This window comes from Lissotriton helveticus, chromosome 8 (assembly GCF_964261635.1).
Source record: "Lissotriton helveticus chromosome 8, aLisHel1.1, whole genome shotgun sequence".
NCBI lineage: Eukaryota > Metazoa > Chordata > Amphibia > Caudata > Salamandridae > Lissotriton > Lissotriton helveticus.
In genome coordinates, this window is record NC_136069.1 from 1254016974 (window position 1) to 1254161152 (window position 144179).

Here is a 144179-nt window from a genome sequence, read left to right on the forward strand (position 1 = left end):
TGCTGGTATTATCTTTGCCAGAGCTGTGTGGGCTGTGTGGGCTGTGAGAGCTGTGTGAGCTGTGAGAGCTGTGTGGGCTGTGAGAGCTGTGTGGGCTGTGAGAGCTGTGTGGGCTGTGTGAGTGTGAGCAGTGTGGGCTGTGAGAGCTGTGAGAGCTGTGTGGGCTGTGATAGCTGTGTGGGCTGTGAGAGCTGTGTGGGCTGTGTGGGCTGTGAGAGCTGTGTGGGCTATGAGAGCTGCGTGGGCTGTGAGGGCTGTGAGGGCTGTTTTGGCTGTGAGGGCAGTGAGGGCTGAGAGGCCTGTGAGAGCTGTGTGGGCTGTGAGAGCTGTGTGGGCTGTGAGAGCTGTAGGGGCTGTGAGAGCTGTGAGAGCTGTGAGAGATGTGTGGGATGTGAGCTGTGTGGGCTGTGTGGGCTGTGAGAGCTGTGTGGGCTGTGAGGGCTGTGAGGCCTGTGAGAGCTGTGTGGGCTGTGAGAGGTGTGTGGGCTGCGAGAGCTGTGTGGACTGTGAGATCTGTATGGGCTGTGAGAGCTGTGAGAGCAGAGTGGGATGTGAGCTGTGTGGGCTGTGAGGGCTGTGTGAGCTGTGAGAGCTGTTTGGGCTGTGAGAGCTGCGTTGGCTGTGTGGGCTGTGAGAGCTGTGAGAGCTGTGTGGGCTGTGAGAGCTGTGCGGGCTGTGAGAGCTGTGTGGGCTGTGAGAGTGTGAGCTGTGTGGGCTGTGAGAGCTGTGAGAGCTGTGTGGGCTGTGAGAGCTGTGTGGGCTGTGAGAGCTGTGTGGGCTGTGAGAGCTGTGTGGGCTGGGAGGGCTGTGTGAGCTGTGAGGGCTGTGAGGCCTGTGAGAGCTGTGTGGGCTGTGAGTGCTGTGTGGGCTGTGAGAGCTGTGTGGGCTGTGAGAGCTGTGTAGGCTGTGAGGGTTGTGTGAGCTGTGAAAGCTGTGTGGGCTGTGAGAGCTGTGTGGGCTGTGTGGGCTGTGAGAGATGTGAAAGCTGTGAGAGCTGTGTGGGCTGTGAGAGCTGTGTGGGATGTGAGCTGTGTGGGCTGTGAGGGCTGTGTGAGCTGTGTGGGTTGTGAGAGCTGTGTGGGCTGTGTGGGCTATGAGAGCTGTGAGAGCTGTGTGTGCTGTGTGTGCTGTGAGGGCTGTGTGGGCTGTGAGAGCTGTGTGGGCTGTGAGAGTGTGGGCTGTGTGGGCTGTGAGAGCTGTGTGGGCTGTGAGAGCTGTGTGGGCTGTGAGAGCCGTATGGGCTGTGAGAGCTGTGAGAGATGTATGGGCTGTGAGAGCTGCGAGAGCTGTGTGGGATGTGAGCTGTGTGGGCTGTGAGGGCTGCGTGAGCTGTGAGAGCTGTGTGGGCTGTGAGAGCTGTGTGGGCTGTGGGAGTGTGTGCTGTGTGGGCTGTGAGAGCTGTGAGAGCTGTGTGGGCTGTGAGAGTGTGGGCTGTGAGGGCTGTGAGGCCTGTGAGAGCTGTGTGGGCTGTGAGAGCTGCGTGGGCTGTGAGAGCTGTGTGGGCTATGAGAGCTGTATGGGCTGTGAGAGTTATGAGAGCTGTGTGAGATGTGAGCTGTGTGGGCTGTGAGGGCTGTGCAGGCTGTTAGGGCTGTGTGAGCTGTGAGGGCTGTGTGGGCCTTGAGAGTTGTGTGGGCTGTGAGAGCTGTGTGGGCTGTGAGAGCTGTGTGGGCTGTGAGAGTGTGGGCTGTGTGGGCTGTGAGAGCTGTGAGAGCTGTGTGGGCTGTGAGAGCTGTGTGGGCTGGGTGAGCTGTGAGAGCTGTGTGGGCTGTGAGAGCTGTGTGGGATGTGAGGGCTGTGAGGGCTGTGTGGGCTGTGAGGGCTGTGAGGGCTGTGAGAGCTGTGTGGGCTGTGAGAGCTGTGTTGGCTGTGAGAGCTGTGTGGGCTGTGAGAGATGTGTGGGCTGTGAGAACTGTGTGGGCTGTGAGCTCTGCTTCTTTTGTGTCTTGGTCTACCTAGCACAAGATGAATGCCAACACTTCCTGGTTAGAAGTGTTGACAGCCAATGAGCATGCTGCTTTACTGTGAAATGCATGCTGATTGGCTGCCACTGTCTGTCAACACTCCAAACCAGGAAGTGTTGGCAGCCATCTTGTGCCTCGGTAGAACCAAGACACAAGAAAGCAGTGAAACAAAGGTGCAAAGGGGGCAGGGTAGACATACATTTATTTATCTTCCTACCCCCTTTACAGCCTTTTACATTATATGTCAAAGTTCTTTTGCTGGATGTTGGTCCTGATATACCAGCGGTTCCGCTTATAACTTTTAGCAAAGCGAGGTCTCTACGTGATTACATGGTCCAGAGTCATTTGAATCCGCTAGAGAAAAAGAAGGGAACATTAAAAGATGCAAAGGGCTTCTTCCCATGTGCGAAGTGCAAAGCCTGCGCATCCAGCAAAAGAACTTTAACATATAATGTAAAAGGCTGTAAAGGGGGTAGGAAGATAAATAAATGTATGTCTTGCCACACGGACCATGCTGTCTATTGTTTAATGTGTCCCTGCCAACTTAGATATGTTGGCAGCACCATTAACCCGGTTAAATTGAGGGTGCTTGAACACATGCGGGCGATCGCAAACAGAGATTTTTCTTATCCGGTAGCCCGGCATTTTGCAATCAAGCACGACAGCAACAGGGACCTTTTAAGATTTTTCTGCCTAGACTGTGTTGTGGAAAGTCCACGGGGTGGAAATAAATTACAGACTCTCAGAAGACTAGAGTCTCGATATATAATCGATTTAGAGACTAAGGCACCTGAACGTCTGAATATGGGGGAGGAGCTGGCCTCTCATCTTGGATAATCCCGAAAACTGAGTATCATGATTTGAAATATGCTGAATTCTGAAATGTGATGTTTTGATAAATGATTTAACTATATGTGTTATGCACGAGGGTTTATTAAATTTAGGATGTACCATTGGAGATTTTTCACTCGGGGCATTGAGATGTGTTAGAGTCTCCTCTACCCGGTCAATTGTCTGTATGCATCCTATTATTTGAAAAGTTTTTGCGGCCAAATTCAGGGCTGCAATTGCCAATACACGGCAAGATACCAATTGAAAATAGCATTTGAGACTTAAACGATTATAGCGTTTTTTGACGATGATGTAAAAATTATTATCGTTTACTAGGAAAATGATGTGCAGGCGACCAGGTTATGAGGCTCTTATTTGAGTTTTGTAATAGTAGATTATACTTTTTCTATAGTTACAATTTTGCCGATACACGGCGTAATCAACTGTCAGAAGAACAGAAACGAAATTACACAGTTAATAATGTTTTCACAAAGTTGAAATGCATGTTTAAAGATGGCGGGCAAACATGATTGTTTGTTGCAGTCCTATGTCTGTGTCATTGATCCCGGGTGTATCCATAAAATGGCATCGCGTTGTGCGTCGACTTGTAAACACTGACGAAGGGATTGTGTCCCGAAACGCGTTTGTTTGAATAAACGTTTGCTGAAGCCATAACCCCGTGAGTGCTGTTTTCTTCTACCCCGGATGGGTGTAATTGAAGGAGTGGAGCCGCCATTATTTCCGTGGGTCACCGCCACGGTAACAGCACCCGCTGCTCGAGTGACTCGTGATACCAGTGATTGGGAGCTTGAATATATATTACCTACTGGCGGTTGCCAGTAGGTATATATAGTTAGGATTTTTTCCCTATGGGATTTTTGAAAATTCTATGTCTAATAACTTTGGCGTTTGTGGACGGAATTGGCTGAAATTTTCTGGAAAATGGAACATTTTGTTTCTGAGCAGCCCCTGAAAATTTGGGGGGGTTTCGTCCAGGGGGGGCCGAGAAAAAAGGGGGGTCCCAAAACGTGTTTTTAACATTGAGTTTTCCATAGGGCGGTTGGCCTCACTTTTAGCCCGAACGGCTGAATGGATTTGCACGAAACTTGGCAAAATTGTAGGGACTGGTAGCCCGATGTGCCTTTTGTAGGTCTCAATATATGTGCTCCAGTGGATTTTGAGAAATTAACGTTTAAAAAAAGATATATATCTGTAACAGCGGACCGGGCAGCGCCCCGGTTCGCGGACCTTACGCGTACCGGAACTTCGCGTAGCGAAGCTGATTGGCTCTCCGGTGTCTGTCAACATTCTAAACAGTCCGGAGCGGCCGCCATCTTGTCTCTCGGTAGGATTGAGAGACAAGAGGAGGCCAAAACAAAGGGGGAAATAACCATAAGGGGGCATACTAGATCCTCCCTGACCCCCTAGGTTTAATGTGGAGGTTTTAAAAGGGCCCCGCGGGGCAAAAAAAATAAAAAAAAATTTTTGTTTTTTTGCGTGGGTAGCGCCCGGTCCGCGAACCGGGAAGCGTTCTGGGCAGCGTACTGCAATGAAAAATGAATGATAGACTTTTCAAATACTGTATGTTAATTGATTGTTGGTTTTGTTGATTATTTTTATTTTTTTTTATTTTTTAAGCAATTATTTATTATTGTGATTGTGTTTCAAAATGTAATAACATTTCTAACATTTCACTGTCTGAAATGTCGTCATTTTCATTGAACATAGCTTGTAATCTATGAGGGTGTAAAATGTCCTTAATATTTTTCAAATGTTTGTTCTCTCTTTCACAGATTGAAAGTATAAAAACAAAAAGTGAGTAAGTTAACGACAATTATAAGGTAAATGTTTTGTACTCTTTTTGTTACATTTCTATCACATTCACCTACTATTAGTTCCACTGCTTCATTTCTTTAACCCTCAGTTTCCTGCCTTTGCTACTTTCCTCATTCCTTTCTCTATTACCTACTTACTCAACTCCTTCCACTCTTTTTCTCAGTCCCTCTCTTCTCATAGTTCCTCACTCTTGTTCACTCACTCTGTCTCTATTACTCTCACTGTCTCTGACTGATCACTCTTTCACTACTTGTTCATTATGCTTTCTCTGTGTAGTTGAAGCACACTAAGGGGCATATTATGAACACAGCCAATAAAATTATTGCTCTTTTTATTGGCAGAAAACTGGTGCAAAAGTGGTTTTAGTGGCAGTTTTCTGCCGCAAAAGCAGCTTTAGCGACACATTTCTGCCAATAAAAGCTGCAAAACTTTTATTGCATATGTTGATGATATGGCTCTATGTTACTTACATTTCTTTGCTGTTTCAATTAATCTTTTTCTGTTATTTTTTGTTTTCTGTTTTCTATTTTTTCTCTCTGTTATTCTTCATGTTTTAATCTTATTTTGAACATTCACTCACATTCTCCAAGAAACTCTTCTTTGTTAATGTTATACTCTCTTTTTTTTTCTTTCACTTCGTTATCTATTTTGTTTTTCACAATTATACCCTCTTCCGTCTTTTCTTCGGTAAATAGATCTATTAAACAGTATCTCTTCTTTAGTCCCTATAGCTGTCTTTCTTTTAACATCACTCTCTGTTTACTTTCCTTATACTTACTCTATTTTTTATTTTTTTTTGGTTAGCTCCCGGTCCGCGTACCGGGAAGCTAACCGGGAAGCGAACCAAAAGAAATAGAGCTTGCCAGAGTGCTAAACATTCTAGCAATTTTTTAATAACGGGGAGGTAGTTCTGAAAAGAACTTTTTTTTTTATATTTTTGTTGTTTTATATATTTTTTTTCTTTTTTGAACATTATTTGTTTTTTTTGTATTTTTTGAACACTTATTTGTTTTTTTTGTTTTTTTTCAAAGGGAAAGAACAGAAAGAGGCATTGAAAAAGGCTCAACAGGAGCAAAAAAAAAAATTAAAACTTGCTGCGTTTGGAGCATCGGTGTTTCTCGAAAGCCAAATTAATTAATTTCAGACTCATGTTTGCGCATGAAATTAAAGTGCCACAATATAAGCATGTCAGCTTCATATGGACAAAATTTTTTTGAATATTTGGCACTGTTTCGTTGGCCTCTCCAAATGTGAGAGAGATATCAGTAGATGTTCTTGTCACCGAAGTTGGGGGGTTCTGTTGTAGTTCACGCATCTCTGCACGACTATAGTTGTTTGGATGCCACCTCTGCATATGTCGGTGCATCGTGTGATTTCCAAAGCTGTATTTTTTATTAGTGCCCCAGGATAACTTTTCTTGGCAGATAAGGCACGTAGCATAGCGTGCATTGACTTTTTTCTCTCCTGGTGGAATGGAAAAAAATTGCCAGATAAAGCTAACTTTGCGATGAGATACCCGGGGTAACTCTTTGACAAATCGTGGTCCCTCTTCTTCCTCTCCGTCTTGTTCTTCCTCTTCCTCCTCTGTGTCTCCAATAAACTGTGCAGGTGGTCCTCTCTTCCTATGAGGAGATGGTGGTGGTGGTGGTGGGGGTGCAGAAGCTGAAGCTACTATTGAAGCCATTTTTTAATCAGAGCAAATGATCAGGTCTTCCTTTCTCAAAGTTGAAAGTCAGAGTGAGAAAAAAGGTGGGGGCTTTCATCATTTGGGAAAAAAAATAGTTCTAAACCAATGAAAAGTGTTATTTTTAGGTCACCTGACCTAGCCTTACATCATTATGAAACCAAAAGTGAAATGAACCAATGAAAAGTTTTATTAACAAGTCACATGACCTCTCACGCTCATGTTACGCGCTGCGGAACGCGCCCCGGTTAGCTTCCGGGTCGCTGCGCTTCGCGCCTCGGTCCGCGCCCCGGGGCACTTCCGGGTGCGCTAACGCGGTACGTCACAAGACGCATTACGCGGCAACGCGATACGTCGCGCTTTCGCGACGCGCCGCGGATCGCTTCCGGGGAGCTGCGTTTCGCGCCTCGGTCCGCGCCCCGGGGCACTTCCGGGTGCGCTAACGCGGTACGTCACAAGACGCATTACGCGACAACGCGATACCGTCACTATGTTGATTTCTTACCGGTTCGCGGACCGGGTCGCGGCATCAATTTGAGCTAACGGAAAGCTTTCCGGTTCGCGGACCGGGAGCGAAACAAAAAAAAATATTTTAAAAAAATTATTAATAAACATATAAAATATATTTTTGGATTTAAAGAAGAATACATTTTACAGCTATAGATATTAGCTTTTAAAAAACCAATGAAATTCACTGAAAAAACCATAGGTTATAGACCATATATAGTTAGGAATTAGCATTTACAAAACCTTGAAAATTCACTGAAAAAACCATAGGTTATAGACCATATATAGTTAGGAATTAGCATTTAAAAAACCTTATTTTACTCACACAAAACCAATGAAATTCCATATATAGTTAGTTGTACTAACTATATATCGCGCACCCGCAATCCACTGCTGATCATGTCACATATTACATCATTCATGACATGGTCAGTGACATCACTGATGACATCACTGATGACATCTCAAATGACATCACTGATGACATCACTGATGACATCTCAAATGACATCACTGATGACATCACTGATGACAACATCCAGTGACTGTATGTTTCTGTAAAGTTAAAATATGTCTTACATATTGAAGAATGAGTGGATGTATAAGTGTCTGAACAAAGGATTTAGTAGGTGCATGACTGACTGTATGAGTGAGTGATTAAATGTGTCTCACTGAGTGCATGGGTTAGTGACTAAACTGTCTTAATTTGTGCATCATTATGTCTGTTGTTCTGTAAACTGCTGCATGTGTTGATCAGTAGCTATATGATTAACTATATGGGTTATTGATTGGTTGCCCAAGTATTTGTATGGGAGACTGAGAGTATGTATGGGTGGCTGGGAGGTGTATGACTCTCTGCATAGATGTGTGAGCAGTTGATTCACTAGGTGTATGGGTTCAAAAGTGCATGTGGAAACATCTGTATGGGCGGTTGACTGTGTGCATGAGTGCATTGGTGAGTGAATGGATATCTCAGTGCTACATGTCAAAGTAAGTACATATGTAAAACACAGTACATGTGAGAGTTGACATATATAAATAACTGTGCATAAGAGCCAGTGAATGTGTGAGTGGCTGTATGAATCATTGTGAACTTGTATCCAGGATTGTATAAGTGAGTAAATATGTGTTAGTATATGTTTGAATAAGTAAGGTGTGTATAACTGTATAGTTGAGGAAATGGAGGTGTGATTGATTCTTTGCATGACTGACTAGGTGTGTGAGTAACTCCATGGATGAGTGACAGTCTGTGAGTGTCTGTTTTCACTGAGTGTATCTAAGGTTATATTAGAGTCTGAAGAGGTTCATCGTATTATCACATGAATGATGTCATCAGTGATGTGATCAGTAATGTCAAATGAGATGTCATCAGTGATGTCATCAGTGATGTCATTTGAGATGTCATCAGTGATGTCATTTGAGATGTCATCAGTGATGTCATCAGTGATGTCATCAGTGATGTCATTTGAGATGTCATCAGTGATGTCATCAGTGATGTCATTTGAGATGTCATCAGTGATGTCATCAGTGATGTCACTGACCATGTCATGAATGATGTAATATGTGACATGATCAGCAGTGGATTGCGGGTGCGCGATATATAGTTAGTACAACTAACTATATATGGAATTTCATTGGTTTTGTGTGAGTAAAATAAGGTTTTTTAAATGCTAATTCCTAACTATATATGGTCTATAACCTATGGTTTTTTCAGTGAATTTTCAAGGTTTTGTAAATGCTAATTCCTAACTATATATGGTCTATAACCTATGGTTTTTTCAGTGAATATATATATATATATATATATATATATATATATATATATATATATATATATATATATATATATATATTACCTACTGGCGGTCGCCACCAGTAGGTATATATAGTTAGGATTTTTTTGAATAGGGATTTCTGAAAATTCTATGCTGAATAACTTTGTCGTTGATGGACGGAATTGGCTGAAATTTTCAGGAAAATTGCACATTTTGTTTCTGAGCGTCCCCTGAAAGCTTGGGGGGTTTCGTCAAGCGGGGGCCGAGAAAAAAGGGGGGTCCCAAAACGTGTTTTTAACATTGAGTTTTCCATAGGGCGGTTGGACTCACTTTTAACTCGAACGGCTGAATGGATTTCCACAAAACTTGGCAAAATTGTAGGGACTGGTAGCCCGATGTGCCTTTGCTATGTCTCAAGATATATGCTCCAGTGGTTTTTAAGAAAATTGAGGGCAACATTTGGGCTCTTTTGTCTCTGGTGGCCATCTTGGGAGACTGCATATCAGAATTTTTTTAATGAAATATAAGAGGATTTGAGAAGTCACTCAAAATGTGCCCTAATTTTTCTTTCTTCAGCACTAATCATAATTTCTATGGCAAAATGAACCCCCTCATTTTGTTCCTTTGCAAATTAAATGTTTTAAGTGTTAACACTTTATTCCAATCAAGATGACTTCAGGTGTGCCATACTTTTGTCATAAGTAAGACTGTTAGCGCTCTAGTTGTTCTTTAGAACACTCTGGGACATTCTGGGCTATAGTTGGGCTACATCTGGCTGATATTTGGGCTACATTTGGTTTTTTTTGTCTCTGGTGGCCATCTTTGGGCTACATTGGGCTACATTGGGCTACATTGGGCTACATTGGGCTACATTTGGGCTCTAACATATATATAGCCCAATGTAGCCCAATATATAATTTTCTTATGCACCTACTAAATCCTTCATCCAGACACTTATACATCCACTCATTCTTCAATATGTAAGACATATTTTAACTTTACAGAAACATACAGTCACTGGATGTTGTCATCAGTGATGTCATCAGTGATGTCATTTGAGATGTCATCAGTGATGTCATCAGTGATGTCACTGACCATGTCATGAATGATGTAATATGTGACATGATCAGCAGTGGATTGCGGGTGCGCGATATATAGTTAGTGCAACTAACTATATATGCGAATTTCAATGGTTTTGTGTGAGTAAAATAAGGTTTTGTAAATGCTAATTCCTAACTATATATGGTCTATAACCTATGGTTTTTTCAGTGAATATATATATATATATATATAAATATATATATATATATATATATATATATATATATATATATATATATATATATTACCTACTGGTGGTCGCCAGTGGGTAGTTATAGTTAGGACCTAGTTTCCATAGGAAAAGCGTTTTTTCTTTTCCCAATAACTTTTGCGCCGTTTGATGAATCTTCGTGAAATTTTCAAAACAAGTGGCCAGCTCCAGTCAGCTTCTGTCTTATAAGTTTCGGGTTGATTCGTCAAGTGGGGGCTGCGAAAAAGGGATGTCCCCAGGTTAATTTCCATAGGAACATTACTTAAATGGTGTAAATCTGTTCAGTAGTTCCTGAGAAATTAGAAAAAGATTGGGTTTGAAATCTGTCCTGCATAGGAAACTTTATACAAAGCTACAGCCCGAATTGCTGAACGGAATTACACCTAACTTGGCAAAAAGGTAGCCCTTGCTTCAGAAAGAGCCCCCCTGTTAAATGGTGTAAATCCATTCAGTAGTTTCTGAAAAATTTGAAAAAGAAAGTTTCAATATCTGAGCACAGAGGAGGGTTCCCGCACCCTCCCGGGCACGAGCTACACTCTGATTGGCTGCCAACACTCCAAACCAGGAAGTGTTGGCAGCCATCTTATGACTCGGTAGAACTGAGTCACAAGAAAAAGGGGGAAAAAAGGTTAAACAACAAGAAAAGGGGGCAGGGTATAAATCCCCCTGACCCACTAGGTCTGCTCAGGGGGTCCCACAGTGACCCCCCGGGCCAAACAAAGCATTTTTTTTAATCAGCAGAATTTGTGCTAGGTGCCTGAATCCTGCCAAAATTCAACAGAATAAAGCGCAGGCTCCCGCGCTTTGTTTTCAAAGCCCCTGGGTGGGCCAAGTCCCGGGGCAATTTGTGTATGTGGCGGGGGCCCCTGCAGCCCCGGGGACAATCACCTCCCCAGGGATTATGAAATTGAATGCAGGGGATGTGGTCCCCCACAGCCCTGGGCACCGCCAACTCCCCATGGCTTGTTTAATTTGAGATAGGGGGCTCCCAGGCCTCCCCCAAACCCCAGGGACAGCCACCTCCCCAGGGCTTTATATGATTAGGTGAGGGGGCACGTGGCCCCCCGCAGCCCTGGGGACCACAACCTCTCTGGGCAAAAATTAATACAAATATGTGTGGGGGGGGCCCTGCTCCCCCCACACTGCCCCGGGGACCACCACCTCCCCGGGACACAAATTGTTCAAAATGGGGGGTCTGTTACGGACCCCAGAACTTGGGACCACCACCTCCCCGGCCCTATATAAATAAAGGGAGGGGGCACACGGCCCCCCTCCTGGAGCTCTCCATTTCTCTGGGGACCGCCACCCCCCAGGGCCGCTCCTGCATTGTCCCGGGGTGCCCACCCCTGGGACACTGCTGTTTGCTATGGCAGGTCGAGAGCCATGCGGCTCCCGTTCTGCCATAGCAAACTCTGCTTTGCTTCATTGAAGCGAGAGCAGGGAAACCTGCTCTCGCTTCAATGAAGCAAAGCAGTATTGCTTTTCCACAAGGGGAGCTTCAAGTCACCAGCTTCCCTTGTGGAAAATCAATGCCGGCTCCCACAGGAGGTGGGGAACAGGCAGGGACTGTGGGGGTATTAAGTCTCCCCCCACGGTACCCAACAGAAAGGGCCAGCCCGGGGAATGGGGTCCCCGGAGACAGAAGTGACCCGGGTGGTGGGCCACGCGGCGCCTCTCCATCAATAAAATAAAAAATTAAAATGTAAAAAAAAGAGGCACAGCCCAGGTGGACGTGGTCCCCGGGGCTAATAGAGGCCTCAGGAGGGGGGCCACGCAGACCCCCTTCCTTAAAAGTAATATATTTAAAAAATAAATATATGGCCATGCCCCGGGGGGGTGGAGTCCCCTGGGCTGAAATTGGCCTCAGTAGGGGGGCCTTGTGGCCCCCTTCCCGTTTAATATTTTATTTTATCAAAAAATAGGAGTCAGGCCCGGGGCCCCATAAATGGGAAAAGAAGGGGGGCCACACAGTCCCCTTCTAAAAAACAAAAATAGCCACTGTCACGTCGGAGGCCCTGCCCCCCCGCAGCACTCTGCAAATGCTCTCCCAGGCACGTTTTAAGTTGGGGAGTTAATTCCCCTTGAATAGTGAGGGTCCCTGGGGGTCAACTAGCCCACCAGGTACCTCCAATATGCGCCAGGGAGCTGCGTTGCAGAGAAGTTGTCAAAGGCCATGGCCCCTTTTTACACCACTATGAAACACATCTCTGTGGCGCTTACTGGAGGTAGATGGTGGGCTAGTAGGCCCCCAGGGACCCTCAGGACTCAATGGGACTTAATCTCCCAATTTACAAAATGCCAGGGGCGCGTTTGCACAGTGGTGCAGGGAGGGGACATGGCCTGATGAGACAAGAGTGCAAACACGCCCCTGGCATGTTGTAAATTGGGGGATTAAGTCCCCTTCAATCCTGTAGGCCCCTGGGGGCCAACTTGCCCACCAGGTACTTCCAGTAAGAGCCACAGAGCTGCGTTGCAGAGAGGAGGTCCCAGGCCATGCTCCTTTATACACCTGTCTGCAAACGCGGCTTCTGGTGCACTGCTGGTGGGGCGATGAGGTCCTCTTGTGTCCTGAGGATGTCAGGACACAAGTGGACTTCATCCTCCGAGCAGCAGTGCGCCAGAAGCTGCATTTGCAGCGTGCTGTAAAAAGGGAGCGTAGCCTCATACAACCTCTCTGCAATCCAGCTGTGTGGTGCTTACTCGAGGTACCTGGCAGGCTAGTTGGCCCCCAGGGACCCTCAGTATACAAGGGGACCTAATCCCCCATTTTAGAACGCGCTAGGGGGTGCATTTGCAGAGTGGTGGAGAAAGTGGGCAGGGCATCTCAGCAATCCCATTGTGTGGGGCTTACTGGAGGTAAGAGGTAGGCTAGTTAGCCCCTTAAGGACCACCAGCAGCAAAGGGGACTTCAATCCCCATCCAAGAGTGCACCAGGGAGAGCATTTGTAGAGTGGTTGGCAAAGGGGGTGGCCTGCTACGAGTACTTACCAATGCTGCTGTGTGGGACTTACTGGAGGTAATAGGAGGGGTAGTTGGCCCCAAGGATGTCCTTGGGGGCCAACTACTCCTCTTGTTAGCTTCAATACATCCCATACAGTGGGATTGCTAAGACGTCTTCTGAGGCCAAGTCCCCTTTCTTCACCACTCTGCAAACGCTCCTCCTGGCAGACTACGGATGTGGGATGAAGTCCAATTTACTCTTGAGGGACTTTGGGGGCCAAGAAGGCCTCCTGGTACGTCCTGTAAGTCCTACGTAGTGGAATTCTTGAGTGCTGGTTGGAGGCCCAGCACCCTTTCTCTACCACTCTGCAAAGGCAACTAATACTTAAAGTAGCATGTTTCTGAACCTTTGAGTTAGAGGTACTTTTAATCCCCCTGCCCTATTATATACTAGGGCCTAACAGGGAAGGCATGCCAATCACAGGGGTACCGCAAACCATAGTGTACCCTAGTGTATGTAGGTGTTTCCACTGTATTCTAAGTGTCTTTCAGCATAGCAGTGGTCAGAGTCAGTTACCACCAGTACCAGTCAGCAAATGTTGGAGGCACAGGATGACTTTGCAACAAGGCTTCATCATGCACCTCTTTTAGTTCTTTCTGCATATCTCTTGCTTCTTTCTGCACTTTTATTCATCTTTCTGGACTTTTGTTTTCTCTTACTACATTTCTCTTGCTTCTTTATGTGCCTTTCTTCCTCTTTTTGCACAAGTCCTCCCTCTGTAGGCATAGTTAGAAATTAGCATTTAAAAAAACCTTAGAAATTCAGAGGAAAAAACACAGGTTTTAGGGACATTATAGTTAGAAATTAGCATTTTAAAAACCTTTGAAATTCACTGTAAAAACCACATGTTTCAGGTATGTTATAGTTAGCAATTAGCATTTAAAACACCTTTGAAATTCACTGAAAAAAAACATAGGTTTCGGAGACGTTATAATTAGAAATCAGCATTTAAAAAACCTTAGACATTCACTGAAAAAAACACAAGTTTCAGGGACGTTATAGTTAGTTGGACATTACACTCTTACAAAAACAGAGAAATTCGGCTGTTATAATTAGTTCAGCTAACTATAACTTGCGCCCCCCCAATGCACTGCTGATGAGGTCACATATTACATCATTCATGACATGGTCAGTGACATTACTGATGACATCCCAAATGACATCACTGATGACATCATCCATGTGATCATCTGATGCACCTCCTCATACCCTAATATAACCTTTGATACACCCACTCTAAAATACAGACTACCATTTTTGAAACTATAGACACACCAATACCAGTTAGTACATACCCACTCACTAATTCCTAGGTCTACACACACATCCACTCATTCACCATACAGTCACTCATACATGCAGTCATCCATCAATACGGCACTATCATATCCACTCACATATCAATACAGACACTCACACACCACCACTCATCCATAGAGTTACTCACACACCTAGTCAGTCACCAAAGAATCAATCACACTCCCATTTACTCACCTATACAGTTATACACACACCACCTCACTTATTCAAACATATACTAGCCCATACTTACACTCTTATACAATAACTAATACAAACACACACTCATCCATACAGCCGCTCTCACAATCACTCACTCTCACATACAGTCATTTATATACTCCAAAACTCACATGTACTGCCTTTCACATATGTAAGTACTCATACACATACCAGTGAGGCATCCATTCACTCACCAACACACCCATACACGCACTCACCCACCCATACAGCCCTTCACAGATGCACTGTGAAAACATAAACCCAGTAAATCACCCACTCATACATCCATGCACGGAGTCACACACCCCCAGCCACTCACACAGACACTCAGGCACCCATACAGATACTCAGACAACCGATCAATAACCCAAATAGACACTCAGCTAGCTATTCACCTGCCCATGCAACCGCCTACACACCAACTGACAGACTGATACAGACATATACATAGTTTAGTGGCTAACTCATGCATTCACTAAGACACGTTTAATTATTCACTTATACAGACAGTCACACACTTACTAAATCATCCATTCAAACACTCATACACCCACTCATTCTTCAATACACCTTGGCATATATACATATATAAAACATATCTTAAACTTTACAGAAACACACAGTCACTGGATGATGTCATCAGTGATGTAATTTGAGATGTCATCAGTGATGTCATTAGTGATGTCACTGACCATGTCATGAATAATGTAACATGTTACGTCATCAGCAGTGCATTGCGGGGGCGCGAGTTATAGTTAGCTGAACTAACTATAACGGCTGAATTTCTCTGGTTTTCTATGAGTGAAATGTCCAACTAACTATAACGTCTTGAAACCTGTGGTTCGTTCATGAATTTCTGAGGTTTTTTAAATGCTAAGTTCTAACTATAAGGTCCCTAAAACCTATGTTTTTTTAGTGAATATATATATGCAGGTTTTTCTACCCATGGACTCCAATTGCAACATTTGATATTGGTTTAATATCTTTAGTTGTTTTTACTGCTTGAAGAACCACATAGTTTTGATAAGCATGTAGTGGGCAGTATCTAATGAATGCCTAAAAACCTAGTGATTGAGGGCACCAATACAAGCAGACACATACCAATCACTTAACTGTAGTTGAATTAAACCCCTCTACTTTTATTTCTACCCACTCATGACAAGAATAAAGTTAGTGCCTTCAAGCACTCCACACTCTTTGAAACAAAGACACCCACAACAATATTCATAGGTGTTCCTAATTCCCTACATTGTAATAGCTCCCTTCTTAGAGGTTTGTAACCAACAATGATACCCTGCTAAGTGTCAGAGTGAGGAGGAACCCAATGATGAAGCCTGCCACCCTGGGGCATTCATCCTTAAAATAGGGTATTTTCATACATATTGAACGTCACACTCTTTTCATACACTCAATCTAGAATATCCTGTTAACACTATTACAAATAATCGGTCATACTCCATGATTTACATCCCAGTTCCCATTGTGTTAAGGAATAATTATATAATACATATTAACTTAGGCCATGATAATTTCTTGTAGATAAAACAAATAGACCTAGATCTGGAGGCTTCCAACTTCTCACATCCCTTTAGTCTGGGTTGGAGGGTCACTTCATGTGGAAGCCTTATATTAAACTGACCTGGGGCTCACCGGGTCAGTTCGGGGGCAGACTGCGGGTCTGTTGGAACACTGAGAGCCTGCTTTTGGTTGCCGAGGAGCCCCCCACGCACAACGCCACCACCCACAGCGTGTTTAACTGGGCTCTGGTGAGAGGTCCCCTCCTCCTTCCCTTTAAACTTTGTTTTAGACTTTGCTGCCTCCCGCTCTGCGATCAGCTGCCTTGGCGCCTGTGGTCTTTCTTCCCTGACCCCTGGTCTCCAGATTGAACTTCTCTGCCCCAGCTCCACATGAACGATTAGGCTGTGACTTTGCTGCGGACTGCCTTTCTCCCCCAGGACGTGCTGGCTATGTCAGCCCTCTTCCTGGACTTTCGGTCTTGGACCTTTATGCTCACCGCCATTTTCTTTTTATGACTTGCTTCTTCTTCTACCTTTCTCCTCCGCCATTTTAGTGATCTCTGACCTCCCCCTCTGTCCCAGCGACCTTTCTTTTGTCTCTCATATTACCTCTGACACACTCCTCACTGTCTTACTCATAACTCTAATCACTAGTATATGCAGTAGACCATTGTACTCTCTACCATTCCTATGTGACTCTTAGAGTATATCCATTCATATCCCTTCCCTTTATATATAGAGATAATTATGATCACCAGTCTCTTCTTTGTGTGACTTTACATCTTGTACATTTGCAATTTTTTTCTGTGTGTATCTTTTATGTAACACATGTAATCCTAAATCCTTATGTTTTGCAAATGGTTCTTATGTAAAGCGCTCTGATACCTTCGGGTAAATTTCGCGCTATATAAAATCGCATTAAATAAAAATAAAAACACACCTAACGCATGAACATTAGTATCAGCCTTGTATGCCAGCTTGAACCGTAACTAAACACAAACTAAAATGTGCTATCATCTATAATAATAAGACGCATATACCTGACACATGACAACTACCTTGCCTCTTGCGTCTATAGTGGTATATTTGTCAGAGCAGTGGGGAGGGCGATTCATGAATATTTCTATGGTTATGGTTAGAAAAGAACACTTAATATTATTCTTTAATGTACTAAAGTGAAATGATCCATCACGTTAAAGAAAAATATTGTTTGAAATTTTGAAAAGCCTTTATTATTTAAGATGATACTTGTTGCACGATTTGTGGGTCAAATACGTTGATAGCTCTGCTCATGTTTTGCCTCTTCTGGCAAAGCAAGAACCTTGCATCAGCTCTAGCTCGGCTCCCTATTTTAAGTTACTAGCTTGCCCACTTCCAAAAACTATATTTTAAGGTTGTTATTTGTCCCTCATTTAGCAGCTAATTGCTGGAAATTGTATTTACTGCAAATTGATAAATGTGAGCAAAACTGAATGAAACAGAAAAGAACATTCTTAACCCACAAATCACTAGGGCTTTTGCCACGTTGGGAGGCAATCCTGATTTTTGTTCATGAGTGAGTCAATGGCTTAGAGAATTCAAAAGAGCATAATTGTATGTAATAAACTCAGATGTTTTAGAGACACAGCATGTTATCCTTCCATAATATTTTTTTTCCTTTTTCAGAAATTAGGGTTTATTTAATATTTTTTCATGCAACACAGCCAAGCAACCAAATGTAATGCACTACATTGAGCAAGGTAGAAAACACTGCCCATAGCTATGTCTACTAAAAGTAGCCTGCTGCTGCCCTCTCCTGCAGTGGCACTAAAAAAGGGATGCCTTGCAAGATGCAAGCCTCCTACCATGACACAAAGGTGAGATACACCTTAAGGTGGGATTTGGATGCTGTCAAGTGGACATATAACAGTGCTTCTTTCTACTGAACGCGTACCCTTCTAGTTCAAATTCTTATCCCTAGACACTTTTCAGAAGAATTCCACACACTTCAGGCCATATTCAATGCTTTGGTTTTTGGAGAAATTAAAATATCTCCCCTTCTTAACACCTGCTTTAAGGAAGCATTGTGTATGCAAAACCCAGTGTTACTTAGTAGATTAGGCTTTGCATCAAAACCCGTGGGTGTTTGTGCTGATCCACTAAAGTAATACGCACTTGACAAAAAGTGGTGCAAATCAAAATAAAGCAGTTTGTACTGAGAATAGGGCACTTTTCTAATGCCAAAAAACCTTTTACACTGGCAAGTAAATTTCAAAACCTTGCTTTGGTTAGAATCACTTTCCAAAGGCCCAAGGACTTATTAAATAAGTATTTTGTTTTTTATTTAGTAAAATGTTTACCAATCTGTTTATCTTGTCAAAACAGTAAAAAACAGGTACATTTCAACATCACTCATAATAAAGTTAGGGATGCCTTGAATAATTTTGTCATGAGTGTATATTCACAAAATCTTTTGGTGCTACATCTAAGTGCTTGATTCAGAAAGGTAAAAATGCACTTTTGTGTAAGTTTATTCTTTTTTTTGGTATTCACAAACTCGAATTAATAGTAAGTTTACAACTGCGGAGACGCAGCAGTTGGGGCAGAGTGCTCCCCACATAAAAAGATAGAAAGGATTTATATTTGTGAATACAAGAAAGAAACATAAACTTATACAAAAGAGTAAGTTTACCTTTATTGATCAGCACCTACTTGTTTAATGTGTAATGCAATATCATCAACAGCAAATCTATTAGGAACATACACAAAAAAATCAGCACATGTGCATTGTTGCACTGCTACTATCAGAGATCACAACCTCCATTGTGAATTCTGAATATTGTGTTCTCATATTGTAAACCGGGCACATTTTAAATAATGTTTTACCTTTATAAAGAGAAGCTAAAAAAAGAAAGACATTTCCTTAAACGACTTCGAGATAGACGAACATCTGTCAACTAGAATCCCCACGGATCTGTCTCATTCGATAATCAAAACTCCATAATTAACAAAATCCTTCCCTTTTTATAGCTTTTGGCCGCTTGGTGTAGCCGCAATGGCTTTTTTTGGTAGGTGAGAGGTAGGTCTGCGAACAGCTAGCACTTTCCAAGAAGTGTAGGGCAATGTTTGCGACAGTTGGAGTGAGGACAGTTAGCTCACATCCTCCGTGGCCCGGTTTATCCGCAGAGTTCACGTGAGAATGATGAAGTCAGTGACACACTGACCACTGGGCTTCCTGCGTGTATGTTAATCTGCGCCATGTTTCAGCACTTCCTCTGCGGACAGCGCCTCATCCCCTCGCTGAGTGCTGCAGCCACCTACGTGTCTCACTAACGCTGATACCGCGCTCTCTGTCATCTGCACAGCGAACACAGAGGCGCGATATTCATAATCGGTTTATGTATGTAGTAGTGTGCCACCCGCCTCAGGCTTTCAATTAAGACATGGGCTTTCCCCACGCACATGGAGTCAGAGCGCTGCATTAGTCACTGGGGACTCTTTGTCTATATGACGCATATGGGTGTCCGTTTCATTGGTCCTTAAACAAACGATACGTAAATATCAAGAGCACGCATACTTAATGTGCTGAGGATGTGAGTTGAACCTCATATGCAGATTTTTATCAGCAGCTTTACTCAGCTAGTTGTCCAACCTCGAATGTCGCAGATCACTCAGTGCTGTCACCAAGCAATTGAAAGTCACAAACAAAAAGTGCCTCGTGCCTAGAGCGGTGATACACAGATGCGGAAACTACATCGCTGCTCAAACTCATGGAGAAATAATTTTCCAGTGACATTGATAAGCTTAAATCATTTCTAGCGTTTGGTTAGAGCCCAACTCCGAGTCAAAGTCCACAACACAACCGTCTGGTCTAGGATATGACACGTTGTAGATGTGTGCAACATTTTTCAGTGCACCACGATCGTATTCCACACATTCGCCTGGATATTTTCCAAAAACAACACCTTATAACCCCAAGGGGGACTCGATCAGAAGTTTCATACATACCACGGTGCCCTCACACTATCACACCACCATATTTCTCAAGCCTGCAGACAATAATATACATTAGCATTATAAAGGCATTTCAAACTTCATGCCAAACGACTCGGATAACACTCTAATGGTTTTAAAAACCTAAGAAATATCACCGCCCATTTATTGCTATATCTGAATAGATTAATTAGTCAAATTATATTCCATCCCAGCAGTGTGGAGAGGAAGAAGGACGAGAGCTGGATGTGCCGCCTCCACTATCCCGCTAAAGGTTGGAAGTCGGGAGCAGAGAGTGAAAGAGGTGATACAGAGAAGTCTGCAGATGCACTCACTGTTAATGCAACAAATCAAACAGCATAAGCAAAGCCAATAGGCTTTTTTTGGCTGCCAGCCGTTTGCTCTTTCCAATGCTTGTTTTGTGATTTCATGGTTTTTGAAGTACCTAATTGAGGGAAAATCTGCCGGATTCCCAGCAATACATTTTTTTGGGGGAATATAGCAAAATTATGTTTTTGGTATCAAAATGCGCACATTGCCATAGTAGTCTGCACTTAGAAGAATTGCTTTGTGTCTGTGCTTCTCATGAAAGGGCAGAATGCCATCACTCATGGTGAAGTTAGTCAACGGATGAAGTAGTCTGAGCCATTGGCCAATGCTGTTTCCTGTAGTGAGCGGAAGAAAAATGTGAATGACCCAATAACAGGCCAATGACTCAACAGGGCTTACCAACAATTCCTGTAGCTACAGTCTTCCTTGCAGGATGGGGAATGAGAACAAAAAAGCATTTTGAGAGATTTAATTATGGTAAAACACATCCCTGCCACTGCAGGGCCTGTGGCTGAAAAGAGAGAGATGCATAACATTTTACTCCAAGGTTTTTTACCACCTCTACAGTGTTTGCGGGAGCGGGAGCATCTTCAGGCCACTATAGGACTGGGTTGAAGGGGTTGGCTTTGCCTACTAACATGATCTCTGTCTTGTCCGTTTACATTTGAGATGGTTAAGTCTTATCCACTGGATAACCTTTGCTAGGCATAACTTGAAATTATGCTCTGATCCAGCGGAATTTTTGTCTAGGACTAAGATAAATTGGGTGTCATCCGCGTATGAAATTGTTTCAATATTAAAAGATGACATTAACAAAATGACAGGGGCCATGTGGATGTTGAACAATAATGGGCTAAGAGAAGATCCCTACGGTACGCCTGAGGTGACTGGTTGTTCAGTTGAAAGATAGGGTCCTAAGGTGACCATCTGCCTATGGTCAGTGAGAAAGGATTTAATCCAGGCTAAAGTGAGTTGGGATATGCCACAACTTTTCATTCCAAGCAAAGGGGTGTCATTTGAGATTGTGTTGAATGTGGCTGATAGATCCAATAGAATCAGCACAGCATTCTTTCCCGCTTCTAGCGTCTCTGCAATTCCCAGTATTTCTGATTTAGTCAAGTGTTTGGGATGAAAGCCAGACTGAGGTGGGTGCAGTATCTTGGCCTCTTTTAGAAAATTTGTCAGCTGCTTATTGACCAATTTTTCTACAGTTTTTCCGGGGATAGGCAGTAGTGAAATGGGACGGAGGTTGGAGAGGGTAGAAGGATCTGTGACGTTTTTTCTGGAGCGGTTTAACTACGGCAAGTTTACAGTCTCTGAGGATATTCACTGTGGCAAGTGAGGAGTTTATTATGTTGTTGATTACTGGGTTGACATTGTCAACAATGGTGTGAAGCACAGCAGGTGGAAAAACGTCAAAAAGAGAGCCAGATTTGCATGAGAGGAATGCTTGATTAGACGGTTACAGAGTGATACTATGGAAGGTCTGTAACGATGATCCTCTGTAAGTAGAATCTAACTCCAGGGGGACGATTTGGATGTTGGACGGACCTGAGTCTGTCTGACATCGATTGGGTACTGGGACCGACCGGCCTCCTATCGGCGGTCCTAACCCAGCAATTAGGATGTGACCGAACACTGTTCGATCGCAATCCTATTCTTTACAATAGGAGCATGCATGCCGTCTGGAATGCATGCTTTCATTGTAAAAAGAAGAGGTGCAGTTCATCCCTGCACTCCGAGGCAGGCACCTCAAGTTGCCTGCCATGGCGTGCAGTGATCAACGGGGGACACCATAGGTGCTTCTTCGGCCGCCATCCGGAGGCCTTTCCCCCTTGAGGGCACTGCTGGGGGCACCCAAATTCATCTTCTAACAGCCTCTCTGTGTCGGAAAGGCTGGCACAAAAAGGCTGTTAGAATCTGACATTGTAATCCCTCGGGCGGAAGGAGCCGCCCTTGGGATTACAGGAGGCTTTCTGAATGGATGGGCTCGCCGAGCACATTGGAAGTCATTTGGAAATCCAGTTTGGATTATTCCTGACCGACTCCATCCAAATGGGTCGGTCGGAAATTAATCCAAACTGTTGATTACGATGCCATAGGAACAGCTCCGACTGAGGGTCGGAGTCATTTCCTACCATATCCTAATCGGCCCCTAGGTCATGAAGAGGTGCATGCGTAATACTAAAATCTTTTTGAATGTTGTGAATTTTTTCTTCCAGAAAGGAGGAGATCTGATCACATAGGATCTGTAAGGAGATAAGACCTGTGAGGGAGGAATATCTTTAATTAGAGCTTTTGGACTGGTGAAGGATTTACCAAATTTAAAGATAGCTTTCTGGTCTGTTAGGCACCTGTTATCTGTTTGGAAAAGTAATGTTTTTTTGCTAATTTAATTTGTAGATATTTTACGGGCTGCTATAAAATGGGCTAGCTCTTCTACATTTTAGGCTCTTCTCCACTTTTGTCCTAGTTGTTTGCACTGGAGGTGGTGGTCTGCTAGTGTCCAGTGGGCTGAAATATTTGGGAAGTGTTTGTTTTTCACTTGGATCATGGGGGCTAGTTCATCACTGACCATCGTGATCCATTTGTAAAAATGCTGAGAGTCATCTGAGGCGTTCCCTGATAAGATGAATATAGACACGAATGCACTGTTGGGCAGATCTGTATTTGCCATCATCTTAGTACATTTACACAATGCTGCTGGAGTTTAACTTTGGGTAGGGAGGGAGCTCGTACTGAGTGGTTTAATACTGAACTGGATTATCAGATGATCTGACCAGGCTTGGGGTTTGGGAGTTTTAATTGTCAGGGTAGGGAGGATGGAACATATCCCGTCAATGGTGTGTCCTGCGCTGTGTGTTGGAAATAGAACCAACATTTTGAGCCAAAGGGTGCCCAGTGTTTCGAAAAAGTTTCCCATTCCAGGTTTTTTCTGCACTCTAAGTGGAGATTGAAATCTCCCAATAGGGTAAAATTAGAATATCGAAGGATAAGAGGGGCTAATGTGTCCTCTAAGGTTTCTAAAAAGTCTGAGGTGGGGCCAGAGGGCGAAATATCAATCATCCTGCGAAAGAACAGGAACTTTTGAGTTTGAAACAAAAACCAAGGCTTTCAGTCCGTTTCAAAAAGGAAAGGTCAAAGTTTATGCACTAGATCGAGTTGCTATAAATGATGGCAAGTCCCCCTCCCTGTGTCCCCTTTCTGTCCTGTCTACAGATGGTGTAGCTGGGTGGTAGAAGTAAAGCAATGTCGAGATTACACCATTCCTTTAACCATGACTCTGAAATCAAGCTGAAAGTCAATAATCATGTCATTATTAGCATGGGATGTTTGCGTAGGGAGCGGGCATTGATAAGCCCTGCCTTTAGGAGGTTAGCTGATGGAGTATTGTTGGAGGGATTGGACATTTGGCAGAGAATCTAACTCACTGAAAGTCTCCCAAGAAAACCAAACCACCTCATTAGCAAAGGAGACCCTTTTGTCATTTCTGTGAACAAGACAGCCATGATACTTTCATGTCCTGTATGTGGCATCCTCACTCTGATCTGTGTTAACACATCAGATCACTTTTATTATGGAAGAGTATGTGGACAAATAGACAAAGAAACTGCTCCCAAACATGTTGAGCTGCACACCATCTTGGAATTGCAAGCCTGTATACCCAATATTTTAAAGACTTGAAGTCAATTCTCACAAAATATTTTTTACATCCCGTGCTATAAAACTAGGAGTAAGTTTGTTAGGGTAAGTTTATCATTGATGTTCTTCTGGGATAGAATGTGCATCAATAGAAAATTAGAATGTATGCATACAGTGCCTTGATGAGATCCGTAGAGTGTTGTTTGTATTATAAATCCCAAATACATTTTCAGATTCCTTTACCAGAAGCCTAATTGGGTTGAATCCTGTCTACCAGAGATGGTTAAACTGTTGACATATGTGCTTCTAGGGTGAGTCCATGCCCTTGAGCTGCTTGCCACCTATGGAGGCACAATAATCTGGCTGTCCCTAAGTGACATGCAGGGCTATTCACAAAGGTAAATCATTCTTGTGGGTAATTTATACATATAACTTTTCCTCTGCTGGGCCACAACCATCATCAATTGCCGATGTTTGTTTTTTTAAAAATCTAGACTGGACTATGGGAAATAGTATCTAATTAAGCACTCCAGCAAATGAATTACATTGTTAGAAACAAATTCAGAATGCACCGCAAAAACATTTTTTAAATTCAAGGAAATTCGAAACGTGTCACCTAATATAGCCATTGTGCTACCAACCAAGGTGTGTGCTGGGATTTCTTTCAGCTACCTGCATTAAGATTTAGATTGGCAAAGCCAAGGGGTAGATCTTGTTTTTGTGGTATGTATGCATTATATAATGTGAATCTAGCTGCGTGGCAATGGGGCACTATGCAGTAATGTGGTGTGTGGGACACACTACAAGGTCATATTAATGCAGTGTACTATGAGATTATTCAAGATTGTATACATCAATTGAGGATTTACACATTTGCAGTGCACACAATCATGAGATTTCACATATGAACAAACGCAATTGTGAGACAGATTTACATATGCTGCCACCACACCAAGTTAAGGTGTTAAAGAATCTCAGACTGTTAACCGATCAAATACTGCTGCTATGGCAGAGGGCTAACAAGGTGACTACTAGCTGTTGCCATCATAGGAAGGATTAATACATTGCATTTCACAAACTAACAGTTAGGACTTTCTGCCAACTACTTAAGAGATGAATGCTTTCTGGAGTCTCACACTAACTAAGTTGAATATGTGCTCTGTAAGAAAAAAATATTATTGTATTGGACTACACATGTAGGAAAGCTGGCAGAAACATTACAATGTGATGGGGTTATGGTGGATCTCTTTGTTTGACAAACAAGCATCAGTCAAAATTTGGGTAGACAAAGGGTCGTATCACAGACACAAGTGTTAATTTATGACACGGTTTCTGGCACAGGTTTAGGGTGAGTGATATCTTAAATAGTTGTAGAGGTGGAGCAGTGCTGTTTTACCACCTTAGACAGCCGTAAAAGGTTGCATGACATGGGAGCTTAGCCCTAGCACCGTTCGCCAATGTAATAAAAACCAAGGAGCATATTACAAACAACTAGCGATATTGATCGCTAAATAAGCTTAGCGAAATTTTTTTTATTGCCGCACATCGCCGGATTTTATCGCATAGATAACGTGCTATTAGCAATGTTTATCTCCAAAGCGATAAAATATCCGGCGATAGTGGTGAAATGCGTGAATATCGCTGGAAATCCAGCGATATTCAGACATTATCGCTAATAGGGACTTAGCCTGAATATCCACCTCTAATTGGAGATACAGGCTAAGAACTGGTCTGAGCAGGCGTTAGTTTTTAGCGATATTCGCTCTTAGCGCACATTTTTTTGTCGCTACCCATGCGTTGATAATAGGCGATAGCGATGTTAGCGACTGCTTTCAGTCGCTAACAGGTTGGGTACGCCCACTTTGCATGTCATTAGCGATAAATATCGCTGACATGCAAAGCGGACCCCAAACTGCTCGCTATCACCTAAAAGCTGTCGCTAATTGATGTTAGCGACAGCTTGCTAATAGGGTAATGAAATTATCGCCGCTTTGCGGCCACAAAAGTGCTGATAATTTCATTTCGCCTGCCTTGGTAATATGCCCCCAAAATCCTACTTTCCCGTCAGAAACATTATTTTTCAGGCAGCCAATTCCCATTTTCTTCTAAGATCAGTAACTCCTCACAGATGCTTTCCTCTGTAAAAGCAGAGTCGTAATTCATAAGCAATCAAAACAGAATGTTTACAATATAGAAGTACCATAAAGCTTCATGCTGAATTAAAATGTTGCAGGAGCATAAATAAAAATAGAAATGCTTGTAAACAGAAGAAACAACACCGACTAACAAACAGCATGAATATTGCATGCATATGGCAGTTTCTCATCCCTAGCAGATATAAAACATGATTACAGGCTCTACTTCCTTACAGAGCCAGGTCTCAGTGAGGCTTTACAGCGCGTCGAATCAGGGGTGTCGTTATTTATGGCGCTGCGACGAGAAATCTAGCTATGGTAATTGCACCAAAAGATATGTTATGAATCCTTTCATTTTCGCGCTGCAGTTGGCAATCGGCTCAATAAAAATCTGCATTTCGGTACTTTAACAATCTATGGAATCTATGGAATCATACTAGAGCAAGGTACTGAGCATAAGGGAGAGTGTCAGTGCATATGGTTGCCGTGCAATAACACCATTACAATAGGGTTGGAAGCTGTCAGTCCCCATGAAAGTTCAAAGGGGCATATGTATTTAAATAATAATAACAATAATAGTGACATTTATAAAGCGCAAACAGCTACCTCAAACAGTGGTGTCACGGCGCTAGAGCAGCAGGCAGTGCGCCTACGAAAACCGACAGCAGGAACCAATCCCCCTAATCTGACCTAAAGAGCCAGGTCTTGACTGCCTTCCTAAAGAGTGGCTCTCATTCAATGTGGCAGACGTGTTGCAAGTCCTTAATACCGATTTTTTGTGAATCGCTAGAAAGTACTCGCGAACTGCAATGTATGTAGGAATCACAATAAGAATTGCGAATCCTACATATTCCTTAATTGCGACTCGCAAATTGTGAATCAAAATTAAGGAATAACTTCTCATTCATTCCTATGGGCCTAGGAGACTATAGGATTGAATGGGAAGACATTTGCAATTTGAGAGTAACCATTAGGTACTTCCAAATTGCAAATGCAATTTCAATGGTGCAAGGGTGTCAAAAGGACACCCTGTTGCACCCCTGAAATATGAATGTGTGTACCTATGGCGAACATACCTGCCCTAAGGGCATGTATGTGCGCCACATGGCACTTTGAAAAATGCAAAAAAGTGCATTTTTCAAAGAAATCGCTAATTACCACCAACCTGAAGATGGTGGTAATTTGCGATTTCTTAAGCTAAAATCGCACTACTTGGGTGCTTCCTACATTGCATTTAAGGAATCGCATTTTGCGATTCCTTAAATGCATTCGCAAATTAGAGAATCACTAATTTTGTGATTCCCTATTTTGGGAGGGCCTTTTGGGATGATACATCCCAAAAGGCTATTTTCTGTTCGCAAACGGGCCAATTCTGAGAATCGGCTTGTTTGCGAACGGGAAATGGGCTTGATACATATGCCCCTTAGTTCTGTAAACAGCATTACTCCCTCCATTAGTTTCCCTTTCCCAGTCCTTATGTCATCAGTCAGCTCCACTCACCGCAGGCTTTAGCTACACAGGTCCCTTTTCTACTTCCATGACTACATCAATTAAGACCTACTCCCGCCCTCCCTACATCCACCGACAGATAAGATTATATGTTATACTTTGTCCCTGTATATTTTTCTATTTTGTCCACTTTGTTGATTGCACTGACAGCGGCCACACGTACATGTTGCACTATGGGTGGGTTGTTTAGCGACTGCAGTGGGGTGTCCTGAGCTCGGTGGGATGTGCTAGTATGCTACAATTACTTACCAATAATTGCATTACTCTGAATCTTCTTCCCTCGCTTCCATTCATTGCATTTTGTGATGAAGGGAAGCAAGGGTAGGAACAAGCAGGAAATGCTCCAATTACTTACTGGTAATTGCATTACTCTGAGCCCTCTTCCCTCACTTCCAATCATCACAAAATGCAATGAACGGTAGGGACGAGGAGGTAATGGGTAGCGGGCTGGCTGGTTTTAAGCAACCAAATCTTGTTTTTCATGAGACTTGGTAGCTTGGCAACCAGTATAAATAAAAGATTGCAGCTGGGCTCAGTCTTGTTACTTCCCTGCAGCAGTGGAGTCTGCTGTCACTGGGAAGCAGGCTGAAAAGTGCAAAAATGTTGAAATATTGGAGGAACATAAAACTCTCCAAATATTTAGAGGGGATTAGCAGTGGCTAATTAAGCAGGCTATGGATGAAGCTGTTAATGACTCTCACAATACCAAACAAAATTTAAATCAGGATGATAACCCAGATGCCTCTTCACAAGGAAAGTATGCCAGGAGAAAATCATTTGCTGATATGCTGGCACACATAAGAGTGGTACTAGGTCTTGACAACAAAAGCCTAGATGAAGCCGGGTTTTATACCCAGTACACACATCTTGTGGCCAGTGACCTTTCATTCTATAACATTCTCAAGGACTTAGTTTTGAAAGAATGGAAGGATGATGACAAGCATAAAATGCCTCTTTTTGTTCATTAGAGAAATCTAGTTTTGAACTTTGAGAAACATTGTCTCCAACTACCGAAAGTGAATTCTGTTCTTTTGTCTATGGTATCATAGTCATCACTTTCATCGGAGGAAGCCACTATTTCTGATCTGATTGATAGGTAATTGGAATCATTGTTAAAATAAAAGATACACTGCTACACACATTTGGGGTAAGAGCCACTTCATATGTGGCTTATGCCTTTCAGGTCCTTCTGGAAGTTTTTGTGAAACTGTTTGATTTCCTACAAGAAAAGGCTGAACTTATGACTATTTTGACCCAAATGGGAGGCTTCCCAATTCCTGTTGGATGCGACTTTTGATAACTTATGGGCTTCTTCCTCAGTTGTAGGAGTGACAATAGCTGGGAGAAATATGCTCTGGATGAAACAATGGAAGTTGGAAACCACTCAAAGGTCTTTAGTGCAGAATCTTCAATTTAGATCTTTGAAACAGTGTTGTGAAGAACTTAAGAAAAAGTACAGTGAGAAGCAGAAGAAAAGAAAATTCTGGAACCCTTTATACTTTTTCCTGGTAAAAAGTATTTTGCTTAGAAACGAGGACAGCAGTGGTAGGACAGGAAATGTTCTTTTCCCTTTTAAAGCCAAGCTCGAAGTCAGGCCGACTAGTTCGCTAATACGTCCTGACCACACGGATAGTCTGAATAAAATGCCTGCCACAAATTACCAAATAGCCTTGGGAGCTAGATTCCGATTCTTCCTTTTGTAATGTACTGCACAAATGGAGGATTGTTGAGGATGCCCCATTTTTTCAGGGAGGATACAGGATCCATTTCAAACAGACTAATCTTCCGCCAGTGTTCAGACCCACACCATTGTCAAGCGACAGCGAGAAAAAAGGAAGTTATGTTGTCAGATATAGCAAAGTTACTACTGAAGCAGGAGATAATTCCAGTCCCACCTCATCAGGAAAGAGAGGGTTTTTATTTAACCCATTTCTTAGTGGTGAAACCAGATGGGTAATTCTATCCAATTCTGAACCTGAAGCCATTAAACAAATGTGTCCTCTTGGAAACCTTTTCAATGGCCACTGTTCAGATGATAATCTTTGTTACTCAAGGAAGCACTATTCAAAGCAACTCTGGACTCATAGGATGCCTATTTTCATGTGCTGATCCATCCCAACAATCAGCTTGTTATGAGGTTTTCTGTGGACAGCAGGCATTTCCAATTTCAAACCCTCCCCTTCAGATTGTCAACTTCGTCAAGAACCTTTACCAAGCTATTAGCACCTGAAGTTGCATCTTTACAACTCCAATGTTTTTCTATCTCTCCAACCTTGGACAGTTTGCTAATTTGTGCTTCATCTATCTTCAAGGCTCAGGTAGCGGAAGCAGCGACGACCAACCTTCTCTAGTAGTTGGGCTTCAGAGTGAATATTCAGAAGTCTCACTGAGTGTCAGCCCAAGTCAGACTATACATACTTTGATAGGATGGAAGGTCAACAAATCCATTGTGCTTGTTTGCTGTCCTGTGGTGTTCATTTTGCCATTGCTACAGCAGATTGTGATAGTAGGACCAGAATATGCATTTATCCCTTCACATTAGCCAGCCATATTCTCTATGGGTATGGATTAGATATAGCTGAAGATGTATATGATTATTGTGAGCCACGGTGCATGTGGAACACTACTGACATTGTGTGAGACATACTACCAGAGGCTGTTACAAATATTTTATTAGGACCTGTACAGTGACACCTACATTTCAAATGTTTGTTCTTTATTTCTCCTCACTGTTGCTGTATTCCAAGTGTGAGTGAATACCTATTTCCCCAGGTATAGATTTAACCTATGTGAAAACGGGCACAATGTGTTGATATTGTGTGATGTCCCACCTTCTACCATTTTGTCCAGTACTCAACATAAGATTTGTGGTGCATGACACTGATCATTTCACTGTTGTCTGCTGCTGGATCTGTTAGTAACATAATGGACGCCGAAGATTGGTACTCTTTAATAAACTTGGAATGAGGCTACATACTTGTGTTTCTGTGTTGGTGTGAGATGTCAGTGAGCCTGAGATATTATGATTTGTGAATGTATTATATTGCTCAAAGTGATATATAAAGGTAGGCCGTTCGATTTTAGGTTTAAACCTATATTAACTGATTAAACCCAACTGAAAGAGAAATAGTCCACACCAGTGAAAACATATAAACACTGAAAAAAGCTGCACAACCACAAACTAAATGCCATTCAAAGAAAGGAAAAAGAGAGTGACAGTCATTGTTTTTCTTCCTGAAGGGACCAATACAATATAACTTTGTTATACAAGCTAGCAGGAAGAAATACTGGGCTAACATTATTCTACTTGAGTTTTGTTGTTTAGGGATGGCACTCAAATATTATTTCTTCTTCATTTTTCTTTTCTCAGTTTTGTGGGATTTGGGCTAAAGATGCAGGGTATAGAAGCATGTTTTAGGTCCTGTTTAAATATTTTATAAACTGTAGAGAATCAGGAAATATCAAAACCATATTTGATCTTTTGGATACGTTTGATTATTTTGCTGATAGGTAAAATGGCTGGTTTCATAAGAATCTTCCCTAATACTTGTCATCACATTTACCCACAGAGAATGGGTACAAACCCTTAATACATCAGCCCCTAGTTTCTAGTGACTTAGTATTTTTAGTAGGTGAATTGCCAACACCTCAGGCTTTAAACATTCAATGTAAGGTATGGTGACAAGTTTACGTGAAAAGAGTGCTATCGCCAAGCATTTGGGATAGAGGTGAAAACATGACACCAGACCTTTGAAAACGTGGAACACAGTGACACTTGGAATGCTCTGCAAAATGGTTCTTTTCATGTTCAAAAAAGATTGGAGTGATATTATTTGTATTTGCAGTGATTCAGCTACTTATATGAAAAAGTTGTGTGATGACCTGTCAAAATTGATACCTGAGCTGAAGTGCTTCCCGGTTAGAGATCCTTGCCACTTGTTAGATGGTATGCTGAAAGCACCTCTACAATCTTTAGGGTTAATGAGGAATGCTATTGACTTTTTATTCCATTCTGGTGCAATGTTTTTTTATGCACAAGAACTAAAATGCAAATGTTTCTCATTTCATGCTTTGTGTGGCATCAAAGAAAGAGTCATCCCAACTGTTTCCCTTAGATAATGGTTCCCAGTCCAAGGGGCTATGAATGCTATGTTATCCATGTGGCAACCGTTTACAGAATTCTTGCTGAGTGATGATGCCAAAGGCAAGAAATGTGAGGATCTTTGGTCGCATACTGATAGTGATGTGAAAAAAGTACACTCTACTGCATTGTTTACAGGAAAACATAACTGCTGTAGTGGACATAATAAAAAAACTAGAGTCTGAAAACACCCTTGTCCTCCACGTGTTCAGCATAATTGGTGTAGATGTGAAACATCTCCTTGAGAGTAGACTGGGTGACACCTATAGTGACTTTGGTACTGAAACATGTTCCATGTTAGAGTGCTTGCCACTTGGTAAGCAAAGAAATGTTGAAGAGTAATTCAGGAACTTTTATTTTACAATGTATGCGAAATGGCTTGCAATGATGCATAGAAATGTCCCTTCACCAACCATAGCATTTAAAGTCAATGAAACCTCACTGTGGTACTCTGTACAAGTTCTAGATCCCTTCCATAAAGGGGAATCTCCTCTGTAGTTTCAAAAGTGCAGCTTAATTTTTGACCGCTTCAATAACTCTGAGGGCAGAAGCGCCCAGCTCAACACAAATGTTGCAGAACCTGCCCTGAGAATCGCAATTTTCAAGTACACCAGTATTGGCATGGAAAGCTATGTCAGTGGCCAGAGTTAGCAAATTGTGTACTGGCTGTTTTGGCGTTGCCCGTCTCAAGTCCCAATGTTGAGAGGGCCTTTTCACAGAAGTTTACACGGGACGGCAAGAGCAAGCGCACATGACCAAATACTCCCTGAAGAATTATTGTAAATATGTACCAAAATAAGTTTCATTTGCAAAAATCTATTTGGACCTCATATATACTATACATACACTGTCTATATACCATGCTCTATCAGTGCAGAAAGCAAGCAATAATAAAAGCAAAACATTCCATAAACACCGGAAAAACACTGTTTCTGTTGTTTTTAATGGCGTGAAAATGTGTACCCACTGATGACCACTTTTTTAAACCCCTTGCATGCTCGTGACGGCCAGGAGTCATCACACGTCACGGTGGGCGTGTGCGGAGGACGGCCTGCAGTTATCCGAATCCCGCCCAATAAATAAAACTCCTGCACAGCATGAACATTTTGCGCGCACGGAAGGGGTTAAAGATATTGAAATCACTTGAAAACACTAAAAAAAACCACCAGAATATACCAAAAATAGAAACTGAAAACAGGAAACCCTAATAATGAGTAATTGGATGAACAAACAAAAGAGTGACAGTAAGAAAGTATCAGTCAATGTTGGTGGATGAAATCAAAATGGTAGTATCCACAAACGCTCTAGTTCAAAGTCAAACAAACTCCCCAAATCAGAAATGCAAATGTGGAATTGGAGAGTGTAGGAAAGTGCCCCCTCATACATGGTTGCCCCTTAACGTTTTGCCAGATACATGATGCCAACTTGACTAAGTGTGCCTTGGGTCCCTTCCAATCAGGCTCCGAGAGTCTGTGTTCTTTCTCAAAACTGTACCTTTGTCTCCACAATTGGCACACCTCTGTGCCACATGTAAGTCCCTTGTAAAAGCTACCTGTGGTACCAAGGGTCTTGTGACCATAGAGGGCCTCTGAGGGATGCAGCATCTACTGTGCCACCCACAAGGACCCCTCACCTTAACACTCACACACTGCTATTGCAGGCTAAGTGTGTTGGTGTAGACCAAACTGAGGAGTAAACATGGCACACACCCTGCGTGCATTGTCCCTCAACACTGCATGTGGCATGGGTAAGTGAAGCCATTTTGAGTACATGGGCTGGGAGTTTGTCAGCATGAACTCCACAGCTCCATGATGGCTTTACTGAAGACTAAGAAGTTGTTTATCAAACTTCTAAGCACATTAAACCCATGCTAATGCCAGTGTTGTATTTAATGTAAGATGTACTCAGAGACCCCCTGAAACACGACCAGCCCTGGTGTGGTTCCTGACTGGCTACCAGCCATCTGCCACCACTTGACAGCACATACTGGGCAGGGATGTCATGCCTCCTCCCCCAGGATGGGCAGGGTCCATTAAGGGCAAGCTTCAAAGGCTTGCCGCCTTTATTAGCCACTGCCAGCCTCTGCTGCTATCAGCAGCTAGCTCCCACCTGGTCTGACCCCCACTTTTGGCAGGAGAATCATCAGGAAAACCTAGAGCGGTGACACCCTCTTTGCCAAACCCACCCATCAGGTGGGGGAGGCAAAGTGAAGAACACATCTCAATCCCCTCTATCTTGAAGATGGGAGGACTCTCCCAATCAGAATGAGGCCTATGCCCGCTTCCACTGGAAAGTGGCATAAGTAGGGGTGTAGACAACCTAGGGAACAAACCCATCCTAACCTACACACCCCTTTAACACCTCTAAATCTAGTATTTAGGGGCACCCCTGAACATTCTTCCTTAGATTCGACGAACTAAGAAGAAGAAGGACCGAAGAGTCATGCAGCAGTGGAGAAGAAGACAGTGAATTGACTTGGCCCCAGCCTTACCGGCTGGTCTCCTCCTCCAGCACCCCTGCTTCAAGAAACCAGTGTGGTCTGAAGCCAGCAACCTCAAGAACCCTAGAAGATCTGTGCTGTCTTCCCAAAAGAGACCCCTGTCACCCCTGGACATCTGATTTGTCCCGCACAGAATCCAACACCAATCTCCAGCTCTAGGCGGATCCACAACACTGCATCATTCTGCACGCTACGCACATGGCCCGAGTTTCAGTGACTCAACTCTCCTGTGAAGTCTCCCCAGTGATTCTGACCTCATCTGCATCATTGGCTAACCTTTCCAGGACCCCCCCTTGACACCTGCAGCCTTTGTTCGAAGTGTACCCCCAACTGCAACTAGAACCAGCTGAGAAAACCAGACACCAAAAGGCACCCCTGCATCCTCCGCCCCTGACCTTGGGGAGCCCAGCTGATGGTGTTGAGGTTCTTGGTTCTAGTAATAAAACAACAAAGTAACTTTTTGTATAACCAATTGGTCTGGATTCAGTCTTTGGGTGTATGTCATACATCCTTGCCTGAGTGTGTACAATAAATGCTTAACCTACCGTCTGATAAGCCTAACTGCTCAGCCCAACTACCACTAACTTGAAACTAAGGTATTATCTACTTTAACCTCAGTCCTACCTTTGGAGACTCATCATACTCAGTACTGTGCACACTATACCTCTTTTTGGTATAGTATATACAGTGCCTGTTTCCTACAGAGAGTCAAAAAGTGAAGCTGTGGGGCACAAAGTAGGACATCAGGTGTGACACCTCTTACTCCTGGATTTGTACAAGGATGACGCAGACCCTGATGGGTAAGGAGATCTGCTGCCACAGGGTCAGGGGTTTCTGAGGACTCCTCTTCACTCAGTGCCTCCCTTCATGTGGCAGCTACAGATGTTAATGGGCGAGATGTTATAGTACCAGACGAAGGTTCAGTTGTTGGAGGAAAAGTCCTGCTGAGTTTTGCACTTATCTCCCTCAGCATCCTGATCAGCTTGACGCCCTTCTGATTGTGGACCTCTAGTCGTTGATCTATGGACCTCTGTAGCTACTTCATCTCCCAGGGGTCCCCTACTATCTGGCCCATCACTCCTTAGTTGTCCTCATAGATGTCAAGGAGTCTCTTAAGGTTGGCCTGGGCTTCGCTGGCAGCAATGGCCTCACTTAGCTACCCCCCTGTAACCCTCTTACCACTACTGCTCCCACATGCCTGCATTCTTCACACACGAAAATAGCGGAGTTTAAAGACTTCACAATAAACCAAAAAGGTGCTAAATTTGTGAATGATAAAAATAACCTTTCCTTAGCGACAACTTACCCATATTTACAAACGGACTTCTATTCACGTAAATATTCCAGATGATTTCATCCGGAATACCAAGCTAGGTCCAAATACAAATTTATTTCCTTTTCAGACATCATCTGCGTCAGGTGGTGAATCAGACACTGAGGGAGGAAGATTAAATAGCAATCTCCAAGGAAAGAATCAACAACCACAATCTGCTCCTTTTTTAGGCAGAGGTCAGCAACGGCCACGAGCAAGAAGCAGGTACATGAACCAAGCTTGGGAGTTAACAACGAGGGGCAAGTACTACAAGACCTAGTTCCGTCCCCCATTTACAATTCATCCAATCGATCATTTTCTACAGCAGAAGAGAGCATTTTGGGAAAAGGCTTTTCATTTGTGCCAACAAAATTTGCAGTTTTTGTTTAAATGAAATCTGAGGTGACTGAATTTTGCCGCAAAATTTGTTTAAAGGCTTTCTTTCTGGAAAACACTTTTCCATCTACTATTGAACCTTTGAGCTGGGGAACAAATCCAACTTTTGCCCTTCACCAAATAAAACCCCTAAAGAGATTGTGATTTTTGAGCGTACAGTGTTATCAGCAATCAGTGAAATGGAAAAGAAAAGAAACTTTGTCAAACACAACATTTCAAACATACAAAAGGAGGCACTAACAACTCTCAAAAATGATTCCTCAATAACCATCAAACCAGCTGATAAAGGTGGTGAAATTGTGGTATGGGGCACTCCTGATTACCATAAAAGAGGCACTAAGACAAATTAGCAACCCTGAATGCTATAGGAAACTCTAGAAGCGCAAGGTGAATTATCACTTATTTTAAAACATGGATTTGATAGAGGTTTCATCAGACCGAATGACTTTGATTAGAGTACCACTGATATATATGCTACGTAAGGTGCATAAAAGTGAGAAAAATCCACCAGGCCGTCCTATAGTGTCAGGATGCGAGTCAATTTTGGAACCAATATCAAAATATTTGGATTTCTTTCTAAAGCCATTCCTAGAAGATGTATCCTCATACTTCAGAGACCTGATGGACTTCATAAACAAAATAAAAACAAGGGAGTTCACAGCTGGAGAGCAGATACTGGTCACGCTGGATGTAGTGTCGCTGAATACGCAAATACCCCAAGAAGAAGGGCTATAAGGCATTGAAATGTACTTGGAAACAAGACCGAAACCGGAAAGAGTCCCTATGCAGTTTATCACGAGCCTAGCAAGCTTTACACTTAGAAAAAAACTATTTCAAATTTGGAGATGATTTTTATTTTCAGACTAAGGGGACTGCCATGGGCTGTCTGTTCGCGCCAGAGCTAGCAGTACTTTACATCACCAACTTTTTAGGATAAGTACATATACAGTAACAACCTTTTCCACCAATATATCTTTAACTGGGTCTGGTACATAGACAATATATTCTTCATATGGGCAGGCCAAGTTGACAAACTTATTGAATTTCATGGTTGGCTGAATGAAATAACTTCAGACATCAAATTCACTCTACACCACAATTCTTGGAGAATGATGTTTCTGGATGTTGAAATGTATGACTGTGAAGGTTTATTAATAACTACACTTCACACAAAACCAACAGATAGGAACAAAGCCTTGCATTATACCAGTCACCATCCGCGTAGTCTTTGTGAGAATCTACCATTTGGACAATTCTTAAGGATCAAAAGTAATTGTTCATATAAAACAGATGACATCTTTCTGCATCGAATTTGATTAAAAAATTGAAAGCACGAGGCTATCCTAATAAACGATTACAACATGCTATGAAGAGAGCTTGGTGGATACCACGTGAAGAGCTCCTACGCAAAAAAGAGAAACCTGAAACCGAGCGTCTCATGTGTGTCACTGCATTTTGTCCCAGGACCATCCAACTGAAAAAGTTATCAATCAGAATTGGCATCTGATACAAAATGTAAGTGTGTCATTCAATAAGCCTCTTTTTGCACTCAAAAAAGAAAGCAGTATTGGTAATCAGGTGGTACGTGCAGCATTATCCAAGACATCGATCAAGAATACACTGCAAGAACAGTTTAAACTATCGCCCATTGTTGGCTATCATAGGTGTGGCATATGTGTGTGCTGCAACCTAACCATTGAAGGGTCTTTGTTCTCACATAACAACATCAATTGGAAATATGGTTCCTCTTCCAATTGCAAAACTAAAAATGTGGTTTAGAGAATATTGTGCCCATGCCCCAAACTGTATATTGGAAAAACTAAGCAAGAAGTCCGAAAGCGGATCACACAACACAAATCTAGGGTTCGTAACAAGGTACTAACTGCTCCATTGGTCAGTTATTGAATTAGCCAGAATCATGCTGAGAATAAATTACTGTGGACAATAATATCATAAATTGAAGCAGATCCCCATGCTGGTGACTTGGATAGATGACTAACTGACAGAGAGACATTGTTAATCATAAAATTCAACACTGCAGTGGATGGGTTAAATGAAATTATGGAACTTTACAACTTGTATCATATTGACAGGCCAACTAGATGGGCTAATTGTGTACTGTGACTGAAGGTTTTTTCGTTCTTTTGGAACGAATCAGCATAGAATTTCTGTGCAGAATGATTCTGTTTCAAAGGGTTTCCTTATTTGGTAGAAGGGAACTACATCCCCCAGAAGTCACATAAATTACTCCAATTGCTCATGCATGACCCAGACAAACCGGATGCAACCGCTTAGAATCTACTTGCCAAATACCGGCCCTTCACTCAAAAAGAAAGCATTGACTTGTGCGCTTCGTGCGATGCCGCTCCTCGAGTAAGGTATGTTATGATCAGTTGTACAAGCTGCGTCTTGCTCGCGAATAGCGCTTGCGCTTTTGAACCGCTGAGTGATTTATTCCCCCTTTTCCATTTCCATTCACAAATTAACCACAGTGGATTGGCACACACGCCCACAGAATAGTCTTTGGATCCCACGGTGGGAAAGAGTGTTACTTGATAAACTGAGTGTCTGTCTACCCTCCCTGTTTTGAAGAATATGTCGTAAAAAGAAAACTAATGCATTAAAATTGGATGTAAGAACAATTAAAAAATGCATGAGTCCAGGATAAATGCAAACATACAAGTATAGGAAAACAAATAAAAAAGAAGCTTACCTTCGATACCGGCAACAACAGAGTTGATTTTCTTCATGGTCAAGTAGCCGCAGCAAAGGAAGGACTTGGACAGTTGGGTTCAAGACAGAAATAGAAGTGAAAAATAGAAAGAAAAGTTACGCTTCTACCTCATATCTCTTCCATTTCTGCCAACTCAAGTGTGGAAGTTTCCTCACCACAGGTTCCTCAACAGAAAGAGGCACATCATAATTTTACCCAGAGGTAATCTGACTGGACACCCTCCAACAGCCACTTTTACCTATGGCGCTGTCGATGCGGCAGGAAAAGTATGGCGAGAAGGTGGCACTCGGATGGCCTATTGTCCAAAGACCCACCAGCATCTAAATTGAGTTGGCTCACCACCAAGTAGGCGGGCGGAGAAACCGTTGTAAAAGTGATGGCAGGATCAGATCTGCCTAGATCTAAATCAGGCCTGCATACTCGTACCAGAAATCTCTTTGGACAATTATTTCAAATAATGTATTCAAATCAGTCCAAAGTACCTTTGAGTTACAATGCTCTCCACCTCTGTACATTGATTCTCTGGTTTTTCTCTAAGTTTGTCAAATTTGACTTGAATATGTAGAGATCGGTTTTGTCTATGACACATGAACATATGCTCCACCATGCACTACTCCCCACGAAAACCTTTCTTAACAGTCACATCACTTTCGGAATCACTCACACTTTCCTTGGTTTTCTTTTTATTCTTTTTCAACCCCTCAGGCATATCAGGAGGTTCAATCAATCAGTCATTTGTAAGTGCACTACATACCCGTGAGGGTCTCAAGGCACGGGGGGGGCGGTGGGGGCCGCTACTGATCGAACGGCAAGGTCTTTAGTATCCTCCTGAAGGTCAGCAGGTCTTGGGTCTGTCGTAGGCTCAGTGGGAGGGTGTTCCATGTCTTGGCAGCGAGGTGGGAGAAGGATCTCCCGCAGGTGGTTGTTCTTCGGATGCGCGGGACAGTGGCGAGTGAGAGGTCGGCGGAGCGGAGCTTGTGGTTGGAGTGTAGAAAGAGAGCCGTCTGTTGAGGTAGGCTGGGCCGGTCTTGTGGAGTGCCTTGTGTGCGTGGATGAGGAGCTTGAAGGATATCCTCTTGTTGACGGGGAGCCAGTGCAGGTTTCTCAGGTGGGGGGTGATGTGACCGTGTCGTGGTACATCGACGATCAGTCGTGCTGAGGCATTTTGGATGCATTGTAGTCGATTGATAAGCTTGGTCGGGGCTCCGGCATAGAAGGCATTTCCGTAGTCGAGTCTGCTGCTGATGAGGGCCTGGGTGACTGTCTTTCTTGTATCTGTCAGGATCCATCTGTAGATCTTGTGGCGCATGCGGAGGGTGTTGAAGCAGGAGGAGGAGACGGCGTTGACTTGCTTGGTCATTGTGAGCGTTGAGTCGAGGATGATTCCCAGTTTGCGTGCATGGTCAGTTGGGGTCGGGCTGCCCCCAGTTCAGTTGGCCACCAGGAGTCATCCCAGGCTGACGGGTTGGAGCCGAGAATGAGGACCTCCTTCTTGTCCGAGTTCAGCTTCAGACGGCTGATCTTCATCCAGTTGGCGACGGCCTTCATTCCTTCATGGAGGTTGGCTTTGGCGGTGATGGGGTCCTTGGTGAGGGAGAGGATCAGTTGAGTGTCGTCGGCATAGGAGATTATGTTGAGGTCGTGCTGTCGGGCGACGTGTGCGAGCGGGCCATGTAAATGTTGAACAGTGTCGGGCTGAGGGAAGATCCTTGGGGTACGCCGCAGATGATCTCAGAGGCTTCAGAACGGAACAGGGGGAGGCGGACGCTCTGGGTTCTGCCGGAGAGGAAGGAGGTGGTCGATTCCAGAGCCTTGTCTCGGATCCCTGCGACATGGAGGCGTGCGCTTAGTGTGCGGTGGCAGACGGTGTCGAAGGTGGCAGAGAGGTCTAGGAGGATGTGCAGTTTGTTACTACCAGGACATGTCATACAATGAAGGCACATGTCCTACCTTTTACTTACACGGCACCCTACCCGTACACATTACCCTGCCCGAACGGCTACCTTTGGTCTACCTCGTGGGTGACCTATATGTAGTAAAATGGGAGTTTAAGACTTGGCAAGTGCTTTTAAATACCAAGCTAAAGTAGCAGTGAACTGCACGCATAGGCCCCGCAGTGTCAGGCCTGAGACAGGTTTGAAAGGTTATGTCAGTGGGTGGCACAAGCAGTGCTGCTGGCCCACTAGTAGCATTTAATTTACAGGCCCTGGGTAAATGGCGTACCACTTTACAAGGGACTTACAAGTAAATTAAATATGCCAAACAAATGTAAACCAATTATCCCACATGCAATTTAGAACTGATTAGCAGTGGTAAAATGTCCAGAGTCCTATACCCCCCAAAAAGAGGGTCATGAAAATAGGGGGAGCAAGCCTAAAGGTTTGGGGATAACCCTGCAAAGAAAGGCCAGGTCCAACACTGTCCTTATATGAACTCTCCGTTTGGTAGTGGGTACTGCTCCCCATAAAAACATTCTGACGCCCATTTGGGTCATCCTGCCGTAAAGCGCTGCACAATGAATAAATAAATGACTTTGTTGCTGAATCACAAGAGTAATTTAAATGCCAGAAATTGCCCACCTATGTTTTTTGGGGGTTCACTAAATTGTTGGCAGTAGGACAGCAAATATAAAAAAAATTGTTTTCAATGGATACACATTATCTAACCAGAACTTGAATCCACTGAGTTACAGTTAAGGTTAAAATACATATTAACGTTTTTTTTCGTTTATCTCCAGTAAGAAAGAGATGGTGCTGGGTTACTTGAATCTTAATAGATGAGTATAATTGTCATACAAGCCCTACCACTGGTATTATGGTTTGTTGATAAGAAGTGCTTAGGAGCAAGCATTTAAGTATATTTCCAGAAACAGTGGAACCATTAGACACCACAAAATATGATAAGAGGAATTTAAATAATTTCAATAAGGATTTATTAACAAGATTTCATTAAAGCAATGGCATTAATCAATTAAGAATTCTAATTAAAGCAATGATCAGTTACACATTTAAGTAGTCAAAGAGTCCGTGTTTCAGGACAAGGAAAAATAGAACGTTTGGGAGAATTATATAAAGAATACAACATATCAAAAAAGTTTGTTCCATAAAGTAAGTCTCTAATTTAAATAAGCTAGAATGGTTTGAACTATAGAATTTGTTTTAGGCGTAGGAGATTATCTTGAGGCTGTGCTGTTGGGGTACGTGTGTGAGTGGGGCCATGTAAATGTTGAACAGCGTCGGGCTGAGGGAGGATCCCTGGGGTACGCCGCAGATTTTCTCGGAGGCTCTGGAACGGAATGGGGGAGGCGGACGCTCTGGGTTCTGCCGGAGAGAAAGGAGGTGGTCCAAAGTGTGCAGTGGCAGACGGTGTCGAAGGTGGCAGAAAGGTCTAGGTGGATGAGTGCTGTGGTCTCGCTGTTGTCCAGTAGGGCCCTGATATCGTTGGTGGAGGCGATGAGGGTAGTCTCGGTGCTGTGGTTGCTGCAGTACCCCGACTGGGAAGGGTCCAGGATTCTGTTTTCTTCGAGGTATCGGGTTAGCTGTCTGTTGATGGTTTTCTCAATGACCTTGGCCGGGAAGGGGAGCAGAGAGATGGGCCGGAAGTTCTTGAGGTCTCTTGGGTCTGCTTTAGGTTTTTTGAGTCGGGCGTTGATCTCGGCGTGTTTCCAGATCTCTGGGAAGGTCGCGGTCTCAAGGGAGATATTGATGATGTTGCGCCAGTAGGGGGCTATGGAGCTGCTTGCTCTGTTGAAGACGTGGTGCGGGAATGGGTCTGACGGAGAGCCGGAGTGGATTGTGCGCATGGTCTTTATGGTGTCATCGATGCCCACGCTAGCCCAGGCTAGCAGGGGGTCGTGGTCGATGGTGTGCTGAGGGTCTGTTGTGTTGCTGTCTGTTGGGGCTGTCTGGGTGTTGAAGCTGTCGTGGATGTCTGCTGTCTTGCGGTGGAAGAAGGAGGCGACGGAGTCGCACAGGGCTTGCGACGGCGGGATGTCATTGGTGTTGCAGCTGGGGTTGGAGAGTTCCTTCACGATGTTGAAGAGCTCCTTGCTGTCGTGTGTGTTGAGGCAGTCTTTGAAGGAGGTCTTCTTGGCAGCCCTGATGAGGTGGTGGTGGTTGCGGACGGCATCCTTGTGTGCTGCGTGGCTGCCCAGAGTTTGTTCACTGTGCCATTTCTTCTCTAGTTTACGGCAGGCTTGCTTGGAATCTAGGAGTTCTGGGGTAAACCAGCTGGCCCTCTTGCTGGTGTCTCTGTGGGGGGTTTCTTCAGCAGGGCGAGGGTGTTGGCGCAGTCCTCGATCCAGCGTCTGAGGTTGTGTGCAGCGACTTCGGTGTTGGAGGGTTCGGTGGGTGGGCTGAGAGCGAGGTTTGCATGCAGTTGGTCTTCGGTGATTTTGCTCCAGCAGCGGCGGGGGATCTGTTGGGTGCAGTGGTGTGTGGTGGGTTTCTGGAAGGTGAAGTGGATGCAGCAGTGGTCGGTCCAGAGGAGTTCAGTGGTGTGGCTGACGGAGACATGCGGGCTTGAGGAGAAGACGGCGTCGAGCGTGTGGCCGGCGGAGTGGGTGGGCGTTTTGACGAATTGCCTCAGTCCAAGGTTGGCGAGGTTTTGATCAGAGTGATGGAGTTGCTGTCGTTGTTGTTCTCAAGGTGAACGTTCAGGTCTCCGAGGAGGATGTAGTCAGTGGAGGTCAGGGCATGCGTGCTGATGAAGTCGGGGATGGAGTTGCTGAACTGGGGGCGGGGTCCAGGGGGTCGGTAGACGAGGGTGCCTCTGAGGGTGGAGTTGGGGTCAGTGTGGATCTGGAAATGCATGTGTTCGGCGGTGCTGAGCGCGTCGTCGGTGCTAGTCGAGACCCTGATGCTGTTCTTGTGGACAATGGCGATTCCTCCTCCGACTCCGTTGGTGCGGTCTCTGTGGGTGATCTTGTAGCCGTCTGGGATGGCTATGGCGATGTCGAGTGCGGAGGAGTTGTTCAACCAGGTCTCTGTCAGGAAGGCGACATCCGGGGAGGTTGTGTTGAGCAGGTCCCAAAGCTCGACTGCGTGTTTGCGTGGGGAGCGGGTGTTCAGAATAATGCATCAGAGGTGGTTGAGGTCTTTCTTGGCGGGTGGTTCGTCGGCTCTGTGGCTGGTGTAGCTGCAGTTCCGGCAGGTGAAAGGACCGTGTGTGTGTTTCGGGGCGGCCTTGAAGCAGTTGTGTGTCCGTCCGGGGTTGATAGCGTGCAGAGTTCTGGTGTCGTAGTGGCAGCAGTGGTCATGGCGGGTGTGGGGGCCAGGGGTTCTGGCGCTGGGCGCGGTCCAGGTGCGGATGGGCACAGATGTGCTTGCCACGCCATGTATGGGGAGGTGGGAATGAGGAGCAGCTGGGAGGCGGGAGGCGGGGGCAGCAAATGGGCAGTCAGGGGGCAGAGCCGCAGGGGACACAGCGGCGTGGGCAGTGAGGGGCGATGAAAAAAATAGAAGGCAAAAGGGCACAACAATTGAGGGGGAAACGAGTGGCACAGAAGGCAAAAAGGTCACAAGAATACAGGGGGAAACAAGTGGCACAGAAGGCAAAAAGGTCACAAGAAGGGCAAAAAGGTCACAAAAAATGGGGGGAAACGAGTGGTACAGAAGGCAGAAAGGTCCCAAGAAAGGGCAGAAAGGTCACAAAAAAATGGGGGAAACGAGTGGCACAGAGGCAGAAAGGACCCAGGAAAGGGCAGAAAGGTCACAAAAAAACAGGGGGAAATGAGTGGCACAGAGGGCACAAAGGTCACAAGAAAGGGCAGAAAGGTCACAGAAATGCAGGAGCAGCTAAGCAACAGAAGGCAAAAACGGGCAGAGAGACACGGGGGCCGCGAGGGGAGCAGAAGTAAAAACCAGGCAGAGAGACACGGGGGCAGCAAGGGAAGCAGAAGGGAAACCGGGCAGAGAGACACGGGGACAGCGAGGGGAACAGAGGGAGAGAACAGGCACAGAGCACGTACAGGCAGCAGGGGAGACAGACAACAGCAGTGACAGAAACAACAATGATAATGCAGTCACTACAAAGAGAGCAATGAAAGACAATACAAGCAATACACTGGAGGATCAGCAAACCTACGGCCTACTACTGGCCACCAGGGATGAGGCGCAGGTGGTAGCCTGCGGGTGGAGGAGGGCCTCGAATTTCCTCAGCAGCGGCAGCTGGGGCAGGGACACACAGGAGGTGCTGTGCGGAGGGGGAGCAACCTTCCTGAAAGGGTCAAGGTTCCGATTTTAACCATTCTTCTCTATATCTGGCAATGTGTATCCATTTGTTAATTGTTTCTATTAATTCTATGAGAGTACACTGAAATGTTCTGGGATTGAAATTCATAATTCATTCATAGACCTCCATATTTTATGTGGTTCTCAAACTCTCTTCTGTGTCAAATCTACTTTAGGTTTCTAGCCAGCTCTTGAAGTTTTCCATATGCTTGATGAGCACATTTTCCTAAATCTGTGCCCAAGTATGACAATTCGTATTTATTGCATTTTACATTTTTGTCTTTATTAATTCTTTTTTTTACAAATAATTTCAAATCGCCTAGTAACCCAAAGGTATTCATTTCCATCCTTCTCATCTTACCATGTAAAGACAAACTTGGAAATGCCTCATCTCTTCTGACATTCAGCTCTCCTGCCCCTCTCCCTGCACCTGTGCATATGTCACTTGACCTTCATTGCACAGAAGTGGTCTTTTTTAGTCAACAATCTTCTTGCAACTCAACAATATGTTAATTAACTAATCCGTTCCCTCTGAATCACTCTCATTCTTTTCTATCTCTTTCTTATCCCTATTTTTTCACCTTTTGTCTTTATTCTCTCTGTCTCTTCAGTAAATTCTTGGAAAGCACCTATAGTTTCCAGAACTTCCTGTCCCCGTGAATTGTTTCATAAATGCAATCATATGTCCATCCAATATGTAACAGCCTTACCAATGAGTCCTTTTAGCATTTTCTTACATGCTCTTCCATTTGCCACATAGTCCCCCTCATTCAAAGATTTGTACTGTGCAGATCTAAGCTGCAGTTTCAAATCAAACATTGCACACCTCAAATTCTCAATCTTCTACACTTCAAATGAACCATACATAGAACACTGTAGTTTCCTATTGTCAGCCGTAATGCTATTCCATTCTTTGAGCTATGGACATGTATGTAATCCGTGATCCATCAGCATCTCATGTGGAGGGGTACCAAACAGATGTGTAGCATCTTCTCCATTAGCGAAATCAGCGGCTTATTCAAATGCACACATATTGTTACCTCAACCTAGCTCACAAACACAAAGCTAACTCCACCAATCATAATACGATTTCAAAATTAGACGTGAAATGCAATACTGAAGCCAAAACAAATACCTTGTTTGCATATTGGGATACAGGATGGAAAATCAAACTCTTCACAGAAAAGGCGAAACACCCACCACTTAGAGTGTTTTCAATCACACAATGATAGGTTCTTGACATGCAGTACCACAAGCTTAGGTCAGTGTGTCTATTTCCGTACAGGAAATTAACAAAATCATTCTAAATATTTCATACGTAACTAGACAATTAAGGATTTCACAAGACTTTAACAAAGAACCTGATGTGATGCCACACGCCTTGACCAGACAACCTTAATATGTTATCCCAAGATCTTGGACTTCCTTAAATGTTGTCAACTTATACATAAATCCAGAAAACGTTAGAACATAAATCACATTAATTTACAATATTATCAAATTCAGAATAAAACAATTTCAAAAGTTCATACAAAACATTAGATTGCAGGACAGATTTCAACTTCGACTCTTGTGCAACATGGAACACAAAATACTATTGCCATAACACTGCTGCAGTGTACCATCCTGCAGAGTGATTTTTTCACTCCAAATCACACACCTCAAGACAAAACAAATAAACTGTCACAGTTCGCATAACAACTCAAACCACGCAAGCAAAAAAACTCTCTTCACATGCCCTACCGGTATTAATCCACACGATTCCAGGACCACCTATTCTGACAATATTTGGAGCTGCAATTTCAATTAAGATTTTGCATCAAATTTGCACAAATGTGCCCCAAATAGCTTAAATATACTCATAACCTTCCTTCACTTCCACACACTGTTGTCACTTTCTACTAATGAAAGGCTGATTGGATGGGCAGGGCTTTGTGACTTTCAAAGGACAAGAGCCCTAGGCAAATAAAGGAAAATCCACACAGGAGAAACAATATGGGACAAGATTCAAAGTCGAAACCATGAAAGTGTATTTAAAATTTGTAATCATTACACAAGGCAAAAGATTAATTAGTCAATTAAAATCAGTATCAATAATGATCATAAGTCTGCCTCTGAAAAGAGAAAGGAAAAGCCTGCCATACCTCTAATAAGCAGCACATTGTATAATTTCACAGGTGTAGAGGACCATGCCCTTTGCATGGTGTAAAGTGGCACCATTGGATGTTCTAATAAAGATACATTGACAAAAACACTCAACATTGTAGACATTGTGTTAAGTAAAACAGGCTCACTCTAAGAGCCTGCCTAAAATTAATAAACAAATATGCCCTTTCAACTTCATACAAGATAATAACACCACAACTTTGGACTTATATTCAATTCAATGGTCTCGTCAGAATCAATCACAGGAACTTGAAAAGTTCTTGTCCGTTACAGAGGTAGGTACAGCCAGAAGGAAGCTTCCGCAAAAGCCATGAAAGAATCACATTTCATCTCAACACAGTGCTGCAGAATAAAGCCTATTCTGACTATTTTATAAAAAAAAGAAATCATGCATGATGTGCAACTTTTAAAAGCCACATTTCTTGAGCTGTCAGTACAACCTGACAAAGGCCCAGTAAATTCGTTTTTCCGGCCTACTTATGCTAACTTAAACACATGAAAATGAACATCAATCTACATTACTAAATCTGAGCTCACATGTTCAAGGTGTCAGGTCCTGTTGGTTTGTGCTAACGCACAGTGCTCTAAAGTACTTTCCATTAGGTAAAGAACTCCATGGCTTTGATACTTCAATGATATGATGATCATTCTGAATGGAGTAGAATTGTATGATGGTCACCTATGGAGACCAATACAATTACATTTTCAGATTGTATGTCATTGGAATTCTTTCTTGATAACTGAGCAATAGCTATTAGTTATTTAATCGATAAGTTCTCGGAGGCTCAGCCTAAAGGTTGATGGTCAAAGCTTTTGCTCTTGAAAATGGTTACTTTTGATTTAAAGATCTTCGGTATGATAATCATGTGACATATATATGTTTTCACCCAGTTTAATAGAGACTCATTCACGGCCTAGTGGTTGACCTAGTGGTTACAGTATTTTGCTCTCACTGCTGTGCTGTCCACGTGGACAGGTCTCTCCTTGATTGTGTTTTTATGATGACTTTTTAACTCACTCACTGTATGTTCAACTATCTTGACAGAGCATAGCCTAGGTCTAGTGGTTAAGGTCCTTGACTCCCTCTCCCTCTTTGAGGGTTTGAGATTCAGTGTCATGATCGTGTATCTTCTAGTGGATCAGTTCAATTATAAATCATAGTTTAAACAAGAAATGGTTCTGTCGCGTAGAACAAACGTTAGTTGAAGATGCTCAAAAATGCAATCTGGAAAGCAATCTCTGGAACACGCATCAAATAATCAAATGCTCAATACTTAGAGAATAAGCAAAGAGCTATATTACTTAGCACTCAATGGATAATAACTGAGAAGAGTAGCTTGTGATATTATTTATATCAGAATTACTTCATTCAATGATATTCATAGAACACAGACTGTCAAGATAAATTATTTACAGGAATACAAAGTGAATAGGATTGACAATAGTGCACAGTGCTCAAGTAGTGTACAAAATATACAGTGAAATCATGGTTATGTATATACAAGTGTGTTGTAGGCCAGAAGCTGATTTCACTCCAGAGAGTCCCATCTTGCGTTGTATAGAATCCTGGTAGTACTGGACCTAGCATAAGCGTCGACGTTTAAACCCTATGGTGCCCCAGTTGGTGGTCACAGCGGGTCTTCCTCAGGACAGGTAGGTAAGGACAGTCTGAAAAAGACCGACCATGGCAGAAACCGTCCAAGAAAAACCACCTGTTGTGGGCGGTGATGTCCAAAATCCGACCGCAGCGGACGAAAACGCAGCAGAAAATCAACAACCCGCCACAAGCATAGCGGAAAAACAATTGGATGCATGTGTAAGAGAGACTGCAGGTGCCTAATGGGGTTGCACCATCTCAGAGGGGCTCGACTACTCACCCTCTGAAGGCCGGAGGAGTCTCAGCCTGGAATGTTGAGACGCGAGGAGATTCAGAACGTGTCTCCGGGAGTATCAATCTGTGGATGAGGGACGATTTCTCAATTAAGAATGTTCAAACTGTTGAAATTCTTGATAGCACGTCTGCCTGTAAGCTCACTGGGCGCTCGGTTCTGAGAGCCATATTACTCACGTCCTGGCACATCGCCCTAGAATTTTAAAAGTTGGAACATTCTTAATTGAGAAATCGTCCCTCATCCACAGATTGATACTCCAAGTTCTGAATCTCCTCTTGTCCCAACATTCCAGGCTGAGACTCCTGAGTCGAGTTCATCGTCCTGAAAATCCTGGGGGTCTACATCCAAGAGTCCATGTACCGGGGGGAGACTGGCTCTGCAGGTCGTTGGTGTTGTCCTCTGCAGTAGGTTCTTGGTCACCTGTGGATTAGATGGGAAATGGTCATTGTTCTGCACTCTGCAAGCGTTGTGTTAGCTTTGTGTCATCCACTGGCTGTACTACACAATTGACTAATCACATCATTTTCTATGTGCACTACTGTGCCTCCTAACATGGTGCAGTGGTACATACATTACTTGTACATGGTGTGAGGTATCAATGCATACCATGCAACTCATGCAGAAAGCATCTTCACAGGGATAATTTGCCATGTAGGGACTAGCACAACATCTTTTCATTGTTGTCTCCTTGTTGATTTTTCTGACCTGGCAGACGTCTCATCTGGCAATGGACTGGCCATTGTATTGTCCTGCAAACCTTTGTCCTGTCATGTACATATCTTGATTTATAAGCCCACACATGCTTTCTCAATATTGAAATGGTCCTTGTTGATTGGGCCCCATGGCAATGCACTCATCAGTGTGTGCTGTGCAAGGTTGTGCCCAGTCTTCCTTGTGCATGTGCATTGGTGTGTGACTCTTTGGTAGCTGTGACAGTTCCCTTTGCTTACCTGTCTGCACACTGTGTGTGTCAAGCAGGGTCGGTGTGCATATTTGTGCAATTAGAGGGCTGCTGTTGCCGTATGGCACCATTTTATTAGTGACAAATGTGTGGGTGCACGTGCAGGCTACTTACCTGTTAGGTCCTCACATTTGGAATTCTGGCGTGGCACAACAGTGTGTGCGTGGGGGAGGATTGCATTCTGCTCAGTGGTGTCATGAGACAGGAGAATATGTCTACCTACCTAGTTATTTGGTTGAGGTGGTCCATTATATGACACATGCATCTGTGTGGTATGGTGTGCTCCATCTTGCTGTACTGGGGGACATATATATATGTTGGGAATAGTATTGCAGGCCTCCCACCCCCAAACAGCACTCCTTGTGAAAATGGTTGTGAAAATGGTTGCTTACTTGTTATGCGAGGGTGAACAATGCAATGGCTGCCACATGCTTCTGGGTGGGTAGGGAGTCCTCAATCCTGCTGGGGTGTGGGACAGGGGGCATGGTGGGAGTAGTAGTAGTGCAGGCCTCCCACCCCCAAACAGGCCTCCCAGGGATGATGGCTACCTAGCTGATAGGTCAAAGTGAACAATGCAATAGCTGCCACATGCTTCTGGGTGGGAGGGAGTCATCCATCCTGCTGGGGTGTGGGACAGGGTGCATAGTGGGAGTAGTGTTGCAGGCCTCCCACACTCAAACAGCCCTCCCAGGGAAGATGGCTTTCCATCTGTTAGTTTGATGGCGGTAATGTAATGGCTTCCAAGTGCTCGTGCGTGGGGGAGTCCTCCATCCTGCTGGGGTGTGGGCTAGGGGTGCATGGTGGGTGTAGTAGTGCAGGCGTTCCACCCCCAAACAGGCCTCCCAGGGAAGATGGCTACCTACCTGTAAGTTTGATGAGAGCAGTGTGATGGCTGACACAAACTTCTGGGTGGGAGGGAGTGCTCCATCCTGCTCAGGTGTGGGACAGGGTGCATGGTGGCACTAGTGTTGCAGGCCTCCCACCCCAAACAGCCCTCCCAGGGGAGATTACTAACTAGCTGTTAGTTTGATGATGGTAATGTAATGGCTTCCCAGTGCTTGTGGGTGGGGGAGTCCTCCATCCTGCTCTGGTGGGGGCCAGGGGTGCCTGGTGGGAATAGTAGTGGAGGCCTCCCACCCCCAATGAGGCCTCCCAGGGAAGATGGCTACCTACCTGTTAGGTGAAGGTGAACAATGCAATGGCAGCCACATGCTTCTGGGTGGGAGGGAGTCCTCCATCCTGCTTGGGTGAGGGACAGGGTGCATGATGGGAGTAATGTTGTAGGCCTCCCACCCCCAAACAGGCCTCCCAGGTAAGATGGCTACCTAGCTGTTAGGTGAAGGTGAACAATGCAATGGCTGCCACATGCTTCTGGGTGGGAGGGAGTCCTCCATCCTGCTGGGGTATGGGTCAGGGGGCATGGTGGGAGTAGTAGTGCAGGCCTCCCACCCCCAAACAGGCCTCCCATTGAAGATGCCTACCTACCTGTTAGGTAGAGGTGAACAAAGCAATGGCTGCCACATGCTTCTGGGTGGGAGGGAGTCCTCTGTCCTGCTGGGGTGTGGGACATGGTGCATGGTGGGAGTAGTGTTGCAGGCCTCCCACCCCCAAACAGGCCTCACAGGGAAGATGGCTACCTAGTTGTTAGTTTGATGACAATAATGTAATGGCTTCCAAGTGCTTGTGGGTGGGGGAGTCCTCCATCCTGCTGGGGTGTGAGCCAGGGGTGCCTGGCGGGAGTAATAGTGCAGGCCTCCCACCCCCAAACAGGCATCCCAGTGAAGATGGCTACCTACCTGTAAATTTGATGACGGTAATGTAATGGCTTCCAACTGCTTGTGGGTAGCGGAGTCCACCATCCTGCTGGGGTGTGGGCCAGGGGTGCCTGGTGTGAGTAGTAGTGCAGGCCTCCCACCCCCAAACAGGCCTCCCAGGGAAGATGGCTACCTACCTGTTAGGTGAAGGTAAACAATGCAATGGCTGCCACATACTTCTTGGTGGAAGGGAGTCCTCCATCCTGCTGGGGTTTGGGCCAGGGGGCAGGTGGGAGTAATAGTGCAGGCGTCCCACCCCCAAACAGGCCTCCCAGTGAAGATGCCCACCTACCAGTTAGGTGAAGGTGAACAATGCAATGGCTGCCACAAGCTTCTGGGTTGGAGGGAGTCCTCCATCCTGCTGGGGTGTGGGTCAGGGTGCATAGTGGAAGTAGTGTTGCAGGCCGCTCACCCCCAAACAGGCCTCCCAGGGAAGATGGCTATCAAGTTATTAGGTGAAGCTGAATAATGCAATGGCTTCCACATGCTTCTGGGTGGGAGGGAGTCCTTCATCCTGCTGGGGTGTGGGCCAGAGGGCATTGTGGGAGTAATAGTGCAGGCATCCCACCCCCAAACAGGCCTCCCAGTGAAGATGCCCACCTACCGGTTAGGTGAAGGTGAACAATGCAATGGCTGCCACAAGCTTTTGGGTGGGAGGGAGTCCTCCATCCTGCTGGGGTGTGGGACAGGGTACATGTTGGGAATAGTGTTGCAGGCCTCCCACCTCAAACATCCCTCCCAGGGAAGATGGCTACCTAGCTGTTAGTTTGATGACAGTAATGTAATGGCTTCTAAGTGCTTGTGGGTGGGGGAGTTCTCCATCCTGCTGTGGTGTGGGCCAGGGGTGCCTGGTGGGAGTAGTAGTGCTGGCCTCCAACCCCAAAACAGGCCTCCCAGGGAAGATGGCTACCTACCTGTAAGTTTGATGAGGGTAGTGTGATGGCTGACATGCTTCTGGGTGGGAAGGAGTGCTCCATCCTGCTGGGGTGTGGGATACGGTGCATGGTGGGAGTAGTGTTGCAGGCCTTCCACTCCCAAACAGCCCTCCCAGGGAAGATGGTCACCTAGCTGTTAGTTTGATGACGGTAATATAATGGCTTCCAAGTGCTTTTGGGTAGGGGAGTCCTCCATCCTGCTGGGGTGTGGGCCAGGGGTTCCTGGTGGGAGTAGTAGTGCAGGCCTCCCAACCCCAAACAGCCCTCCCAGGGAAGATGGCTACCTAACTGTTAGGTTGTTTGGTGTGCTGCAATGGCTTCCAAGTTCTTGGGGGCGGGTGGGTGCTTCATCCTGATGGGATGTGGGACAAGGCCTGGTGGGAGTTATTGTGCTGGCTGCCTGTACACATGCTCCCATGGTAATATTGCTAGCTATGTTTAGGGTAAATGGGAGTGAGTGAATGTTGGATCTGTGAGACAGGTTTTTGTGGGTGTGTGGTGCAGATGGATGGGATTTGTCTTGGGTGGTGTGGCTTTGTGGTTGTGCAAGACAGTACATATCAGTGTGTTGGTTATCATTTGTTTGTACTTACCAGCCTCCACTCCCCTGGATATTCCTGTGAGACTCTCGGGATGCAGTATGGCACGCACCTTCTACACCCATGGTGTAAATGTTTTTTGTGGGATGGGAGGGCCACTGACCTTCTGGTTAGCCAGCTCCCAGTTCTTGCTCCTCCTCTCTTTGACAACCCTCTCCAGATCATGCCACTGCTTCATGACCTCCTTCTTTGATCGCGGGGTGGTCACTACTGCATTGACCCTTTGTACTATCCTTTCCCATATTTGAGTCCTTGTGGCTAATTGTGTCTGTTGGACCAGGCCAGCAAACAGTTGTGGTTCCACTCTGACTATCTCGTTTACCATGACTGTCAACTCACTCTCTGTGAATCTGGGCATTTTATGTGTGGACATGGTGTGTGGTGTGCAAAGTGTTTGTGGGTGCAGGGGTATGAGTGGTGGGTGTGGTGGTGGTGTGTGAGGTGCGTTATGTGCTGGGGATTTGTTGGTGCTGGTGTGATGGTGGTGGTGTTGAGTGTGTGTGTTCTTTTGCCTCTCCGCTCAGATCTGGTGAATGCCCTTCTCTTCTGGAGTGTTGCAAAGGATTGTGGTCAGGGAAAGGGCTGGTTGTATACTCAGCTACGTGGATGTGTCCAAATGGGGTATTCCTGTCAGGTGTGTTGTGGGTGTTGTCCTGGGAATTGTATGTGTCTGTTTGGCATGCATTTGTTGCATTGGGATGTGTTTGGTGTATTTGGGGGGCATGGCTAGTTTGCTGTGTGCACTGTTTGGCCTTATTGTGATTTTTTTTCATCGTCGCCCATGTTTTTATGGATCGTCCGCAGCGGTGGCTATGCTGCAGCTCTTCCGCTGACTATCCCATTCATTCCAGTGTGCGACCGCGGCAGTCGGATTCAGCGGATCGTACCACTGGACCATCAGGGATATCCTAATTTCCTGTACGGTGTCTCCGCTATGCTTGCGGCGGGTTGTTGATTTTCTGCTGCGTTTCCGTCCACTGCGGTCGGATTTTGGACATCACCACCCGCAACGGGTGGTTTTTCTTGGGCGGTTTCTACCACGGTCGTTCTTTTTCGGCACTTGATCCTAATTTGACCGCCGGTGTTTCCATGGTCCCGGCGAGCAGTTGTTTTCCACTTCCATGGCGGTTAGGGTGATTTTCCGACCGCCATCCAAATGTGCCCCCTAGTTTTTTAAATGTTTACTATATTATAAATGACTTTAAGGGTTGTTTCTTTGCACATTAAGGGTTTGGTCTCTCCTATAAAACATCAAATAGTATTAACCCAACTATCTAACCTACAAAGTGACACTGTTATATTGCAAGAAATGCATGTGGTAGAATCAGAAATTGTTAAACTTAAAAAGCAGTAGTTTGGTCATGTGTTCCCTTCTCCAGGTGCTGGCAAACATAATGGAGTAAGAATTCTCTGCAATAAGCATTTGGGCATTCAGGTTATTTCCCAAGACTCAGATTCTAATATCAGATGGATTGCTGCTTCCTTTAAAATTAATGACTCTCACTGATAATTATTTAATTTTTGGAAGTGACTGCAACATGGTTCTTGATCCCTTTATTGACAGACATTCCAATTCCAAATTTGCTCCATCACGTATGTCCTCATAATTCACTTCTACCATAAAACAGGAGCATTAATTGATGCCTGGAGGGATTCTAATACGACATACAGGAATATACTTTTTTCTCTCCAGTTCATTTTTCTCAATCTAGGATTGCTTACTCATTTGTTTCACAACCTCCTGCACAACACATTATACAATCCGAGATTGGCTCCATAGTAATTTCTGCCCATGCTCCAGTTGCTTTGCATATGGCTGTTATTCAACCTATCCCTGGAAACAGGAGAAGGCAGTTGAATAACTCTCTTCTTCTTGATACTACTTTCAGTCAAGCTTTTAGAAAAATTTGCAAATAACTTTTTAATTGAAAATTAAACACCAAATATTTCTCCCCATACAGTTTGGGATACTTTTACTGATTTGTCTAGTTATTTTATTATTTCCTCCGGGAACCAGAGGAGAAGACCATCCTCAAAAAACGACTTTAAATTATGAGCCACATAAAACAATCGCTATATATCTAAATCAAAGGCATGTTTAGATGAACTAGTCCAAGCCAAATTCAACTTTAATAAAACTTTGAGAAAAATTGCAAATTTATATCTCTTAAAATCCAGTGCTAAATAGAGGACCAAATATGCCAGGAACATTACATACTAATTTTCTTAGAATTAAAAAGGATTATATTATAATAGAGTCTATTCTTTCATCAACTAATTCCTTTGTTCACATTTTAACTGGATTTGAGAATTATTTTAGCAATCTATATACACCTGTCTCAAGTTTCTCAAAACAATATTCTTCAATATTTAGCCTCCATCAAACCCCCCCAATCTACAGATATTAACGTCTCTTCCCTAGATAAAGACATTTAAACAGAGAGCATTCTCTCTGCCACGCAGTCTCTTAGAAAAGGGAAACTCCCAGGACGGAATGGTTTTCCCCATAGAATTTTATTTACATTTTTCAAAATTTTTAACTTCCAAATTACATCATCTTTTTACTCATTTTATAACATTCAAATATACTGAAGGTTCATTTCAAGATGCATTAATTTGCCTTATTGCCAAAATAAATAAATTGAGATGTGTAAAAATGATTGGACCATTTTCTTCTTAATTTAGATTTAAAATGTTTTGCTAAAATTCTTGCACTTCCAATTTACCCCTTACTTCCCCTGTTAATAGATAGGAAACAATCTGGTCTTAGTAAAGGAATACATCTCCCCAATAACACTAGATTATTTTTTTAATGTCTTAAGTAAATCCAAATTGTATAATCAGTTTTTGGCAGCTTTTACGCCAGACTCATAAAAAGCGTTTAATCGAGTTGCTTGGCCCTATATTTTTTCTACTCTTTCTTGGTTTGGCTTTTGGTCTAAATTAAAAAATCGTGTTTCTGTGTTATACTCCTCTCCTAAGGTTTCTATCACTGTAAATGGTCTTATTTCCTCACAATTCTCTCTGCATAGAGATATTTGACAAGGTTATCCTTTGTCCCAGCTTTTATTTATTCCCGCTCTAGAACCCTTTTTAGTAAACCTTCGTCTAAATCCAGATATTCACGGTTTTCAATGTGGAGATAAACAACTTAAACTCTCTGCCTATGCTACTGATATTCTTCTCTTTATGTCAAATCCTCACAGTTCTTTACCAGTTTTTTTTAAGAGAAGTCACATATTTCACTTTCTTCTCAGTGTATAAGTTCAACAGAGATAAATGTGAAATTCTTCCTATTAATCTCTTCCATGCTCATGACGGAACCATTCTGTCATGAGTCACGGCTGGGCTGTGCTGATGACGGAATGGTTCCGTCACGACCACGCCCGCGATTGGAATGTCCAGCACAGGGCTGGAATTCCTGCCGCACGGAAGCGGTTAATTCATTTTGTTTTCATTATGATTGCATTGTTTCTAATTTTCACTGGAATAAAGATACAATTAAATACCTTGGCCTTTGGTTTCAAACAAAGCATTAAGGAAATAGTCTATACTAACATGAAACAAGAAACATGTTATTCCTACTGTCACTTCTCTTACATCCAGGTGGATTCTTCTAGTTTTATCTTGGTGGGGTCGAATAGACTCCTTAAAGATAATGATAGTTCCAATAATACTTTTTACCTTATCTAATATTACAATTAATATTTCATTTTTTATTTTGAAAAATGTACTCATTATTGTCCAATTTCCTGTGGAATAATAAGATAGCTTACATATCTCTTAAGAAACTCAAAGGTCCAAAACATTTAGGAGGTGTACATTTCCCAGACTCTCATAATGCTTTTTTCATTAAACAGCACTATTCAGTCTCCCGTCTGGGTTGATATTGAACTTTTTTTCATTTACCCCTTTTCTCAGCTTGAATTTCTCTCTATCTCTCAGAAACCTCTTTCTATGTCTCTTCTAATTTAAAAAGACTTCTTGTAAGCTTTTGCCCCCAATTTTTGTCCTCCATAATAGCTCGAGAAATCAAGGGGCATATTACCAAGCAATAGCAATAATTATCGCTATTGCTTGGTTAGAGACAAAAATTTACCGCTGAGCTGCGCCGATTTTTATCGCAGATAAACCTTGGTATTACCAAGGTTTATTGCAAATGCGATAAAAATCGACCGCAATGCATGAATATCGCTGAAAAGTCAGCGATATTCATGCATTACCGAGCTAATGCTCTTAGCCATGTTATCCACCTCCCATTGGATAACATGGCTAAGAACTGCTCAGGGCAGGTGTCAGCTTTTGGAGATATTCGCGCTTAGCGCGAATATCTCCAAAAGTTGGTAATAGGAGATAGCGATGTTAGCGACTGTTTCCAGTCGCTAACATCTTGGCACGCCCACTTTGCATGTCATTAGTGATAAATATCACTGACATGCAAAGTGGGGCCCAAGATGGTCGCTATCTCCTACTAGCTGTCGCTAACTGGTGTTAGCGACAGCTAGGTAATAGGGAGATATTTTTATCTCCCCTTTCTTGGCTTTTAAAGCCAAAAAAGCTGAGATAAACACCCTTGATAATATGCCCCAAGTTTTCCAGTGCTCAATTTGGCAATATAAATATGTTAAAATAAATACCAAAACTATTTTTTAGAACACTTGTTACATGAAAGTTTAAAAGGGATGTATCAACTTTTTGAGAATGACTCTTGTCTGTCTTTTGCAAAAGCTCAACAACGTTTTCTCTTCCCCTCTTCACTTTCAAACAAATACACCTGTTTAATATTGGCAATTCATTCTGCTTATGTTAGCTTAGCAGATGATAACTCTACCATCACCCCCCCCCCCTTAATTAGCTTTCTCTTTGCTTTCCTTCCCTTCTGCATCACAAATTTATAATACATTTGCTGCTCATCCTGAAATTAGAGACAAGACTGATGTTGAATTACAATGGGTGTATGACTTAGGTGTTTCTTTCCCAATTCCCCTATGGAAAAAATGAGGCTGAAAATTCAAAAATCCTCAAGAGCAGCTAATAACATTTAAACTATTTTCTTTATTGATAATAGATTACTGATTACACATACCAAATTGCACAAGATATGTCACCCCCCACCCTTCTTGTTGGTCTTGCAGCACTTCTTCCTCTGATTTAAAATGTATGCTTTTTAAATGAACCTCTACATATCAATTTTTGCTGACAGTCTGGAAGTAGATAATCAATATTTTTACCACACATGTCCCTTTTAGCTTCAAAAATTTACTTTCAGGTAGCCTTTCAGAAGATTGATCTTCTTACAATGATAACATTATTATGTTAGAATTACTTCTTGCAGTAACATTTAAACAAATAACTACATCTTGGAAAGATTTTTCTAGATTATGTTTTCAAACATGGTGGTATAGTGTTGGCCATACTCACATATTAGATAGAGCATATGTTAATCCCATATCACTCACTATTAAGATACAATCTTTGGCTACCTGTGACAAATTGTTTGGACATTTTAACACAATTGGCCACTACGCAAGCTCCTCAAAGTGAAAAAGTTCCCAAACCCCCATGATTTCTTTATTATGATCACTCATAATTGTTATTCATTTTGATGTTATTGTACATTTGTTGTTTTATTTTGGAGAGGCAATTATATTGTACCTGGAAATGTATGCATAGGACATTTTCTGATTTATCTTATTTCTCTCTTTCTATTTATAGGATGCTTTAAGATTCCTGTCTAGAAGTACATTATTAATTTATTGATTGTACTTATATTAACTGCTAATAAACATTTCTTTTCAACTAAAAAAGAAAGTTATTTGCAATTGACAAGTCCATAGGAAGAGTGATTAGGTGTTTGGAAAATATAATTCCTTCTCCATCCAGAAGAGTTATTATGTGGAAATTGGATGGATCGCATCTGGAGCCCTTTTTATGTAAGGTTGAATAATTGCCCCTTGCCAACAGGCTGGAAACTTGCCTTTCCTAGTGCGTTAATCAGCCACTGATTCTTTTCTAGTAGATTTAGCTTCTCAAGTAACTTGTTATTCCAGATTATTATCTTGTAGTATAGTGCCATTTGTTCATCCCCCCAGTGGAGGAAGAACATTGAAAGAGGCAAGGAGCAGTTTCAAGGTGACCAGCTGGGGATTCTGGATTTCCCCTCTCATCACAATCTTGTAGTCATCACAAATGGAAAAGTTGGAAACATGACGTTGATAGATGATGCTGCATTTGCAGTAGAAAACATTGTATTTACTGGTTGGTTATTTGAGAAGCACCCCTCAAGACATCTGAAACCTGAATCTGATATAAAGCTTTTCAGGAGTTTGGATTTCTTTAGTCTGTCTCCGGCTGCTTCCGGGGTAAATAGGTGGAGGGATATTCAGAGCTCCATCTGGCTTGTCTTCATCAATATTGTGGGAAGGGATTAGCTCAAGTAGATCTTCATTACAATCCCCAGCTATGATGCATAGAGAGCTGTTATAGAGCTCAGTAAGAAGCTGAAACTCAGTCAGAATTGGACCAAGAGCTGCATGATCAGCCTAAGATATCTGTAAATAACTGTTGATAGTGAGGAGTTGTTCTCTTCAGGGTTTGCTCACTATGACTGCTTAAATAAATTTGTCTGTAGTTTTGACCATCTTCCCAAGTAATCCATAGTTGATGTCTACCATTGTACTTAAGCCACCGGACGGGACCAAACCGTACCCTGGATACCTTCTTCTCGAAGGTTGTGAAATTAGGTAGATTGAAATTTCCACTTTCCCAGGTTTCCTGTAGGCACACTAAATGATGGATGTTTAAAAAATAAATCAGGCCATTATTAGAGTTAAGTTGGCAAGTAATTCTAACAATATTGCATGAACAAATCACCACTGTCTGCTGTCAGGCCTCATAGACCTGCCTGCGGGCATCAGGTATACTGGTTTCTATTCCAGGTGATATTTGATTAGGTTGGGCACCTGAAAGGTAACAGATAATTTGATGGAGCAGATTGCACAAATATAGGTGAATTATTTGCTTTTGCAGATTGGTAAACAGAACTTCCCCACTCTGTTAGCACCCCCCTCCTAGCCTAGATTTCTGAAGCTGTCTGTCCGGCGGACCAAGTTGTCGATGTTCATTCAGGGCCTGTATAAACACACTGATAAAAGTTTGGTGGAGATCAAAGTGTTGAATTCAGGAAATTACCGGATTAACTTTAAAATATTCTGCCGGCTCAGGACATTTCATGGTCTTTTGGAATAATAGAGGGACAGGAAGAAGCTTCCATGAGTTGGTTAAAGTTCATAGGGGCTTAGGGAGGAGCTTGACTACTGGTGGTACAGGTGTCACAGTCTGGAGAAATCTTTGGTTCAGGACAGCTAGCTTGGGTAGAACATGTTAGAACCGGATACGGTATAGAAAAAGGTTGCACAATGGAAGCTGGATCATTAGAAGACCTTGCATCAATTGTACTTGGCTTACTGAAGTTGATAACCACATTTTTAATAGAAGGGAGGCAGCTCTCTTGTATCAATTACACTAGTTGGTAACCATGTTTTTAATAGAAAATAAAAGGGAGACAGCCCTCAGTACCTTGGCTACTTAAGGGGTTAATTAAGAGAGGGAATTCATCTGCCACCTGATGCAATAGATCCATTATTAGGCCTGGGCGGTAAATTCTGTTCCGTTCACGGAATTTGCGGAATTTAGGCAATTTCACGTTCCGTGGAGAACGCGAAATTGCCCAAAATTCTGCGAATTTTCCTACCGACCAGAGGGCTTATCTTCGGCTGTGTCAGCCAGTGTCGTAGTTGAAAATATTGGTATCGCTGCGGGGCTTTAATGTTGTAGAACTGTGCTATGTCGGATAGCTGGAGAAACCCGTCGAAGTCAAACAGGTGACCCTCGAACCTGCAGACCGAGCTCCGCCACTGTAGGAATGCACCCTGCTCTAGCCCTGGAGTGAATTCAGGGTTATCAAACAAAGGTGTGAGCCGTGAGGGGAAAGTGGTAAGCCCCCGCTTAGTCGCCACTGCATCCCATACCCACAACACCGTGTGAGTAAGAGGAGATTTCTGGAGGTATGCCGGCCTGTCTGTGAGCTTCAGGATGGTATTTTCCAGAGGGACACTTGTGCCATCGCCCTGTCTTGAAAGAGCCATCTTTTCTCCGACTCAGGTTGGCTCCATTCCACCAAGTATCTCAGTTGTGCTGTCTGAAGTATTGCTGCAGGTTAGGAATCCCCAGGCCGCCCTCGTCCGGGGGTCGATGAGAGAAGTCTGTACGCATTCTAGGTTGTTTCCCAGCCCATATAATGTTGTGCACCGCCTCCTGGAGTCTTTTAATGGAGTCTCGAGGCGGGAAAATTGGGATAGTTTGAAAAATGTAAAGAATTTTGGGTAGGACAGACATCATTACCACAGCAATGCGCCCGAGTAGGGAGAGAGGCTGTTTCTGCCATTTCCTCAAGTCCCCTTGTATCTGGGAGGTGATGTTCGAGTAGTTGAGGGCAACTGTCCACTCTCTGGCAGATGTGAGAACGATCACCAAATACGGGATTGAGGCCACCATAGGCCGGCTGTGCATCGTGTGTTGCTTGAGCATTGCGTCCCAGAGGAAGGAGCATTGATTTCCCCTCGTTTATTTTGAATCCGGACACCCTCCCAAAAGCTGCCAGTTCTGTTAAGAATTGCAAAAAACACTCCACACCACCCTGGGTTAGACACTGGCTATATGCAAATCAGCTCTGACCCTGTGCCTCATGGGAACAGTCCAGTCCGAACTACCAAGCCATGTCTTTCCCAGACCGGAATCAAGCATCCAAGGACCGGTTTCTGGCTATCAGCCTTCATCAGCCTGGATAGCTTGACTCCAGTGGTGTGGAGAGCCTGGGACTCACGTCTGAGCATACCCATCCCACTCGGGGTGAAAATTGCAAAAAACACAGTTGATGGACAGAATGTAGAACAATGTCATACATTCACCCCAGTACAATGATCTGGGCCTAAATCCCAGATCATTGTACTGGGGTGAAGGGGGCAGGTGCGCAACTTCTCGAGCCTTAGGCATGGGTGTTAGTAGTGCCCTGTAGTCTCCTGGCTGGTGTTACTTAGTTTGGAGCTGTAATAGTAAATCTAACCCCTTCAAAGTCCAACACTTTCCCTACATTTGCTTACACTGAAGATGGAAAAGTAAATCTGACCCCTTCAAAGTCCAGCACTTTCCCTTATTTTGATTACACTGGACTAGGTATAGTAAATTTAAACCCGCCAAAGTCCAAACCTTTCACTACTGTTCCTTAGATTGGAGTTGGAATACTAAACTTCACTAAACTTCACCCCTCCAATGTCCAGCACTTTTCCTACTTTTGCTTATGTTGGAGTGGGAATAGTAAATCATACCCATCTGAAGGCAAACATTTTCCTTGCTTTTGCTAAGATTGGATTGGGAATAGTAAATTGGACCCCTCCAAATTTCAACACTTTCCCTATTTTTGCATAAGTTGGGGAAGGAATAGTAAATGGGATCCCTCCAAAGTCCAACAATTTCCATACTGTTGCTTGTGTTGGAGTGGGAATAGTAAATCTGACAACTTCAAAGTCCAACACTTTCCCTACATGTGTTTGTATTGGAATGGAAATAGTTAATATGACATCACCAAAACCCTGAACTTTTCTTACTGTTATTCAGATTGCAGTGGGAATAGTGAAACACCTTCCCTTCTGTTGCTTTGGTAGATGTGGGAACAGTAAAACTGACCCCTTTAAAGTACAAACCTTTCCATACTTTAGCTTGCGTTGGAGCAGTAATTGACAATCTAACCCATTGAAAGTCCAATAATTACCCTTCTGTTGCTCATGTTGTATGTAGGAATTATGAATTTGAACCTACGAAGGTTAAACACTTCCCCTAGTGCTGCTTAGCTATGAAATGAAATATTTATTTTCATTTTTTTATGTTTTCCTTTAAATTTGTATTATAATAAAATTAAAGTATATCTATTGGTTTTTTTAAATTTTTGTTTTTTTAATATAATATGCTATGTGTTTTTGTACAGACTTTGTCTGATTGAGACATATCCTCAGTGGTAATCTAGTGACTAGGGGGTTCATTACGATGGCGGGCGGACATCAGTCCTCTCGCCATCGTTGCTGAGTGTATTAGGATGTGCCCGCCACTATGGCGGGCGCAACCAGGACCCTGATCATTGCAGACTGTCCTGCTGGCTGCAGCACTGTTCGCAATGCCAAAATGCCACGTAGTGCATTTTCATGCAAACCGTGGCAGGCACCATGCGGTGCCTGCCACCTTGTGCATGGAAATGTAGGGGGGTACCATGGGTACCCCCAAGTGCAAATACACCCTCCCCCACACAGAGTGGTTCCACCACCATGGACAGGCTGGCAGACAATAGGATTGTAATCTGGCAGTTGGTGCCTGCTAGGCATGCTGCCATTTTACCCATATTGACCGCTCCTCCAGGCAATTGTGACGATTGCCTGTGGTGGAAGCATGGAGGGCGGTCTTTGTGACCGCCGCGGTCACAAAGCAATTCCCCCCGCCATCCTAATGTGGCAGGGGAAATGGGAGTCAGATGGAAGAGGGACCGCAACCACCGGCCTGGCGGTGGCAGGCCTTCCGCTTTAATAATGAGCCCACCACAGAGGATATGTCAATCAACCATAGTCTGTTATAGGCAATTTCTCTCGATTCCTTTCTTTTCATCAGTTTAACACCCAAACCCAAACCCAGAGTTATATCCTGATTGTAGCTGATCAGACTGTCACACTGTCCCTTACCTCCAGAATAAGCCTTCTTCTTATTCTGTCCTTGTTCTAGATGCATGGAAGACATGTAAGAGTAAAAAAAAAATGAACAATTGGGATGTCTACTCTTTATAACTAAAGAAATAATAAGCCCTGAGGAAGTCCTTGTGTTGGACAAAATACGTTGGCTGGGCTGATGGATGGGTTTATGAAGAAATGTTGGACATTAAATAAAGATGTATATATTGAATTTACAAAATATTTGTTAAAGAAGATTCATATTAAAACTGGAATGTTGATTGATCCCTTATGACGTGGGTGTTGTGATTTCCACCATGTGTCTCTTCCACAAGATTATGACGAAGAAATGTGGGTGGTGATTATTTTATTCTGTGTTTGAACGAGTTGGCCTGATGTATTCGGGAGATAAGCTCCTAAGGCTGTATATTAACATTATAATGTCATTCTGATAGGAATAATTAGTACCTCCTCTCAAAGATTTAATGTTGATTGTCAGAATAAGTTTTGCGGTAACTGAACCTTTCGCGCGCTGGAGCACTGTTCTATTTTTTCAACTTATGGTGTGCATTTGATGTGGGAATAACCATAGTTGCCTTTTCTGTTAAATAACTGCAATGCCAATTTCTTTGTTAGGAATAGTGTTCTACCATTTTCTTAATTTTGATTTCCTGAGAAAGTAGAACAAATGTATCTTTCTGTGTGTGTGTAATTGATTATGTGTGCTGGACAGAACAACAAACCCAACAACAACAATTCTATTTCAGTATCACACTTCCTCAACAAACTCTCTTGCACTCTTTTTCTAAATTGTACACCTCTTTGTAGAATGTGTGCACTTCTCAGCACAGAAGAGCCATTGAAACACAGACTAGCAGAGTCCAGTCTTGTAGATTGGTACTCTTCTGTTAGTATCATTAGGAGCTGATTTTTGCAATCTTCAGCAGGTGGAAACTGTAAAGGAGAACAACAACGTTCTAAGCTTTTTCCTCATTAGTTCATCCTTTGAATGATGCATTTGGTACAGTTCCAAAGCTTCACCTGTAGTATCCTAAGAAGATATAGGGTGAATGGATCACTGACAAAGTATCGAGGGACAAAATATCTTGTTCCCTGAATATCGGGACATAAATATCGATGTCAAAAATATCGGAATTGTATCTTCATAATGGTAAGTAGATCAGATCAGAATTAGCTTTATTCGATTTTTGATTTAAAAATCATAAAAGCAACAGCAAAACACAAATAAAATACATCCATATTTCATTACATATCAATAGTTAAAAACAGAATTAAATTGATAAAACGAGTCAGTTAATCAATATATAACGATTACCTGTCAAGTGGAGCACCTATAAAGAAAAAAAAAATTTAAAAAAAATAAAAAAATAAAATAAAATAAGAAAGTAGGGATCTAGGGAAAGACACAAAGCAGGGCTCTGTCAGCTGTTTATCTGGTTGATTTAAATGCTTATAAGTGGGTTATTGTGAATAGTGCTCATGAAGTACAGTATTTCGACAGAGGTTCAAGTCTGTTAGGGGCATTAAATGCACAGAGTCCCCCGCCCCAAACGTTATACTTCTTTACTGCCGTTCTTGGTGACTGAATAGGTGGAATGCTCGGATAAAAGTTGTGTAAGTCCCAAATGCGAATTGGGCCATCCCCCTCTTTCTGCTTGCATGATCGTAAATAAGGGACTATTTTCCTGTGCTTAAATTTGATCAGCACCAAGTCCCCAGGGATGGCTTTTGGCATTGCACCCAACCACCCCACCCTCCTAACGCTTAGAATCCCCCCATCTAAGTCAGGAGGCAGAGGTCTATTAGTCTGTAACCAGAGCATGACCTTGTTGAGCAGGTCTTGACGTGTTTCCTGTTTTCCATGATTTAATGGTGGGATCCCAGAGACAACAGTCACATAAGGGGCGGCTTCAGGGGGTAAGTTAATTCTTGGCATTCTTATAGGTTCGGGTTCTGAATTAGCCTCAATACAGTTTATTAACGGGTGTTTTGTGGGTAATTTAAAGCCTGATGAAAAAGGTAATGTTAGGGAATGAGCGTTCTTACGGGAATTCAGCTTGGGTTTTACCGGGATAGTGTGGGGAATAAGAGCGTCTGATAATACCTGCTTGGTACTAGATGAAATATGCGTTTTAATTGTCAGTTCAATACCAGATAACCTGTCCCCCAGATCGTTAATTTTGGCCACCAGTGGTGATATGAGTGATGTTAGTAAGTGCTCAAGCTGTGCCAATAAAGTTGGTTGGAGGGGTGATGGATTATTTTCTACTTTTCCACGCGCCATATCCCCCGACACTGTGATTGAGTTGGCGTGGAGAAGAGAGGGACTGGAGCATAATGTTTGAATTTTGGCTTGCTTATCTTTTACAAAGTAATCATCGTGCTTCCTTATAGTGTTGGGCCCCCCCGAAAATACAATGGTTGGGGATAGTTGGTTATTAGAGGGGAGAGGAGTATTCTGCAAGGTGGCGGTTACATCACCTGAATTAGTGGCCATGCTTATAGTGGGTAGTATGTCCGGGGCATATTTAGTTCCGCACAGGGCGTTCAGCTCCTCCCAGATAGACATGTTATGATTCGAAATGCCAAAGTAGGTCGATAGGAATGTTAAGGAGAGTCCAGTACCTCTTAGAAGGAAATGTCAGTGGTGTGGCCCGTCCCGTCCTCCTTGGGCCTCCTTGGGCCACAGAGGGCCCGCCCTTTGCCCGGGCTTAGCCCCGGGCGCCGACCCACGCGCGATCCCATGCCGCGGGGGCTCGCGCTGGCCTTAAGCGCACCTCCGGGGCGGGACAGGATGCGCGCCTTCCTTGGCGCAAGCGGTGCTGGGGAATGTAGTCCCCGAACTGCAGCCTTGCCGCGGTGGTAGGAAAGCGGCGGGCAGGCAGCGGGGAGGCAGAGAACCCGGTGTCAGCAAAACAAGCAGCGCTCGGGCTGCAGTGGTCCCGGAGCCCAGGTAGAGACCTCCAAGGTCTGTGGCGATTTCAGGTCCCCCGCTCCCCCGGGGCTCGCGCTGGCCTTAAGCGCACCTCCGGGGGCGGGACAGGATGCGCGCCTTCCTTGGCGCAAGCGGTGCTGGGGAATGTAGTCCCCGAACTGCAGCCTCGCCGCGGTGGTAGGAAAGTGGCGGGCAGGCAGCGGGGAGGCAGAGAACCCGGTGTCAGCAAAACAAGCAGCGCTCGGGCTGCAGCTGTCCCGGAGCCCAGGTAGAGACCTCCAAGGTCTGTGGCGATTTCAGGTCCCATGGTAAGTACTAAGGGCATCATTACACTGGTGGGCGGACCTTATGGTATATGGGACCGACTGCCAGAGGTTGCATCCTGGGCCCATTAGGATGCAACCACCACCCTGGCGGTCGCATCCCGCATATTGAACATTGTGGCACGCGGTGCTGCAAGCAGCACCCCCCACAAAGTCCAAAATGCATGTTGTGGATTGGCATACACAACGTGACAGGCACCACACGGTGCTTGCCACCTTGTTCATGCCAAGTACCCCCCAAGTGCAGCCCTCCACCCCCCAACCTCCTTGGGGGCCCGCAACGGGCCCCCAAAGGGAACACCGCATGCCTTTCCATGGCGGAGTCTGCACCATGGAAAGGCTTTGCAAGGCACCGCCACCATATTGAGGGTCTTTTCCGCCTGGTTGACAAGTCGACCAGCTGAAAATCGTTGGAAGGTCTTTCCGTCCACCGCAGTGCCCCCGCCATACTAATATGGCGGGGGGAGAGCAAAGGACATTTGGCGGGCAGATCGCCTGCAATCGTAATGGGCACCTAAAATATAGAAAAAAATATATAGGGGTCTATTACGATGGCCGGTGGACTTTCCGTGACGGCAAAAGGGACTGCCCTCCATATGTGTGGTGGTCCCGTGATGCAGATTAGGATGCTCCCGCCACACAGGCAGGCGCATATAGCGCTTTTTACATTGCGGTGGGCGGTGCTTTCAGCAGCACCCGCAATGTAATAAAGGCTTGTTGTGCATTTGCATGCACAACGTGGCATGAACCGCGCGGTGCCTGCCACATGTTCATGCAAATGGCACCCACCCCCCAGCACCCTGGGGGCCCACAAGGGGCCCCCACATGCAGACACAGCATCCCTTTCCATGGCGGCAATGCCGCCATGGAAGGCACATCACCGCCTGCATTATAATATGGATGGCGGTGTCTTGCAGACACCGCCACCATATTATACCCCTTTTCCCGTGGGTCGACTCGCCGACGGGCAGAAAACCGGCGGACGGTCTCACCTCCGACGGGGTCGCCCTGCCATCGTAATATGGTGGGGGGAAATGGTAGGCGGGCGGGGAGGAATAGCGAGCAGATCCACCCGCTATAGTAATAGACCCCATAGTTGTTAAAAATATCAAAGTAAAAAATATTCTTTTTTAAAGATATATATAAGAATGTAAAATAAATTAAAGAATACATATAACTTAAAAAAATTATTTAGAATTATTAGAAAATGTTAACAATTATAAATAATAAATGTAATGTAAAAATAAATTAAACATACATATATAAAATGTAATATATGTATTTACCTAATAATAATTAATACATAATTGTTTGAATAAATTATAAAATGTTAGAAATATATGTAAAATATAAATACATATATATATATATACATATATATGTATATATATATACATGCACCAGTAACAGAAAAATATATATATTATAAATTACATTATTAAAATATTTATTAATTTCTAAAACAACATTTTACACTCCATTAAGTGCAACAGTAGGAAAAGTGTTAGATAGTGGTAGTGAATAAATTACTATTCCCACTCCAATAAATGCAACAGTAGGGAAAGTGTTGGATAACGGAGGGGAATAATTTACTCTTCCCACTCCATTGAATGCAACAGTAGGGAAAGTGTTGGATAGCGGAGGGGAATAATTTACTATTCCCACTCCAAAAAGTGCAACAATAGGGAAAGTGTTGGATAGCGGAGGGGAAAAATTACTATTCCTAGTCTAGCAAGTGCAACAGTAGGGATAGTGTTGGATAGCGGAGACATAAAAATTACTATTCCCACTCCAGCGAGTGCAACAGTAGGGAAAGTGTTGGATAGGGTAGTGGTAAAAATTACTATTCCCACTCCAGGGAGCGCAACAGTAGGGAAAGTGTTCGATAGTGGATGGGAATAATTTACTATTCCCACTCCAGCGAGTGCAACAGTAGGGAAAGTGTTGGATAGGGTAGTGGTAAAAATTAATATTCCCACTCCAGCGAGTGCAACAGTAGGGAAAGTGTTGGATAGCAGAGGGGGATAATTTACTATTCCCACTCCAATTAATTCTACAGTAGGAAAAGTGTTGGATAGAGGAGGGGAATAATTTACTATTCCCACTCCAATTAATGCAACAGTAGGGAAAGTGTTTGATAGCAAAGGGGAGAAATTACTATTCCCACTCAGCAAGTGCAACAGTAGGGAAAGTGTTGGATAGCAGAGGCATAATAATTACTATTCCCACTCCAAAGAGTGCAACAGTAGGGAAAGTGTTGGATCGCGGAGGGATAAACATTATTATTCCCACTCCAGCAAGTGCAACAGTAAGGAAAGTGTTGGATAGCGGAGGGGAATCATTTACTATTCCCAATCCAATAAGTGCGACAGTAGGGAAAGTGTTGGATAGCGTAGAGGATAAAATTACTATTCCCACTCTAGGGGTTGCAACAGTAACGAAAGTGTTGGATAGCGGAGGGGTAACAATTACTATTCCCACTCCAGCGAGTGCAACAGTAGGGAAAGTGCTGGATAGCATAGGGGTAAAAATGACTATTCCCACTCCAGCGACTGCAACAGTAGAGAAAATGTTCAATATCGGAGGGATAAAAATTACTATTCCCAATCCAGCAAGTGAAACAGTAGGGTAAGTGTTGAATAGCGGAGGGGAATAATTTACTATTCCCACTCCAATAATTGCAATAGTAGGGAAAGTGTTGGATAGGGATACAATTACTATTCGCACTTCAGGGACTTCGACAGTAAGGAAAGTCTTATATAGCGGAGGGCTAAAAATGACTATTCCCACTCCAGTGAGTGCAACAGTAGAAAAAGTGTTGGATAGCGGAAAAGTAAAAAGGACTATTCCCACTCCAGTGAGTGCAACAGTAGGGAAAGTGTTGGATAGCGGAGAAGTAAAAATGACTATTCCCACTCCAGTGAGTGCAACAGTAGGGAAAGTGTTGGATAGCGGAGGGATAAAAATTACTATTCCTACTCCAGTGAGTGCAACAGTAGGGAAAGTGTTGGATAGCGGAGGGGATAAAACCAGAGACTACAGCTTTGAAACCTAAATAGCCAAACAAAATAAAAACACAACAATTACCAATATATATTTATCAATTAATTAAATGAATATTAATGATCAACTAATGATTAATTTATTTAAACTAAATTTGTTTCCACTCTCTACCCCAATAAACACCAAAACACACACCTAAAAATACTTAAACAATTCCCATAACTAATTGTACATTAAAAATAAATAACAATTAACAACAAATCATGAATTATAAATCCAACAACTCAGACATCAAAATTATTCACAATTAGTATTTTTAATATTTAATTAATGAATTAGCATTAATTAACAAATAATTAATTAATCAAAAATACTTTACCTCCCACCTATAAATGACACCACCAATGTTGTAAAACATGACACTATTAACATAATTAATTAATAATTAAGTATTAATTGATAACAATTAACAAGCAAAATAAAAACCAATAATAATACATTAATTCACATAATTAACATGACATTTTTTATATTAAAAATATTTAAAAATGTATTTAAATTAAATTACTTCACACCCTACTCCTCTTTCAACCCACAGCCCACTCGCAAAAAAAGATACAATTACCATAATTAACAATGAAATAATAATAATTTACAACCAATTAATAAACCATTAATAATAAATTAATGACCACAATTGACAATACGAATTATGAAATACATAAATATTACCTAATAAAAATATTAATTAATGAATTATAATTAAATTACTTCCCACCCTACAACCCTATCAAGTCAAAATAAAAACCTCGATACTCTGACAGTTTACCCGGGTGAATACTGTAGTGTTCATAGATGCCTTCTGCTGTCTCTGAATCTATCTTTTGAAATTGGCCATTATGTTCAGATTAAGCGTGGGCTGAAAATCCGCTCCGCTCGAAGAATTTGTGAATTTTTAGCAATTTCGCGGTCTACGAATCGCGCAAATTTTTCAAAAAATTTGCAATTCTCAAGTTGGCGGATTTTTTTGCTTGGTTGCGCTTCAAAAATACAATCTCGTGCGTGCGGCGTTGACTTACCGTGATTCTGAGTTCGCAGAGTTGTTTCCCTCCAGGCTTGCGTGCGCTGCGCCCTTTTTGGATCTGGCTGCGTGATCGCGCAAGACTTTTCGACCGTGACTACGTCATCGCGACCAGCCATCTTGCACTGCGAGAGTTTGAGAACGCGACCACATCATAAGGGCCCGCAATCACGCATCGCGAGAGTAAACAATTGCGAACACGGAGATGCGATGCGGAGCTGACTTCCGGCACGAGATTTGAACTGCTCGCTTTCCCGAACTTTGCAAAAAATGCAATTCTGCACAAGAAATCCACGGCAGGCAGCATAAACCTTCTGAAAAAGATGATTTGGATCAGAATAACTCCTCAGATTGACATTTGGCTGCACTTTTTTGTGCAAGGAGTCCATTTTTGGGGGGGTGGGTGGAAGGAAGTGCCCCAGAGTCTCCAACTTCCTGTTCCTGTCCAGCAGGCTCCTCCCAGTGCTTTGTCCATGTCCTGGTCACTTTTCATTTGGATCTGGAGCTGGAAGGATTACTCTTTGTGGCTGCTGCTGGATATTTGTTTTGAGGACTTTTTGTTTGGATCACTTTTGGATTACTTTTGGATTTGAGATTTTACAAGTAAGTTGGTGTTGTTTGTTTGGGGCATTGCAGTTGCTGCAACTACAATTTTTTTACTTTTTCACAACTTTTAAAAATATATATTGTGGATAGGCACAGTATCGAGTAGGCCCAGGGTTAGTCATGGGTGCATGACACAACTGTTTCTGTGAGTTTTGTTGAACTTAAATATCATTTATATCATGGAATTGATGAACAGCTCACTGTTATATGTGGATTTTTTTTTAAATTTTGGGGTGTGTGTAAAGCCACTCTAGCCAGTAGGCCCAGGGGTAGTCACTCAGTGGTACATGGACCAAGTCTTTCTGTGGGGTCTCTTGAATTTAAACATCATTTAGGGCATGGATTGCATTGGATTGTGGTGATTTGTGTGTGTTTTTCGATTTTTTGGGGTGTTGTTGGGGCCTGGCCATGTGGGTGGGGGCCATTTTGAGGCCTGGTCCAGGCAGGGCCTGGCCATGTGGGTGGAGGTCAAGGGGCCATTTTGAAGCCAGGGAGTGTGCTTTGTGCCATAGGCCTGCACCTTGTCTGCCTTGCTTTCACCCATTATATGCCCAGGGGTAGTCAGTGGTGCATGGACCAAGTCTTTCTGTGGTGGTGTCTTGAATTTAAACATCATTTAGGGCATGGATTGCATTGGATTGTGGTGATTTGTGTGTGTTTTTCGATTTTTTTGGGGTGTTGTTGGGGCCTGGCCATGTGGGTGGGGGCCATTTTGAGGCCTGGTCCTGGCCATGTGGGTGGGGGTCAAGGGGCCATTTTGAAGCCAGGCAGTGTGCTTTGTGCCATAGGCCTGCACCCAGTCTGCCTCCTTACATCCATTATGCCCAAGGGTACTCAGTGGTGCATGAAACAAGCAACTCTCTCTGTGTGGTCTCTCTTCTATTAATGTAAACATCCATTTTTGATTAGAAATAATTGCAATTTTTATTTTTGGTCTTTCTGTTTTTGGGAGTGTTGTAATAATAATAAATGCCTAGTTGCAAATATTAATTGAAGCACGACATATGCAACATTTATTTAACTGATGTTCCTCTGGCTTCCTTTGCTTTTAGGTGCACAAAGAAGAGAACCATGAATCATCCTCATCGTTCATCATCAGTGCCAGGAAGAAGTCCTGCTGCGGTGTGTGACGTCACGTGTGGCCACAGACAACTCTGCAACTCGTGCAACTGCTTCCTGCTATTCTGGCATCTGAAGAAGATGGGCCCAAAGAAAGGTGGCCGTAGCTCCTCTACCAAGAAAGTTGCCAGTGCCACTGCCAGTAAGAAGGAGCAGAAGAAGAAAGTGGCGCTACTTACCAAGGAGACTGGTGTGCCCACAGATACTTTTTTGGGGGAAAAAGAACTACACCTGCAGCAGCGGTGTACGCCGGGGACCAAGCTGGGAGCAGCACCTCAGCGTCATTGCCACCACGTCAAATTAGGCCCAAGGCCATGAGTGCCACAGAGGCAGCCACTTTAATATCTCAATCACTATCGACCAGTGATGTTGGCGTTGACTCATTGCAAGAAAGTAGCATCCAATCAACGCAGGGTGTAACTCATCTGATGAGTGTTCAACCGCAGCCGCAACGACAACCACAGGTGCAACAAGGAGAGGTGCAAGGAGAGGCGCAAGGAGAGGCGCAAGGAGAGGCGCAAGGAGAGGCGCAAGGAGAGGCGCAAGGGGAGGCGCAAGGAGAGGCGCAAGGAGCGGCACAAGGAGTGGCACAAGGAGAGGCGCAAGGAGTGGCGCAAGGAGTGGCGCAAGGAGAGGCGCATGGAGAGGCGCAAGTAGAGGCGCATGGAGAGGCACAACTGCCCACAATGCTTGTTCCTCCAGAAGTAGGAGCACATCAGGAAATCGAGAATCAAGAGGAGGTATCATCCGAGCAAGCCACTCCTCCTGATAAACCATTGTCTTCCAGATCCCCAGCAAGAAAAAGGTCAAGGAGGGCTAGTACAAGTTCTTCAAGCCCCCTTCCTTCTGATGATCTAGGTCAGGATTGGAACCGACCATCTGAGAGGGAGGCAAGCCATGAGCCCACAAAGGTAGCTAAGCCTAAAAGGAAGGTTCCCGCAAGGCTTCCACTTATGGGTGATGACGACGAACAAGAAATAGAAGTGGTGTATTCTGCTGCTGATGAACAGTCTGATGATGACGACCCAGTCATCACAGTCGTCACTCCAGCCCCAGCGGGCATGCAGCAGACAGACATTTTTACCCTATCCTGAGTTGCTGCTGAGCAGGATGTGGGCGGCATGGTACTGGTACCACCACCAACATAGGTAACCACTACACCAACACGACCTACAGCTGCCATATTTTCTCTTCAGAAGGGTCGGCAGGGACCTCCATCCAGCTCGACCTCCGTTACCTCAAGTAGTGGTGCTGTAACTGTAAGTGCACAACAGGGTCAAATTCGGCCACGCTCATCCTCCACTTCATCTGGCATTGAAAGTAGCACCTCCACCACCACCACCAGAAATCTCAACTCCCCAGTTTGGGACTTCTTTAGTATTATCAAAAAGGCGGAAATCCTAGTTGTTTGTTCGATTTGTAAAACTGAAGTTAGTCGGGGTAAGCTTGGTACCAACTATGGTACCGGAGGCCAGAGAGGTAATCTCCAAAAACACCACATTAAACAGTGGGAGGCGCACCTAAGTAAGATCCGGGAAGCCAAAAGTACAACAAATCCAAATGTATCCTTTGATATTTCATCTGATGATGACGAGGGGCTGATCGTTAAGCATTGGCGGATTTAGCGAATCTGGCGTACGCGAACTTGCGTATTTACGGATTCGCAATCTGCAAAATCCGCGAACTCTCATGAATTTGGGGATTTTTGCGTTGTTTTGTGTTCGCAAGGGTTTCTGACAGTTTGCGAGGTTTGTTTACCAGTTCGCAATTGCAAACTTACTTTTCGGCTCGCAACGGCCGCGACTATGTTGTTTCTACGTCTGGTTCATCATCATAGGTTCACAGCACCCTCTGTTTCACCACTGCCACCCTCTGGTACACCCATGCCACCCTCTGGTACATCCTCACTGCCACCCTCTGGTTGGTTTATCACTGTAGATTATGGGGGTGAAAAAAAGCAAGCACACCTGCCCTGCTTCAACTGCCATGAATTAATTTGGGGTTGATTAATGTGTCACTGATTTTTAAACTTCCAGTCTGGCTGGCACCTGCTTCCTTCCTTATCTGTAATTTGCTTTCTGTTGCAGTGCATTTTTTTTTCACAGGACCTTTATGGCCTACTTGTAGCTATTGTATGAGCCTGCTGTGAGGGTCAGAGCAGGGTCATAGAATAGTTGCAAATAGGCAACTGAACTCTGGAAGGGCCCCTCAGGAAGCACTAGAGTGAATGGTTACTAATGTTAAGATTGAACTTTTGCACCTGCTGATTGCTTTCAGTTTTGCAAAAATCTTTTTTCTGCAATTTCGCGCAATTTGCGGGGCACGAATCCGTGCGAGATCGTTTTCGGAAGCCGCGAATTCGTGCGAATACACAGTTTGTTTTTTGTTGCATGTTTGCTCGCGTGATTTTTTGCATGTTCGCAAGCCGCTTGTAGCACAACGTTTGCGAAGTTACCCTAGCGGTCGTACATGGGCGCGGCCATCTTGTTTGCGTGACGTAATTCCGTTTCCGGGCGCTATGTGTAATCTCGCAAAGTGTGCGGCTCGCTCGTACATGTTCGCGTGTGATCGCGAGGAAAATCTTGTGCGAACTTACCCACGCGGTCGTGAACGGGCGCAGCCATCTTGTTTCTCATTCATTGCTATGGTTCTGGGCATGCTCTCTGTATCCTTTCTTAATCTCTGCCATCCTTTGCTTGTTTGAAGTTTATTTTGATCTATTTTACTCATTATCTATCCCTCTATTTTTCTTGCTCTATATTTTTGTGTTTTCTGCTACTTTTTGTTCATTTTAAACTACTTTTTTAAACGCTTTTCTTTTCTTCTTCCCTGTTCTATTTCTTCTTTCTTATTTTGCTTCCTTTCTGCCCAGACCATGGCAAAGGGAGCCAGGAAGAAGCCCGCAAAGGGGAAGGGTCCCGCACCCCGTGCCCGGCTCCCGTGCGGGCGTTTGAGGGGGGAGACAGTTGTAGCTCGGGAGATTTTTAGTGCGGAGGAGGTGGCCGCACTAGTCTTTCTCGTCCAGCGCCGCCTCCCCAAGACCATCATGGGAGGCGGCAGGATCGCTACCGGCTACGGGATCCGGGAGCGCCGGAAGCGGTGGGAGAAGGTGTGCCGGGCCATGTTTGAACACTCTGGGGTCCGGCGCACCTATAATCAGGCCACCCACCGCTGGACGGATCTCATGGACCGGGAACGCGACTTGCTGGACGTGCTCGGCGTAGAGATCCCCGGGCTTGGTGAGTAGTAGTAGCTATTTCTATCTATTTCATCACTACTCTGTTTTATCCCACTCTGTGTGTTATTATCTTGCAAATTTTTGTTTTTTACCAAGAGCAATAAAGCTGCCGATTACATTGTAGGTAAATTATATTTCAAAATCTTCTATGCATTTCAGGTGCACTGCTCTCCTTCTCAGTAGCCTTGCTACTATGCTTATTTGTTTTCTATTTTTTGTCCATTTCATTGGCCTGAGAAATTATGTATGAGTGTAGTGTAAAGAACTGCGTAATGCTAGACACTAAGGGTCAGATTTTCAATTACCGGCGCATCCCTGCAAAGTAGCAGGGATGCGCCAGTAATTGTGCGCCATGCCACCACCACCCATGGTGCGCCGTATTTACAATGTGGCGCACCATGGGCCCAAAACGTCACAGAAGCCTTACGCTTCTGTGCTGTAAAGGCGGCGCATTGCTGGAGTTGCGTGCCAACGATGGCGCAGCTCCAGCAATGCTCTGGGGTGCCCTATCTCCCCAATGCTGCATCAAGCCGTACGTCGGCTTCAAGCAGGCGCAGGGTTTGACTCACGCATCATTGTCCTAAAAGTGACTGATTGACATCTTGTAGATTTCCCTCAGCCACTTTTAGGATTTGTTCCTGCGCAGGAACGCCCTCCCTTGCGCCGGAACGCCCCCTGATGGGGCAGGGCTTTACAACGTGATGCATCTCCCATATGCGTCACTTTGTTAATATGCGCCGCACCATGGCGCCTCTTTTGTTCTGCCGCTGCGTCACAAAAGTCACGCAACAATGGAGCAAAAGAGCCGCAAGGGGCTTCTAAATCAGCCCCTACAGACTTAAGTCCAGTCCTTCCTTTAGACACATGGCTATAAGAAGAAATAGTGGCGGTGGTCGGTGTATTGATAGTTTGAGTATTCACTGATCTGCAAGCACGATGGACTTTGTCTGTCACTTCGCGTGCTGCGGACTGCTGCCTGCCAGGCCTAGGCAAACCTTTTTAGTAGTTTGTTTAGTGAGTTACATAGGAACTTTCCAAGTCAACGGTCCGCAAATCAATAACGTAGTAGACCACATGAGATCGGTCAATATATCCCGTGGAATAGTTGTCTATTTGCTATTTCGCCAAAATATTTTGTTATTGTTCTTTTGAAATGTTTGATTTGGTTGACAAATATCATCCATGTTTTCTGGTCTTTCTTTCTTTCATGTTGTACATCAGCTCCCCCCAGGGGCAAGAGGACACAGGAGGAGGAGGAGGGTGCTGTTCAGGATGCAGGCCAGGAGCGATCAGGCGAGGGCTCCTTTGCTGGCCCCAGTAAGTTTTAATTTTAATATAGAGTACCTATTTTTTCCTAGCGTTCCTCATTCGATTTTTTCTAAATCGTATTTGATCTTCTTGTAGACTTTTGGTTTGGCTAGTAGGACAATCCATTCTACTACTGTTGCAGGGACAAATCTGCACAAACAGAACTATGGACACTAAATAATGCATTGCTTAGCTTATCAATTATAATAGGTGCTGTTAGACTTTCCACATACCTCAGTGATAACAGACTTTGTAGTTGAACCCCCAATCTCCTTACTGACTAGATAGTGTGGCAGAGTCATTTAGCTCCCAAAGTCACCGATGATTGATCCCCAATGATGATTAGATTATCCAACGCAGGACAAGAGTACGGAGTCAGAGTCAAGAAGTGTCAGAGGCACGGACTCATGCTTGCAAAAATTCCACAACCTTTAGCTCATCCACTCTAGTCTGGAGGACCAAAAACCACAGAGTCTATTTAAGTTTAAAAGCTTTATTAAAAGTAAACACATTTCTAAAAATCAACTTTGTCATAAAACTAAACATTTAACTGAAAATGGAAAAGTGCTTAGTGCTGACGATTAATTGGACACATTTCTTGTGGTCGAGCCGAGCTCTCACCTGGTTTGAACTTGATCCTGCTCGTGTTCTTAGAAGTCAAGCTTCAGTCTGTTAGGAGAAAAAGTGGTGCGTGTTAAAAATAAAAAGCAAGCATTCATCAGTTGTGCCAAAAAGTGCAGCAAGACAACAGCCTTCCCTGGAAAAAGGGACATTTTTACTTTAGAGTAGACAGACACAAATTATTACATTGTATTCTGTTTTTTTCACATTTCTTTATTCCTCCTAGACCAAATATTATATAGTAGTGAGTGGTGTATTCTAACATTCTTAAATGTACTTTGTAGGTGGAACATCTGGTGGCGGGGCCAGCGCGGAGGTGGTGGTATTGGACGAGGGGGACAGCTCTGGGGAGGAGGCGGTGCAAGTGCCGGACGTGCCTGTGAGGGTTCACACGGTGGTGGCGGACAGAGGTAAGCTATATATTCCTTACTTATTGAGATTGAAGACTGCATAGTGTGCTTTCTGCATGGGTGTATTATAAATCAACCAGGTAGTAGCCTCCTCTAAATGTACTTCGACTTAGCGGTGAAGTTTTTGGCGAGAAGAATCCCAATAAGATCTGAGATGAACTTGATGGATGGGATGAACGAAAAGCGAAAGAAGGGTGTAAGTAAGTGTGATAGGATGAGAAATTTAATGATGACTGGTAAAGGAGAATGATATGTGTTTGCTTGGTCCCCGAGGTGGCTGGGTAGGAAAGAATATGGTATGGTGCATGGCTGGGTGAATGATGAAGCAAGGATGGGTGGAAGGAGAACAGCCTGGGTGGGTGAAACAGAAACTGTATGTGTGCATATACTTTGAATGGATGGATGCCTGGATCATGGTATTATCGGACTCTTAGATAGCATATGTGTATCTAGAGAGAGTAGACGGTCACTGGATGAACTAAGTGTTACTTTGAAGAGCATGTAACACCGCACCCGCACGTCCGTTCCAGTGTAGGAAAGGCAAGGAAAAGAAGTTGTAATTTTGTCCAAATACTACCATGAATAGTAGCAGTAGTTTGTATTGCAACTGCAAGCACAGCATATATCCGGTTATTACGGTGGACACTCCCTACCTCTCTTAATAACTTTAGTTTAGTAGTAGTACGTCATTCATGTGTGGGCACACTGTTCACTCAACAATAAGCAAAGCACCTAAAGTCATCCCATATGTCAGCAAATACATCCCATGTGAAGTGATAGATAATCAGATTATTTAGCTTCTTCATTTTCCTTTTCTAGTACTCATTTGCACTGTAGGGTGAAAGCTAAATTAATTAAGCAGTAGCCCTTTTACCAGAGTATTCTCAGTGCCACCTGTAATAGAAAAGTAAGAGCTTCACCAACTGCATGTACTGGACCGGTACAGTAACGCAAGTCTGTCTCACTCATCATGTTGTGCGTCTGTTTTTCTCGGGTGCAAGTTCACTGCGCTGGCATTATGCCGGCTTGCATAAGATAACGTACCAATTTTCCTAAACAAGAGAGAAGAAGTAGAATAACTGGTGTACTGTCATAGTCGACTGTAATGGAAGTCCATAGTGCTCGTAGAATTTGTTCCTTAAACACCCACTAATGTTAGAGCAAGGATGAAGAAGTGGGAGGTTAGATAGATACTGTCCTCAATAGTTATATACTGTGCTTTCAATTTGCTACTTGTACTGTGACACAACTTTCTGCTCAATCATTTTGTGTTAATCTTAAGGAGCATTGGTTACAGAGTGACTATGTCTTTCTTTCTTCATATAGTTGCTCCTTCCAAATCAACCAGAAGATCATCAAGGAGGGAGCTGGCTCGAATGGCCCGGCAACGGAGGCTGGATGCCACTGTCGCCGAATATCGGCGGCTGGTGGCCCTGGAGGAGGAGGAGACGCAGTCTACCGGTACAACATCCACTGGTACAGCTGCATCCTCCTCCGTGCACGCACGGGCTGCCAGCCAGCGCAGTGCTCCAGCGGTACGGAGCCGGGCTACCAAAGCCAACCGCCACCGCCGAGCAGCAAAGACATCAGCTGCCCCCCACAGGAGTTGCAAGGCACACCAGCGCCGCTTATCCCTAAGAGTGTCCTACCTGGAGCAGGAGGTCCATACCTACAAGAACTTGGTGGAGGGCCTCCGCTTCGACCATGCCACCCTCCGCAAGGAGTATGATGCCCTGGCCGCTAAAGTCAACAGCACCCTCCTGTAGTGTAGTGTCCTTGCCCCTTTTTTAGAGACTTTTGGGGGGTGGGAATTGGGAGTTGGGTTGTGGGACTTTTGAAGGACAATCGTTGGGGTTAGGGAGGGTCTTGCGGGAGATTATTTTGTTAGGGCTACAAAAATATACTTTTTGAAACTTTATCTGACCATACCTGTTTTTTACTGCTTTTGAGTCTGGTGGGTGGGGGTTTAACAGTAAGTTTGTTTTCCTGAAGAGTCCTAGGACTTTAGTAGTACTACCGTCAATCTCTCGTCTATTCCTAATACTCCATTATACTACCTCCCACCAAACGCTTATCTTACCTGTAATTTGTGTTTGAAAGTAGGGCTAGGCCCAGGGCTGGCTCCACGGGAAATGGCGATTAAGGTTGGCAATCCTGGGCGGATGAAATGTCCTCATTGCGGTGGTACTAGTGGTGTGACAGTGGCAGTTGCATGCCTATGGAAAAAAAGAAAATGAAACCTGGTTTGTCCTTACTGTAGCATTACAACGGTACGATAGAGAATATAGCAGGTGACAGTACACTAGAACAGTGCCACACAGAGCCTACCAAATGGTAAAGTATTTGAAGTATAACTAGTACTTGCTTTGAATTTCTTTGACATTGGCTACTACTACAAGAAATAGTACCGAAGCTGAGTAAGTCTAGAATATATCCTCGGATTCCTTCACCAGCCTGTTGCTATGACCTTATCCTCCCCCAGCAAGTGTGTGGAATTATTGATGTCATTTAGTCACACATCAAGCAAAACCACACAGCCCGGGGGAAGAGGGTTAGGGTTTGGAAAATGGATGGGAATGGGGGTTTCTTTTTGGGTAGGTTTTGTTGAGAGAAAAAAAAAGCACAGCATGGACAAACAATAATTCAAGATAAAGAAATCTTTGGGTACAAAGCTAACCATAAATCTTTTTAAGTGACATAAAGGAAGTGCATGCCCTACTGCATGCATTGTTACTGAAAAGTAAGTAGTACTAGAATGCGACAGTACAGGGCTGCAGCGTTTTCACTTGCCTATCTCTGCACTCAGAGAAACACTTCTTATTCTTACATTAAATTAGGTTTAAAAATTAGCCGAAGTAAAACCTATAGAATGGCTGTAGGGATCAATTTAGAAGCAGAGAGAGATCCAAGAAATGGAGTCACACTCATAGAAGAAAACAATGGATACTGTATCTGTATGTTGTTGTAGTTGCCCTGTTGAATTTGGTAAGTAAGTTGCATGCAGCAAACAATTCCTCTTATTAGCGGCACTCCTCCATTCCAGCTGACGCTTCGTCCATCAATGTTGGTGACCAGAAGACACCCTGTCCACTGCTTGCCTGGCGGATGCTGAATTGCGGCTCGCTAATGTGAAGCCTGACTCACTCCATCCTTTTTTCCCCATTGCACAGACTGAAACCCGGCCTGTAATTATTGAACGAAAAATAGGAAGTGCTATTACAACACCACTGATAAATAAATACAAGGTGTGTACGCTGTGTAGTGCAAAAAGTCACACTTTGATTTTCCAAATAGACAGTACAATATTTTTGAAAGTGCGTACTCTGTCTGAGTCACCTTTTGAAGGATAAATAAGTATGGGCAAATTAATTTAGCGGATCTTTCCCCTCAAGCTAGGTGTACTGTAAACTGTGTTTTAGAACAAAATTAGACCTTCCCAGCAGTGCTCCCGCCTCCCACCCAGACCCTTACTAAAGCCAGTCGCAAAAATGTAGAAGACCCCCAATCAGATCTAAAAAAAAGAGGCCTAGCAGAAAACTGGTGACAAAACGTACTTTGAAAGTAAAAGTAGGCCCAAATACCCCCTTACCCACCGTGGATTGTATTTCCAAACCACTTGCAAGCAAGCAAAAGTATCCATAGCCAGCATCGCTCCAAGACTCGAAGGCCCCTCCACCCAAACACATGCAATTGAAATACTGCTAACCCTAATGAGCCCTAAGTTAAGAATAGTGGCAAAGGCTTTCTTTAACTATGCCAAATCCCCCCTTCCCACCATACTACTGGTTTAGAGTCTGGTGGGTGGTGGTTTAACAGTAAGTTAGTTTTCCTGAAACTTAAGTCTGTGTCATTTTCTTCCTTTAAGTGTAAATGGCTAAATGTTTTCAACAGTAAGTGCCTCTCACCGAGTAAGTGATCCCCCCTTTCCCACCATGGATTTTCTTCAAATCGCTTGCAACAAAAATTACACATTCCCACGAGTGCTCTAAAATCCCAGAACTCAGTTGCAAAAATCAAGAACACCCAAACACAGGCAATCCTGCTGCTAGGGCTAACCCTAACGAACCCTAAGTTACAAAAAGTGCCAAAACCTTTTTCCTCATGGATGTTGTTTAAACCAGTTTTATCCGGTATTAGACCTTCCCAGCAATGGCCCCAGAGCCGTCAACCCAGGCGAAAACAAGTAGAAGACCCCTAAACAGCCAAAAAGCAAATGTACAAAAATGTGGACTTTGTCACTTTTGTGAAAATTTCCAAAATCACTCAGCGCGCGCTCTGCAGCTAGGCCCTAACTCACCTCTGCCTCCATGGATTTCCTTCAAACCTCTTGCTATCTAAACTATCCATACCCACTAGTGCTCCCAGACCCCGAAACCCACCCACAAACACCAGGAAGCCCCCCAAACAGGCCCCTGAAAACGCTACATTGAGCGAAAAGTCAGAAAAGGCAAAACCTTTTTTCCTCATGGATGTTGTTTAAACCAGTTTTATCCGGTATTAGACCTTCCCAGCAATGGCCCCAGAGCTGTCACCCAGGCGAAAACAAGTAGAAGACACCCAAACAGCCAAAAAGCAAAAGTACAGGTGATTAAAGTTTTAATTATTTTAACTTGTGCAAAACAAAGAAAGACAGAAACACAGGAATAAAAGTCAATAAGTACGAATAAGAAAATGTCTGAATTCATTGGCTCATTTTCAGGCCTCGGTGTAAGGGAAGAAGAGTTCATCCTCATACTCTGCGAAATCATCAGGCAGGAGTAGGTCAGTGTCACCTAACACAGAAGAAATTCCCTCATCTAAGTTGCTGTCCTCCTCGTCTTCTTCCAACGTGCGATATGGTACTTTGAAATCTGGTGGTATGAGGTGCTCATTCATCTTGATCATTGTCAATATCTCCACATTTTTGGGCGAGAGGCGGGTCCGTTTGCAAGTTACAATGCCACCAGCAGCACTGAAAACACGTTCAGAAGACACACTTGCGAGTGGGCAAAACAAGTAATGTATAGCCAGGCGGGAGATCTCTGGCCACAATTCTTTTTTCTCATGCCAATATGCCAATGGGTCAGCATTAACATAGACCTCTGTTGAGTCATTCAGATAGTCCTGCACCATCGACACAAAGTTCTCCACGTTTCCTCCACTTTGCTGAATTTTCGCTCGGACCTTTTCAGTACCATAACCAATCTCAGCTAGCCAATCCTCTTCATCACCCGATATTTCTGTTGTGTCTGGTGCAGATGATGCGGTTGCCGGTGTCTTTAACGGCTGAGAGGTCACTTCTGCCACAGCCACAGGTGCAGAAGTGGAGTCTTCTGACTGGGGATGGCCTGCTGATGCTGATGTACTGCCTTTTCCTTCAATTTGCTTCCGTTCTCTTTCAAACCTGATGGCTGACCAGGCTACCCAACGTTTGCACTTTGTAGCATCTTCATCACTAAAAGGAAATAATGCAGAGCCTGCCAGCGCCTTTTTGTAGCGTGGATGCAGAATAGTAGGACAAATGTAATGCTGTTCTGAGTGGATCTTTTGAAGACGTTCATCGCCACGTAGACGCTCTAATAATTTCTCCGCCAAAAGAAAAGCTTCTTGCTTTTCTTCATCGTTTTGAAACTTTGAAGACACCGCCTTCAGTTTGTGCTCCAGCATGCGCAACAATGGGATAGCTTTTCCCAAATTACAGTCCTCCCTGCTGACTGCACGCGTGAAGAACTCAAAAGGACGAAGCATGTCTGTCAGGCTTTTAACTAGCTCCCATTGCGCCGCATTTAACCTCAGGTCCTCCTTCACAGCTGTACCCATTGTTAAGAAATACTGATCGAGTACCGTAAACTGCTCATACAGATGCTCAAGCATGTAGAAGGTTGAGTTCCAACGTGTTGGTACCTCCTGGATGAGTGCTTTCACTGGCATTCGACGTTCATGTAGCAGGCTCCTCAGATGCTTCCGGGCCTTAAAAGAATGGCTGAAATGGTTGCACATTTTTCGGCAGGTGACCACTAACTGGCATGCTGGACTTTCTTTCTCCAAGAATTTTTTAACAACCAGGTTTATACAGTGCGCCAAACACGGCACTCTGAAATAGTCACCCAGTTCCATGGCCTTAACTACATTGGCGCCATTATCCGTGGAAACATAACCAATGCCGCGTTTGTTTGGAGACAGCCAGTGAAAGACCTTTGTGTTGAACTCATTCAAAATGTTTTCTGCTGTATGACGTTTCTCCAAGCCAAACATGGCTAGTGTTGCATGTTTCCGAGCAGCTTTAAAAACTTGGTCCAGGTCAGCACCTGCGTTTTAGCTTTGCTTTAACCCCTGAAAAAGAGACCCAGTGTGCAGTGATGCACATGTAATCAGTGCCTGCGCCACTGGTCCACATGTCTGTTGTGAGATGTATAGTGTGAACAGCACTCTTCTGCAAAGCTGCCCCAATCACCTCCAGCACATCTTTATGTAGTGCTGGAACCGCAACTCGGGCAAAATAGTACCTGCTAGGAACCTTCCATTTAGGGCAGAGCGCTGCCACTAATTCGAGAAAACCAACCCCTTCTACAAAAGAAAAAGGCAGAAGATCCAGCGCTAGCATTTTAGCCAGCTTAGTGTTATACAGACGCACCATTGGGTGGTTGCGGTAATATGGCGTGTCTGAAAAAAACATTGTTTTAATGTTGCCCTGGACCATTTTACGGGATGATGATGATGACTTCTTTGACCCAGTTACACTCGCTGATGAACTTTTTCGCATTGGTGTCTCACTCTGTCCCACACCGTTAGTGTGGCTCCCAGGGGTACTGGGTGTAAGTGAAGTGTGTGACACTTCTTCCTCCTCGTCATCATCAGATGGAACATCAACGTTTTCTCGACTTGCAATTCAGGCTTCCTTGATCTCCTTTAGGTGCGCAAACCAGCGTGCTGTCTCTCAAGATGACCTCTCTGGCCTCCAGTCCCATAGTTGGTACCAAGCTTACCACGACTAACTGCAAGCTTACAAATGCTACAAATGGCTATGTTTTCCCTTTTTGTGGAAACACTATAGAAGTCCCAAACTGCGGACTTGAAATGTCTGTGGGGGCCGGAGGAGGCGATACTGGTGGTGGCCGTGCTGCTAATGCCAGATGAAGTGGAGGATGTGTATTGCTGAACTTTACTATGTTGTGCACTTTCACCACCACTAATTGAGGTCGAGGTGGATGGAGGTCCCTTCTGGCGAGTAAGAAATATGGAAGCGGTACGTTGTGGTGTACTAGTTAACATCAATGATTCTGGTGTTCCCATTGCCTCCTCGTCGACTTCATCATCATCACGCTCAGCAGCTTGTCGGGCTAGGGTCAAAATGTCTGTTTGCTGCATGCCCGCTGGGGCTTCAGTGACGTTAGTGATGATGACTTCAGCAGCAGGAGTATACGCCACTTCTTGTTGAGCGTCATCACACTCCATAACTTTGAGAGTTTCGACGACCTTCCTTTTACGCTTAGCTACCTTTGTCAGATCATGGTGTGCCTCCTCAACCTCACTCTCAGACGGCAGTGGTGCTGGTTCCCAAGTAAGATCCATATCATCAGAAGGTGGTGGGCTTGAAGAAGATGTAGACACCAACACCCTTGATCTTTTCCTTGCTCGGGATGTGGATGACAATGAATGATCATCAGGAGGAGTGGCTTCCTCGAATGATACCTCGGCTTGATTGCCGATTTCCAGATGTGCCCCTACTTCTGGAGGAATAACTATTGTGGCCACTTGTTGTGCCCCTCCATGCACCTCTGCTTGCTCCTCTCCTTGCGCCGCCTCTCCTTCCACATGTACTTGGGCTTGTACTTGCACATGTGATTGTTGTTGCGGCTGTGGTTGTTCAACACTCGTCAGATGAGTTACAACAACCTGTGTTGATTCTTGAGGGACATTGCTGCTACTTTCTTGCGATGAGCCAACATCACTGGTCGATGGTGATTGAACAACTATACTGGCTGCCTCTGCAGCACTCAAGGGCTTGGACCTAAGTTGGCGTGGTGGTGGCACTGAGCCCAATGGAGCGGAGGTGCTGCTGCCAGCTTGGTCCCCAGCAGACCCCGCTGCTGCAGCAGGCGTACTTTTTTTTTTCCAAAAAAATGTGGCGGTCGTCATCACACCAGTCTCCTTGGTAAGTGGCGCCACTTGCTTCTTCTGCTCCTTACTGGCAACTTTCTTGCTAGAGGAGCCACGGGCAACTTTTTTTGGGGCCATCTTCTTCAGATGTCACTCTGAACAGCAGGCCGCAGTTGCACAAGTTGCAGAGTTGTCTGTGGCCACACGTGACGTTGTGCTGCACACACCGCAGCAGGACTTCTTCCTGGCACTGGTGGTTCTCTTGTGCACCTACAAGCAATGGAAGACAGAGGAACATCAGTTATACACCCCAAAAAAAACGAAAAATACACAAAAATCACCACAATCCAATGCCATCCAGGATGTTTACATTAAAGAGAGTGAGACCGCACAGGCAGACTCAGTCCATGCACCACTCACTACCCCTGGGCAAAAGGCCCCAACAGCAGCCCCAAAAAAATCGACAAAAACCACAAAATTCAGCACAATCCCAGCCCATCCATGGCCTCAATGGTGTTTAAATCCAAGAAGACACCCCACAGAAAGACTAGGCCCATGCACCACTCACTACCCCTGGGCAAAAGGCCCCACCAGCAGCCCCAAAAAAATGACAAAAAACACAAAATTCAGCACAATCCCAGCCCATCCATGGCCTCAATGGTGTTTAAATTCAAGACGACACCCCGCAGAAAGACTAGGCCCATGCACCACTCACTACCCCTGGGCATAATGGATGAAAGCTAGGCAAAATAAGTGCAGGCCTCAGACACTGCCTCTCTTCAAAATGACCCCTTGCACCCCAAGCACATGTTGCCTGTACCAGCACTCAAGATGGCCACCGCCACCACCCACATGGCCAGTCCAAATCAACAGTAGCACCCCCAAAAAAACGAAAAACACCCAAAAATCACCACAATCCAATGCCATCCAGGATGTTTACATTAAAGAGAGTGAGACCCCACAGGCAGACTCAGTCCATGCACCACTCACTACCCCTGGGCAAAAGGCCCCAACAGCTGCCCCAAAAAATCGACAAAAAACACAAAATTAAGCACAATCCCAGCCCATCCATGGCCTCAATGATGTTTAAATTCAACAAAACAGTTGTATAATGCATGCACCCATAACCAACCCTGGTCCTACTGGATACTGTGGCTACCCACAATATATTTTATTTAATGTTCTGAAAAAGTTCAAAAATTGTAGTTGCAGCAACTGTAATGCCCCAACAAACTTACTTGTGAAAGTTGATTTCTAATCTAAAAGTGATCCAAAGAAAGTCAAAAAGGCCTCAAATCCAAATATCCAGCAGCACCCACAAAAAGTAATCCTTCCAGGTCAAGGTCCAAATGAAAGTGACCAGCACATGAAGAAAGCACTGGGAGGAGCCTGCTGGACAGGAACAGGAAGTTGGAGACTGTGGGGCACTTCCTTCCTCTCCCCCCCCCCAAAAAAAATGGACTCCTTGCAACAAAAAAGTGCAGGCAAATGTCAACCTGAGGAGTGATTCTGATAAAAATCATCATTTTCTGAAGGTTTATGCTGTTTGCTGGTGGATTTCTTGTGCAGAATTGCAAAATCTCTTTTTCGCGAGTGCGAGATTGTTCCTGCCCGCGGCACCTACGTGTTCGCAATTGCGAACTCTCGCGATGCTTGCTGTGCAAGGTAAGGTGGCAAGCCGCGATGACGTATTCGCGGGCGCCAACTCCCGCGGGATCCCGCAGCAAGATCCAAAATGGCGCAGCACTCGCAAAATATCGAGAAAAACAATTCGGCAAACGCTGAATGACGGAAAGTGAACGCCGTGCGCCACGCCGCGCGCCGCAATATAGTATCACCAAGCAAAAAAATCCGCCACGTGCGAATCGACAGATTTTCGGCAAATTCGCTAGAGTTCGCGGATTGCGAATTTGCCGAAAATCCTTAAATTCCGCGAGCGGAACGGATTTTACGCCCATGCTTACTGATCGTGCAGGGGGGAGGTGAAGAAGCTACAGACTTTTTTTCTGATCCCGGTCAGGCGCCGCATTCAATTTAAGGCTCTCTATTTGGTACATAGGTCTTTACATGGTAAGGGACCTGACGACTTTATCAAACTATTGCCCCGCTATGTAACCTCTCGAACTCTGAGGTCAGCCAATCACGACCTAGTCTGTCAGACCAGAATAAGCAGAGCCCGATGGGGAGGAAAATCTTTCTCCCATCAGGCGGCAAAAATCTGGAACTCGCTACCCCCATTACTACGTGCCCAAAAATCTAAAATGAGCTTTAGGAAGGCCTTGAAAACCTGGCTTTTCACCCAGACTTAACTGCTCCATTACTTTTTCTGTATATTACAGCGCCAAGACACCGCGGCATTCGTGCGCTTTATAAGCATTTCAGTCAGTCAGTCAGTCTCTGTCAGCCACTCGGTTCGAAAAATAGCAGCAGGAAATTGAAGGAACCGGCAGAAGTACTACTGAATCAGCAGGCCATCCGGCGTCAAGGTCCACTTCTGTGGCCGTAGGCAGTCACTTTCCCTCACACCCGTTACTGACGCCAGCAACTGTATCATCATCCTCACCTGCACCAGGCCCAGCCATTATATTGTCGGAAGCGGATTGGCTAACTCATCAAGGGTTTGCTCGTTCCAGTGTTGATGCAAAGGCCACAGATGGTATGCAAAGTGGAGCACCCCTGGAGAACCTTGAGTGGATGGTGCAGGCCTATCTGGATGACCCAACAGAGGTCTTCTTTAATCAGAACCCAATGCTGTATTGGTATGGGAAAATGGGTCAATGGCCACTGATCACCAAGCTGGCTCTAAATTATTTTTCTTGCCCACTCACAAGAGTGTCTTCTGAAAGTGTTTTCAGTGCTGCTGGTGCCATTGTAACTTCAAAAAGAACCCGCCTCTCACCCAAAAATGTGGAGATGTTAACAATGATCAAGATGAATCAGCACTTTATACCACCAGATTACAAAATACGTGAATCCACGCAGGAAGAAGAGGACACTGACTGTCAGGACCCCAACTCTAAAAGGACAAACTGTGTCGGTGTTGTCAGGAAGGTCAGGACTCATCCGCCCAAAAAGCGATCCAGTTCGTAATCACTGGAGTATGTTAGTCCAAGCGCGGAATTCCAAGATGGCCGCCAAACCAGGGAATGGGTTAGCGGTCTAGTGTTTCGAGGGAATTCAGGTGCTAAACTAACGTGAGGAGCGCAAATCAAAATAACGGCGCACTTCACCTGAGGAGTTACCGGAGAAAGACGCATAGAATCGGAGCTGACTAGAGTTAGGTTTTGAGGAAGAGATTAATGTCGTAGTCTTGGCGCAATTTAGTTTTGAAGTACGTAAGAGAGTCAAAAGAGTGAAGGACTCAAGAATAAATATTCAGAAGATTACCTGAGCAGCGGAGTCTGACGGAGAATGTTCTGAGGCCTCCAACGAAAGAAGGCAGAGCATCGTTCACGACGAAGACTTCCTGTGGGAGAAAACAGAGATAAGTCAACTGTAAAAAAGAGAACTTGTGAAGAGACTAATGTGTATATTGATTAAAGACTGTGGCCTTAACCTGAGCTAAGCAAAGGAACCTCTTAGGAAGGAAGCAACAGTAGTTAGAGTAGGACAGGAGCAAGTATAAATAGTTTAGAAATAGTATTGAAAGTAAATAACAATTTAGAGTTAGGTTAGCAAACACGTAATAAGATAATTCTAATAACGTAGGGTACTCATAGGCACACCATAGAATTAGGTAGATGAGGAACTACTTTGGCTGAAAATACAAAGTCAACTTCATTAGAGTTAAGGAAAGGTACTTAATAGATTGAGTAGAATATCGTAGGAGGTGAGAGAAGGACTACATTCACAGAATGCATTTTTTCTTACAATTCTTTCCAATGCAGAAATCTATGAAGTAGAAGATTACTGAATAACAAGAATAAGAATAACTAAAATAGAAGAGAAGCAAAGGCTTAGGGTTTACGCGGTAAGAAAAGTTGGGTGTAAGGATACTAGTGGTAGAGTAGAATAGGGCAGAAGTTAATTATCTGTATTTGTAATTTAGGGTTCTTCTCTGAAGTTGGAGTCTGCAGGCCGGACACCTAAGCGAGAGAGAGCGAGAACCAGGACGAACAAAGCAACCCAAGGCTGTCTCTTCTTGTTGTTTATTATTTTATTCACTCCCCTTTCCCCTTTGAGGCACCTCAGGAGTCAAGTTTTATAACGGGCTCAGGGGGAGTCTTGAGGGGGCGTTGGGAACAATCGTCTTCTGCTCCTGCGCAAGTCCCTCACTGGTAAGAATACATAGTTGGGTTCTGACACTGACTTAGGTGACGGAAAGTCTTCTCTGTTAGCTGACCTACTCCTGTCTCAATTCACAGAGTTTGAGGATGAGCTCTACTTCCCTGACACCTAGGCCTGAAACTGACTTCCTTTTTTTTTTGTTCTGACTATTTATTCACTTTTACTCCTGTCTGTCTTTCTTTGTTTTGCAACTTTCGCACAACAAAACTCTAATCACAACAAATCCATCAGCAGCACTGTCTTTGTCTTATTTCCTTATTGAAGGTGGCGCTATCTGCAATCCTGAAGTTCAAAAGTTCACAACTCAGTCATGCTCCTCTATCCTCCTCCTCCAGTCACCCCCGATCCATTTCCCTAAAAGGAAGATCTCTGGATTACGCAGAATGAAGAAACTGTCGCTTCGTAGACGAGTCCCCTCAAAAGAAGTGGGACTGGAATTACTGACTATATGCTGATTGCTGACAGTTACTTCTGAAATTGACACAAGAGGCTGCCCTGTAGGCCTCCAGTTTAAGAACAAGATGCGGACAAAAAGTGGAACAGGTAATGAATAATGAGATGGCATGCAGTGGACAGGACTGGCTGTCTGGCTCTGATAAAAGCATTTGTTGTTTGTTTGTTGTGCATGAAATGAATCATCATATGTCTTCTGTTATTATTTAATCTTTTACACACTAAATGTAACTCAAGTCTACTCTGTTTGTTTACCTTGTTTAATTCAAATTCTACGTCTACTACAGGGGCCACTACGTTGCATTTTTTAATATGCAAAATGTCCTTGGACTCACTGTGTGTGTAGACTGCGACTGCATGAACAACATTGAGTTTGCCAATATACCATGATGATGATGAGTCTTGATGATCCAAGTTACATAATATCTATTTTCTTTACAGTCACTCACTGGGATGGATGGATCATCATCGTTGGTTTACATAAGAACTATGGCCATTTCGTGAGTGGCAAACAGGTAAACCAGTCAACAACAACTACAGCAGAACTACATGTCTGTCTAGTCGTGGTATGGAGTGGTCTAGCCAGTGTAGTGTTGCTATGCCAGAGTCCAGACAGTAGTTCATGTAAAATTGTGGCTATGTGGCTTGCTGCATACAATTAGATATGCTTTGTCTGTCTGTGTCAAAGAGGTATGCTACATCAGGTTGCTTCACTCAGTGGTGCCTGCCTTGACCGTCTGCATGGCCCTGGCCTGCTGTGTGCTAATTACTATCCTTGAAAAGGAGACTCAGAGTACGCACTTTAGAAATGATGCTTGTTTGTAATACTGTCACCTCTGAAACTGAAAGTGTTATTTTTGCACTACACACCGTACCTTATATTTTTTTCTCCGTGGTGTTTTAATATCACTTCCTGTTTTTCCATCAATAATTACAGGCCGGCTTTTACCCTGTGCGATGGGAAAAACGATTAACTCAGGCTTACCATTAGTGATGCGCAATTCCGCATCTGCCAGGCAGGCAGTGGACAGTGTGTCTGGTCACCAAGATTGATCGACGGAGCGTCAGATGGAATGGAGGAGTACCGTGAATAAGAGGAATGGCTGGATGCAGGCAACTTCCCAAATTGATTAAAAGAGAAAGAGAGTACCCTTCTAGTCAACACCCACAGGAACAGGGTAATAAATGCAAAAAAGAATTGAATGTTCCCTGGGTTCTTGATTACAATGGGGAACTAAATCATTCACTCATCACAACACATTTTCATTCAGCCTGTTTCCCAGTAGTATGCTATAGTGGAACCACAGAGACATAAACTATTTCATGTACATAAACATCAACATTTTATTATAAAAACAGATTTTCGTAGGGGATGTATTGATTTTGTACATTTTATAATTATGTGCTAGTGCAATTGATGTCCTCAAAAATATGTTGATCTTTGTATCTTTGTGTCTATAGATCTGATAAAAAAAACACTGAAACTTGAGTAGACTGATATTGTTTTTAACCATTGTGATGAATTCATGTTTTATAATGTACCAAACACTTTTTAAACAAAATCTGTTTTTATAATAAAATGTTGATGTTTATGTACATGAAATAGTTTATGTCTCTGTGGTTCCACTATAGCATACTACTGGGAAACAGGCTGAATGAAAATGTGTTGTGATGAGTGAATGATTTAGTTCCCCATTGTAATCAAGAACCCAGGGAACATTCAATTCTTTTTTGCAACTTCCCAAATTGAACAGGACAACTAAAACATACAGTTACAGTATCCTCTTCACTTCTCCTTATCTTTTAAAGAATGTCATTGTTGTGAACTTCTATGAGTGTGACTCTGTGCGTTTGTTTGCTCTCTGCTTCAAATTCATCCCTCCAGCTATTTGATAAGTTTCTTTGCTATTTTTAAAACTAATTTACTGTACTAATAAGTGTTTATTCTCTCTGAGGGCAGATAGGCAAGTGAAATTGCGTAATTACTGCAGCCCTGTACTGTCACATTGTTTCTTCATAGTTAGTAAGTTATAGTAAGTACTACTTTTCAGTAACCTAACCATCCATTTAGCAAACAACTTCATGCATGCAGTAGTGCATGCACTTCCTTTATGTCACTTAAAAGATTTATGGATATCTTCGTATCCAAATATTTGTTTTTCTTCATTTGTTGTTTGCCCATGCTGTGTTTTGTTTCCTCTCTCCACAAAACGTTCCCAAAAACCCCCATTCCATTCCAATTTTCAAACCCTAACCCTCTTCCCTCCGGGCTGTGTGGTTTTCATTGAGGTGTGATTAAATGACAACAATAATTCCACACACTTGCTGGGGAGGATAAGGTCAAAGCAACAGGTGAAGGAATCCAAGGATATGTTCTTACTGTGTACTGTACTATCTATCATACTGTTCTAATGCTAGGCTCAGGCCACTCAATGTTTCATTTCCTTTTTTTCATATGCTGCTACTGCCAGTGTGTACCACTACTACTACCACCACCACAACAATGACATTTCATCTGTCCAGGATTCCAGAGCCAACCTTAATCACCATTTGCCATGCACCCAGCCCTGTGCCGAGCCCTATTCTCAAACACGAATCACAGGTAAGATAAGCATTTTGGGGGAGGAAGAATAATGGAGTAGAAGGAGAGGAGAGACTGACGGTAGTACTAGTAAAGTAGTAGGACAATTGAATTCACTTACTCTGTCAGTGGCACTTTTCTACAAATTTGGGAGATTAGACAATTTGAATCAACCAGCCAGTTAAGTTTCAGGAAAACAAATGTACAGTTGAGTTAACCCCCCCTGCCTCCCCCACAAAACAGTAAAAACGCGTATGCTTTGTTTAAGTTGAAAATAAATAATTATTTACACCCTAACAAAAATAAACTATCCCACAAGACCCGACCCACCCCTCTCCCTAACCCCAACCAATGTCCATGAAATGTCCCGAAGAAAAGTTCCAAAACCCCAACGCCCAATTCCCCCCCCCCCCCAAAGTCTTTAAAAAAGGGGCAAGGGACAGTCTCTCCTCTACTTCCGCCGGCGGTGTCCTTTGGCCAGGTGATCACGATGCTCTCTGCAGAGGTCCTTGAGCAGGGTTTTCAGCCTCGCCACCTCCTCCTCAAGGTTGGACACCCTGAGGGTCAAGCGGTGCAGATGAGCCTTGCACCTGCAGTGGGGGGCAGCTGATTTTTTTGCTGCTTGGTGGTGGCGTGTGGCTGCGGGACCGCGGCTTCATACTGCTGAAGGCTTGTGCTGACTGGATGACCCAGGGTGGGCGGAAGAGGATGCAGCCGTCGTGGATGTTGATGTCGACTGCAACTGCGTGTCCTCCTCCTCCTGGTGCCACCAGCCGCCGATATTCAGCAACAATTGCCTCCAGTTTCCGTTGACGGGCCTGTGTAGCCAACTCCTTCCATGTTAGTTTGGAAGGAGCATCTATATGAAGAAAGAAAAACATACTGTAACCAATGCTCTTTAAGATGAACACAAAATGATTCAGCAGAAAGTTGCAAGCACATTACATAACATGTGTGGCACGTATCTATCTAACCTCCCACTTCGTCGCCCTCTGCTCTAACATTAGTGGGAGTTTCAGGAATTCTACTAGCACTATATGGACTCACTACGTTAGACTCAGACCGTACACCAGTCTTCTTCTTCTCACTTGTTTAGCGAAATTGGTACGTAAACTTGTGGAAGCCGGCATAATGCCAGCGCAGTCAACTTGCACCCGAATAAAACAGATGCAAGCCATGATGACACAGAATTGTGTTACTGTTACCAGTCCAGTACATGCAGGTGGTGAAGCTCTTACTTTTCTATTACGGGTGGCACTGGTCATACTCTGTTACAAGGGCTACTGCTTAATTAATTTAACTTTCACCCTGCCCTGCCCCTGACTACTACAAAAGGAAAATGAAGAAGATAATATGATCATCTATCCCTTCACAGGATATTTGCTTACATATGGGATGACATTTAGGTGCTTTGTTTTTGATTGAGTGAACACCGATAGGCCACACAAGAATGATAGAGTTGTAAAAAAATTATTAACAGAGGTAGTGAGTGAGTGGTCACTGTAATCGCCGGATATATGCTGTGCTTGCAAACTCTTTTTACTAGTCATGCTAGTATTCTGAAAAATTACAACTTCTACTTTCCTCGGCTTTGCTACTCTGGCACGGACGTGCGGTGTTACATGCTCTTCAAAGTAACACTCTTCATCCAGTGACCGTCTACTCTGTCTACATACACCTATGCTAACTATGAGTAAGATACCATCCAGGCAGGCAGGCATCCATCCATTCAAAGTAAATGTCAATCATTCTTCTTAATGTCTGACTCTCAACTGGACAAACCTTACTTTTTCTCACCGAAAAACAACCTTTTGCTTTTTTTTGTAACACGCCAGCCATGCATCCGTGCTTGACTTGCATTTGAATTTGAACCAAAGGATATATTGCGCACACATACAGTTTCTGTTTCCACCACCCAGACAGTCCTCTTTTCTTTCTCCTTCCACCCATCCTTGCTTTAGCCTTCAACCGGCCATGCATCAGACCATGCATCAGATTCCCAGCCACCTCGGCCAGCATTCAAAAACAAGTATCATTCTTTGCCAGTCATTAATTTTCACTCGCTCGTCCTTCCTTACACCCTTCTTTCCCTTCTCGTTCATCCCATCCATCAAGTTCATCTCTGATCTGACTTGGTTTCTCGATAAAACTTTCATAGCTGAGTTGAAGTCAAATTAGAGGAGGCCATTGGTTACTCATCAACAACTCCTGCCGCTATTGCTAATGAGAAATCAAGGGTGACTGTCTTCTACCTGGTTGACAAAAACTTAGTTCTAAATTTGTAAGTCTTCTTAAGAGTAAAGTGTACTTGTACTGTACAACATATGCACCCCTGCAGAGAGCCCACTATGCAATCTCAATAAGTAAGGAATATAATAGCTTACCAATGCCCGCCACTACTGTGGCATCCCCCACAGCAGTTCCTGCTGGCTGTGGCACCGCATCAGACCCTGGAGTGCCCACCTCCGCACTGGCCCCAGCACTGGTAGTTGGCTGTGCCGATGGTGTTATGCCTAGAAAAAACATTTCATATTTTTAGATGCCATATACACCACTCCCGATTTTGTCTAGGAATGAAAAAAGTTACTAGTACTACATAAACAAATTTAATAATTTGTGACTCTCTAGTCTAAACTAAAAATTTCCCTTTCTTCAGGGAAGGTTGTTTTTTATTTATGCTTAGCCATAACATGTGATGCTACACTTTTTGACACAACTGATGAATGCTTGCTTTTTAACACGCACCATTTTTCTCATAACAGACAGAATCTTCCCTTCTACGAACAAGAGCAAGATCATCATCATTTCTTAGTCGGAGTTGTCAACGATTCATCCCCACCAAGACTTTAAGTTCCAACCAGGTGAGGGCTCTCCCACAATTAATGTGTGAAATCAGCCCATTTTCAGTCGTTCTCCGTTTGTTATATGACATTGATTTTAATAAATGTTTTTATATAATGCACAATTTAAATTTTTACGGAGTATTCACAGTGCTACTTGTTTTACTTTTAATAAAGCTTTAAAACTTACATAGACTCTGTGGATTTTGGTCATGAGTGAGTGAGCGAAAGGGTTTGCAATTTGCAAGCATGAGTCCGTGACACTGAGAGGTCGGGACTCTGACTCCATAGTCTTATGTTCTCTGGGTTGTATAATCATTGGGGATCATCGCTGCATTCGGGAGCAAAATAATTACTCTCTGACACACTAGCTAGTCACTATGGAGATTGGGGGTTCAACTTCTGATATGACTGAGGTATGTGGAAAGTCTAACTGCGCCTTTTATAATTTATAACCAATGCCCTATTTCTTGTCCATAGTTCTGTATGTGCAGAATAGTTCCTGCAACAGTAGTAGTATGTCCTCCTAACCAATCAAAAAGTAAACTAGTATCTATTCTTGGTGGCCATTGACATTTTATTGTTGGGAATTGTCAAAGCATAAACATTTAGAAGACTTCAATAGACATTATGGACAACCCAGACGACTGCACTCAGTGCCTAGAGCTATTGCTGAATAGAAGTTTTGTTTAACAGTACACCTTTTGCCAACTGTGCAAGCTTAGCTAGCTACACAGACAGACTAATAATAATCTAGTAGTAGCACAGAGAGTCATAGTAGAGGCAGGATAAGAATTTAGAAACAGTCTACAAGAAGATCAAAGACGATTTAGGAAAAAATAGAATTATGAGAAACGTTTGGAATAAATAGGTGCTGTAAAAGATAGGGAAGTATAATTAATAATATTAACAGGAAAACTTATTGGGGCCAGCAGAGGAGCCCTCGGCGGACCTATCCTGGCCTTCCTGTTGTTGTTCCTGCTCCGCCGGCGCCGCTACCTCCTCCTCTGTCCTCTTGCCCCTGGGGGAAGCTGATGTACAAAATGAAAGAAAGACACAAACATGGATGATTGTTGTCAACCAAATCAAACATTTAAAAAAACCAATAAGAAATTATTTCGGGGAAATAGACAACAATTGCACTAAATTTATTGACCTATATGATGTGGTCTACTAGGATATTAGTAGTGCTGGATTCGCTGACCGCCTACTAGGAAAGTTATGTAACTCACTAAACCAACTACAAAAATGTTCTACTAGGACTGGCAGGCAGCACTCCGCAGCACGCGAAGTGACAGACACAGTCCATAATGATTGCAGACCACTAAAAAGTTTCCTACTAAATAGACCAGCCATAATATACTCAAACTACCGATCCACCACCACTATCTCTTGGCAGGAGTACAAAGGAAGGACTGGACTTGAGTCTCTAGTGTCTAGCATTACGCAGTTCTGTAAAGTACTCAGTCATACATAATCACTCAGGCCAAATGAGCACAAAATTGAAAACAAGTAAGCATAGTAGCACCGCAAGTGAGCAGGCGAGCACCTGCAATCACAGAAGCTTTTGAAACATAATTTACCTGCAATGTAATCGGCAGCATTCTTGCTTTTCAGAAAAAAACAATTGCAATATCACACAGAGCAGGAAAAAACAAACTAGTGATTAAATACTAGCTACTACTACTCACCAAGGCCCGGGATCTCGACTCCAAGCAGGTCGAACAGGTCTTGCTCCCGGTCCAGGATGTCGGACCACCGGTGCGTCGCCTGGTTGTAGGTGCGCCGGACCCCAGACTCCCGATACATGGCCCGGCACACCTTCCCCCATAGCTGGCGACGCTCCCGGAGCCCGTACCCGGCACCGGGCCTGCACCCTGCCGCGACGGTCTTGGGGAGGTGGCGCTGGACGAAGAAAACCAGTGCGGCCTCCTCCACCGTGCTGAAGATCTCCTGGGCTACTACTGCCTCCCCCCTTAAGCGTCCGCAAGGGAGCCGGGTATGGGGTGCGGGACCCTTCCCCTTCGTGTTCTTCCCGGCTCCCTTTGCCATGGTCCAGGCAGGAAAGGAAAATAAAATAGGAAAGAAAGAATAGGGAAAAAGTAAATAAAAGAAAAGTGTTAAAAAAGTAGTTTTAAGTAACCAAAAGTAGAAAAAAACACAAAATGTAGATGTACAAAAATAAAGAGATAGGTAATGAGTAAAAAAAAGTTCAAAGAAACAAAGGATTGCAAAGATTAAGGGAGGATTGAAAAAGCATGCCCAGAACCATAGCATGAATGAAAAACAAGATGGCCGCGCCCATTGCGACCACATGGGTAAGTTTGCGTGATATTTCCCCCGTGAGCACGCAAAAATGCACGCGAACACGTAATTGCACCCCACATGTGGGAAATGCCTAATGCGAGCATGCAAATAGCGCCTGGAAACAGAAATACACAACTCGAACACTGAAAACAAGATGGCCGAGCCCATGTACGACCGCATTGGTAACTTCGCGGTAGTTGCGCTGAAAAAACCCCGTGAACATGCAAAGATCCCCGCGAACACGCAAATTTCGCCCATACTTAGTTCAGATTGTTTAACATGAGTACCAACTGTTGACAAATGTTCATTTAAATTGATTCTCTTGAAGCACTTGTCCTCTAATTTGAAGTACTGAAGAGGTTCTCTTTTTTTATTTGGTCTTAATTGGCAAGTCCGTGCCAGATTTTCCTTTCTTTTCTTGATACACCAGTTACTAAAACCATGAGTAGCTTGTTTACTTGCATTCTACATCTTTTTGGATGATTATGCTCTCATCGACATTAAATTGCTATGGTTCAGCAGCAAAAGGCGAATTTGACAAATTATGTAAATTCCTCTTGTAGGTGTTTAATTGTCATCCAATTTAATTACGCAATACTTACATAAACATTGGTCTTCCAATATGTCAAAATGTTCATCAATGGTAAATATAGGGCAAGTTAAACCAATGTGTGCATTCATTGCCTTCCAGATTGAAGTTTATGTCCATTTTTTTAGTTTATGCCTTGTAATTTACTGATTGCAACAAACATAGATTTCATTTGGAGCTTCTGCAAAACTAACTGTACATAAAGATATATCTTTTGCAAAGGCATTTCAATGCATCAAGTATATTTTCAGGGGGAGCGTGGCTATGACGCGCTGCAGAATGGCCACCTTCTGAAGGGGCCAGGGTTCAATGTCCTATGAAATCACCATTAAGACTCTGACTCTGCCGGTGAAAAACCAAGCTACTGCGAGAGGCTATCTGCTACGCTGTCTGTGCGAAGTTTTAACTGCACAGCAACTCTAGAAATTGCCGATTCTTACCAAAGCATGCCACGACCGGACCAGAAGCTGGAAATGGCCGCCACACATTTAAGCACCCCGTAGCTGCATTGACATAGCTGGAAGCTCCCTGAAGCAACACACAGCTTGTTCCTGTATTTCAGAGCACCAGTGGTGGCTGGCGGCTGCTTGGGGTCCAGTTCTGTGCCCTGATCACCTGCTGCTCAACTATCCCAGAGTGTGGCTGGCTGGGTGTGGTGAACACGCACTCCCGTGGTGCCTGGAGCTGCGGCGTGGGGTAACAAAAATGCACAGGCTGATCTGCCTGCTGGGGTCCTTTGTCAAGATCCGGTGCTGCGAGGAAGACTGGCATGGCCAACCGAAACATCATGAGCTGGACGGACCTGAGAGGCAGTGCAGTGAGTGAGGGCCAGGGTTAAGGTTGGTGTGGAACCGGGCGAGGCTGGCCGATTGAGCCCAGGCCCCACTTGCCATTTCGCGCCCGCTGGGATCGGTCGGAAATGGGGGTCGGGTCTGCTTGTTATCCGCTCTACGGTGAGCCACATTGGGGTGTAGCCTGTTGTGGTGGCTGTGCAGGACTGTGGGGAGCCAGGGTAGGCCTACGCCATCTTGTCTATTCCTCCCGTGCTGTGTTGCAGAGTGGCGGTTTCGGCTGTGCTGGGGCCCAACTGATATCTCCCTCCCATCATGTGCCTAGTACCGGGCACCTCTTCCTGCCCTATTGACCCACGGGTCCTGAATCCTGTTCCCCCCTCATATTTACGAAGTGCCTCTTGCCCTTAAGATTGTGATGCGTGCCGCACTACTGCACCACATCAAATCACCTCGATCCAGGGAGCAGTTCAACCACTGCATCACCTGCGTTACGGATAAATGCGGAATGCTCCATCTCAAATATCCTGTCAAGATTTGAGGTTTTAGCTGGACAGACCTGAGGTCATGCTTCGCATCTTGGTACCATGGGTAAGACAGACCCTAAGCAGCCAAAGCTTCCTTTTGAAAGCAAACGTCAAACCCGCTCTGAGCCGGACACTGCCCAGGGACCCAAAGACATGATCGAACAACTGGAAGAAGACGCACTATCTAGCCTGCTGGATGTGCGTTCCAGCCTTAAAACAATAGACAACAAAATAGATACACTCACCTCAAGCCTGGAAACTGGTAACCCGTTCTGTGCTCGCGTCTGACAAGGGCCATCACGAGCTCTACCTCGCTAGTGCTGCGCACGTCCTTTGGCCGACTCAGCCCCGCTCACTGATTAGAACTCCTTCACCGCGGCGGAATTCGTGCCGCGGTCAAGGAGTTAAAAACGGGTGGACGCTCATGAGACTTGTTTAGACATCTTGGAGAACATACTGTCAGACACTCAAGACTCTCAGGCGGAATCCAGAATGAAAATATTAAACATGAGAAAGTTCTTGCTGTGATTGAAGCTAAGAATGAAGATTTAGAGGCGCATTCTGGATGCAACAACATAAGAATAATTGGCCTTCCAGAATCTACCGCAATCCCGAAAATAGAACTATTCATTGAGAGTCTGGTGCGTGAACTGTTCGGCTCGGCTCTCTCACAGGTCATGATTGTGGAGTGTGCTCACCAGTCACTGGGCCCTGGCCTGGAGTGCCACCATGTCCCATAATTGCCCGTCTCTGGAATTATGGGGACAGAGACGCAGTCCTTAGGGAGGCCAGAGCTAAAAGTCTTTTCACCCACCAGGGAAACCAACTAGCCTTTTTCCCTGACTACACTCCTGCTGATCAGGACACACATAGGGAGTTTGCACCAGTGACACACACTCTACAGAAAGCCTCTATTCCGTTTGCCATGTTGTATCCGGCTAAGCTGAAAATCACTCATGATGGTCAATCTCACATGTTTACGCACCCTAAGTCAGCATTAAAATACACCAAGCATATTTGCCTGCTGAAGTTGCCTCCTTGCTCTTCGCAACAACCCATTCCTGAACTGAGCCTGAGTGATGATGACTGATAGATGGCAATTCCCCTCCTCTATCACAAACCATTCCTGAACAGTACTTGATTGATTATGATGTTATGTTTCTTTAATATCTGTGATTCTGGCTATGTTTATTTTTATACATCTGCATGAATCCTACTAATGGATTTCAGAGTACTGGCCATAATGAATAGTAGCATTTTGTTGATGGTTCCGGTTGATCACTAGCCTCTTACTTGGTCGATTATGTTTCACATGCCAAAGCCTGGCCACCTTGCCCTATGGCAGGTTAAAAGCCAGAGACCCAGGCCCCCACAGGGAGATCTCCCATATGCCTATGTTCTTATTTTGTTACAGGGGTATCTCAAGGGAGTGTGAGTGGTTATCAGTCATGACCTAATTGGGGGGTTACTGTGGGAGGAGGGTGGGACAGGGAGTTCAAAGCATTTACAGACACGCGATCATTAACCGCACTGCACTTGTACAGGTTAAATAGCAACTTAGGTTTTGATATAGACAGGACAAATTTACCTTTGTGCAAAAAGAATGAAGCAGTACTGCCATCTCCTTACTCCATTGTTGACGCTTCACAGTACATCCTCCCCATGCATGAAACACGCCACGCTATTTTTCCTGCTAAACCTTGACTGAGACCAAATTCCTTACATGGAATGTGAGAGGGCTCAATGATTTTAGAAATGCAAGGATGATACATACATATTTAGGCAGGCACCATTTAGACATCTGTTTCCTCCAAGAGGCTCACTTGAAGCACGCTACTGACCCTAAACTGAAACTTAGATACTGGGGGAAGATACACTTGGCTCCATACTCCAACTATGCCAGGGCGGGTCTCAATACTGATTAGACGAGGGCTCAGCTGGTCTACTACACATGTGCAAATAGACCCTGATGGATGCTATGTCATTCTAACGGGCACATTCATGACGACACAGGTCCCCTTGGTGGCCATCTATAGTCCAAATGTGAATGACCCACAATTCTTCCTCACTGCATGGGCTAAGATAATGGCAACAGGCGGAAATATGGTTATCTGGGGCGCGGATTTAAATGCAACTCTGAACAATGACTCGGACAGGGTCGGTACCACTCGCAATCCATATCTCAAGACAACCCTACAGCTAAACAACATCATAATTTAACAAAGGCTTACTGATGTTTGGTGTAGCAGGCATCCAAGTGCTAGAGAGGGCACCTGCATCACTTCATATCACAGTGCCTGGTCTAGACTAGAATATGGCTTGTAACATGTGATATCAAGGCTTGGACAGTGGATGTGCTACATCCCCTGTTTGCTGCAATGGAGGATTCCACATACTTCCCCATGCGCATTCAGTTGGCGACTTCCCCCCACACGCCCTTCGGGACGCAGCATTCAAAGACGAAATAGGAACTGACATCACACAGTATTTTTCCACTAATGAAGGGTCATTGAACTCTCCCTCTATGTTATGGGAAGTCTTCAAGGTGGTAATAGGAGTAGCCTGTATCTCTAAGAAATCAGGGGTACTTAGATCTATTTGTTCCACTCTCACAAAACTGGAGCAAGAAATAAAATCTACTGAGCTTCTGTTACTTAACTCTAGAGACCCCAAGCAATTGGCTTCTATACTGATCAAAATTTCGGAATTTGAAACAGAGGCGGAAAGGGAGACCATATTTTTGCGGCAAAATGCAAGAGCACGGAGCTCTGGGGAGCGGGACAGGCCAAGCAAGACCCTAGCTAATGCCCTTAAACAACACACCTCCCCTAATTTTATAGCCAAGCTATTCGATGACTCATCTCCCATTAGAGGACAAGTAGCCACTCATGAATATCTGACAAAATTATATTCCTCATTGTACACTGCCACGCAAAATGCACCTAACCCCGACCTCTGCAAATATTTGGACTCAATGAAGCTGCTCTGGCTCAGCGCGAACCACAGAGACTATTTAGATAAAACCCTTCACAGTCGAAGACATCACACAAATCATTAGAAGCTTACCAGGCGAAAAGGCCCCTGGGCTAGATGGGTTGACCATATTCTATAAGACATATGCGGAGGAGTTTTCCACTTATTGCAAAGCCCAACCAATCTGGGTTTATTCCAAGCAGGTCAGCAGCATCTGTGCACATTCTTTGCCACAATCCACCAAATCGACCCTCAAATACCGGCCTTCGCAGTGTTTCCGGACACAACTAAAACGTTTGATTCTCTGGAATGGCCCTTCTTGTTTACCATCCTACCTAGGCTGGGCTTCGGTTCTAATTTTGTTAAATGAATCAGCTTGCTATATACCAAACCTACAGCCCGGTTCAAAGCAAATGGTTTGTTTTTGGAATCATTTCCTATCACCTGCAGAACCAGGCAGGGATGTCCTCTGTCACCGCTACTATTTGCAGTAGCAATGGAGTCACTAGCTGCTAGAATTTGCCAGCATCACTCCGCTCATTGACTAGTTTTCACAGGTAGAAACATTATCATCTCGATGTACGCTGACGACATTACACTATACATTCAAAAACTAGGTAACAATTTAAATCCAGTAATAAGAGAAATCGTCCAATATGGAGGAATGTGCGGAATAAAAATCAATTGGTCAAAATCCTCTATTCTACCTCTTACAGATGCCCCACTAGATACCACACTGGAATTTCCACTTACATGGGCGGAGGATGCCTTTAACTAGCTTGGCGTGTGGCTAAGCAAAGACCTACAATAAATTTGGTGCTTGAATTTTGGCAAATTACTAGACTGGCTGGAGGGCAAATCAAAATTCTGGGCCGCTCTGCCTCTGACACCAGCTGGTAGTATTGCCATAGCTAAAATGATAGTTCTCCCTAAATTATTATACCAATACCCCTAACTCAGGCCTTTTTCAAATCTTTGTGGTCCATCATCCTTGCCCTGGTCTGGGCCGGTGCCCAGCCCCACGTGAGCTGGGACTTGTTGACACGTCCACTATCGAAGGGAGGAATGGGAGCTCCTGACTTCGAGCTCTATGTGTTATGTGCGTAAGCACAATTTCCTCACTTTTGGGTACACCCCATCCCATTTCAGCCACATGTGGCCACTGAGAAGGACGTAACTGATCAATGTAGTGATGAGTGATGCACTGCAAGTGGTGTAAATCAGTTGAAAGTAGGCTTGACAGTTTGTAGGTGCACTAGTAGGTAGTGTTTCCGTCAAAACACTAAGCAAAATGAGACTCAGTCGTGTACGCATAAACTATGCTGATACATCCCCACATGAGGCACTCTTAGTGAAACAAAAGTTTATCAAATTGTAAATCCAATGAGTTTATTCTTGATTCAATAAAGTTGAAGTTTCAAAACAGGTTTGATATTCACTTCATATCAAAGCAATCCTTAAATTTTTGAATTTTTTTAAATGAGGAACGAACAAATAAGATAAGGGTGAGATGAGAAAGCTAAAAAACGCGGTGATTATGAGACAAACCGGGGGTGGTGTACATTACACAAAGTAGGGAAAAAACAAACGTGGAATGTCCGTTTGTTGTGAAGTTAACGTGCCGATCAATCAGTGATGGAGAAACAGAATACTGGTGCGGTGTTACTGTGAGCTCATTAATGGTTATACCGGTGTTCTCACCAGAAAGTGCGTGATACTAGAAGAGCAAAAAACCCCCCATAAACCGGAGACTAGGCGCATAAGGTAAACTAACAAAACGGGTGCAGAGACTTACTTCAGGGTACTGTGTAACGCGTCGCGTGACAAACAGGTTCATGGGCATTCGAGAGAACGCTGCAAAATGAGTGTCGGCCATGTCGAGTAATAAGGAGAAAGGTGCAGATATCGAGAAAGGACTCGAAAGAAGGTCGAGGTACGGCTGAGTGAGCGCCATGTTTGCATGGTGTAATGTGCTGAAAAAAACTAAATGAAGGACGTGTAGAGTGTAATACGGAACGGTGACTAAATCAATGGTAGTATATAAACGAGTGAAAAAAGAGAAATAAAGAAGGAAAATATAAAAAGGTGATAAACAAAACGGAGTAAATAGAAAAGTGACAGAACATAGGTGATGGGCGTGTAAAGAACCAGCTCACATATTAGGGAACAATGTAACAAAAATACAGTAGAATTGCTTGCTGTAGAATATTTGGAAACCAGAACGGTGCGTTGTTGTTCAGTGGATGGTTTCTTTTTGAGTGAGTCTTCTCTGGAGATAAGTGCCACACGAGATTGTGCCTCAGTTAAAATGTTGGTGGGATAGCTTCTGTCTGAAAATCGATGCTTCATCTCATCCATACGATGCTTCAGGATGGTTTGATCTGAGACAATACGTTTGACCCTTAAAAGTTGGGAAAAGGGCAAGCGTCGGCGTAATCGACCAACCAACACACAAACCGACACGTCATCTTCTGGCAGTGACACTTCCACTCGTCCACCTCGTACCAACATATCCTCTAAACCACCTGACAGAAGCTATCCCACCAACATTTTAACTGAGGCACAATCTCGTGTGGCACTTATCTCCAGAGAAGACTCACTCAAAAAGAAACCATCCACTGAACAACAACGCACCGTTCTGGTTTCCAAATATTCTACAGCAAGCAAGATCTACCAGAAAATAATACTCAAGCATTGGCCGATTCTTCAAATCGAACCAGATTTTGATGACATGTTCAAATTGCCACCCTTGTTCGCACACACCAGATGTAAAAACATCAAGGAGATACTGTCCAGTTCAAGTCGTCCAACAGAACGATATAAAGGGACACAACCATGCTTCAACTGCAGTCATTGTAACTCCGTCATTAAGAGCAAATCCATCTGTCATCCCATGAAAGGTTATAACATCAAACTTCATGTGAATGCCACGTGCGATTCCAGCAATCTCATCTATGCTCTTAAATGCCCATGTGGTAAACTATATGTGGGTAAAACTGAGAGAAAAATGAAAGTCCGTTTGAATGAGCACAAATCAAACATTCGTCTGATAAATGTGAAATCCAACATTGCGCAACATTTTTCAGAAGCTCGCCATTCTATTGCACAATTACAGTTCATCATCCTTGAGACTGCCAACAAAAGAGAAGGAGTTGACAATAACAAACATCTCCTCAAAAGAGAACTGGAATGGATATACCGTTTGCAAACCTACAAACCTTTCGGTCTTAATGATCGTTTTGAATATAGCTGTTATCTGTAATTCTACTGTATTTTTGTTACATTGTTCCCTAATATGTGAGCTGGTTCTTTACACGCCCATCACTTATGTTCTGTCACTTTTCTATTTACTCCGTTTTGTTTATCACCTTTTTATATTTTCCTTCTTTATTTCTCTTTTTTCACTCGTTTATATACTACCATTGATTTAGTCACCGTTCCGTATTACACTCTACACGTCCTTCATTTAGTTTTTTTCAGCACATTACACCATGCAAACATGGCGCTCACTCAGCCGTACCTCGACCTTCTTTCGAGTCCTTTCTCGATATCTGCACCTTTCTCCTTATTACTCGACATGGCCGACACTCATTTTGCAGCGTTCTCTCGAATGCCCATGAACCTGTTTGTCACGCGACGCGTTACACAGTACCCTGAAGTAAGTCTCTGCACCCGTTTTGTTAGTTTACCTTATGCGCCTAGTCTCCGGTTTATGGCGGTTTTTTGCTCTTCTAGTATCACGCACTTTCTGGTGAGAACACCGGTATAACCATTAATGAGCTCACAGTAACACCGCACCAGTATTCTGTTTCTCCATCACTGATTGATCGGCACGTTAACTTCACAACAAACGGACATTCCACGTTTGTTTTTTCCCTACTTTGTGTAATGTACACCACCCCCGGTTTGTCTCATAATCACCGCGTTTTTTAGCTTTCTCATCTCACCCTTACCTTATCTCTTCTTCTCTAAAGAACTCCTTGAGAAAGGGCTCTGCCCGAAATGCATCGGAGTTTCTAATTTGTTCGTTCCTCATTTAAAAAAAATCAAAAATGTAAGGATTGCTTTGATATGAAGTGAATATCAAACCTGTTTTGAAACTTCAACTTTATTGAATCAAGAATAAACTCATTGGATTTACAATTTGATAAACTTTTGTTTCACTAAGAGTGCCTCATGTGGGGATGTATCAGCATAGTTTATGCGTACACGACTGAGTCTCAAGGACGTAACTGACCCAACCCCCCTACATGTGGCTGTTTATTAACCCTACCATAGAAGTGCTAATGAAATAAACACAGTCGAAACCCTACGTTGGGCTTGGGAAGGTCTGAGGAAGCAGACAGGGTCCCCACTGTTCTACGCACCCTCCACACTGCTTGCGTTCCACCCACAATTCCCCTTCTTACGTGACAAGGGATCAATCACACAGCCCGTAATATGGGCATCTCTAAATGTCAGGGAGACACACAGGTACCAATCCTGGAAGTACTCCTATATTATCAATTCTGGGCCACCTGTAAAACAATACACCATTCTTTTCCAACTTCTCCAGCTATTATGAAACCAGTAGAACACTTATTAACCACACTGACCTCTCGAAAACTAATAACCAGGCTATATACTCTCACGCAAACAAATACCCCCTGGTTTGCCCCAAGGGCACCTGAGCAGTGGAGGAACGACTTGGAAGATATGCCTACAGATGAACAATGGGTGTTTTGTTGTTCACAACTAAGATATCCATCCCCTAATTACAAGCTGAAGCTTATACATTTAAAATTTCTACACTAGTACTATTGCACCCCCTTACAGTTATATAAACTGAAGCCCGCCACAGATTCGCGTTTCTGGAAGTGCAAACGTGAAGCCGCCTACACATTGCATGGGATTGCCCAGTTATATCCAAATTCTGTGAGGAGGTATATGACACCATACAGGCCATCACTGGACTGTCACTGGTATGTTCCCCATTGGTTGCATTGCTAGGATACGTGGAGGAGATCCCACTTGAGTCATGTCGTCTAGCATCTATGATGCTGCTGCTCGCAAGCATAGAAAGCTATACATTGGGGAGTCCTTAGGAACTCCAGAGTTTCTGAGTGGATCAAAACATAGGCCCCCCTTAGGATGGCGGGCGGACTTTGCCCGCCAGCCATTCTCATGGTTCAAGGGACCGCCCGCCATAAGGGCGGGGTCCCGTGGGGGCTATTAGGATACGCCCGCCACAGGGGCGGGCGCATCCTGTATTTTTAACATTGCGGCGGGTGGTGCTGAAAGCATGCCCGCCGCAATGCTGAGAATACATCTTGTGCATTTCATAGCACAACGTGACAGGCACCGCGCGGTGCCTGCCACGTTGTTCTTTGAAAGGCAGAGTACCCCCATGGGCACCCCCACCCCTCCGGAGTCCATGGGGGCCTGCAACGGGCCCCCAAAGAAGACTCCGCATGCCTTTCCGTGGAGGCAATGCCGCCACAGAAAGGCATCCAAAACAGCACATTGTAATATGGCTGGCGGTGTCACACAGACACCGCCACCATATTGCAGCCTTTTCTGCCCCGGTCGCAGGCGACCGGGGCGGAAAAGCGGCACACGGTCTTTCCTCCTGCTTTGGACCCCCTAGCCATTCTCATATGGCGGGGTCATTTCTGCAGGGATGGCGGGCGGATCGCCCCCGCCAGGCCGGCGGGGGCGATCCACCCGCCATACTAATGGACCCCATAGTTTATTGTCAAGAGCAGGTGGCAGCATTTTGGGATCTCATGCCAACGGCATCTCGCCCGAAAGATATTTAGGAACCCTTCACAATTTGGCTCAGGGAAAGCGATATGTCCCTCCCTGACGACTCTAGACCAGAGACAACTGTAACCCTGCCAAAGATACCGCAATAGTTGCATTAATACCTAACACTTTGCGCAAACTACCCTTCCAAATAGGATGACCACACCCTCTGTATTGCACGTTGAGAACGTGGGTTGACGATCCCTCTTACCCTGACTCAGACGCCCTAGTGCCCCTAGACCTGCTTTGATCACATATATCGCCATTAAGTCTCAATAACCATAACTTTGTTGATTTCTCTACTGTATATTGAGTTGTAGTTGATCCTTGCCGTCTGTACCTGTGAAATGTGATTGTACTTTACAACTTAATGTTACTTTACTTCCAATGTAAGATGTCCAATCTACAAACTGTTCTGCAATGTGTGTACATGGATCTGTTCTGCTATATATCTGTCTGAATAAAAACGAAATAACATTTTTTTAAGTATCTTTTCAGAAGTTAAGACCTGATTGTCACTTTGTTCTTCAATTTCTCATTCAAGTACTTCATTTAAATGGCACCTGACATTTGAATGACTACTGAAATGGTTCCACGTAAATAATTGGTACTTAGTTTTCCTAAAAGATGACCTTGACTTTTTACATTGTAGAGATTGCACACTAGCTTTCTGATGCTGCAATTATCAACAGACAGCAACCTTATTTGATGGAACCTACTGTCACAACTGTATGGAATGTCGAGAACTAGGCATTGAGTAGGTCTTTTGAGTGACCTTCTTGATTCCTCGTAGCCAGAATTCCACACAGCACAGAATAATAGATGAGTCTTCTTTCGGGGTTCACAGCTTGGAGGAAAAATATTCAAAGAGGAAATTTCCATTGCCAAATTTAATAACTTCATTAAAGACAAATACGTTTTGGGTGAAAATAACAAGGCATAACAATCCTTGTGAATATTATCAAGGAGAAAAGAACCAAGCAGAACAGCCTAGCCAAGAAAGTTTTCAACTTCCTAGAGGAAAATCAGGGGCTAAAAGGCATAATAGCAAATTGTTGCTGAGTACAAAGAGATATCACGGGATAACATGAGTTGTGAAGCATCATGCCCTTTCATCTGCTGCCTTATATATGCTTAAATCAAGAACTGCCATCACAGTAAGAACCTCTTGGATTGGGAAACTCCAATAACTTCCAGCTGACTGACCACCTTCTTGGGAAGGGCATTTTAGAGACGTAGTTCTACCACTCTTTAAGAATTCATGATGTTCAATCCACTCAAATAGAAAGCCAATGTTTGGCATTCAGTTTGCCCTGCAGTTTCTGAAATAGCACTGTTCTCGCCCATGTTCCCCACTACTGGTAATGGAAATGGTGGAGTGATTTTGACGGCGAGGAAGCTCCACTTCTGACTGGACATGACATTCTGTAATGTGTTGGTGTGAAGAGCATACAAGATTGCTTTCTGTTTTGTAGATATGCATTATAACAAGTAAGTACTATCTTTCTCACAAATGTGATGGGGACAGGCACGATAAATAATGTCCTTGTACTTTTGAAAGTTTTCATACTTTACATGAATTAAGATTTTGTAAATGTTTCAACATTTATTTCACTATTGCTTCAGAATTATCAAATAACTCTTACATATGTTGCAAAGATCACTACAGTGCCATTCATGTAATGGTGTAAGTGGACATGCTTGCACTACCTTAATCAAAATGATGTGAGAAGGTTTTTCCTATAGAACAGGTGTACCTTCTATTAATTGATATGCTCATGCATCTCTGTCTATTGCAAATGGAACATCAAGCAATTGTGGACTTTTATTTTAAAGATCACTTCTGTACTGAAAGTCTGTTTCCATTTTCCCATGTAAAATGAGCAGAAATTCTACAATGTATGCTTTCAGATTGTTTTACATTTCTGCACTAAACTATCTAATGTTTTCATTCTGCTCAATTCAGAATGAACATTTTTATGTTAAGACATAAGGTTTTTATCCACTAACCATGCTACAAACTACTTTTGTGTGTATATATATATGCTAGCTGCCATGCTGGCTTTATGGATTTAATAAGATTTTTAATATTTGACTGTCTAAAAGACCTTCTGATGAAGTTTTGCCATCTTGTTTGCCCTATATTTTATCTGATGTTCTTGCCTTTATTTACTTCGCATCCTTATTTAGGTACAATATAATTATTTGGAATACCTAATTTTTCAACATCTCTAATATTCCCTTGCACATTTTGTAATTGTGTTCTTTTCTGTTAAAATGTCATCTTTCTTTTATGTAGTAGCAAGCTGCTTTGACTGTGGATTACACAACATTTTCTGCTCCACTGAGGAAAGGAACAGGTTAGAACCTGGGGAGCTGATTTGGACATGGGTTTGACAAAAGTAGGCATTGCATGGGTGGGTATCAGTGGAATGAGGCTCTAGTGAGAAAAGTGCTTAAATAGGGTTGTGTTAGATTCTCTCCCTCCATTCTGTTTAAACCCTATTGGGTTGTTGGTTAACCGTGTCCTAAACAGTCACAATCCCTGTCAGGGTATACCAAGACATCAGAAATCCTATCAGTAGAGCCAGAGTTATGTATTTTTTAAAGTTTTTAGTAAAAACTAGTACCCAAAATGTTCAAAGCGCCAACCGCAGACATCTAACTGTGCGAGACTGGGTCAAAGTCGAAACAAATGGTCAACCCCGAAGGAATGCTGGTCAGATACAAGAAGTGGATTGGGTCTGGTCAGAGCTTATCTTCGGACTTAGAAGAAAGTTTCAAGAAAATGTTGTGAGATGGAATAGTACAGCAGGGCAAGGCTGCAGGTGGTGTCCGAGGAGAGAAAGCCTTCATTGGGGAGCTGCTAGATGAAGTAATGGTGAAGAGGGTTTACTGCTGCAGAGAAGAACGTAGTGGGAGCTACGGTCAACTGATGATGCACCTCTGGCGGATTGACGAGCAGTTTGGTCCCAGTCTTCCCTCACTTCTCAGAGCACTTTTTAGCCAAAGAAAGTCTAAATCTCAAGATTTCTATTTTGGCTATCTGGGCACCTTTAGCGTCACCACCAAGGGTCCAGGTCTGGAGGGGCACCACTTGGGGGGGAGGGGCTAGCACTCACTCAGGCTGTGACCAGAGGTGGTGGGATCCTGTTATGTCCCTGTGTCTCTCAACAGGAAGCCAGCAAACTAGCCCTTGGAGTGATTCTGGTAGTCCTGAGTTAAAGTGAAAAAACAGGGCTCAAGCAGCAAGGCAGACCTTCGAGGGTTCAAGGCAGGATCCAGGCAGCAGAGCAGAGTTTCCAGATGCAGCAAATCAGTCCTTCCAGGTGCAACAAAGCAGTCTTGTGGAATACACAACAGGCCACAGCAACAGACAGTCCTCTGAAAGTCCTTTGGCAGTACAAAAAGAGTAGGTTTAAAGGTGCCTTTTTTATACCTGGTGCCATCTTTGAAGTAGAAGAAGTTTCTGTAGGTTCGTAAAGTGAAGTGCTTGGAATTTTCTGACTCCCCAACCCTGGCTCCAACTGACTGCATGGACAATGCAGTGGTGACAAGTCCTTTGTGTGAAGGCAGAACACATCCTATTCAGTTACAAGTGAGGCTGTGCCCAGCTCCACCTTCCCATCCTTCCAGCAGATAGCCCATTCAGACATACCTAATCCCTCTATTGTGTGACTGTCTGGGAGGAATTCACAAAGTACAACTGTCAACTACACCCAGTCATGTGACCTAAGGCAAGGTGCAGGTACTAGATAGAAAAGTGCAGGAATATACCTACTTTCTAAAATTTGCATTTTTATAATTGCCATTTAAAATCTGACTTTACCATTAAAGAGGATTTTTTATTACAATTTTATAGATACCAAACATGAAATGTTTACCTGTTTCTAATCAAATGTTAGCACATAGTAAATGTAATAAGGCAACCTAATGCTAGCCTGTGGGACAGGTAGGTTTCACAGTAGTGAAAAACGAATTTAGGAGTTGTTCACTACCAGGACATTTAAAACTTAAAATACATGTGCAACCTTTTATTTACAATGCACCCTGCCCCATGGGCAACCAAGGTCCTGCCTTAGGACTGACATAAGCAATAAACGAGGAGGTTAAGGCATGGCAAGGGGTTATATGGTCAAGTCGAAATGGCAGTGTAAAACTGAATTCAGCCTGCAATGGCAGGCTTGGGACATGTTTTCAGAGGCTACATAAGTGGGTGGCAAATATGTGCTGCAGGCCCACTTGTTGCATTTAAATTACGGGCCCCGGGCATATGGTATACCACTCTACCAGTTACTTATAAATAAATTAAATTTGCCAATTTTAACATGTTTAGGAGAGTGAGCAAGAGCGCTTTAGAACTGGTTAGCAGTGTGAAAGTGCACAAAGTCCAAGGGCCAACAAAAATGAATTTCAGCAAAAAAGGAAGGAAAAAATGCAAAATATTTGGGGGGAAGACCACCCTAAGGCTGATATGTCTAACACTGCCCTAACACCTAATGTGTCATATAAGCTGGATATTTATTACTGTATTAGTTCTAGTGGATGATTTAAACTGAGATCCTTACTGTTCCTGTCTGCTTGTTCCCTGTTCTTCTCATACCTCTCTAATCTCTAATCTCTATCCAGCCCTGCTGGGCTATTGTGCTCTGAGGTATATTGGGTCTGTCCAGCTGGGACTCAATCCATTGGAACTGCTACACCAACCTGTTTACTCAATGCCCTGCATTCTATGAGTCACAGCCGCCAGGCTTGGTCACAGTTGAGGAAGCAGCAAACACCATGCTTCTGTGGTTATCGTCGATCACCAGCCTTCTCCATCCTCCAACATCAGTGGTGGATGGTGATTCTCTTGCTCTGAATGTTGGTGTCAGGCTGGACAAGCAGACACACAGGGCCTCATTCATGAGAAATGACGCATCGCTGCATGGAAGAAGCAATGCGTCACTTCTCAGTGCGCACTCATTGCGACATACCGGATGCGTCATATTTAATGTATGACGCATCATGTCGCAAGGAGTTACAGATACGTCAGTATTTCTGACGTATCTGTAAGCGCAAAACTGACGCATTGCTGGAGTGTGTCACAAAAGTGACTCAACTCCAGCAATGCGTCCTTTCACACAAGCCCCATGTGAAAGGGCCTGCGTCAGTCTTACGCCTGCTGTGAGACAGTAGAAAGATTTTGACGCAACAGCGTCCTAAAAATGACGCAGTCAAATCTCTACGAGGCTTTTTGCGGGGGAACGCTCCCCCTGCATACATTACACCTGATGGAGGTATAATGTAGCGCAGGGGTTTACAAAGTGATGCATCTGCTTAGATGCGTCACTTTGTTAATAGTGCGCAACAGGAGGCATGTTTTATGCCGCGGATGCGTCACAAAGAGTGACGCATCGGAAGAGCAAAACTGACGCTAGGCCTCATAAATGAGGCCCACAGTGCCCACACCTTTCTGGAGAGATGTACTGTGACAGCCACCATTGCCAAGTCTGCTGACCCTGCTACACCGTTGTCTCTGGGCTCCTCACCCAGTTGCATATTCTCTTCAAATTGCCACTCCATTGGCAAGAAAAGTAAGCCCTCACTATCATGTATATTCATTTAAAATTTGCAATTTTCAGAATAAGTTCCCCGAAATTACAGAATGCAGAGGGGTCTACAAAAATCTTTGTAAAATTATAAATTCTGAGCCTTTTTCAAAGTACTAAGGAACCAATGCACATAGAGATTAATGAGAAGTGAAATAGTACCATATTAGTTCTTCTTCAGGTACTCATAAATACCTTTGTGAATTGACCCAAAATGTCTCACTCATCAGTAAAAGTGCAAAGAGTTCACAGACCTTCCTATTTGTTTTAAGAGCAAAAATAAATATTCCATACATATTTCCATATAAGATGATTTGAGTCCAATTCAAAAGGCATTTGAGAGTATGTGAAGCTGTACTGCTTATGTACTTCTTTACGTCCTCTGTAATACCTTTGTGAATTGGCCCCAAGGTTTAGCCCACCACATTACTTCTGCACCTATACAAGGGTAACTTACACTAAGTGAGTAAGTTTACACTTTTGGGTAAGTTTACCACTTTTCAATGTTCACCGTCTGTAATTTTGTAGTAACTTACACCTTTGAAGTAACTTACATTTTGTAGTAAGTCCAGCACTACATATCGGCAGCAACTGATACTTCACCACTCTCCCATAGAAAATAATGGAGGTTGGGACTTACTACAAAAGTGTTTGTTACTACAAAAGTGGAGTTTGTGAATTGCATTTAGTAGTACATTTTGTAATACTATTGAAGTACTAGAAAAAAGTGCATTTTTGTAAATCAGGTCCCAATGTTTAAAATGTATTTGGAAAGTAATATTAATTAATTCTCACTTTAACATTTGCTTTTTTTAACATTCATCCATACCATAGATCTTAAACATTTTTGTAAATGAACTTTAGCACAATGTATATTTATAAAAGTGTCAGTGGGAACAATAGTCCTGTGTGCAAACACCGCCCAGCAGGTCTTGCTGCAACTTTCAGCTGCACGCACCTGTACAGTGGAAAAAGCATCGAGCCCCCTCAAAGTAAGCAAACACGTGAGTGCACAACCTTAGACTGTGCATGCTAGAGGTTACCCACAAGGCCTTATAAACAACTTTCAGCCACAGACAGCATGAACTACACAGATGGTCTGGCCTGCGGTCAGGCTCTGTCCATAATCTTTCCCTTGAAAGCAACTGCTAGTGCTCAAATCCTTCTGCCACGTCTACAGATGTGGTTAGAGAGGGCCTACCCTATGGCTCTGTGCCTCATCATCCCTAGGAAAGAAACTACTGCTGTACAAGACCTTAGGCCACATGCAGTGAAATTTTACAGAAGGGCTGGCAAGGCCAAAGCCTGGACTCCACCCCATCTTCCATATGAACCAACTACTAGCGAGGACAACCTTGGACCGCCTGCCTCAGGGTTACTCAAAGAGCCTGTTCTGCAACAAAGCTCTGTACCCCAAAGTGCTCAGAGAAATAGTAATGAGTGCATTCAGCCTTCGGCAATAGGCCTTCTCCATTCTTCCAAAGGCAACACAATAGTTTTGTTTATGGCTACAGCAGCATGCCTGTAGAGCCAGGTCTGGTTGCTTAGTGTACTATTTTGTCCACAGTAGAGGCCTGTGTTTAACCTAATGGTCACAGGGTCAGCCCCCGGCAGATCCAATTAGCCTTTCACTCTTCTGAGGTTGATTAACTGAGTACCATTGAGTTGGGTAACAATAAACATCTGTTATTCTGTGCCAATATACCGTTCTGGGTGAAAGTGCGCTTCACAAATGCACATTATGTTGTGCAACAGGACTACCATCCCCACAGGGAAAAAAACACTAGTATGTAATAGGTGTGTCAGGTCCTACAGATGTGAACACTTACCGGTTACTTGCACAGGAACAGAAGATGCTAGTTCCCAAATCCCTCCTCAGGATTCCTCGGAGACCAAACTACTATCACGTCTCCAAGTAACCCCACAGAAGGAAGGGGGAGTGGATAAAATAACAAACAACAGAAGAGACTGGCTCTTGACCTTCGGATTTTCATGACTGGTTCCTCTCGTCAGTCCAATCTCAGACTAGCGTTCTGAAGATACCTGAGGAAAACTAACACAGCACAATTACTTAACACCCTATTCTACTCTACGCTTATCTATCTTTTATTTTATATATCCTTTTGTTTTACCTACCCCTATATATTCCTGAACTAGCTTCTCTTCCTGTTAGTTGTAAACAGGTTGTCTTTTTATATTTCTTTCTTTCTTGTCAGGCGCTGGCTAACCTGCAATACATGAACACTTAAACAATCTTTTTAATGAAGCTGTAACCTAATTATATTTTATCTATTAATGACCTCACCTACCAGTTTTGTCAATTCGATTTTTTCTAATTCTTTCCTGATGAGTCTTTTTTATTTATTGCTTAACCAACAGGTTAATTTAGATGAAAGAGGTTCATAAAAGATAAGTTGCTCTCTGCAGTAAAAATTTAGATTTCTTAACTGTCAAAAACCTATTCTTGACGACTTTTATTTCTTTCTTTCTTTTGTCTCTTCTTTTTAGGTATTCAGACAGCAACAGTAAAATTATTCAAAAAATAATGAGCAAGCAGAAATTGTTCCTTATAATAACGTATGTGCAATTGTTCTCCTTTTCTCTGTTAAGTTCACACAAAAAAGGTCACTTAGCTCAATTTCCCGGTGTTCTCCCTCTCTTCGTTCCGCTAGAGTTAACTGGGCTGAAGCTCTGAAGCGGGAGGAGTCACGATGAAGAACCTCCCTGAGTGCGTCTATCTTTAATGTTGTCGAGACTCTGAGGCACGAAGGAGGAAGCGAGTTGCTCTCCACGGACTCTGGAGATAAGAAACTGCACTCTACCAGGTATTTTCTCTTTTAAAAAAGCAAATTCTCAGAGCTATAGACTAACAAACTGCACTCGTGAAAAGCCTTAGTGAAGTGCGCAATCGTTAGAGCGAGCACATCTCACCACGTCTTCCACACAGGTGCGGGAATGCATCTAGACCGCTGTGAGACCTTGTCCAGTAGCGGCCATTTTGGAAAGTCTTTTTTATCACAAAGCGCTCCACGTGTGGCTCTCCCTGGAGGTCTCTTCTTCTTTCATTCTGCACGAGTTCAATGAGGCACATACTAGACTCGCCGCACACGTTGAAGGTTCCGCAGTCCTGACAAGGTGGTTTATAGAAGGTCTTGGAGTACCCAATAAACTAATCTTAATAGTACCTCCTTAGCCCCCAGGTTAATGACAGGAGCCAGTAACACCCCAAAACCCTATGAGCAATTTATGCATAAGGAGACCCTCTGTCGGCCAAAGCTGAAGTTAGTTTTCCCTCAGGTTTCACTGCACATCACCTCATTGACTTCACTTACTTGGACAATAATCTTAACTCAGTCAGACACCTCTTGCATACAATCACCTCCTCCTTCTTGCAAACACATCACCTGTGCAATGACCTTGCTTGCCATACTTCCATCATACAGTTCCGTTACCAAAATATTTCCCACCATTGAGCATGGGATCTGGATTATCACATCTGCTACTGTGGAAAATGACTAAAATTAGGTATATATAAGCGGCGTTCATTTATGTTCACCACAGCCACTGTTGAAAGTAAAGTGAAAGTCGTGAAACAGTGGCCACGCCATCTTGTCCCTTTTAGGCCCCATCACGCATGTAAGTGGCAGCCATTTTGTGTGCCTTGGCCTCTCTGCCCACTGCCAATACTCTGCGCGTCCCCCCCCTCACTCCCGGCCTTGCAAGCACCCCCCGCGCCCTGCCAGCCCCGATCTCTCCTGCTTGGGCCATAAACGCTCCTTTAACGCGACCCTGTCTCCGAGCCACATCCCGTGCTGAACCCCCTCGCTCTTTCATCTCATTCAAAGAACAGGCCCTTTTGATAACCTCTTCCTCCCTGCCCGATTGTCCGGCCTGATCCCAGGCCATCACCTAGCCCAACAGATGTAGTTTATTGCCCCCTACAGTAGGAACTCACCCCATCAAAGGAGCGGGGATTAATCAACGCTTTCGCACCCCGAAGATCCGACTGATCACACACATCCCCGTTCCCAGCGGAATGTCCAGCTGCGCGATAACCACCACATGCTGAGATCGGGGTGGGAACTCTACTGTAGATGTGTGTGGGAACGGGCCTGGACCGGGGATTCCAAGGATGTCTTTCTGTACTTCAAAGAAATGTTACGGATGCAATGTATGCAATAAAACCATAAACTCGTGTATAAGAGGCGAGGCCTCAGAAATGCAGGGAGAGCACCTCGAGAAGATACCCTGTTGTCTGATTTGACGTGTTCTGCTCCGTCGGAATAAACTCCTGTTTCCTGCCTTCCAGTCTCCAGCGTCTGCCTCTTTGTTTGGTAATCTCGAATGGTATGAGAGGCGGCTAACGCCGGGCAAATACTAAAGGGTTCTTGGTTGAATTCGGCCATACCTTTTCACACTACATCTGATTTTGATTTCTCTATTCAGCTGGCTATTTTTCTTCTCTTAGCCCATTATGTTGACTCAGACTCCAGTCTCTTGGTTAACTCTGAGCAAAGTACTACACTACGCTCGCACAGATTGCGAAGTTTGCGCTACTTCTCACTACGCGAATTGCACGTAGCATAGTGCAAACACGCGTAGTGTAGAGGTCAGTTTTTGCTTGCTCGCAGTCCTCAACGTCAAGTTGGCTACCGTGAGTGAGCAGAATGACATCCCGGCGAGACTTTTTCCTCGTTCGCGATCAGCAACATCAAGTTGCCAATTGCGAGCGTGGAAAATAAACCTCCCGGTGAAATTCCCAACCCGGGGAGGTCAGGTTTCTCATTGCGAGTGGTCGCGTATGCTCGCGACCGCTCGAGATGAGAAACTACCAGTCCGCGTTAAGAAAGCTGCCGCTCGAGTAGAAATCTACTTGAGCGGCAGATAATTACCGCTTGCACTGTGCAAGATGCGTTTTGCACTGATTGCACAGTGCTGACAAGCCTCTGGCACTGTGCAATCAGTGCGAACAGCATTTTGCACAGTGCACTACGCAGTTCTCGTAGCTACGCCTAGCTCACGTAGTGCGAAGTGCACTTCGCGTAGCTACACGTATCGCTACTACGCGAACTACGCCCAGGGTTACTCTTGGTGTTTAGTGAGCTCATGTACTTCACTTAAGTTGTTCCTAACACCATGCATTTCCTGCATGCACCCCGTTGTAAGCAATATACCTACTATGATCGACAATACATCCTTCCATCTTGGGCTTTTTCATAGCAGCTCAGGTTTTTGGTGCACCTCACTAATTGATCTCTAATTAAGGAATAGGTGAGTTCGCCAGATTCAAGATTCATTTGATCCTAGTTCTGCAAACTCGCTACATAGTTCCCCATCCCCTTCCCCTTCACACCTCCAGGAAGGACCTCAAGACCTGTCTCTTCGACTGATCCGGAGCTGCCCCCTCCAGTGCCTTGAGACCCTCATGGATGAGTAGCACTCTTTATAAATCCCTGATTGATTGATTGATTGATCTTGTCGATTTGACCTTTGGCAGAATAATTGCGCCTCTCGAGCACCACATTCATTTTTGAGCTAAGGTCTTTCTTTTACATTTTAACAGACATTTCGTAGATATCCCTGTTCTCCGATTTCTCAATACCAATTGACAGTTCTTCAAACCTTTCTGATGCTCTGCATCGTGACACAAAGACGAAAACAAAGGGCATCATTTACTATATTTTGACACATGGCAACGCAGAAAGCCTTCCTGCTGTGCATCAAAATAAAAGAGCAGGAATGCTCCGAATTTACAGGATATGGCGCATTCCTGTTCTTCCCTGTACCAGTGCACAAACAGCAGCCATGCGTCAACGCAGACGCCCTTGAGACATGGTGCAAGGGGGCCTGTGTTGCAGGGATAGCAATCATTAACCGCTTCAGCGCGGCGCAAATTTTCGCGCTGTGCTGAGCGTTCTAATGAGCCAACGGGCTCATGACGGAACGGTTCCGTCATGAGCACAGGCCAACCGACGCTCATGACGGAACCGTTCCATCATGAGCATCGAAGGGGTTAATGGCATTGTGCTCCTTCTATGTGTGCTGCAAAATGAGAAAGAGCAAATAACAAGGAAATAAAAGTATTTATCCTCGTTGGGCCACTCCTATGCCTCCTCTGGGGATTCTGACACATTCCCAGGTTTACAACACTTTGTAACTCTGGGAATGTGACAGGTTCCATGGATGTTGCATAGTGGGAACACCCACAGCAACACCCATGGAATGCCCCTTTCGTGCAGAGTAATGTGTGAAAGTGGCCCATATTAACAAGGCCAGGAAAAGTTACGCAGTGTGACTTTATATGGCCTTTGAAATATGGGCAGACACACTGCACCGCAGGTGCATCTAAAACATTACGTAACGGCAGTGCAATGGGCTTGTAAACGAGGCCCATAGTGTCTGCTTGGCTATATTTTACCAATAATTTACCTGAATTACTTTGCCTGTTTGAAACTTTCTAACAACGAATTCAAAAGTATTTGTTGAACTGCTAAATAGATTATGTGTTTCTCTCCCTGTGTTTTGTACCGTTAAGCAGTAATTACCTCCATGTGTACCACCAGATACCTGGGATTAATGGGTAAATTCAATCCTTGATCAATAATCCCTGGGAACCGCTAGTCTTGGTTGAGCTGTAATCTATCACTTGTAGCCATTATAATGTAACCAGGGTCTGGCAGAAAGTGGATGGATGCAAGGATGGTTAAATTGTTCGTCTGCAGCTGCCACCTTGTACATTTCTTTTGTCAGTTTTCATTCAGCAATTGGTTTCTTTTTTTATGAATTGATGAGGCTCATAAACTCCTTTCAGCAGGTTGTGCATTGATTCACTTCTTTTCTCCACGTAAAACGGAGAAGCGGTTTGAAGCCCAGCAGACTGTTGTCAGCAGCTTATTGATCTCAAGCAGACTGAAGGCTCTCGGTAATGAATCCACACATCATTATGACCACGGGCCTGTGTTCTTTTTGGAATCGCTGCAATCTAAACAACATCTGTTTGTACAGCTGCGCTCAATTTCCCACCTTCAGATGCGATCTCCTGAAGTTTTCAGCTCAAAGGTATTGTCGGTGGTCTTGTTATTCCAGCTGTTCTTCGCTTCCTGCACGCTTTGATAAGTGTCTTCCGATTGTTTGTGCCTTCTGTGCGGGATGTGCTTCTGGGGAATATGGGAATGAAGGACGAGGCATACAAAAGTCCGCCTACTGCACTTATTTTTTGGAGACTATTGCCTAGATGTATTGATCACAACGTAATGTGGGGAGGGTCACCTGCCCACCAAAATGTGCGCACAATGTTTCATGAAACTCCCAGGTTTCTTCACAAAGTTCAATTTGATTTCGTTCAAAATTTGTAATTTATTCAAAGTACTAGATTCAGTGTATCGTTCTATTCATCCATCATGTGCAAACATAATCAACATCTTATGGTGCAATGTTGTTCACGGTTTTTTCAGAATACCCAATGCATTTTGGGTCAACAAAGCAGGACCCTTCATCAGGGGTCTATAAAGAAAAGAAACAGGACCTGATAATGTACTCCACTTAGTAATGAAAAACATAAACAAAAGAACACTGCATGCTAATAGCAAACAGTCTGACTAATCTCATCACCAGAGTATGAACTAATAAAATAGCAGTATAATGTAATGTTAAGGTTAGTAATATGTTAACTGGCCGGCAGCAGTCTATGGGCTTAAAAATAACAACATACAGGATTGTAAACCTATTTCTCACGGATGCCGGTTTACCTGTGTCGTAGTAACACCCTAGACTACAAGAGATCATAATCAACATTCACTGTGATTACTTACATTGCATTGAAGCAAGCTGTGTCTAAATTTCTCTCCCGTGTAGTGGCGTTTGGAAAATGAATTTACACGCGAGTCAAAAATGGTGAAAGACGGACTACCGACGATCACCTGACTACACGACTAACCAATGAAAACGCGGTAAGCGCGTAAAGCCTCTATCATGTGATCAGAGTGTGTGAGCTTCAAGGGGAAATGAACAAAAATAAATAAAGTTGGATTGAAATGCACTATACTGGCGATATACCTACTTAATAACGGGGTGCTCATGATGATGAAAATATATTAAAAAAAATGCACAACAATGTAAACAAGAATACATAAAGCAAAGTCAATTTGATGCAACTCGAATATGATGATTTGGCTCATTGTAATTAGTATGTTACATGGGAACACCGAGTGAGTCCAAAGTCAATGTGAAGTTCAAATGACATTAAAGAAAACACGAATATTCTATCCGGTCATTTAATCCAATAGGAAGGGTGGAGTTCAATTTTTTAATCCAAAAGTATTCAGCTCTTAATCTTTGTTTGACAGGATCCCTGTCTCTGTACTGCGGGATAGTCTCCAAAACCATAAAACGTAATTGAGAAATTTGGTATTTTGCATCATTCCAATGACTGGCTACTGTAGATTTTCTATTTCCGAGTCATATATTGCTCTTATGCTCTGTTATGCGTACTTTCACTTTGCTTTCCGTTTGACCGACGAATACTTTGCCACAAGGGCATTTGATCATGTAGATGCAGTTGGTTGTATCGCAAGTGCTAGTATGATATAGTTCAATTTGATGACCTTTAGTAGAGTGTGTTAAATTATTGCCAGTTATAACATTACTGCAATGAGTGCAGTTTTGACATTTTAACATTCCTCTCCATTTGACATCTTTTTTCTTTGGTGCATTAAGAAGCTCTTTTAAATTTCTTGATCTTTGGAAAGCAAATGTGATTTTGTCTTTATACAAACCAATTAGATCAGGTTCTGTTTGGATCAGTGGCCAACGATTGTTGATGATTCGTTTGATCCTACTCGATTCAGTGGAATATTTCAAAACACATACAGTTTTTGGATCACCAGTTTTAGATTTGTCTTTTTCTTTCAACAGTAGTTCTCTGGATTGTTTTGAAACTTTTTCCAAGGATGAATCCAGAATGTCTTGTGGATAACCTCGTTTACGGTATTTTTGCGTCCGTGCTTTCAAAGAGTCTTCTAGATCTACATTTTTGGTTGTAATCCTTTTCAATCTGATATATTGTGAAGTTGGTAAATGCTTTTTGAGTGGCTCTGGATGAAAGGTTTGAAACAAAAGACTTGAATTTCTATCAGTCTGTTTGGTATATACTTTGGTACTGATCTTATTATTCTGCATCAGAATTTGCACATCTAAAAAAGCTATGGCCTCTCTGTCGATGTTGAATGTGAATTTAATGCGCTCATTCACAGTATTCAATATCATGATATTTTCTTCCAGTTTTTGTCGTGGACCTTTCCAAATTAGGAAAATGTCATCAATAAACCTTTTGAAAACTGTGAGACCTTCCGTCCACATTGGGTTCTCCAAAATGTGATCTGTCTCGAATTTACACATAAATATATTAGCGCATGAGGGGGCCACCCCAAAGCCCATCGATGTCCCATTGCATTGGTTGAAATTTTTTTCTTGCCATTCAAAATAGCTAAAGTATAATGCGAAGTGCATGAGTTCCATGATGAAGATTCTTTGAATTTCTTCCAAATCACTGTTTAAAAGACTCCATTCTAGGGCTTCAATGCCCTCATTGTGAGAAATTGACGTATATAACGCGGTAACGTCAATGGTACATAGCCAGTATGTTGTGTTTTCTTCGAGTTCCACTGCCTTCAGTAGATTTAAAAATGCTGTAGTATCTTTTATGTATGTTTTGTTTTTTTGTACAATCGGTTGTAGGAATTAGTCAACGAATTTCCCTATGGGTTCAGAGATGGACCCGCAGGCTGAAACATGGGTCTAAAAGGCGGGTTAATAGGGTCTTTGTGCATTTTTGGCAACATATATAGTTGCGGTCTTCTTGGAAATTTCATTTCGAAAAATTTGTGAGTCTTTTGATTGATCCATTTCATTTCCAATGCGTGATCTATGATTCTTTGGAGAATGGATTGATATTCATCTGTCGCATCTGATTCCAACGGTAAATAGATATTTTCATCAGAAACATGGTCGTTGACCTTTTTGATGTAATAGTCAGTGTCCATTATGACTAGTGCTCCCCCCTTGTCGGCCTTTTGAAATGTCAACTGCTTGTTTTGGCTAAGGTTCTTTAGTGTATTCCATTCTTTCACAGACACATTGTTTTGCTTAGCTTGGGTGAAGGAAATACGTTGCACTTCTGATAATACAGATCTTTCAAAGGTTTCAATGGTCTTGTGCGTGAATGGTGCACAAAAGCTGCTCTTTGGTCTGAAATCTTTATCCCATGAGTCTTCTCTTTCAGTTTCTTGTGTGTCTTTAAAGAAAAATCTTAATTTCAGAGACCTGAAAAACTTGAAGAGGGCTATTTCTGTTTCTGCCAGATTCGATTGGAATGTAGGGACAAATGTAGTACCTTTGTTGAGCAATTTTTTCTGCATAGTGGTTAATGTTTGAGATGAAATGTTCATGATCAGGTCACTTTCAATAGTTGACTTTCCTGTGAAGAAGTTGTGCCCGTTTTTTGTGTTTGCTGCCTTGGTTGCCATTGCCTTTGGTTATAAATCTCTGCCAACGTGTAGACTTCTTCAAGTTTATAGTCTAAAGTGTCCCTGCGGTATTTCCGTACTTTACGTTCATTCACCTCTTTTGCGTAACGTTCTAATTTCGTATTGATCTCTTCTAATGTTTTCTGTAAGTCAGGAATGTTATTAACTTCTGCTTGTATAACTTTTATTTCTTCCTCCAATTCCAACAATACCTTTGAAAGCTCCTCTATTATCAATAAGATCAAGTCTAATGAACATTTGTTCAAAATTTGCAACCACTTCTCTATACATTTTTTACTGTTCTTACAAAGCATTGCATGCAACCACGTTAATCCACTACCATAAAAACAAAAGAATTCCTAGGGGACTCAGAATTGCTCTAAAGCCAATGCTCGCGTAACTGACGTTTCAGTGGAGCAAATTGTTTCCTGGCCTCCTGCACCCTGGCCGTAAAGTCGGGCTTTATGGAAAGAACCGAACCCTCATATTGTAGCGGCTGCTTTTCTTTGGCCAGTTTCAGGACCACGTCGCGGTCCCGATAGTTTAGTAGTTTGGCAATGATGGGCCGAGGGGGAGCCCCCGGCTTGGGTCGTGGGACCAAGGAGCGATGCGCCCTTTCAACAATGAACATGGTCGAGAACGCAGTGTCTCCGAGGAGTTTCTTCAAGAGGCCTTCCATAAATAGTTCCATATTGCCTGTCTGAGTATTGTTCGAAAGGCCCGTGGCGCGTAGGTTACATCGGCGCGAACGGGCCTCTAAATCTTCAGTCTTGTCCAAGAGGGACTGCATGGCCCTGCCAATTTGCTTGTTCTCCGAGTCGAGCGTGGTCTGGGCCTCCTCAACCTCAGTGAGCCGACGCTCCGACATATCTATACGTTCCGCTTGTTTATTAAGCCGCTCGGCCATACAATCCATGCGATAGGTAAGGGCGTCTATTTTCGTGCCCAGGTTTGCCATACCCCCTTGGAGATTCTTTTCCATGGTGAGAAGAATACTGCGTAAGTCCTGCTGCTGTACTTCTTCTGTCTCAGGCCTATCCGCCGTAGCGCCTCCGCCTGCATTCTCCATCGTCTTAGGGACCTTGGGGCCGAAGGAGAGATTGGACTGTGTCCTATCAGAGCGACCCATAGCAGTCTAAGGTGCACCCTCTCACTACTGGGGTGAGGCCCAGGCTAGGAGACCCCAAGAGGCAGGTTGCAGCGACAGAATCCCCCCTCAAGCACCCCCACAGTCGGGCAGGCCTCCAGGTGCAAAGACCGTGACTGCGTAGGGCGGTAGCCTCAGAGAGGTGTTCAGGAGTGCAGGCGCACACACTGCCAGAGTATGGCAAGGGTGGGAAAGGGGGGAGCACAGATGTGTGGCGATCGGCACAGGTCCGGGGAATTGGCGGGGCTCAGGGACACTTGTCACAGGCAGCAGCCAGTAGGTCGGCGTGAAGGTAGGCAACAGACATAAACCAGTATCTCTAGCTCCGTAAAAATGTATGCATCATAGTCCCACTCCGCAGGGTAACAGTCACAGCGTTCCACGGAAGGGGTTATAATCCCTCGCTTGGCAAGGCACCGCCAGGAAATTCGTGCAGAGCTCATACGCCGCCCACATTCCAAAATCGTTCCAGTTGTGATGGCAGGGGGTCAGTGACGCGCGTTTCAGTCCACACCACCAAAGACCCCTACTGAACCCAGGCGTGATGGCGCAGGAAGCCACTGGTCAACAAGTACTGTCCTCTGGGTCTGCAATAGCAAAGAGCGCCCTCAGGAAGGTCAGTGGGGCCCAACACAGGACTACAGCCCAGCTAGCGCGACCTTCCAAGTGTGGGCACCTCCACAGCAGTCCCAGCTGCGATGCCACAAGCCTTCCGTCGTCAGACCTTACCGCGATGCGGGAGTGGGGGGGGGGGGGAAAGGAGAGACCCAATGTGCAAGGTCCTCTCTGGTGCCACATAAGCCCCCCTGATGTCCGCACTCTCCCACTCACCGCATACACGGCCAGCCTCCGCCTTGAGCAACACCGCGATGTCCTCAGGGGCCTCGGTGGAAGGGGCCTGGATCTCCGTCGCGGGTAGCGCGAAACTCGAGACCGCGGATCAGTGGGCCTGCCGCGTGTCTGAGAGCAGGTCGCTCGATCTCGGTCCCGCGGGGATCAAACTCGGGCCAAGTCGCAGGATTCGGGAGCCCAGAAGGAGCATACACTCCGGCTTCACTATTTGGCAAGAAAATATGCAACAACGAGCAGGATAATTGAAGGATCGGTAGACTGGGCGGAGGAGCTCAGGAATCAGGCAGCCATTTCGGACGCCGGCTAGCTCCGCCCCCAACTACCTTTAATTAAACTTCTCTGAACTACGTCTACCTGTGTGGACTTGATCACTACAATTTTTGGCAACGCCTTAAAACAGACTCTTCAGTTCCTCAAGCTAAGCATCTAACTTCAACTTCCATCCTTGACACCACCAGTGACCTCCCATTGGTCCCCCACAGCAGTCTGCCAGTTGTTTGTTCTCCTGAGGAAGTCCAACTTAAAGAGCTGTTCATCTACATAAGGCTGTCTACTCTCCTGAGTCCATCTCTATGTTTCAGAGAAATCCTACTTCTACTTGTGCTGTGCCTTCATGTGAGGATAAGCCTACTGACGTCTGGGGAAGTGCTGTGCCTTCAGTGAGGGTAAGCCTGACGTTTTTTAAGCCTTCCAACGTATGTGTCCTGTGCCTTCAGCAAGGGTAAGCCAAATCTAGTCTGTTCACCTGCTACATATCTACGTATGCACATTGTCTGGGGAAGAAGTGTGCTACTGTATGTGCTTCGGATAAGCCAGCCTCTACTATCTGGATGTCTGTTCTCTTAATGAGCCTTGTCTACAGCCTGCCTCGGTTGTTTTGAGAGCGTCTGCCTGAGAAGTGCCTGGGTAGTCACCAAGAAAGATGTCTGTTAATTGAACTGGTCTGTTGTCCCTACAGCGTCTCAACTATTTCTACTAGAGCCCAAAGCACTGCTTGCTGTGACTGCAGTGTCATCAAGAAGTTTTCCAGCATCTGGCTCTTCACAACTAAGTGTGCATTTCCTGCAGTGTGAACAGCATCACTGTTCTTGTTGTGCCAGTGTATAATCGTGGTTCTGCATGGTCTAGCCTAGTGGACTGGCAGCTGGGGTTATCTCACAACTTTACGTGAGAGTGTCACCCTCCTTCTGCTGTGAAAAGGCATCATTGTTTTCCTATTGCCAGCTGTCAACCTGCTGCTGTGAGGAGTCTTAACAGTGCCTGTTCACACGTCATGTGTCTTTCTGTACACGTTTCAGAAGGTCAAGGAGAGACACATTTTTTTTTTATTGTTGGGCTACACTGAGATCATCTGCCTGCAGGGTTTGCCAATCGACATTTCTCTGGACAAATTTAAACACAGCTGATTACAATGGGTTCACGCGCTTACTGTGCACATTCCTGATCGCGTCCGTTTTCTCCAGTTCTGCCTCCCATCATGTCTTTCACAGAGTCATCAGTGTGACGCACAAGTTCCCTCATTCACCCTGATTCTCGCGCTTTGATGCGTTTTGCCAGTCAGTGTTCCTGCAAGCACGGACGTGCTGATCCGGGGCACGTTGGATACGTCTCATCATCTTGTGTTTGGGAGCAGGCCCGGTTCTAGCGGGCCCACCCAAACATGAGCCTTGGCCCTCGCAGTGAGGGCTCGAAGGCAGGCATGCAACGCACAGGTCGTGTTTGTCAGCCCAGGCCGAGACCGCTTCCTGGGCGCGCACACACACAGAGACGGTTTTAGAGATAATCGCAGTCGCTCCCGAGTACTTCACAGGTCTTTAAAGACCATTTACATGTTAACGGGGCTTTGTTTATTTTTTCACCCCTTCATCGCTGAATGGCGAAAGGCGACAAATCCTTTCTTTGACAATGGTAACCTTTGGTAACCTTTGCCTAATGTCCTGCTGCATTGATATTTCTTTTTCTATGCAGTGTAGGCGAAAATAAGTTTGTTTATTCCTAGTCACCTTTCCTGACCCCTGAAGTGGCTTATCACATGAGGGTGTGACACAAAGTTTGACCAATAGAGTAGGTAAGAGAATGTGTTACAACATTTTTTTCTTTTTAAAATGTGCACAGGCCCAGCAGGACACATACTTTGTGTGTGCTTCCTTTAAACAGTTTTTATCATTATCATGGCCAATATAGGACAACAATAAGACAATACAAAGTGCCCAGATAACGCTGGTGATTAATGATCCTGCTGGAGAGCAATCATTTGTCTGTTAGTAGTTTTTAAATGCAGATGCACTGTATTTTATGTGGATAGCTCAGTGGGTTACTGCCTTTGTCACAGAGATCTTTGTGTAACTTGCAGTTCAGAAGTTTCAATCCTAACATAGTACTGTGACCAATGAACTGTCATCAAAGAGCTGCATACAAACATGAATGGTATAGTTAGAACTTCGCTTTTATTGTTTTGTGATATAGTTGGAACTTCCACAGTCTTTCATTATTCTAATGTTGCTAAAATTAGTATGTTTGGGCAGATATAAATTTTTATCAGTTAAGCTGACCCCCATGGAATACTCTTTAAGTCCTAAGGTTGTTTTTCCGCAGACTAAACCCTCTTAAAATATACTGCCAACCAGTATGGATGACATGTGATTCCTACACCTTGTAATCCTCATTGGCTTATGTGACAGTCCCTGTAGACTGATTTACATACTTGTATGATTCATTGTCTCTGTATAATGTGTGTGTGGTGTAAAGTACTGACACACACTACACTGATATGAGTAACGCTATACAACAAATGAAATGCATATGAGAGAGGGGCTACGTAAAGATGAGGAGCACTGGTGGAGGGTGGCAGTGAGGGAATCCGAGGAAGAGGTCATGGGGTGGAGGGAGGAGCTAGGGAGAGATAAGGGGCACTGATGGAGGGTGGTAGTGAGGGAGTCTGAGGAGGAGGTCAAAAGGGGGAGGGGCTACAGAGAGATGAGGGGAACTGGTGGAGGGTGGCAGTGAGGGAATCCAATGAGGAGGTCAGTAGGGGGGCTATGGAGAGATGAGGGGCACTGGTGGAGGGTGGTAGTGATGGAGTCCGATGAGGAGTTCAATGGGGGGCTAGAGAGAGATGAGGGGCACTGGTGGAGGGTGGCAGTGAGGGAACCCGAGGAGGAGGTCATAAGGGGGAGGGGCAAGGGGGAGATTAGGGGCATTTGTGGCATGTGGCAGTGGGGGAATTCATCCGAGGAAGAGGTCAATAGGGAGGCCATGGAGGGATGAGGGGCACTGTTGGAAGGTGGTAGTAAAGGTATTTACGGAGAAAGAGGTTATTGGTGCAGCACCAAAAAAGACTTTTGCATCAGCGCTGAAGCCGGCCCTGTCATGGTCTTTCTGTTTTTGTTTATTTAATTAGCAGTCGGGCCATAAGGGCTACTGTGGAACATACTTTAAAGTGCGTGCTCATTATAATTCCTGCTATATTCAATGTTTTAAGTAAGAAGGTGATTTTACTAATGTTTAAACCCGGAAAAATGGTAGTGGAGCCCGATGGTGCCTGATATGGGGCTGGGGCCCAAGGTCATCTGTGAAATAAGGTGCACTGGAGAGGAATAGTGGCTAATCAAGCCTGTAAGGGAGTGTGTTGCAGAGTCCTTGGTCAGGTGTAGGTAGTAATGAAGAGGGATTCTCCCTGAAGGATCGCACAGAGGGAGCCCGAGGAGTGTCACTTGCCTGATACTCCCACCTCAGAAATCTCCTCTTCCCATCAGAGGAACATTACATGGAAAAAACACTTTTTGAGAGTGATAACATTAAAAAGAGATTTGGAAAAGAGGGAGTTTTACTGGGCCTTGTAAGACTAAGTAGAGATAAAGGGGGGCCCTGACGCAGGCCTGCCTAGACATATATGTGACAAATCAAGCCCGCAGGGGGCCCACCCAAAAGCACCATTGGCCCACCCAAATGAAAAACCCTGGAGGTAGCATGTTTTTCTGGATTTTCTCTGTGCTCCCGTTCTATTCACCAACCAAGTCAGAAACCAAGTCGCAGCATCTTGGGGCACTCGCGATGCATCGTGTGAGTAAACTGTTACCGGGAATGAGAGTGCACCTCTGGTATCGTCGTTATCGAGGGATCTTCTAGTTCGCGGATCTAAGGTACTTTATCTGGCAGTCTGGCACTCTTGCTGCGTTACACACTGTACTTGGAGTCCACTGTATGCCAGCACAGAAGACAATCATGGTGTGTTGTTTTCTTGGGGTTCTATTTTCCAGACTTCCGATACTCGGGTGACATATACCTGTCACCGGTGTGGTTATAAAGTTGACATGTCTCTTTGAAATGTGTTTTTGCTGTAACATATTTGACTGTTTTGCATGAATATCGGACTCTTGTGTGTCTTTGCTTCTGCCAATTTCATAGTCTCCCGTGAAGGTTGCTGCATTTCTGGGGTGTGGGTAATTTTTACATGCTATTTATTTTACCTACTTGTAATAATGGCATTAGCAAGTCCAAGCTCCGTTTACAAATGTGCTATGTTTGGAGTTTCCCAACACATTGCAGTGGAAAGATTGCAATGGGTTTAAAGTCCCATCTGCTTACTTTAGAGCTGCTGTTCTATGTTTTAAGTTGTGTTGCTACGCTCAAAGCAATCATGCATTAGGTTTTAGTCCATTTGCATCTCTTTTCACTCAGGGCGACTATGCAATGGTTGTAGTCCGTTTGGCATCTTTTGAGCCAAATAGATTTGTCATGGGTTCCTACCCATCGGTTTGGGTTTCTACCCGCATAATGTCACGGGTTCCCACCCATGTATTTGGGTTTCTACCAGAAAAGCTAACATTTATGTTGCTTTAGTGCACAAATCACCACACCACCACCCAATATTTTAGCAAAAATTTTATCTAAGATGAACATGATTCAATTTCACCTGTGTTAGTATTTCTAAAGACTTATCTCATCAGTTTATCTACAATTCTCATATTGAGTTTTAAGAAACCCCTCTAGTTCTATTTCTTTCTCTTGTGTAACATATAACTGAGCTTCAACAAAAGTGTTGCAAAAACTATAACTAATAAAATGTCAGTATCTTGCTTGTCATATTGACCTTAAACTTCTCCTTATTAATTTCTCAAAGAACAATAACCTAAATTAACCAAAGCAGAATTATATTTTCATTAAGCTTGCAAAGAAAAATAAAACAAAAATTTTAAAAATTTTACCTACATTTTCTAAAAATTTCTAACACCCCCCTTTTTCAATTTTTTTTAATTTTTTTTTTTTTATACTCTTTAAACCTTCTAACAGTTTTTCTTCGACCTAATGTCACAAATTAATTTTTCAGCTAACAGTATTTCTTCGACCTTGTGTCATCTAACACATTTTCTTCAGCCTTATGCCAAAAACAGAAAACCTAAAATTTAACAGGTATGTACTTCAATCATTGTCACTTTTGTCTTCAATCTCTTTCTCACTGCAACTATTTACCTCCATTACAGGTATCACTTCTATTTTCATTCCTGCCTCACTTTTCTTTACAGAATCTTTTTGACTTGATATCTCATCAATCTGCTCCTTTGATCTGTATCTCAATTTGAATTTTAGGCCTTCATTTTCTCCTTGCCAGTTATCACTTTTTCTTAGTAATTTCTTCTTTTGCTTGGTCACTTTACATTCTGTTCTCCAAGCTCCTTTTCTGAATTTTCTTATTTCAGAATCTTCGTCATTCTCATCAGTTTCAGTGTCAGAAATTTTCATTCTGGACTCAGGTACTTCTTTACTCGGCAGCTTCACTCCATTAGGAACGTCATCTTTGTAGCTGGTACTTGGCAATTCATCTTCTTTTTCTTCAATTACCTTCAACTTCCCAGTTTCAGAATTCTTGTTCCTGCTTTCAGAGTTACTTTTCTGCTTTTCAATACTCTCCTGGTCTTCAATCACAATCTGATCACATTCTTCTTCTGCTTCTTTTTCTGGCAGATTTCCATCATTTTCTGAGTCTTTAGTCACAACTTTCAAGTCTTCTTCAATCAAGGCTTGTTTTCCATTCATGTTCTCCAGATGTCGACCAACTTGTCGATCTTCAAGATCTGGATTCTCTTCAGGCTCTTCTTCAGAATCTGAACCATCAATTGTGACACTATCCTCATCAGGATTTTCAGGTGTAGATACACGAAAAGTATGGCCAGTGTCAATCCACCTCTTCAGTCTTTTGCACTTCTCTGCATTTGTTGTGACAAGACTGATTAGCCTCCTTTTCTGCCACCTTGGCACTAGTGAATTTCTTTTTAGACGAACCTTTTTCCTGATCCTTTTACCTGGTAACAGATCAAATATTTGCTCTTTTTCTCTTGTTTGCACTTCAGTTTCATCTTCATCAAACACAGAAATCATTTCATCTGATAAATTCCTGCAGTTCTCCAAATTGATGCTATCATTGATAGTCATCATTCTTTTCTCGGGTATAAATGTCTGTCTCATGACCTTGTCCATCACAATATCACGTGGACTTAAATCTGTCTTTTTATCAGTAGTGTTTCTCAGAAACATCAAAACAAGTGGAAGGATATCTGTCCACTTTGTACCTGCAGCTAGGCACATTTTTGCATCTCTGTCTTTTATAGTATCGTTCTCATGCTCCTCAACATCTGAAATTTCTAGTCTATGTGTACATTGGAGCAATCTGTTTTCAATATGTTTTCTGCCATCTGATAACTTTGCAACAGTAATTTCATCATTATGTCGCATCTGAAATGTTTCAACCCATTTTGTAATCAAACAGTAAATCACAAAAATGTAGCACAGTTTATCATACAGTGACATCTCACAGAAATCCATTTGTAATCTGGTCAATGAACCACTCTCCTGTAATTCCGTTCCCATTCTCACAATTATTCTCTTAATTGTGTTCACTTGCTGATATGACAGACACCTCTGGTAAAGAAATTCTGCAATTTTATAATACATTCTGTCCATGTCAGTAATCATGCTATTTGGTAAAACTACTCTACCATCTTTGTGTGACAAAATCTCATCCTCATCTCGCTGTCTAAAATTTGCTCTTAACCATGTGTTTCTCAACCATGTGTTTTTCTCCTCATGAGTTGCTTCATCTTGTAAGCGTTTGACTACCTGCCATGTTTCAACTACAGATGTTAGTATTAGTGAACTCAAAGCATGTTCATCATTCATTTTGTATGCTGCACATATCACGACAGCAAACCTTTCTGCCAATTGAATATCATCAATCAATCTTTTAATTAAATTTGCATTTCTGAAAAGTGAACCTGCAGAAGTCAATGTTTCAATCTGTTGATCAATTGCATCCTTTACTTTGATGTCTTCACTCAAAAGAACATCATTTTCATTCCAACATTCTGGAAGTGTATTTAATCTTTTTGGACTGTTTTCCTGTTCTTTATTTAATCCTGTATCTGTTTTGTCTGACTGTTCATTAATAAAATTTTGCAATGGCAATGAAGCCATCTCAATCTGCTGAATCATTACCTGTCGCTGTATTTGTAACTGTTCATTCAGCTCATTTATCTCAGTTTCTTTTTCATTTAAGCATAATTTTGACTCATCAGACTGTGTCAATTTAATCAGATCAGTATCAGACTTCTCACTTACCAGAACTGAAGTCATCTCTGTTTCTTGCTGAGTTTTGATCCCTACCAGTTCAATCTCAAGTACAATAGAATAAACCTTTTCAGGTAATGGAACCTTTAAAATTGCGGAATTAATTTCATCTTTTCTAAGTACAGGCACTATCTCTTTTTCCAAAATTTTCATTGACTCCTTTAAATCATTTGATGAATTCACATGATCAGGAATATTAATTCCAGAAGTATTAAGCATCTCATCATGCTTTTCTGTTGCATCATTTTTAGCAGAAGTCTGAGCAGGTACTTTATCAATCTGATCTGACACTTTTGACGTTACATTAATCTGTTCTAGGGGTCTTCTTGAATATCTGTTCTGATCCATATTTACAACATCAATTGTACACTGATCTCTATTTTCTACTCTGACACCTTTATTATTTAATTTCGCTAATTTGGGAATCTTTAATTTACTCTCGCATTTGACTACAACCTTTTTCATTTTCTTATATAAGGAAGACATTTTATTGAATTAATTTGATAAATGTACTCTTTAAATTTGCCTTGCAGTGCTTGCTGATCAATTAATTAATTAATTTAACACTATCAGGTGTAGAAAACCTTATAATTTGGTCAATTTAATGTATCTCCTAATTTACCTGTATCACTAAATTTAATTAACCTGTAAAGAAAAACATCAATTTGCAAAAACAATAGCAACGCAAAATATTTATTTATAACAATAATACCAACATATAATCACATGGGTTTTAATTGTATGTATTTTTCACTTACACACCTTCTGCAACATATACCTGTGGAAAAAGAAAACTTACTCTGTTTTGCCTTTAATTTAAATAAAAAAATTTTGCTACAAAAACCTTTAGACTCCTTTTATTAATTTAAATGCTTTATTGACAACGTATATCCCCCTATTCTTGTCTTTAAAATGGTGTTGGTATTTGCTATACTGTGACTAATGACCCCAACAACCATGAACCACACCTCTGTGATAAAATTTATCAATTTAGATTAGTTCTGAACACTTATTAACATGTGCTTCATTAACAATGCATTAGGTAACACTCTACCCACTAAATCAGACACTGCCTTTTCCCAAACGCTAGGCTCTCCAATAGTCTATCAGAACATATACCTACTCATGAAAGCAATAACCAATGCAGACACCAGGCATAAATAAACTATCAACAATAAATGCCTGTAACTCCTGCTTTCAAAAATGTCCAAATGGCAATCTGTGCTAGTAAAAACAAGACACGAACACGACGTCATAAACGTGACAGATACCAAACAGGGACAGCGTTTAATGTTTATTACTACTCACTCTATAACAAAATTAGAAAACAAAACCTGTCCTAGAAAGAGCAGTTCTAAAAACGCAAATCACAGAGCAATACAAACTACTAATTTAAGAAATCGAAGCTCTAGGCACTAGCATCAGAACAGAAGTAAACAGGGTGTATCAATCATTGGAGACGCCTCAGCCAATCATTACACGTCTGCCAAAACACTTAGCCAACCACAATATCCACCGAGCCTCAACCAATCCGGTCGCGGCCTTTCTATGACGCTGCGGCGTCCCCAACCAACCAGGACACAGCTCGTCAATCAGGACACAGTTCTTCTCGAACAACAAACAAATCAACCTCAATTAAGCCAGTTCCCTTAAGCAGAAATTAAAACTCTTGAAGTGTAGCTCAATTTGTTTATTATCCCAGAGCCAGCACTCAATAGCAAGTCCAATAATGCACGAAGCTCTAACCAATCAGGTCACAGTTCGTGACAATACACGTCACAGCCAGCTCCAGCGCTGTTTACTAATTACACACAACACAGCAGCTTTGTCAAAATGTATGTTGCTGCTGCTACAGTCTCTCTCCCCTCGCGCTTCGCTTTGTAAAGTATTTTTAAACAGCGCGCAGTCTCTGGCCATATGACACGCTTTTTCCCCTCAAATTGGAGAGCCTCGCCCAATCAGAGCGCGGCTCATAGAGCCTCACCCAATAGCTCACGAAGCCCTTCTTAACCAAGCCTAAACAACCTTGAGGCTCACGAAGCCTCAACCAATGAGGTCGTGGCCTTTATATGACGCTATGCGTCAACAACCAATGAGTGTATAACCTCCCTAAGCTGCACTGGGAACCAGACCAGGGGTGTGCGCGTCACCAGCCAATGGGTGCGCGACTTTACTATGACGCGACGGGCCGTTTCAGCCAATGACAGCGCGGCGGCTGACGCACGCAGCCGCTGCAGCTGGCAGCTCTCCCCTTCGTTCCCACTCGCTCCTCAACAGCCCCCCTCCTTCACAAAATGCTCTACACTTACATAGGACAGCGCTATTTCATTGGAAAGGAAAGCTAATGATTTAATACACTGGGGACACTTACAGAATACAAGATACCAACAATGTGCTTAAGCTAATTTTAGCACCACGCTCCAGCTAATTAGCGCACTGTCCCTGTAAGCTCAGCCAATTACCACACGGCTGCAGCTAATTTTGTCACTGTTGCTACTGTAGTCTCTCCTCGCGCTCCAAGCAACACAACGCTCACAACATGCTAAATGTAGCGCGATCGGAAAACATTCACAAAAGCTAGGAACCAATTTAAAATAATACTCGCTCTTCAGCCAATGAGAACGTTACTTTGCTCTGACAGTTCAGGGCACAACAACCAATCAGAGCGCAGCAAGCTCTGACGTATGCAGCTGCTGCAGCTTCTGTCTCTCCTCACTCGATTTCACTCGCAAAACCAGCCCCTCCCTTACAATTTTCGATCAGGGCACATTTTAATGGTTTTAAACTACGGAAAACAATTTATTATTATATTTAAAGTGTGGAATGTTTATAAAATCAATACTAATCGCTTTTTACTTACTTAAAAATATTTAACAACGTGGAATACCTTAATTATAGCCTAATTAACACAGAACATTCTAAAATGCTCCTGAATGTTTTAAAATAGCACAGTTCACCTTTTTATACTTTTCAACTATGCTGAACACTTTTGAATTGAATTTTATTAACGTGCAGAGCTTTTAAATGTATTTAAACACTGCACAACATCATAAAAAGTCTTAGAATGGTACAGACTTTATCCTGAACTTTCCTAAGTACCTTAGAATTACCTTTGGTACATTTTAGTGAATATATAAAACGAAACACATCTGTCTGCTTCTCTAATTAGGATAGTTTACATACATTTAAGTATCCACACTTCGGAATAGACGGCGCTATTCACACTAAGGATAATTTCCATTTGCCAGTAGAGCAACTCTTACCCTACCCTTCTAACACGTAAGAATATGAACTCATTTTCCTCTGAACGCACCGCGAAGTGACAGTATCTAAGAGTTCCACTTGAACATACCTTACAAAACAATCACGCACTTTCACACTGAAAATTCCCTAACTTCAGACACACATGAAATCCGTACAGGACTCTCACCTGTTTATAGAAATCATGCACCGTTAGCAAAATAACACCGTTATCCGTACAGGACTCTCACCTGTTTATAGATATAAAACATGTACCCGTACAGGACTCTCACCTGTTTATAGATAATCATGCACCGACATTACCCTGCCCTTCACTCAAGCTTGAATATAACTAATACTCTTATCACAGTGAGTTTTATGGAAGGCGCTTTGTCCCTATTCTCATGCTGCTCTAATTTCTTAGAAAACCCTCACTATACAACATTCACACCTAGCCCTAAAACTGTGTTGCACGGCGACAACACTGTATTGCACGGCGACAATACTTCTGGTACACGGCGATACCAACAGTGATACTCGGCGATATCACAGAAACAGATCAGATATTCTGCATGACTACCTTCTCATCACACAGTTTTTGTACCGGTACACACATAGCACAAAATAAACAAACTCAACATGTGTTAAAACTTAATCCTATGATTTTACCAACATATATGTATCATGCATGTAACATGTATGTCAAAAACAACATATATAAACCGTCCGATGGCTACCAGAAATTGATCCAGCGCTCTCACCAAAATATTTCACAAATGACACTATCTACTACCACAAAACTTACACTACAACACTAGGCCCATAACAATAATAGAGCGCTTGAATCATGAGGCGATAAGATCTAAATATAGTTGTTTAAACCATCTGCAATAATCAAGACCAGCTTGTCATTTTAGAAAGTTTATTTTAACACATCTAGAAAAACTTAGGTTTTGGTATTTTATTAAACAAGCATTAGAAATTGTCATAAAGAAAGATTTATTCAGTATTAATAAAAAGAGCATAAATCAAGAATTATTATTCATTAGCAGGAATAAGTAAAATTAAGCATTTTCCAAAATCCTAACTATATCTCTGTCTCTACCCTCATCACCTAGTAATTAAGTAATTAATAAAAACTCCTGTCCTCACGTGTAAAGTCCATCAGCATAACATCGTCCTCCAGATTTCTCGAGCGTAAGCCAACTATGTGTTCTCTGAACCTATTCTTATACCCTAATTTAAGCTGAGCTAACTATTTTTCACATTCCAGCAGACGAATTCTAGTTCTCCATTGGCTGAGCCACCTCGTACCACAGTAAACTGTGACACCTCCTTCTTACATGCCCGGGCAAATTCACTAGTCCATTGTTCATTTAGAAGTCTTGGCAGCTTCTCCTTAGGCTGCTACATTTTGTAGCGACAGCTTCCTTTTAACCTTGAGCTAGTCAGCTCTGAACTCCCGTGGCACGTTAGCAAACGTTAGCAAATTTCTCCAAAAAGTCATCTTTTTAGCAGTTCAATCCAAAACCTTTCAAAATAAAAGCTCAGAGGCCTTTTCCATCCTTCTTGGAATTATTTTCACTTGAGCCATTTTCATCATTAGGCCTCTTTCAGAAAGCGTCAATTTTCTGCGCCACTGTCCCTGCGTCACTTTTAAAAGGGTACTATTTTTCTGCAGCCATCTCTAAGCTTCACTTGTAAAACTATTATATAAACAAACACAAAGAATAATTAATGCAAGAAATACAGTTTGTTCTGTTGCCTCCCATCATTGCTAATTATTAACCCATTAGTCTAAATTACCTAGCAGTAAAGCACAAATAAAGCAGCATTTTATATCTACCAGTCTTCATAAATCCATAAAATCTTATGTGCACCTAGAATAGTAGAAATGACATCACATAGACAAGGGAAGCAAAATAAGCACATGCCATTATTTTAAAAACAGCTGCTATTAGTTATGACATGACAATAGACAAGATTAATTTATTATTTTCCACATACATAAGAATGCAACATAATGCACATTTATGAGCACACATGTTAGTTTCCCGCGTGTTCTGTGAAAATGCAACTTTAAACTAGATTGAATTATTATACACACAGCACAAATTGTTAGCATTATTAATTTATTTATGGAAGTGTGACTTCACGGGTTTAAACAGATTTCTGTTTTCTATCCCGCTCCATCATAAGTCACTTTGCATTAAACTTATGGGTTCTCACCCATATCTATTTGCTCACATAATTCAACACCTTTTCGTTTTCTCTGTGTCATCACCACTAGGGGTATTAACGCTATGTTTGTTCTAATTGTATTTTGCATCTTTTTACACTCAGGGCAACTATGCATAGGTTATTGTCCCTTTGCATTTTTTGTGCTTTTAAGTCACTAGAGCTCCACACAGGGTATACGTTATGAGCCTTAGTCCCATCTGCTTATGTATGCATGAATCAATCGGTTTGCATTTGTTAACCAGTTCTATTTCTAGGTTTCAGTCATAGATTCTTACCCATATATAGTGGTTAATGTTAAAATGCGAACAACTTTGTCTGCCTACGCCTTTAACAACTAGATTTCATTTTTTTGCAGAGACATGGACATTTATTTTGTGGTTCCCTCATATCAAGCATTCCGGGAATTTAATTATTTTGCCTGCTTGATTTTGTGTTCCTTTTCAAATGAAGTGCTCGTCGACACTGAGAAGTCTGCTGCGTTCTGTGTATTCAATTGAGTGTTGTGTGTTCAATTTTCACAAGGAAAATACATATTTAATAACGTTTTAAGTGATTGATTTTCAGCGAGGCTACATGGCAGTTCAACCGCTGTGTTTTTAATAAAAAAACTCCTCATACCTCTCCACCGCACACACTATCTCGCGCTCAGCTTTACCGAGTTTCTTTTGCCTCTGTGGTGTCTCCTATGGCGTGTGCACACTCAAGTTCTCTACTACGAAATGTTTTAGCCCATGTTCTTGCCACAAACTTTTCCACACGCCGTGGGATACATCCCACCATCTTGTGGTTGGCACGTTACACGTTTTGGATGTTCCATGTCACAGTCCTGTTGTCGGCCAACCAAGTATCTTCACGGCAGCAACCAAGTTCTATTTTTCCAGTTTATTTTCCTGTTACAGTGCTGCTGTTCTTCAACCATGTTTGTGGGGTTTCTTTAAAGTGTATTGGCAGCTTACATTTTGCACCAGTTTTGCTGTTTGGAGTTACATCGTCCTATATCTCTTCTGTACATCAGCCTGTGGTTTCATATTGCACCGCCATTTTTCAGTGATCTTCAACATGTTAATCAGCCCATGCATCGTTAGTTGACGTCGTCCTTCACGTAAAGTTCTTACTTGCTTATCTATTTTTGGATCCTTTTCCTATCAAATTGCTGTTGGGTCCAGTTTTGTCTGTCTTGTTCTAATCTTGGTGACAAACACACCAGTGACTATTATGTTTTAGTTAACTTATGATGTATTTTTCTATCTTTCAAAAGTTTTACATGTACATGTCCATTGGCACCATATTCTCTCTCTTAGTCACATGTCTGTTGGCAGCAAAGTTGTCTCCTAATACTTGCAGTTTTTAGCATTTGAATCATCTTCGCAAAATTCTCATCCATATTTGTAATATTTTTGCACTGAACTATGTTCTCTACTGTTTCTGTACAAATGCTTATATGCGCCGCATAGATACAGTGACATGTTAGGCATGTTTATGTTTTGTCCCTTATGCTAGGGTGTCTTCTTATACTTTCTAAAGCTCAGGTGAGTAGTCGCTCACCTGTGTGGATTACCGGTCTACCTTCAACACTATTGTCCATGGACCCTAGGTATACCCCAAGTTGGGATCTATGCAAGGGTTTACTGTCAAGGGTCCTTTTTGCATGCTTTTTGCTTTCCTACTCTCGGATTGCAATGGGTTTCAGTTGTACAATGATTTTCTTGGATTTACATTGTGCGTTCAAGGACCCGAAGTTTTCACTTTTCGAGTCCATTGTTTCATTTGTTATATTCACATTACTGTCTGTCTGTATTCTCCATTTTTTCCTTCAAAGGATTGTACGATTAGTTCAGTTGTTCTATATTGTACGTTTGCCATGGGTTTTAGTCCATTTAGCACATTTCTGCATAAATTAGACATATTTTGCATTTGTTAACCTTTTCCTTCCTAAGGTTTAGTCATGGGTTCACACCCATATTTCCTGGTTAACGTTCTCTAATCTCCACATGCTGTTCGGAGGTTCTATGGGTCCTGACCCATATAATGTTCTTGACATGGACTAACTTGCTCTTAGTTATAGTCACTTGTTCCCTTGTCCTTCCCTTTTCTTTGTAGAAGGGAGGATGGGTTGTTGCTATCAGTTGTCTTTCCATCTTCCTTGTTCGCTTGAACTTCTATCAGTTTTCTTATCTTCTCGTCTTGTTTTCCTGAACTTCTATGTTTTTCCATTTTCCTTGTTGTCTTGAACTTCTATCAGTTTTCTTTTCTTATCTTCTCGTTGTTTCTTCTCTTGATTCTTTTCATTACTTTGGTATTTTCAATTCTCTCTCATTCTTCAGTTCTCCACTTTCGTTTTCTTTCCATTTTGTTTTTCCATATAAGAAAGGGGGATATGTTATATCCTGACTTTAGTTAATGCAATGCTATTTACCACAAATGGAATGTTACTTTGATGATGCTGTTTAGAATGTTATGATTCAGTCAGAGAACACACGGTTAAGTGAGCTGAGCAGCTTGATGGCTACTCCTGGTGGTGTCTTTTTGTGATCCTGTAACTACCTTGAATAAAACTTCTCTGAACTATGTCTACCTGCGTGGACTTGATCACTACAGCTACCAGAGGGTTTGCTTGTGTTTCACCCTGACAAGAATTGTAGTTGCTGCTTGAGTAGGGTTTTACACCCTCAACCAGTAACCCAACTTTCTACACTGCTTAACAAAGAATGAAAAGGAAGGAAATCAGTGGATGATGAGACACAGAGAGTAGTTAGTCATGTAAGGAAGTAAGTGCAGTGCGTGTACAGAGGGAATGAAGGAAGTGTGATTGGTGTGAATGTATTTGGTGTTTTTAATTTTTGAAAGGAACCCTTAGAATAAAGTACCTTTTATAGGGGATTCCTAGTTGATTTTAACCAATTTTCCCTACTTTACTCTTTCTGATTGAGAATTGATTTCTGCTATACAACAAATAGGAGGTTCTTGAGTTAAGATAACTTTCACAGGGCAGAACCGAAAAAAAGATTTTCAGCAAAGTGCCCCTTTTTCCGGGGCCGTTGAGCATTGCAGCACTGGCCCGATGATGAAGCATGTCACCTTTTGGGTGGATGAGGGCTCTT